Here is a 144,179-nt window from a genome sequence, read left to right as displayed (position 1 = left end):
TGGACAGGTCATGAGAAGCAGACAAGTGAGTGGTGAGTCTGTATTTCAATCCTTGCAAAGGAAGCTTTCCTGAAGCTGTTGTCTCCTGGGTAGGTGTTCAAATGACCTTTCAGCAGTAGATTGGCACAAATTATTGGTCTACAACAGTGGTTTGTTGTAGTGAAGCTTTCCACTCTGTCACCATTTTCTGGTTTCTGGAGCTGAGAGATCCTTAAAAGTAATTTTCAGGAAATGGGACAAAATCAGGAATTGGATGTAAATATCCTTTGTCCAGTATGTTAAATCTGTGTGAGAGATTCCACATCTCTACTTTACAGCTGAGACCAACATGGATACCCTGGTTTGTACTTTAAATAAGCACCATGAAAATGCACGTGGCTTTACACTATTAAGTGGTATCTAGAATGTTATTGTACATTATTATAAACAAAATACCGGAATGTCACAGCTGACTAAATTCCTATCAGTTATGAACTTAATTTTTACACACATTTAATACTTATCTCATTTCAGACTTTTCTATACTGAGAAATTTTCTTTTAAAGAAAAATGGTTTATACAGTTCACTTCCTGCCATAATCAAGGTCTTTCTAACCTGATATCTGAAGGTTATGCTTCAGTGAATAATTCAGTAGGTTAGTGAAACTGTGGCAGCAAAGAAAGTGCTAATCTTAGATGGAAGCTGTGCGGGATATTAAGAAACAATTGCAAAAAGTGACATATTTAATAGAGAAAGATTACTCTGTGCTACATCTATTTAATTTGAATTGAATAAATTTTGCCAGTATTTTATGAGATGCAGTCTGCAAATTATGTGAAACTTCATAGTGTCACTGAAGTCTAGAGGAAAGAATAAAGGATTTTTTCTCCCTCAACCATTTTATGAGTATTGTGATTTTTGAGGACTTCTCACTCTTTCAAAAGAAATTTCAAAGGAACTGAAGAATCATTCACTGCAGGACTTTATTAATTTGAATTAAGGAAGAAGAAAGGGTAGTAAAAGGTGATAGTACTGAAAGATAAATAACAGGAGGCAATAGAAGGATCTGGTGTAATGAGACTTCTTGAAATAACTGAATTCCTTCTGGACTGTGACTGAGTGAGGCTGTATATGTTCTCAATCTTTCAGGGAAAATTTACTTGATCTAGCCGAGACAAGTCTGAAAGTATGAGTAAATGCAAGTGTGAAAAATGATAGGGGGCAGTTTTTTACCCTTAATCATTAAACACATCCTCAATGCAGTGGCAGTCCTGACAAAAATAATTTAAGTATATGCTCATATGATTCCCTGCGTGAGTCAGTGGAATAGGAATATGATGCTACTACCAAAAATATTAAACTCATCCTATGTCATTTTAGAGGTAAAAATTATTTTAAAAACCCTATTACTTTTCAGTCTTTCTCAAAAATGTATATATTTTTTTCTTTTATATTACTGGTTTTGTTCAATAATTAATATGACTATTAAAAAGTTACAAGAAGTGTATCTCCTTGAAATATTCTTTGGAAAAAACCTAAGTAACTTGCGACATAGAGACCTTGCCCAAAATTTTCATTAGAAATCTGCTTTCCAGGAATTTTGAACTTTGTGCCTACATCACCACCATCCCACACTAAGACATTCTGCTGCTAAATGCAAATTACATGAAAGTTATAGGTTTATTATGTGTGGGTTTTCATTTGAGGACAGCAACTTTTTTTTTTCTCAAACTTGCAATATTTTATTTTTAAGTAGCCAATAGACAAACATAAAATATAGCTTTGGAAAAATGCCAACTTAAGAAGCTAACTATACACTTTGAAGTTAAGTTTTGCAAGCTGTTGGTTATGAATATGGATGGTTCCATATTTTGTTTCACTGTAAGGTCACATTATTAAAAACTGAGAGGAGACAATAACTCCTTCCCCCGCACTCTTCTTCCCTCTAAGTGCAAGAATGGTAAAACCATTGGAAGTCCATACTGCAGAATTGTTCTCTCTGATCTGTATGGTGGATCTAGTATTCCCAATGGGAATTCTGTGAATAAAGACACAAATTTCTTAACTGTAATTTCTACTTTGCCCAATAATAAACCCCTTTGTCTGCTCCAAACAGATTGAAAGGAGAAAAACCCAGATCTACTGTGCACTTCAGAGAAAAAAAAATTCTCTTGTATGCATGATTAACCTTATACTGAACAATTCATATATGAGCAGGAGTGAAAATAGGATATGGAGCATTTTACCTGTGCTATAGGTTACCAGATCAAGTCTAGTGCGGGTCACTGGTAACCTAAAGATATTACAGACTAATGGACAGTTTGTGACCCACGTGAAATGAGCTGGAATTACCTAAATTCATGGAAATACATTTCTGTATCACAAAAAAGAACTCACTCAGGGCAAGCAACCTTGCTGGTAATATTAGCAGCAAGCAGTAGCTGCAGAGATGGGAGGATCTTTTCACTTCAAATGGTGGTCATGCGAGAGAGCTGCAGCGAGAAAGCGGTTGAAGTGTGGGAACGACAGAGAAAGAGGCAGAGAGGGGATGCTGTGTTTGTCTATGTATCGTCTGATATGTGTACAAAGAGAAGACTTCAGTCTCAAGGCCTGTCAGTTCAGCACCTTTCACGAGTACAAAATGTCATGTACTACATACTGATGAAATAAAAGACAAAGGTGTCAAAGGAACCATTACACTATATTCTAGCAATGATCAGAGGATCAACAGCCTCCCTTCTAGATTGACACTATGTTAAACTATGCCAGCATGTTTGGCCTGAACCCCTCCTTCCCTGCCCCAGTTTTACACCATGGGTGGAACTTAAATTACCCCAAGAGCCTCACACTTTATCAAGCAGAAGAAAAATTAAATACTCATGTATTTCCCTTCTAGATAATATTTTTGTTATTTTTCAATAGACAATATGGCTGCATACATACATTAGGAAGCCTACTATTTCTTCTAGTACCAAAAATAAAGGGTGCATGTTTATTCACCAGTGGGTGCAGTGAGTAATCACAGTAGGCAGAATAACATCTTGCACCAAGAGGGTTGCTTATAGCTGGGAAAGCAATGTGTGAAAATACCACTGTTTCAAGTTCACTTCATCTTGTATATTTGCCTGCATATTATATTTCTTCCATCAAAATACCCTTCTGTAAGTACAGATAATTATGGAAAGGTTCTGCATCTCAGCTAATGTGGATTCTGATGGTCTCATGATATCAGAATGCATTATCCTCTGCTCTATTCCATCCACACCAGACATTGCACATTGGGAATTCTCTGAGACCCAAACATATGAAAGATGTTCCGTTGAGTGCTTGTGACCTGAAATCTCAGAAGTGACTTGACTTGATTTTCCCTACTGACATGCCAATTAAAACTTCTTGTTTGATAACTTAACTTGGATAATCAGCATGAAAGAGGGGACATCTCCATTTTTGGCCTTTATAACCATAACTGCTGCAGCAGCAGTGTCCAATTGGTACTTTAGGTTACCAGATCCAGTCAAAATTAAATTACATTACCCTAAAATGTTTAGATACTTGCTTTCCTCAAAAATGTTTTACTAGTTTGCAAGCCCTCAACAGCTTTGATTATGCAATGAATGTAGGCTAATTGCCTACAGGTCTCCCTGTATTATACCACTTACATAAATACAGGTACACTCTTCAAAGAGTAGCGGGTTGGCTTTTACAGGACCTAAAGTGAAATAATATGTAGCTTGCTCTTTCCCAGACGCACCTTTTTCCTGGCAGGAGATTTCCCCCATCCATTCCAGAAGCATGGCTGTAATGCACAGCTATAATGATGGTCGACTGCTGTGTGGAGCCTCCTGCTGCTGAGCAGCACATGTTCCTCATGGAATGGCATCTTCCCACCATAACAAGGGGTTTCTACTTTGGCTTATGTCTTAAGAAAGGCAGTCTGAAAGATTGTTCCATTTTAATTACATTAGGTAATGCAAACCTTGTAACAACCATTAATTGGACAGATGGCGTTCCTAGGGCTTTGTAGCTCAAACAGCAGCCTGAAAACAAGAAAAAGAAGGAAAGAAGGAAAAGAAAGAAAGAAAGAAAGAAAGAAAGAAAGAAAGAAAGAAAGAAAGAAAGAAAGAAAGAAAGAAAGAGGCAAAAAGGAAAAATTATTTTACAGCTAGTCTCTTACTACTGTGTTCATCACCATTGCACACAGTAGGAATATCCTGTCATTCTTACTCCATTGCCTCACCATAAGGTACACCTCATGCATATTTTTTCACCCTTTATTATGTTTGCATAAAGAAACACACATCTTTATTTTAAATTATTATTCAAAATCAACATGGATTGTGAATAAGTGCACAGTACCAGGGATAGTCACATCTGAACTGCTCACATAGCCTATCTTAGTCTTGTTAGCAATTTACTTAGTTACATTATAAGAGGCTCAATTCACAGATTTCTTCATGACTGGTCATTTTTGTTGGGGCTCAGAAAAATTTCCTGAAATTTTTCTCCCATTTTCTGCAGTTCTTTCATCCATTATACTGCAGGCAAAAGCCTCTAAAACCCTCTTACCTTTTCTTAACCTTACAGCATAGTTTAAAGTAAAAGAAGAAAAGACGAGAGACAGGCACTCTCCTGTTGATAGAATGTCATTTCAGAAGTCCTTCTGTGCTTCCTACTTTAGTCTGACTACAGCAGTTCAGCAACTTTACCTGAAGTTTAAAAAAAAAAAAAGCTAGAAAGAAACAAGGAGGTTGGAAAGGATAACTCTTTATTCTTTGAGCACAAAAATTGGTGTTAAATTCCAGCTTTTGTTTTGTCATGCAAGGAGAGATGCAGACATAGTAAAAATTCAAAAGAGAAATACCCAAGTAGAAACACAACCCTGTGTTTGTAGGCTAAAGCTGCTCAGGTGTGCTTATATGCTGACCTACGAATTAAGAAGTCAATGTTTGAGGTTTGCCACTCAAAGAGTATACAAAGAATCCCTTGCATTCTTGAGTAGTGCTGAGCAATGCTGGAGGGATGGCATATCCCTCAGATGGACTCATTTTAGGCAGGTATTTCTAGATAGTGTCATTGGGTTTACCAATCACATGTAGGCAGGAAGACATTTGATTAAGAAGTGTATTAATTTAATCATAAAATCCACCTGTGTAAAGAGGTGTCAGCCACTTCATCAGCCAAACATATTTTTTTCCCAGTGTCCCTCCCTATCTCTGCATTTGTAAGGCAGTGCAAGGTCTAAGGTAACCCAAACAATTTATGCAATGAAAATCAGACTAACTGCCTCAGACTGAGACTGTGCTGCACTGAAGTCTGGAGACCCCCACCCATATCCCCTCACCATGCATGCAGGTTATCATTGTTCTCATATAAAAAGTGCTGCTGGCTCATCAGCCCTTGGTTCTTGATGCTACACCGTAAAGCATAGGAGAACTTCTGATACCTGACCAGGATTCTTAAAACAAGTCACAAGATTTAAATACCTTCCCCAATGACTTCTCAAAAAACACCCAGACTCATGTTGGGAATGTCAGATAACAGTTTCATGGTAGACCCAGCAACAAAAGAGGAATAAACAAATTTTGCATATGGTCTAAACTACAGAGGACTTAATTAGTCAGAAATACATGTCTCAACAAAAAGGAAGGCAGGGCAAATTATGGAGGTTGAATATCAAAACTATTTCCACAGACTTTTCACATTTTGGACTTCAACAAATTTGTCCATGAGCCAGCAATGTGCCCTTGTGGCAAAGGGAGCCAGTGACAACCTCAGGAGAGTCAGGAACAGCACTGTCAGCAGGTCGAGTGAGGGGATCCTGCCCCTCTACTGAGACTTGATGAGGCCAAATCTGGAGTGCTGTGTCCAGGTCTGGGCTTGTCAGTACAAGAGAGACATGGAGCTTCCTGAGTGAGCCCAACAGAGGGTTACAAAGATGAGAACTGGGCCTGTTCAGCCTTGAGAATAAACAGCTGAGAGGGGACCTCCTCAATGTATGTGAGTATCTGAAGGGAGGGTGTCATGGAGAACGAGAGGCAATGGGCAGAAACTGATTCACAGCAAGTATCACCTGAATATGAGAAAGAACTTCTTTACTGTGTAGGTGACTGTGCAATGAACAGGCTGCCCAGAGAGATTGTGGAGTTTTCCTCACTGGAGTTATTCAAGGGCTGTCTGGACATAATCCCATGCAATGTGCAGCATGATGACCCTGCTGGAGCAAGGGGATTGGACCAGATAACCCACTGTTCTCCCTTTGAATCTTAAACACATTCTGTGACTCTGTGTTTCTGTGGTTCTGTAATTCTGTGTTTCTGTGAACCTGTGATTCTGTGATTCTGTGAATGATATTTTCTGAGCCCTTGGATCCCTACAGATGCTCACTGCAGCCAAGCAAGTCAGAGGTAGCAAACATTTAGATAGTGCCAGATCTTGCATTTGAATTAAAATTTTGCAATCCTTTTCCTGGGAGGGTAGGGAAAGGACATGCCTGCCCAATTCAAGTATCCTGCCTTCCACAAATGGCCCAAGTCTAAAAGGAGATGTATGGTCATGAATCCCAGTAACAAATTGCAGGCAGTTCCATTCAAATAACAGTAGCCCTGATTCTGCTGTCAACCCTAAGGGTAAGCACACTTGTACATCCACCAATCCACCACATATGAATTTTCCTGATTTTTTTTCAGCCTTTCATTATTTAGAGATATCTACCTTAGGGGCTCTGGACCCTTTAAAAAGAGGAAGTGATAACTAGATGCTAAAGACTGGCATGAGGGTGTTGAGCTCCCACTTTAACAAAATGGCCAAGAGGAACACATAGAGAGAAAAAAAAGAGGGCTTGCTAAACACTGTCCTGTCTCAGTTTTGGGCACTGAGCACTAGACCCACTGATCTGTACAAAGAAGACAGTCAAATCCTTAATCCCCACCTGGCTCTGAATAATGTATTTGCATTGTGTACAGACTAGGCATCATTCTGTGCTTTGCCACTTCCTTCATGAGAATAGCAACGGTGAAGGCACGGATTTTTCTTCCTGCCTTTTATATACCCACCAAATGCAGACACACACACACACACACACACACACTCACATACATACCACATACATGGATAAACAAATAGGAAACAAATATGCACAGGTACCCAGCCGCATAAAAATTCACAGTAAGGCTCACAATCAAACAGAAAATTTGCAGACGCTCTGAGTGTAACACGCAGGCTAACTAGACACACAACAAAAGACTCCTGAACCTTTATCAAACACAAATTAACAGGAATACATTTGAATTGTTAAGCCGAACGTCGCCTCTCGGCGCTGCTCGGGGCTGACGCCGCCTCGGCTGCGGACGGGAATCCTATTGCTGCAGCTCCACCTAGTGGGCAGCGGAGGGCAGCGCAGCGGCCCCGGGGAGCGCGGCCCGGGGGCAGCGGGGGCGGCCCGGCCGCGGCAGCGCCGACCCCGCCGCAGCCTCCCGCTGCTCCCAGCGGGAACGAGCCGTGCAGCGGCCCTTTTCAACCAGAACACATGCTCTGTTCTCGGGATCAAAGCTGAGAGGCTGGCTGTTTCTGTTTGTTCATCAGGTGAGGCTGCTCTCTCAGAGAGCAGCACCCTCTAATACTGGCAGAATCATTCATCTAAGCAAGAGATAAAGCTGCCAAAAATATATATGTTCCTAATCAAAAGGAGTCTAAATTTTCATATTCATTCCGAATTTTCACAGGATTACAGAATGGGTAAGGTTGAAAGAGACCACAGTGATTCTTCTGGTTCAGCCTCAGTGCTTCAAGCGGGGTCATCCTAGATCACATGGCACAGGTCATTCTTGAATATCTCCAGTGAAGGACACTCTACAACCTCTCTGGGCAACCTGTTCCAATGCTTTGTCACCTGCACAGAAAAGAAGTTCTTTCTCATATCCAGGTGGAAATTCCCCTGCCTCAGTTTCAACCCATTGCCTCCTGTCCTATTGCTCAGCACTGCCAAGTAAAGCCTGGATCCATCGTCTTTACTCCTGCCCTTTAGACACATTGATGAAATGATGAGGTCCTATGACCTCTGCCAAGTTAAAGATATGGGAACTTACTGTGTCTCCACTTTATTTCGATATTCATTTGTGCTTCTGTAATATATTTTATTGCTTTAATATTCTTCCCAGACACTCACGTGTTGCTATTGTTCATGCAGCTAGACATGAGTGATTCCAGGGCATGGTTACCAAAATCCCTCTGCACCTCAGTTTCTTTACCTTTAGCTCAACATTCCCAAGATGACAAAATATGAGAATCATGATGTCATACAAATACATCACCTCTTCCCAGCAGACACAGAACGTAGGACCTTTGGAAGAGCTGTAGGCAGGAAAAAAGACAACAAATCCAAACCAAGCCCCCTACCCTTTCAATGCATAGAGTTGTCACACCTTTCCTGAGAAATGGTGAATGTGATGGCATGTTCACAGCTGAACCCCTTGATTTTTATTTTATATTATTTGCTTTTTAGTTACTTTCCTGCAGCCTCTTTACAAGCAGTCTGTGTTTCATTGTTGCCCATTAAAAGCATCCATTTTTTCTGAAAGTCAGCACACTCTGAGGCCCACTGTGCAAGCAGTGTCTGTATTTTTCCTAACTTATTATCTTATATATCTTCTGTATTTTTACCAAGATGCTCCACTACTCAGTTTCCCTGCTCTGCATGGGACATCTAGAACTCTCCTTGCATTTGAAGGGCTCTAAACCACTGCCAGTAAGGCCCAGGGTTTGACTAGCAAACACTCCAGCCCCGCTGCCAGAGACGCAACCTGACACTGTTTCCTCCTACTAGAGGAGGTGAAAGAAAAGCAAGATCTGAAAACAGAAGAGGTATTAATGGAGAACAGTCTGCAGATGGGCTGGGCTGTACTGTTGCTGCTTAACTATAGCATAACCAAAGATTAAACTTAAAGGAGCAGTATGAAAAATTTTGTCGCACAAATAATTTAATTCGTTCCAAAAACTGTAGTATACGCTCTGCATGGTAGAGAGAATAATTGCAATTTTGTGCACATTCTTGCAAAAATGCTTGTTACCATATGGAGTAAAAATTAAAAGAAAAAAAACAGTAGGGAAAATATTTAGTTGAAATTGAAGCTTGCAAGTTTTCCTGTGGCTGCTAAGGGGACAGCTCACAGATCTTAATTCACAGATTCAGTGAATTAAGTGTATCAATATATATTTGCAGAACTGTGGGTCTACATAAGCAACAGAGGGAAGGGATCCATCTACCAGAATGATTTACTTCAATATTTGTCTCTATTCTAGTTTTTCTCTCCTGAAAATATAAATATCTTTTTTTTCCAAAATATATCGCCAAAAGGTGCATAATTATTTCACTAAATTCACGTTAACTATACAGGGTAAACTAAGCAGAAAACATAAAGGCCAAACACTGTACACAGTAATTAAGCTCAATATTACAGGGCTGTACTGTAATAATTACAGCCAGCATTCCATGCACACTCTGATAATTCACTTAAATTGCTTTCAGAACATGCCAGGAAAATTTCCTTTACCCAGAGAGCAAAAAAATATTAAAAAAAAAGTCAAAGAGAAAGAAAAGCAAATTTGTGCTTTTCACTTTAAAAACTATGATTTTTCCTATCTTGTTTCATGTAGAAAAAAAGAAACAAAAAAACCCACAACAAACTGAAAAACACCTAAATATAAATAGAGTATTTGCTGTTGTCTTTCTACTAAACCTTATAAATTTAAGGAATAATAGATGCCTGTCTAGACAACCCTAAAATTGTTTTAGTTACTGATGTATGGATGACTGATAAATGTCATCTTTTCTGCCTGCAGTGCATTTTCCATCCAGTCTAGTGACATTTGTCTATAGCTGACCTGAGTCTGCATTTTTCATTTGCATTAAGCATTTAAATTTTACAACTCTGGAGCTTCAGGATTCACTGTTTACCAGAAAATACAATACCATTCCCTCCTCCCCTCTCCACCCCAAAGGAGAGATGCTTTCTTTGCTTGTCACATGGCCATTTTTAATTAAACCAGCAGGGAAGATTCTAATCAGACAAAGGCAATGGAATTTGCTTCATACCTTTCCAAGTGAAATAATTATTAATTCCCTAGTTTCACATTTCTCATACAGATAAAATGAAACATGCAGCATGGACAATGAAAGGAGGTTTCTATTTAAATATGGGCACGTCTTTTGAAACAATGCAAAAGACAGTTAAGTATTTCATGGTAAATGACAAAAACATGGAGATGTGGAAATTAATAGGTTTACCAATTGCTTTTAAAATATGCTTTACGCTATTAATGTCTTCAGGCATGTAATTGCAAGATGGTAGAATTACCTCATAGACAGATATCCATTACAATTTGGATCACTGCGTTTTTACACACTTCTACTGAGAAATGTTTGTGGCTGCCTACTTTGAAATACAGAAGATTCTGATATTTTACTCTGTGAATTGCATTCTTCAAGCCACCATTGCTCAAACAAGGCTTGATTTTTGAAATGCATTATCTCAAAGGACTCAATGGAAAATCTTTGCAATCTGTAAGTGGTCCCCTGATTTTGATGGTGGCTTGCTTTCCAATGGCCAAATTTCATCCAGTGTTTGCTGTTCACAGTTACTGCAGGCTTTTTTAAGGTTTGAGTTTCTTGAAAAGTCACAAAAATAAAATTCCATGGAAATTATTTCTTTCTATTAATAAATTTGCCAACAGGGCCTGAATCTTTTCATTATAAATATACAATATTATTTTTTCATTTCAGTTTTTTTCTACCAGCACTTTTGTAACTGTAGCAAAGGTAAGAGCTGGGGGAAATGCTTTGTTTCTTTGTTGAACTGACAACAAAATGGCTTGGCTGGGAGGCCTAAAGCAGGGTGTCCACCTTTGCATACATGAATAGTGCCATTAAGGCCAATGGATTTGCATACATCCTATTAAGGGTGCACATAAGAAGTCCACAATAGACTTTTTGTTCTCCTGATTAAGTTACATCAGGGAATCTGCCCTACAACAAAACCCTTGGGCAAATATTTTCCTCTGGTGACTGGTACCAGCACATTTCCTCTGCAGCTTTGGGAAAGTGTCACTCCTATATTCCATTTTTTTCAACAGCTTTCTGAAAAGGTTTCTCTATGGTATAAGACTGGCAGAATTTTCAGATGATACAGAGAAAAGCAACTGTTTTTTCCATGCCTACCCTACCTGTGGCAGAAGTGCATCAATGCAGGACAGAAGCAGGGGTTTGTACCTGCCCCTGTGTTAGCTCAATCTCAACCTACCTGGTCTAAGACTCCCTGTAGTTCCCTTGGTCTCGGCAAATTTTCTCTTGCCATTTTTCTATCAGGCTGTACCTCATTTGCTGCCATTCTGCAGAAATGGCTTTAATATTTTCACCTCTCTAGCAAAAACCAGCACAGAAAAGCATCAACTATCAGGCACTCCCAGCAGTCACAGCTACAGTGGGAACAAGAGTTCGGAGCACGTATGGTTGTTAACCACTGCTGCTAAAAGTGCAGCTAGATCCTAGAAAACAGAACTGAGCAGGAATAGTTGCTGGGCTTTTTAACAAGCATAGAAGATACAATTTTAAAATGGGGCTTTTCACCATGTCCAGGCAAATATCTCCAGCCCCAAAAAACTAACCTAAGGGTTCTTTTTAAATACCATCAAGAAAGCATATGCTCTGAGTGCAGAGGAAGTTGTAGCAAAAGGAAAACAGAAAACAGTTAACCTCCACCTTGTCTATAAATCAGAGCAACAGATGTAAAAGTAAGTGTACATTTGGAACCCGCTGACCCAGAACACCAGCACTGAACTTCTGTTTTCTTTCCTCTCCAATATGATTTCATCCTGTGATTTTTGCTCACAAGGCAGAGAAGACAAAGTAGTTTTGTTCTTTTGCAAAATTCACTGGGAAACATTTCTGCCTTGTCTTCTAAAGCATCTTTTTTCCTCAAGAGAGTTGAGGAAAGGTGTCATCATAGGACAACATCCAGTATTCAGACAATTTAAGCCACATGGTGTTCTTCAATGCAGGAATCCAGTACTGCCAGACCTGAAGGATAAAAAAACCTACAATAATGTAAAATCACTTTAGGATTGGCCTAAGTACTCTCTCATCAACATTCAGCAGCAGTTCAAAAGCAAAGAGGAGAAAGAAAACACCCCACAGACACATGAGACAGAAAAAAGATAAAAGGTGTCCTGAATGAAGAAAAATGTGTTATTTCTTAACTGAGCTGTGGATTAAGTAGAGGAAAGGGGCTCTGACATGGCCTGCAGCTCTTTGTTTATATTGTTTATATGAACATTCTTCCAGTGATCTGAACCAATATCAAGTGGGAGCACATCCCTACTTCTCATCTGATTTCAGCACTCTGGCTCCCATGCAAACTTAGAGAGGTACTAGGTACAAATTTGTGTGAAAAGGCTACAAAAAAAAATAATTATTTCAATGCCTCATGCAGAATCTTCAAATTCAATGCTAGGAAACACACTAGAGTTTTGCAGGCTCACATGTACTATACATCAAGGTCCCAGTCCTGCAGTTCAGCCTCTGTGAGCAGCCCTTTGTGGTCCATCCCAACTTTAGGAACACAGAGACCTGTGGAAAGCTGAAAAGGGTAGCAAGAAGAGTTCAGACACTGATCTGGCAGCTAAAGCATGAAGTCTACCACAAAAATAACAAGATATAAAATATTTACATTTATATATAATTATATACATAGGGGGGGGTGTGTGTGTGTGTGCATGTGTATGTATAAAAATACATACATATATATATATGTATTTTATATATATATAAAAACAAACTGAAAATTGGAAATGTTCTTACAAACCTTCATTTATTTCCTTTCTTTAGAAAAGTTTTCTCAAAATTCTAGATTGTTTTTAAAGGACTAAAGAGCCCTTATTCTTTGTGAGGTTGGTACACTATATTGCAAATTCAACTCGTTATTTTTCACAAAATGTGTAAAAATTTTCTTTCTGTGAAAAAAAAATTCTTCCTTCATAAAAGCAGGGCCTTATCAGAAGATTTTGGTCTTAAAATCCAGTTTATATAGGGGGGAGTAAAAGAACAGTAGTGTTAAAATGAAAGTGAAAGCAACGTTATTGCTTCACGGATCTGGTTTTATATCACTTCCACAGGCTGAAAATAATTTTTCTGAAAATGCTTGTGTTACACCAATACAGAAGGGATCTGAATTTGACCATTCAAGCTTTTTCAAAAGAAAAGGAATAAATGTGTGTTCTCCAGCAAAGGGAAAGATTATTCTCTTTCTTTGGGCTTTTTTGTTGCTCTGACAGCTGAAGAAGGCAATTATTAGGACTGTCCTCTATATATAAATTTCTGTTTATCATGTTTATTTGTTTATTTGTCTATTTTTAAGCTACCTTTCTATCTCACTTGCCTTTATCAATAGGGTTTGCTTGACCCCTTCAGGGAGATTCTTCATTAATTTCTACATGCTATGTATTTAAGTATATATTTATGTATATAAGGTGGCATTTAAATACAGAAATAATTCCATGCTATACTGGAGAAGATGGAATCCACCAAGTATTAACCTGGGAGAGATAGGAAGCTAGACAGATGGATATTTGGAAATGACATTAAAGGAAGGACAAGGTTGCAAATTGCTTGATCAATACAGTACAGCAATGGAGAGAAGAACTGAAAAAGTCTATATCCTATAGGGATAAGGATAAATATGGGTCAATGACGAGAATTCAATTGCCGTAATAAAAGAGGTGCAAATGAGAAAGCATAACTTTCATGCACGGGCAATAATTGACTTTATATCTACTGGCTAGTGCTTGAAATAAAAAACAAAGCTATAAAACCAGAAAAATATCATGAAAATAATAATGAACAGTTGAGCCCCACTGTGTGCAACTGCTGTGTGTGCCCATTTTGCATCTGCAAATTCGTGCCTGTGCCCAAACCCATCTCTGGAGCTGATCCACACAGCTTTTATAACCTGTTTCCAACAACACTAATATTTAGTAGACATCTGCACTCAACTATTGCTCCTTTTCAGATGTCTTCAAGGGCTATGGAAGTCACCTGGACTAAATGTTTGCAGATAGGGAAACTGAGACCTACAGAGAGCATATATTGCATATAGTCCCCTGGGAACTCAGGCAAGGTCACTGTGTGAGCCTCTTTAAGAGTGGGTAATATTCAAGCCCTCTCTCCTGAGAAAAGCCCAGTCCTTATCCCCACATGGGAAGATTATAGAAGGGTTTTCTGCCATAAAACAGAAAATAGCTCAAAGCAATTCTTGACAGGCAAGGAGACACAATGCCTCTTCGTTCTGGGATTGGAGGGCTGCCCCTGCAAGCTGCGAGTTTTCACGTAACATTTGTCCATGGCTGGCTGTCCTCACCATTCCCTGGGTGACCCCACTGTTTGGCTTCCACATTGAACCCCAGCATTAGCTGTGACCTTTAACAAAATCCTTCACACCACATGGTCTCTACCTGAGAGGCCTGTCTAGAAAAACCACTTCATCTACACCTTTTAACTCCTCCCTCCAGACACTGCTCTTTCTCTCAGAGAAATTTCTTTGCATCCCTCTTGCTCAACTGCACGACTGTAAAACATCTCTGTCTTCAAGAGTGTGTCTTTCTTGCCATCATGGGAATCAGATGTATAAAACATGAGTCTTCCTTCTCAGCATGGGAGACTGTTGGTACAGACTCCATTACAATACAGCATCAATAACAACCCTTTTCATGTTCATCATATCAAATTCAGACCTTTATAACATTCTGACATATCTATTTAGCACTCTGAATTTACCTGAGGGTTGATTCTTCCTAAAATGAAATTATTTAGTGTGTAAAAGCTTTCCAGATTTTTCCAAGAGTTAGTTGAAAGAAACATAAAAAGAAAAAAAGGCCCCCTAAATTTTAATTTTGAAATTATTGAAAAACAAATATATCTTGAAAACAGCAGAATTTTGGCCTGTGTGAGAAGCTTTGCATAAATAAGTCTTCTTGCTGGAGATTAAAAGAATAAAAGTAAAAATATTTGTTAGCTTTTTAAACTGGTCTTGTCTGTGGGGAGAGGGGCATGTATGTGTTTTAAAAAGCCTGTAATATTAAAAATTTTCAAACTAACGAGCCATCCATGTAACTTTGTAAAAGAAAGTACAGGATTCCATATTGAATGAGGTTCACCAGTCTCATGTGAGATCATGACAGCAAGTTTTTTCCTTACTATAGACCTCCTCCTTTCCAAATGGTGTAGCTAAGTCCTCCACAGAGTTCTAAGATGTTATTTTTACGTGAAACTGTTTAAAGTTCCTAATTTCAAAAATCTTGATGAAATGAAAGATATTAAAGAAATGAAAGGTTGTAAAGGTTGTTCGGAGGTTTTCTGTAGGTCAGTTGGGAAAAAGTTAATAAACTGTTATTTTGGGCTAATTCTCAGTTGTCTTTTACATTGCATTGTTGCAAGTGCTTCATGATAAAAAGCAAGAGGCATATAAGTGCCATCAAGTTGAATTCAAAAATATCTATAATTATTTTGCACTGGAATGTACAGCTAAAAGAAATTCAATACAACGGGAATCAAGTCCCCTATCTCTACCTGCAAGAGCCTGCAGCAAGATGTGTGTTACAGGAGACCTTTGTTTACTTGGGACACACTGTAAAAATCAAGGACAAAAATCAAGTGGTTTTAGTCAACTGGAAAATGGGATTACCTGTTGAAACTATATATTTTTTTGTTATTATTTTCACAGTCCTTTGTTTCCTATTTGAAACAAGGTGGCAGCAGTTGCTCATGGCTTTAGTTTCTGCTTGAGCTGTTTCTGCCTGCTAGTAGTATGTTACAGTTTGCAGTAGTCCAGAAAACCCAAAAGTCTATTTGCAGGTGACTCCCCAATCTTGCATGTTTTATTTTCATAAGCAATAAGTACTCAGTTCTGTTGTGTTGGGGAGATTTCATTCCAATGTTGTTTGTTTGTTTGTTCGTTTTTATATGGGACAATCCCAGTCTTGTTGCTTCCGTCTCAGTTTAACACGACACTTTCATGTTACCTGCTTTCACCTCCCCAGAATACTAGAAAATGAAATGGAAATGAAGCCTCTTGCACCCCTCCAGCAGAGGACTATGCTGCCTCGGCAGCAAAGTCAATGGGAAATTTTACGCTGGCTCCATCAAGGTCTGGATCCCACATCTTAACCAATCTTGCATTTTACCTCTGTCTAGGTTCTTAAATATCCTTGACAGCATTGCATGGTAGCGAGTAAAGCCCTCGAGTAGCATTTAAAAGTAGTAAGATTTGATTATATTTTGTTCTGTGAAAACTGTGCACCCTTCTTACAACTCAAATGCGAGTTAATGTCACTTCACGGAAAGAGAAGGAAACCAGATCATTCGAATTACATGATTGCTGATGGATTAATTTGTGACAGAAGAAAGTGAAAGTAAGGTGGTGACAAGGGGATTAGTTAACAAGATGCAGTAAGAAAGCTAGGAGAGCTGCTCTTGCTTTACAAATACACTAGACTTTTTGAAGATATTGCCAGCATGACAGATAAAGGGAGTGTAGCTGCATTATATATTTAAATTTTCCAAAGGCATTGGAAAAGATACTGCACAAATGGCTTATTTTGAAAATAAAAGCCTGTGTGATGAAGAGAAAGCTGCAAAATGAATTAAAATGTAAGAAGAAAGGAGGGGGAGGAAGGGAATAATGAATATAATGCACTTAAAATGGAAGATATTCTCCTGAGAAGTATCACAGAGCTCTGCAGGCTTAAACGAGGGTATCTGAACCTTGTTATTTAATCTGTGTAATGCTTTGCTTATAGACTCTCATTTGACTGAATTGATGAAAATACTTTATGGGATGCAGATGTAATTTTTTTACCGTATTTATAGTATTTATATTATATTCAAAGTACTAAGCTTCTTCTTTGATATCGCAGAGATGGAAAGAGAGGTTAGCATTACTCTTTTCATTACAAAGCCCACATGCTTAATTGTTATAGAAATCCTTTCCCACTTCTCTCATGGAAATTATTTTTCTGTAGTACCTCTGCTACGGTTCTTCTTACAATGAACACCTGAAACCACTAGAAAAGAAGTACCCAGTGGAGTCTGTAACCCAGAGGTGTTTCTTTTCAAATAGTTTCTCTTTCAGCCTTTGTTAATCATTGGCTCACTAACTTCATGAGCTACCGTGTTATTAGATATCCATGCACAGATTTTAGATGATCCCATTACCTGCAATTTTATGATTACACTTGTAGAATGTGAAAAGCACCAATATCCCATTCTTTATGGACAAGGGAAAAAAGAGAAACCTAAATGTTTGGCCTCTTAAAAGTACATGAGGTATTACAAAATTTAAGACATCACATATTCAAACTCCCAGTCATTAACCCACCATGAGGCTCATGTTTGTCCTTTGCAAAGAAAAGGACAGAAAGCACAAAGTTGAAGTCTCAACACTCACACAGAAGTAAGTCTGTGTTCAAGTTCTGCTGCTGCTGGAACTAGACCAAGACTTTTCCTCATAATGCTGCCAGTTCCCATGTGAATAACTTAATTGCAAAACACGTGAAGTGTAAATTTATCTTAGTGGTGTTACACTGTTTATAAATTATGCAGCAAGAAAAAAGGGAGTGTCTCTTTCTTCTAGCAGTATTCATCTATCATATGGATGTACTTGTGTTAGATCACTGCCATGACAAAGGCAGAACAGGGATCTGAATGCAGTTTTCTCCATCCTATTTTATTCCTAATATAAGGAATATTAGCACTTATTCGGTCTTGTGTTGGCACATAGTAAAAAAAAAATAATTTGCAAGAGATGTGTCTTTCAAATGTGTGCTTCATCAACCCCAATCCTAAGCAATGTTTCTCTTCTGAGAGTCCATCTGTCTGCATCCTCCTCCATTGTTGTGAGCCATGATATAGAGGATAGCGCCTAAGAACCATCTCAAGCCTATTTTGAGGAACACAGGATCCATCAGGACCAAGATATTTATAAAAAGATATATGTTGAAAAAATGAAGAAACCAAATCCATTGCTCCTAAGTTCATAGTCTGTGCATAAAATGTTCTTTTTTTTCACTTAAAGAACATGCTAATATGCTTCTTGTCATTAGCTACAATGCATTTTGGCTCCTGCCACATCAAAATTTTGGCATTTTACCATCTTTTCCACATTTTTTAGGAAATTTTGTTTCCTTTTTTGAAGAAGACACAGTTTTGAGGGAAGGCTGACATTCACTGAAGAATGCAGTAAAGTTTTTTGGTTTCATGGTGGAACTTGCAGAGAAGTAACATTTGCAGAGAATAAGGTTTCAGAATCAGGCTAAGTGTGGTTTCCTAAGAGGGGTGAAACTTTCAACCTGAGTGCAATCTTCTGCTTCTAAGCCATGTTCCTTTAAGTGAGATCAGCAGGGATGATTAAATTCTCTGGGCCCTGATCCAACAGAAAAACTCTATTGAGCTGAACACAGCTGTGACAGACATTACATAAATAAGATGAACAGCCACTATGTCAAGGATGTTCTTGCCAGCCCAGTTCAGGACAAAATATTCAGCACATCTCAAATTTGAATGCTCAGTTCTTTTAAAATCAAATACAACATGCAGATACTAAGAAAACTCTTGTAACGCAAATGGTGCCTAAAGAAAATTTTTAGTATTTCAAATATCAAGATTTACTTCTTGTTTAGGGAATGTGAACTTCAGCTCTTTTCCAACATGAATCATATCATATAACTTTTTTTTATTGATATCCAGACATCTGCAAAGTCCTTCAAAGGACCAGAAATTATGGAAGTACGTTGGCTCAGAAATTATGAAGATATAATTTGATATATGAAAGATTGCAACTTACAATATATTTTTGATTTTTTTTTTTTTTAATTTTACAGTTGGGACAGGATATGCTGATACTTTGGGTTCTTAAAAATTTCTGAGATTTCACTTTAAAATTCATTAATTGAAGCACATAGGCCACATAAAGGCATTCTTAAATTTGTAATCCATCTACAAATAAATGTGCCTGTAGTTGAGAGAAAGAGAAAATGTACATATGGTCCATAGCAAGCTCCTAACATGTCTTCAAACAGTTGTTTACTGTGACCATTAGTGGTTGGAAGACATGGTTCTATGCACAACTATATTAAAATCAATAATATTAATTTGGCCCTGAATTAAAGATGAAAATAAACTCTGCAAAAACCCAACAACGACTGGAAGGGAAAATATCAGGAAATGAACAGGCATGAATTCTAGAGACAATAGGATAATTCAGAAGACATTTCTGATTTGCTGTGGTCTCCTTGAATTTCCTGATCTGTCTTCAAGGTCATTTGTGCATAATGTCAGTGGATTGTGCTTGCTTTAATGAAGGCTATCATTCTCATCAGCATGATTTGAGGAGCAGCCACAACATCAAACTGTAAAGTAAAGAAGGAAAATTTTATTGACCGCCACATCTGCCTAGAAAGTCAGAAGGAACAGAAATTTCAATGAGACTCAGAATCCAACCAGCAGAAAGAACAAACCTACAGCTGCATGTCTACTGGATGGCACACAATGTATTTTGATTCATTCAGTGTTTATCTCTCCTTTCCAGCTCCAGAAAGCCTCAAGGTGCCATGATTTCTGTGAACCTGTTCTGCTGTCCACGGAGGATAGGTTCAGGGCTAATATAGCACAGATCAACAGAAGATCAACAGAAATCTCCTGAGGGAAAATTGGAAACTTGAGAGAAGGCAGGGTAAACCCTTAGAGGAAGAACTGGCAGGCAACTATCCACCCAAAGGCTTTCCCATTAAAGACTCCATGGTGGAAGAATTAAAAAAAAAGCTGGTGTTTGTTGTGGAATTTTTTTCTTATTCTGGATCACTGTTTCTGTATTTGACACTCCTTGCCTTGGCATGTATTTCAATTGCCTTGTTGTAGTCCATGGGCATTTTAGGATTGAGAACCCAAACATCAGGTCAATCAAGGCTCTTTGGTAACAAGCTGCAAATGTGAACCACACGGCAGAAGGAATATAGGTGCAGCAGTTTCATCAGCTTTTATTTGGGAATGTGGGAAGCATATTAGGTATGAAATGGCTTTGCTGTTCAGGAAAACATTAAGTATTAAATAGCAAAGGAAATAGGATTGGCTGACTTCAACATTGGTATAGATGCAAAATTGTTGATGCTGGCTTATTGCTACAGGGAGGTGTTAGCTGTCAGATCCTATTGATTTCAGCTTAGATGTCTTAATTAGTCAATCCTATTGATTTCGATGAGGATGTCATGAAAAGTAATTACTCTACATTCAGCATAGTCATTTTTCTATCTTAGCATCTTTTCTCCTTCAAAAATCAGACTTCTTAAATTACTAATAGCACTAATACCAAGAAGGCAGCCAGATTATTTGGTGTAAGACTCAAAACTAGACTCCCAAGACCACTTATCATCATTTTGACAGTTTTTGAAACAGACCACCAGAGCTACACTCAAAACTGTCAAAAAAAAAAGTTGTGTTTCAATACTGCTTCTTCCCCAAGGTCTGATTACAGTTTGGTATTCTTAACTTATTGAATTTTCCCTCAAGTAGTCTTTGTGCCTGAAAATTGTTGAGCTGTTCCATCATATTAGCAAGAAGTGCTTGTTCTAGTAGTGTACAGCAGGGACAACAAAGCTCAAAGAGTGCTATGTCACCTCATTCATTTTTCCACACTTCTCACTTATTTATTTCATGTCTGACATCTTCTCTATGTCTTTGTGTGATCAAAGTCAGGAAAGCTAGTTTTTGGTGCACTATGGATCAAAGGGTATTTTTATCAAAAAAGATTGTCTTTGGCTAAAATCAATATACATATTTTATAACACCTTTCAATTTAGTCTCAAGTGTTGTTTGGGTCATGCTTTAATTTAAAATTAATCAAATTTTACAGATTAAAGACCACAAGTAAAAGACTTAATTCATTGACTAATACTAGCCCCATTAGAATGTGAATATATTTATACAAACTGCAAGAAAAGTTCTCCAGAACTAGGACAGCAGGAAAAGTGGCTTTTCCTTGTTTTATTTAAGTAATAAATTAAGAAATAAATACACACATAAATAAATATATTAAAGCCAGCAATCTTCATGAATAGTTCCAAAGGTCTTCAGGAAATATTTTTAATGTACTTAAGTAGAGTATAAAAGTTTGATAACACAATGGCCCTATCCATGTGATTCTGGCTGTCTTCCCAAGAAACACAAAGTCAACACAAACTTTTCGTTTTTCTCTTTTACTGAGCCTGTCTCAAAGCACTCAAACTAAGGCTGGTTGTCTATCAACAGTTTTCCAATGCGATTACCAAAAGCAGGTCCTGAGTTTTAGGAACTGAGAAGATAATTTTAGGGGGTAGGAATACGACTTTTGGAAGAAGAACTGCACAGAGATATGAACATATTAATGAACTAAAAGAAGAAAACTGATGCAATGGTATTCGACAACAAAAAACAGAGTCCATAGTTCAACAATTTCTTGTCCATTCCTAAACTGATTTTTGCCCTCATAATGTTGAGATTGGGGAAAGTAACAGAATATAAAATGGGCAGAGAAAAACAGAGAAAATGTCTCTTGACAGACTGGCTCACTGCAAGAGACTATTTTCTGCATAGATATGAGGCTCCTTGGTTGGTGTCTCACCAGTTCTTGGAGCATCATTAAAATATCCTCCTCTATTAGTCTAGAAGTAGCACTGGTGAAGTGCAAGGCTGCTTCACATACTCTCCTTGCAGTGTTACCTTCTTGTTTTGAGAAGTAAAGGATGAAACAGGCTAAAATGATCCCTTTATATCTTGTGCACATGCCCTGCTTCCACAGAAAAATAATATAGTTTTCCTAGTAATTTATACAACAGAATTAGTTGAAGACAGTTCGTGGGCTCATTTCCAACATAAGAAGAGAAAAGTCTATATTAAAATCTTCTTCATTTGGATTGGATTCTGGTAGTAAGAGGATAATATTTGGTTCACACAATGATACTAAATGCATATCAAAGATTCTGGGAATCATGTGGTTTACAGTATCTGCAAAGACAATGTAAAGCCTGTTGGATTAGTTTTATATCAGGAGTAATTTTCTGACTATGTAAACCTGTGCCACATCTTTTACAATAAATAGTGGTTTATCATGGAACTGAGATTTCTTTCTTAAAGTAGAAATTTTTATAAAGTGACTGTTAAAATATCATTTATTTCAATGTTTTAATCTGATGTTATGTAATTGTTTTACTATTTTATATAAATTACAAATTTCCTGTCATGGCATATTTTACTTGCTTCAATGTGTATATTTTCCTCTCAAAATCAGGTAACTTTGTTTTTCAGACCTTCTGAGCACCTGCTGCCCGCTGGGATGGGTAGGAATGGAAGTACCATTTTCTCAGTACCTCAAAAATTAGGGAAAAAAAAACCAAGGAAACAAACAAGTATAAAACTACCCCAAGAATATCTATGGGAATTCAGTTCTGAGAAAAATTTAAAGGAACTGGTGTTTTGTCTGGGATTTCACAATTTAAGAATCTATACATTTATTTTGTGATACTTTCTCTGAAGGTCATTTTTGAATCTTGCTATATTTGTACACTATTGCTGTATCAGCTTTTTCTTCTGTGAGGTGTCAAATCTGCCCCTTTCTCTTTGTACCTTAAAGGTTCAGATTTGACCCCAAAGTCTATGTTGTGGAAACTGGCCAGGAAGTTCAATGATACAATAAAGCAATCCTTGGTGAACTTTTTGACTTTAATTTTTTTTAATATATCTATTTTTTATTCAGCTGTACAAGTGAAGTGTAATGTGGCCACTTAGATCTTCACAGAAATGCAACTGCTGTATTTGTAGTGCACAAAATCAAATAACCAAGAGAGGATATTTTACATTTCAATATAACTTCCTGAATACCAAGAATATTGTTTTATATCTTTGTCTGCAAAGATATAAAACATAGGAATGAAAGACTTCGTACTGAAAAATGACTAGGCCAGAAGGAGCTTTCTTTGTATTAGCTCCTGTGTTCCTTCCAGAGGATCCTCACAAATTTGAGTTTTGTTCAGTGTGTAAATTAAGGTAATAGTCTATAGCATGCTAAAATTTTATGATTTGGAGGGGGAAAAACAGTGTCTTCAGGTGGCATACTAAGCTGAAGATTCTGTAGAAGAAAGAAGACACATTATCTTACTTTGGACATCTAAGTTAGTATATATGTAAGATGTAAAATGGTAGTGCAAAAGGCAGTTTCTTCCTAAAACTGATGAAACAGCTGGAATAACTCAATGTTTATTGTATAATTGACAGAGAACCAAAAAACTGAATCTGTTAAGATTCCCTAAGACATCGTGCCAGTTATGTGCATACAGTAGTCGATCAATGTAATATAAAAATATATACATAAATAACATATGTGTATGTACCATAATCTCATGCTTTATTTAAATAAGCTTGCAAATATAAACATTTTAAATAAATAAATATCTAAAAATTTTTGCAACAGAATCTTCCCTGTTAAAAATATAATTCTGAAGAATCTGAATACCAGTATAGATCACAACCTAATTTTTCCTAGACAATCTCAAATTTTTTACTTCTCTTTTGCTTTTGTCACACTTAAGAGAATTGGAGCTGTGGGCTATTTTGTGCACTGATGTGTATGAGCATTATGTGTTAGAAATATGGCATCTCAATTTCTTATATGTCTCCTCTACAAACCTCTCTCCTGTGGAGTTTTTATGATACTTTAGGGTTGCAACAGAAAATGAATATGTTATCCATCTGACCTCTTAACATGAATAAGTTAAAAATAAAAAGCAGCAAATTTAAAAATCTCCATGTTAACTTTGGTCAGAATGTTGTTATGAAAATTTGGGAGTGTCAGAGTTGGCTTTGGGATAATGAGCAAAGCTAGAGAAAAATACTGTAGAACTGTAGGCAGGGACTGTATGTATCCCATAGGTCCTGGACTTCCCTAACTGTTACAGTTCCATCAGTTTCAAGAAATTCTAGGAATATATGACACAAAGTTTGAAGCAAGAATGATTGTGCCTTGCATAAGGGTTCTTCTGAGTGCTGGGCTGCAGCAGGGTTCCACACTTCATGGCCACTGCTCTGCCTCAGCCCTCCCTGCCTGTGGGACCTCCCAAAGATGCTGGCCAGCCAGACAAGCACCCAAGGAGCATGCTGAGTCCCAGAGATGAAAAGTGGCTGTCACATAGAGAGAGATGAGATGGGAGGAAAATGTATTTACAGAAAAAATATTCTGCTCTCAGGAGCAATTCTTTTTCCTCAGGGAAAACTTTTTTTACTATCATAGGTTACAAAGATAATAAATACAGATTTTTCCCTCTCCTCTGATCCCATTTTCATATCACCAAGAAACATGAGAACTGTTTTCTTACCCATCTTTTCAGCTGTTGTAAAATTTACTTGTTCATTCCCATTTATCTTTTTTTGTCTTTTACTGAGAGAAAAAAAGAAATCAAACCTGTTTATTACCTTTGCCTTTATAACTTTTGACTTACTTAATAGACTAAAAAAGTTTTTTTGGATAGCCAAATATATTTCTACTTTCTTTTTCCAGTATTTTTTTAGCATGCTCAGGAGTGCTCTGGTATATAAAGCTTTGATTCATCAGATCACTCAATCCCAGGTTTAAATCCTTTTGAAACACACAATTAGGTGGGTGTTCTACTGAGGCAGTTCTTCAAGATGTGATTTTCTTTTATGAAAGTGATGTGAGTTATATTAAAATGAAAGGATCATCGAACTGGTTCAAAATTGCTCATTTAATTTCTGTGGAGTTTTTTTCCTTTCCTATGCCTGGTAAGATTAATATACCTGTAAGTCTCAATATAATTTTATACAGCTTATTCAGAAGAAAAACATATATTGTCTTTTTGTCAGTTCTGTAAGACCAATTAGAAAGAACAGCTGATTCTCATGGTTATAGTTCAAGTATCCTAATTTCAGTGTGTTCAGGTGATTGACTTCAATGTGTCTGTTTTGCAGATAATGCAATATTTATTTTGCCTTCATCACTTCTCTGAGCAACACATCCAAACTAGAGTTGTTCAGTCATTTAGCATGTGTGGCCAGATGATTTCCTGACCTCTTTCCTCTAGAGGAGGGATAAACAATTTGGCCTGTGCTGTTCCCCAAGGCATGTCCAGCTCCTATAAACTCCTGGAGGGTCAGTTGAACTTCCTCTGGAGTCAGTCTCATATTGAAACCCACGGGCTCATGCTGAAGTTCACACTGAAGATGGCAGAATGCATGAGGCCAAATACAGTATTGCACACATCTAGCTCTATTTCAAGGTACTTTGAAGGTCTGGCTAGAAATAAAAATTTTCCCGCTCACAGAAAATATGTACAAGCCTGTAAGTCTTAGGAGAGCACAGTAAGTTGTTGGTACTGATGTGGTCTTGGTTTGCCAGTGTATCAGCCCTGGAGACAAACTGGCTCCAGACAAAACCCTCTCCTGATGCATTTGTAATTGCAACCAGTGACGGAATCACAGCAGTGCTCTCCTTCCACTGAGCACTTGCTCCTTCAGTTTTTTCACAGAACATTTAGCCTTATATATGCCATATCAGTGCCCTGACCCTTTTTTATACACTAAATAGAGAAATTACACAAATAAATAAACATTAATAAAAAAGAAAAACAAAACCAGAAAAAAAAAAAAAAAAACCCAAACCAAACCAAAACAAAAACCCAAAGAAAACGTCATCCTATTCAAAGCTAAATCCAAAATTGTTCAGTGCTCATGAATCTTCATGTCAGATTTTGAACAGGGTTTCATATATCCAATAAGTCTTTCCTCTCAAAGCTAAAAATTGGCCTTCCTTTCTGAAGAAAAAATAGGGAAAGATGTCAGGACAGTATGAAAATGGTTTTTTACCTAGTCCCTTCTGTCTAATTATTTCAACAAATAGTACATAGTACTGTCCATAGTACATAGGACTTCTGGACAATCACTAGGTGACATCTGCCATCTCCCTGCACTCTGAGGTTTTAAAGGCTAGTTTGGACACCAATACAAACCTACACTCTGGGAAAAGATGAGTACTGGAAAGAAACTGATCTGTGCCAAACACCTTGTTTGGAGGGGGAAAAAAAGTGTCCTTTCAGTCAGTATATATTCACTGAAAATACAGCCCCACCAGTCAACTGAATATGTGTTGGAGTGATTCTGGCAGGGATCCTTTAAATCACATGCCTATTCCTGTTATCTCATCTTTCAAGTATTCTGGTGATTAGTAAATACTTATGAAGAAGATCATATACAGTTGTCTGCCATTTTTTTTCTATTACTGGCATAAGCAGGACATTTGAACAATGTGCTAGGTTCTGGTTTCTGCCCATTTGCTTTGGTGCCTCAAAGCATTTCATAGTTTTTGTTTCTTGAAAAAATAAGCCACGGCATGATATTTATCTGAGCACAATTGCCTAGTAAATTCAATCAGGACAATTATCTCTGCAGGCACTTGTTTGTTTTTTGGTGGTGGTGGTCAATTGCACCGTGACAATTGTCAGGACACTGGAACAAGACTGAGTTCCCTAACAGGCAGGTCAAATGATACTTTCAGCTGGTAAGTAGTAGAAGCTCAATTAGTACATGAATCATTTAAAACCAAATTGAACAGAGCAGTCAATAACATTCTTTTGAGAATAATCTTGCACTTGCACAGGGATCTGTCTACTTAGCAGCCTCAGGGCTGCTCTAACCTTTGCCTGAGGGCAGGTCCCCATTCAGCAGCCCAGAATAAGGGGAGGGCTTAGGTAGCAGTTCTTCTTGTGCATTCCCACCCTCCATTCCCAAATTGAACCATGCACTTAATCATCATCCCGCCATCACTTTGATCCTTAGGCACTTCTTCGCTATCCATCACCTTAAATCAAAAGCCTTGGGAATATGAGATAATTTGTTTTACTATCATTACATACCCTTATTTCATTTTCTATTATTTTCTTATTTTTATTGCAACTTTTGTACAAGTGCACTTGGGATGCGAACAGCAAACTGAAAATATTCTCAGCCATCAGACTAAGGTATGTACTTCCTGCTTCTAAGCATGATGAAACCCCATACATCCTGAAGGCTCAGAAATTTCACCACACTATTTCCAGGTAAAATTATTGCTGTCATCACATTTCATTCTGTATCAGCTTGACTCTAGATTTATGTAACAGTTACATCATGTTCAGTTATATTTATTTTTAAAATTTACTTACTTCCTCCACCATATCTGCATAGGATAATTAAGAAATCAGACTCCGAGAAGTGACAAAAAATCCTCTTAAGTTAGCACTGAAAACTAGGTCAACACAAGTACATGCCTGTGCTGCACAGTGCAGCATAGGTGAAGAAGACCAAGCTAGCACATTCCTGAAAATGCAAAGATGGTTCTAAAAGCAGTTTAGCCATATCAGACCATTATATCTTTGAGTTTATGCTGTACTGACACAGGTATGATGCCTGCATTATGCAAGCTGGCATGATAGTGAGAGCCCAGAGGTGGTTCAGAGGCCACAATATCACCATGCAGCATGTAGAAATTGCTGACCAGTGATTGTTCAGCATCATCAAGTTTTGGAGTGGGATTTCTATAGGCTGTTTTTACCTGTTCTCCAACATCAGACTAGGTATAAGGAAAAATTTTTTTTACAATGAGGATGGTTAGACACTAGAACAGGTTCCCCAGAGAGGCTGTAGATGGCTCATACCAGGGAACAATCAAGGTCATGTTGGATCTCTGGGCAGCCTGATCTACTGAAGTTGTCCCTGCTCATTACTGGACCAGATGACCTTCAAAGGTCCCTTCCAACCTAAACCATGATTCTATGACCAAAGGGGAGCTGAGGTGCTAACTGCCATCCTCAATATTCTGTGTAACACTATGGTCCTATGAAAGACCTCCTAAATTTTTGCTTGTATACACATCCAGAAGCATCTTAGCCTCAATGGCTCTGAACTCAATCAAATTTCCTCAAGGAGATCAAAAAAATGGAAAAGGGATGAAGAGGGAAACCACCTGTTCTTCATTTTAGCAGCCAGCTCAGTGATTAGCACAAGTGAATTCCTACATGAGAGATATCTGCACTAGGAACATTTAACTTCCTAGTTCACTGGCCACCCGTCAAATTCTCATTCTTGATTTAGGTTCTCTGTCCTTACCGTACTTCAAGACATACTTTAAATGACAGCCATGGCAGTCTAGTAAGCTGAATTACGAGATCCCTGAGTTAGCCAGTAGAACAGGAAGTTTTCATGCTTGTGCCTCCATAGGTGTTTGCTCAGAGAGTCTGTGTCTCCATTCAGGATACATCCTTCCCCAGAACTGTGTTTGAGATATGTCAGTCCCTTGTGTTAGAGAGAGATTCTGTAGATATAAAATTGGGCTAAGGCTTCCACAAGGGAAAATATATCACTGCTACTATAAAGATCTCAACTTACTCTTTCCAGTGATTTATATACTGCTAGTATATAAACCTTTTCGTCCCTATATGAACTGCAAATGGTAGCCACATTTTTTTCAGATATGACAGACTCATGTAATAGGTTATTTTTTTCCATTAGAACACATGCCATTAAATCCATTATCCTTTCTAGTTTCTCTGTCAGGGCAATCAGTCTCTTTACTTTGCTACAGTTGTAATGCCACTATTAATTAATCTTATCCTTAATTTATAACTCATATATTTTTTAAAGTAAATGTACAGCTTGTAATGAGCTGGACTGACATATTTTGAGATCAAAGGCACAGATCCTCAGACATACATGCACACTTAATTACTATTTAGGTAGCCAGCTTCTATTGATTTCTGTAGTAGATAGGTGACAAAATACCTTTGAAAATTGGTGCCAAAGTTTAGATTCATGTGCTAGTTATAGCTCAAAGTTCCCATCATTAGATCCATTTTGAGGAGGGTTGTGTCAAAAAGTGTTAGAACACAGCACAGGGTCTCCCAGTCCATTCAGTCTCCAACATGGCTGCAAGGATATGAGTGTAACTATTTGTGGGCACAGCTTTGTGATCAGACAAAAGTTTCTACCCAGCTGGTGGCCAAACATTCGGTTCCAACAGTACTTCCCACATAGTTCATAGATTCACAGACTCATTAAGGTAGAAAAAGACCTCCAAGATCATTAAGTCCAGTCTTTGACCAAACACCACCATACCCACTAAATCATACAGCAAAGTGTAATTTCTACTCTTATTTTGAACACTTTGAGGAATGGTGACTCTACCAGCTCCCTGGGGACCCTTTTTCAATATTTAACAGTGTTTAATAACTACTGTTTCAGTATTCATTAATTTTCCTTCAGTGAAGAAATTTTTCCTAATGTCCAACCTGAAGCTCACCTTTGAGTACCTTGAGGCCATTCTCCTTGTCCTATCACTACTTGCCTGGTGAAGAGGCCAACCCCTACCTCACCACAACTTCCTTCTCTTGTCCAGCCTTAACAATCCCAACTCCTTCCTCCACTCCTCATAAGCCTTATGTTCCAGACCCTTCTCCAGCTTCATTGCCCTTCTCTGGACACACTCCAACACCACAATGTCTTTCTTGTAGTGAGGGGCCTAAAACTAAACACGGGACTTGAGGTGTGGCCTCACCAGTGCCAAGTACAAGGGGTTGATGGCTGCCCTAGTCCTGGTGGCCACACGATTTCTGATCCAGGCAAGGATGCTATTGGCCATCTTGGCCACTTGGGCACACTGCTGGCAAATGTTCATCCAATTATTGACCAGAACCCCTAGGTGTGGATGGAAAGAGCTACATGCTTCCTTCAAATGTCCAAGCATTAAAATCACAACTTTCGACTTGTGACTAATTTTATATTCAAAGTGATGAGGATTTGGGGCAAGCTTTGTGATTCACAGAGGACACCTAGCTCATACTAAACTTGTCTTCACATTATTTCCTGTGGATGGGAGAAAACAGCAGCTATTCTGCTGAAAGTGGGTGGGGTTTTTTTTACAACTGTGGTTGAAGCAGCAATAATTTTTGTGATGGGCTGCAGCCCTGCAGTGTTTTCTGTTCCACAGGGTGGCACGCAGTGCACACTGCCTATCCCTACGTGGTACAGCATGTCACAGTGTGCTTGACTTTAAGCCCACCAGCAGCTCCAATGAAGTCAGTTATTACTCTGAATTTAAGATTGCTCAAATGCTCTATTGGATCAGGTCAGAGTGCTAAATAGTTTTTTAGATTCTATCTCAGATGTCTCAGCCTGAAGAGCTCTACCTTATGTTCTGAAGGCAGGTACTTTTATACACTAAGTTTTAAGAGTAAATGATACCCAAATACTCCTAATTTCTAGGACTCCTATTATTTTTCTTCAGGTTGGCTTACTCATACAACAAAGTCTGTCCAAACTGTAAGGCACACTTACTGTGGAATTTAGTAAAATTTTCCTTTCAATAATACTATAATGCTTTGTATTGTATCATAATATTGCCCTGTAATATTTTTCATATAAAGAAACAAAATGCCCAGTGCATGGATAATAATCATTCCAATGTAGTAGCAGCTTTAGTGGGGGCTGAGCTACCTTTATTCCAGAGAAAAAGAAGCAGAAACCAACTCCCTTCCTGCTGCAGGGTGGTATAGCCCTACAGTCATGCTGGAGCAGGCGCTCTGCTGCTCCCTAACATTAGGGGTCACCTGTGCCACTTAGCCTCATTACCAGGGAGGACATCAGTCACGTGGGACTGACCGAGCACTCTCAGTGGTATTCCTCATCATCTGAAATGAAAGAATATTAAAGGAGCTCGACATTTTACTTCAAAGGTCAACAAATAACTCTCAGTGTCTCCATATATAAAGCAAATGACAGTAGACAACAGGCACAGCTTTGGCCTTGCAGTGGTTGCAGTTTAAAACAAAGTGACAGGAAGTAATGAGGTTTAAACTGGTGAATTGGTTTGTGTGTACTGGGGATTACCCTGGAATACACAGCGCACCCAAATTACAGAACTTCAGAGATGAGCCACTTTAAAGCATTGTAGCACACACTCTGACTGCCATGATGCCTCATTTACAGAAATACTGGTATATTTCTTTATTCTCCCACAGTCACATCATAAACTTAGACTAAAATCTTAAACTACCTTGCAATAAAATCAAGTGGTATTAGAAGATAAACACAAACAAAAAACTATTTTGGTGCATGATAGAAAAAAGTAAGATACATCAGCTAAGACGAGGTTTAAATGTTATATTTTTGCTAATATGCCAACATCAATATTTGTGAAAGAAATGAAGTGCAAAAAGCCAAAGGATGACTCATACACTTGTGCATTTTAAACAAAAGAATGGGATGAAATAACTATGCTGTTTGTATCCTTCCAAACACGCCCCATAACAATACAGATGTGGCTTTTGCAGAGAAAATGAGTGGCAGCACACAGACCTTTGTGTCACCATATGTCTCCTGTGACGTGAGGAACTACCATGCAGTCTCTAACATGCTCAGAGGTCATACACTGCAGGTAGTGAATTCAGCAGCAGTGAGTAACAGAAATGACAGGGTGCTCTGTATCCTTCTAAATCTGCTGCTAAATCTCTTGCCTTTTCTAGATATTCTAGTAGGCAGAGGGGTTGCTCCAGGAAACTCAGCCTGAATTTTCATGAAATGGGGCTGGCAGTGTGACAACACAAGTGCTGTAAGCTTGATGGGTTCAAGGATTCTCAGGCACAAGATTCAATATAAATTAGGCTGTAAATAAATAGGGACTCTTACTCTGGGAAAGATAAGATTCAGGTGAGAGAGAGGACAGGGTAATGCAATTAATAGTTATTACACTAAAGAACCTTTTATCACCAGCAAATTATATTAGGGTTGAAGATAGTAATTTGAGGAAATGATTCTATTCACATGTTTTAGTTGAATTAGGTTCCATGAGTCTATTTATTGTGCTGGAGAAGGTATAATCTTTGGATCTGAGAGTTTCCATGGCTTTGGCTTTTTGTTGACCTTTTTATGTCTTCATTCACTGCTCCCACCCCCCCATAGCAAGCAGAACACAAAGATGAAATCTAACATATCGCAGTCAATTCCAAGCATTTAAAATCTATTAAGAGCACCCAGAATGATTGACTTGTATAAAAAAATCAATTAGCTGAATTATTTCCAAATCAAAATAATAATACACCTTATTTTTCTGCATGTAATTTTCATTGTTTAAGGAAATTCTCTGTTAACCATGCTACCTTCAAGCTTGCTCTGACCATGACAAAAGATTCCCTTTCACATATTGATATGCCTCCAGAAGCTGAGGCATTGCAAAAGGCAATAGCACTGTTTTAATTCCTGGACTAACTGCCCTTCTGTGTTCATCAAGCTTTCTTGAATCTACCCTCTCTAGCTGGGTTCCCTTGAGACTTACAATACTATATTTTTAAAGGGATTTTTTTTCCCCACTATTACCCCTATCTTCAAAGTGCAAATTTCTCCTTAAGCAGGTGTCTCCTTCCAAAGTCAAAAGCTGAAAGCTCCAATGGTGCCTTCTTCATGAACGGGGAGATGGGGATTCCTCTCCTGCCCTCCAGAAGGACCCCATCCCTCTTTTCATTTTCAAATTATTTGTTGGTTAATGAGCAGCACCTCAGGCTGTCAATCTCTGAAAGAGGCACAGTGTCACAAGGACAGAATATCTGCCTCTATGTGTTTAATCACACAATGCAAATTTAATCAACCTGCAAAAAAGCTCACATTAAAATAGAGGACAGATTGTACTACAGTTAAATTGTGATTTTGGTGTTGAGATAAAAAATGGATATTAATGTTCATTCTGCAAAAGAAAGTGTACTTCATAGTACATAAATTAAATATATAAAGTTTGTTATTTTATAGTACATCTGTCTGCATATTTTAGAGTATTGTTCCATTTTATTACATTTTGATCAAGACTAATGCTCATTAAAAATCTAATATGACAATGAAAAATTTTATATGGAAAATTCTTGTCTTCTATTACAATTGCTATCTGCTCCACTTTTTGGAAACCACAGTAAATTAGACTTGGGCCATGGTAATCTTAATTATATCTTGAAATAGATGATGTTGGAAATATATTGAATAAACTCTTTTGGTGAGATTGCCTTTGCCTCAATTCAAACTCTATGTTCATATGCTTACATTATTTAAATTACAAAAGGCAGGCATCTGAAAAACTGGATGCTTTGTTTGGCAGTCATATTCATGAAAATTCATTCAATTGTGAGGAGGTAAAAAAAACAGGGAAGAAAAAAAACTGCCTGCTGATCAAAACATAACATAAGCCTCACCATTTCATTTAGGCTACAAAATGCATAGACTAAAAAAAAACCAGTTCAATAAGATCTCCAAACTGTGTTCTATGAATTTATCCTACTTTTAGCTAGAGAGCAGTTGTAACCCAACTTATTTACTTGCTTTATTTGAACAAGATGGGAAATAACTGTAAGGCCATTGTAATAGGTGACACAAACACTCTGCATATCAGGTGGCTGACATGAAAGTGACAGATCAGAACATCACCAGATCCAACACTTTGGTTTTTGCTCCAAAGTTATATCAAAGTGAAATGTTGACTCTGAATGCAACTGAAAACCCAACCAAAGTTTTATCTTGTCTCAGTTTGTGAGAAGCATGAAACAGCATGGCATAGCAGGTGATACAACTGGCAAGTTCAACTGTGTCACGTGAAACAAGGCACGATGATAAAAGGGGATTGGTGACAGTAAAAACTGCCATGGGCTACATGAAGGGCATGGTTTCACTCCCATGGCATTATGGCTCATTGGTAAAGAATGTGTTTAATACTTAGAGCAATACCCAGAGCTGTCATGCAGAATGTGGCCAGACCTCCCTGTAGAGCAGCCTTGTGAAGAGCCAGCAAGCTGCCAGTGGGCACCTGAGGGCATGTAGAGCTGCTAGGATATGTTACATGAATTGCTTAATAAAAACTGTAAATAAATCAGTTACTCTGAGTATGAAGTTTGCAATCTACAGGTGATAGAACCACTGAACCACAAACCTAACTACACTGAATATATGGAGCAAAGCTGTCTAATCTAATTCCTCCAGTAAAGAGGTTTTCCTAATCTCCTTGTGGAATCAACAGTGTTAGCCAATTTTTGTGTGTCTTCTTTCCTTCCTCCTTTCACTGAATTTCCTTGAAAGACTGAAGAAAACCTTACTCTTTTTTCCTTAACCAATCACTAACTTTTTCAACTTGTTCAGGTAATTCCAGTCCCAGAGACACATCACTGTGTGCAATCTTTATGATTATTTTTCCTTGAACACCTTCAGTATTCTAAAATTGAACCAGCAACTGCTGTCTGTTTGGTCAAAAAACTGGCAAAAGAGGTTAGGTGGGAAGCCAGACTACAAAATGTCACTGAGCCTAATCAGACACAGTACACTCAATGGTTCAACTCTTGCTACATTAAGACTCAAAAAGACCAGCCAGTGCTATTCAGATCAAAGCCAAAGACATTTTAAAACTCTGAATTTCTAGGCTTTCTGCTCTAGTCTCAGAGGAGAGTGCTAAACTTTAGATTAAATTATCCCTTGACCTGACTGGCTAAAGGAAAACCTTCATCACTTGCTGCTGCTCACCTCATCATGTCAGACACTGGTGACATTCACCAGTGCAAAAGGATGTAAGTGATGTCAGGCCCAATCACTGGGTAATTAAGAGCTCTGTGCTGACTCAAGGGTGTCCCACCACTTGTGACTTGGAGAAGCTGTCACATCAGGCTTTGTTTGTGAGGAGGTGGCTACCCTCTCAGCAGCATCAGTAAATCTCGTATTGATGTGGCGTCTTTGACTGACACTAGATTCAGGTGAACTAGGACATAATGTCAGTAGCAATCATAGCTCCACCGCAATATTAAAAAATAGAGATCATTGTCATAAGAACATTTTTAGGCATATGTCTTGATGAGATTTTACCCATCCTGTTTAGATGGTATTCAAAAGGAAATTATTATAGTTGGTGATGCAAAATGGAAGTCTCTTTCACTGTCATTATATAATAATCTTTACATTTGATTATGTCTTCAAGTTTCTTACCCTTTAATAGAAATATTTATGGCTTTGTTTAGAAATCAAGCATGCATTTTAATTTTTATGAAATTAATTTTTGAAAATGTATTCCTGCAATTGAGCACCTTTAATTGCCTCTGCAATCAAATATAGCTTTTGGTTTCATAGAAGGCTTTTTATTTACACATTGGCTATTCAATTAATGAAAATACTTGGATTTGCCACAAGAAAATAAGGAACCAAATAAAAGCAGTGATTGATGTCAACCTTGATGATAATCATCTCCTCTTTCTTCATATAAGAAAAACAACATAAGAAAGAGAAGCACAATTGCAGTGTTACCATCATAACACTAAATTTGGAGATAATAATTATTTTTTACATTTTTTGTTTATTCCTAGGGAGATTAAAGGGAAAGAAGAAAGCTGAGTGCATCTGTATCAGACCCAGTGGAAAAATGTAAAAATTAATTGCAAACCAATACAGAAGATTTTTTTATAGACTTATTAAAATGTGGATCTAAGTATTTCTTTACTATATACTTTAGCATAAGTATCACAAATGGTGCACAACTAGAAATGGTCTGTTGAAAGACAAAAAAATTTTAGGCCACCACAGACTGACAGACATCCTTGAGGTAAAACCAGAACTTCCATGTATATGAATAAAACAAATAATTATAACAAATTCTCTTACATTCTGTGACTGTTAAATTTTCTGTCACAGAAGATTCCTGGAGCTCAGTAAATATCTTTGTTCACTTTCATAATTCTTTAGTTGGGAGAAATTCTGGATAATGATTAGAACTGAAAGCTAGTTCATCTATCTCTCTCTGTAAAACACATAATCCTGGTTCACCTGTTGGGGCTACTTGTAAAGCTGATTTGTCAAAAACCTTGAAGAACAGTCAGTCAGCACTTCACAGCATTGAAGCTGTAAGGGGGTTTCCATATTTCCTTTGTTGTAGGCTGAGAAAAAAATCTCTTCCATTCCCTAAAATCATAAACCTCCTACACCCCAGTCAGCTTTCACAAGTAGAGGTTTCCTGCATGTAGAACAATCAGCCATTGATTCAAGTTCCTCAGAGGGACCAGAAGATCTCCAGCATTCAAAATGGAGTCTCCATGGCAGCTTTTGCCTGTAGTTCTGCACCCCAGAGTAGAGCCCATTTGAGCAAAAGTAAGCAGCCTAAATCACTGTATTACTACTACTAACAAAAAAGCCCAACAAAACAACAAAAAACCCCACCCACAAACAAACAAACAAACAAACAAACAAACAAACTAACTAACTAACTAACTAACTAACTAACTAACTAACTAACTGAATAACAACCTAATCCCATTTCTATTCAAAATCTAGTAAAGAGACACTCAATTAGACATAATTTCCAAGGCAGAGGAGATACTGGTTATCTAAAAAAATATATTCTAAAGAATCTTTCTAAAGTTTACAATATCTTTATCAAGTTGCACCTAAATTTTTCTAAATAACAGTGTGCTGGAGCAAAGACAGTGATTTCTTAAATTTTCCTTGTCCAGAAAAAAACAAACTCTTGAACATATGGTTAATTTTAAACACAGATGGAATGAAGCATGTGCTTCAGTTCTGTTCTGAGTCAGAAGTAAAAATTGAAGACCATAGCTATGTAATACTTTGCCATGTTGCAGCAGAATCAACTAAAATGTTGCCATCAGATTCTTTCATATGATTTCAATATCCTGCTTGAGCAAAGGGGGTTGGATTAGATGACCTCTAGAGGTCCCTTCCAACCTCAGCCATCCTGTGATGCTGTGAACACTGTAGAGATGAAAGCATGTTAGTTATATACTTATTCATTGTGTAAAGAATATAAACCATTCTCATTTTTTATGTAAATGGTTAAAAATAAAAAAAAAAAAACAATGAAAAGGCAAATGTGTCATTTGGATCATTCATATTTCTTTATTGAGCTTTGATGAAAAACAGTCCATTTGAAATATTTCCAGCAACCATTTCAATTCCAAATGCTCAATACAAAAACTTAGTATCAGAGTTCAAACATATAAAGTTACATCTCATTATAATTTAATATTTAACAGCACTAATCATTTCTGATTTTTCATAATTAAGTTTACAAAAATAATGTTACATTTATAAAATAAATCAGCTTTTCCCAATAAATTACAGTGGTGTTCTTATTCAAAAATGTAATATATCATACAAAATAGACAACAGCTTCTTGTCAGATAAAATACTCAAGCATATTTTTCCTCCAGTACATTTTGGCCGTGTGTGACAACATTTTATTGTACACTTGATATCTAAAGTTCACTGTGAAAAATAAAGTAAGCTATTACGCACATTTCTTATATAAGGCAAGGGTGGCCAGCTTGGGGACTGATCTTTACTTCCAATTATATGCTTTTAGTCAGACCAATACTGCCATGTGTATGTAGCTGAATTCATTTATCTGACCCAGTTAAGTCATGCAGATCCAACTAGAGTCCAACACTCTTTCTCTGACAAGTATACAAAAGTGAGCCAAATCAGTAAACTTTTGGGCTGCTCAGTATCTCTCACACTTGTTTTACCTTTGTGTATCACTGTAAAGCATTGGTGGCCAACTTGTAAAAAAAGCAGAGTCTGGATACCCTTAAAGTTAATGGCAAAACTTCAGTACCTTATTCTGTCATAAAAACTCGTATTAAAAGGAACTTGTAAAAAGAGCAATGCATTAATAAAAAACAAACAGTAAACAGCAAAAAGGAAAAGGATCTAAAAAGCAAAAGTCAAACATTAATAGCTAATGTATACAGACTTTAGAAAAGCAACTACTTAAAAATAACAAAGAAGCACACTGTCTACCTGGTGGTAGGTGCATTCTCATTAAAACCTTTTGAATGTTCAGGTCAGCTCAGCATTTACTGTGTTGCATTTCCAGCCTACAAAAATGCGTTTGAAGAATCATTTTTGATTGTTTGAGCAACTTTTACAAGCCAAGGGTGCAACTGCACCATCTCTGGTTGCTGTGATTAATGAAGATGTCTGTCTCAGGGTGATCAACATCTCCCTTTGAAGAATTTCTGACCCCACAATGTTTTCTCTTTGCAATAGTTTAGCAAACTGCAATATATTATTATCTCTTTTTTTTGTCTGTTTCTCTCATACATATCTTCTGGTATAAAGTCTGCTTTAAAGTACTAAATCATTGCTGTCTAGAATAAATAAAATATGTGAAGTGGTGATTTTCTTATGATGTTAGTATTGTATGAACAACACATCACTTCATATATCATAAAAGATTACTTTCACAAATTGTAGCTGAGTAGTATAAATGCCCCAAGTGAGCATGTGTCACAAGGTCCACTTTGTGCAAATTCACAGAGGGTCCAAATCCAGATGGGTTGTTATGGACTTCAGACACAAAGCCTATTAAAGGTTGGATGCCCAGACTGGAAGGGGAGGAAGAGGTGGAGAAAGGGGCTCATCACAGTAAAGCAAGTCATCCCACGCTTTTGAAAACTTAGACATTGAGAGGATGAGTACGTGAATTGAGAGAGTGTGCTGTCTTCTGGCTGTCTTCTGGCTTGAAATACCATGGCTCAAACCAGAAACACCTGGAGCTGAACTCAGGCATATCTGCCACTGCAATTAGTTAAGTCATAACTCTCCAAACACAGAGCTACTACATTAATTACAACTTTTCAGTAGGTGAATTTTAGTGATTGCTGAAACATGCATTTACACCCAGTTAGACAAATAAACACAATGGCTACTCTTAAACTAGTAAACCAAACATTGCAAAGTATCCTCTTGCCCTGACACGGTCCTAGTTAGACCTCATTGCAGTCTACAACTTCCTTGTGAGGGCAAGAGGAGAAGCAGGTACTGATCTCTCTCTGTAGTGACCAGGCACAGGACCCAAGAGAATGGCCTGAAGTTGTGTCAGGAGGTTTAGACTGGATATTAGGAAAAGGTTCTTCACCCAGAGGGCAGTTGGGCACTGGAACAGGGTCTCCAGGAAAGTGGTCGCAAAAAAGCCTGATTGAATTCAAGAAGCATTTGGACAACCATTTCAGGACATGATGTGACTCTTGGGGATGGTGCTGGGCAAGGCCAGGGGTTGGACTCAATGATCTTTGTGGGTACTTTCCAACTCAGTTTATTCTGGGGTTCTATGATACTCTCTGCACCCTAAAAGAGAAGGGCTGTGTCCAAAGTACCTGAAAGTGAAAAGTGTCCCTAGACTGGCCTAATTCCCAAAGTGAGCTCATACATTTTTTGGGAACATACTAGTTAGTCCAGATCAAAAAGCCTACCAGTCCTTGATCTAAGTATTTATCAATATAAATGCTTCAGATCTGGCCAATTGACTATTTATAGACATAATATCTATATATGTTCTATATATAGATTTTAAGAAGTCCTCAAGCATATTCACCCAGGCAGGCCTTCTGCTTCTACAAACTGCTAAGCAGGGAGGATCCAATCCTTTTGTTGAAATTTTACTTAAAAGAGATGGTCCTTTAAAATCAGGATTTTTTAAAATAGTTGCGGTCTTCTGTCCATTTAGTATGTTTTCCTTTTTTTTTTCCATTCATATGCTTTTTTGGTAGCCTAATGTTCTACTATTAGTGGAATCTTGGCTTTTGCCTGAATAACCCACTTTTTCATATCTACAATTCACAGCTAAACAAGCACTAGGCAGTTCCATTACAATGAAAAATTATATACACACTTAAAACAATAATATTACGACAACAACTAAGGAAATAAAAACACGTATCTGTGCAGTTATAAGATCTAAAAATAATATCTACTTCTATACATATTTGTCAGACTGCAGTGCCCACAGTTACAGTTGTATGCAGTAGTCAGAAGAGCATTACTTTCCAAATCATGAGGTGTTTTAAGGAACATCCACTTAGTAGTGGCTGCTGAGGAAATAATTTCCTTTATCAACCTGAGATTTTAAATGTGCAAGTATTCTACCAATCTATCTAGTGCATGAAAAGGAAGAGAAGGAAGGGAAGGAAGGAAGGATAAGACAGATAAAAATATTATCACAATGGTTTTTGTTTCAAAATAGATTGCTGTGCAATGACTGAAGCTTGATTTGCAGACATTTTGTATTCTTGCCCAGAGCCTTGTGGAGGGGAAGGTAATGGAGTTTCTGGAGTTGCTGAAAAAAACCACCGAAATAATTATATATTTTATTAGCCTGGTCTACTCTACATATATATACTACTGCACTGAAAGGGAGTCCTGTTGCATGCTTGGGAAAGAGAGCGACTTAACATGCTAGGGAAACAGGATATTTTAATGATCAGAATTTTTAGTTTATTAAAGATTGTGCATGTAAAAACAATGATATATCAGAATGGAGCTGAATTTTTAAAATTAAATTAAATTCAGGTCAAAGTCTATTACTTAACATAATTTATATACATGCATTTTTAATGCACAATTATTTTAATTTAAGAATGATGATGAAATAGTTCTATGAACACTGGCAGGCCACCATGCTAATTAATATTTTAAAATGAAACAGTGAAGTGTTATGACAGAAGGCTAACTTGCAATTACTTACGTATCTGTTCTGTATGTACAGGAGCAGACATTGAACTTATGAGGACAGTTTGGCCAGTTAATGGATCTTGGGCTAAGTGAGGATGCATTGGATGATGCAGATGACTGGCATCATTAGAAGTACCTGCAAAAATAACATGAGCAGATATATCAATGCAAATGAGCATGTTGCTGCCAGTGACTTATACTTGAGTAATTACATTTCCACAGAGTAAATATTTTGATTGGCAATTTGAATAATTGCCTCTGGGTATTCATTTAAACAATTTAAGCAGACTTCAAGCATATTAAGCACTGTGTTTATTTTCACTGTTTTGACTGCAATAACAGTGTGTTTCATGAAATATTTCTAAGGATTCTTTCATCTGCCTAGGGAATTGTAGGACAGCCCAGTAGTTACTGAGAAGTACATAGCAAAATCTGTCGTTGTAGGACTAAGATAACAAGATGAACTGCCAAGACAAGAAGGCTTTAGCTAACAATTACACAACACAAAGCTCAGCCAGTGAGTCAGAGTGGTAGCTTAGATCAGGATTCCCTCAACAGCTCAACATCCTCAATCAAATATACTACTACTACTACTACTACTACTACTACTAATAATAATAATAATAATAATAATAACAATAATTTTATATAAATTATATAAAGATAATTTATATTATGTTAAATATAAATTCAACATAATACAAGATGGTAAATCTAACAAATTGATAGCTTACCTCCCAGTAACATTTCCTGAAGCAAACTGTCAATTTTAACAATTCCAAATAATTTAACCAGTTGTATCTGCTCAATCATTTGCCAAGTGATGCTTTGGAGTGTAGGCAGTAGAAGAAGAAGTTCCCCAAATCTTCCTCTGGAGTCGTACTGACGGTCATTAATATAATCCTCTAAACTGATTTGGACTTGGAATCGCATATTCTTAATCTTCAAAGGATTACTCAAGCCTTTTGCATCTTTAAAAATGACAAAAACTTTAAGTCAAGGCATATTACGATTTGGGAGGAGCATCTTACTCTTTTTAATTTTATTCTTTTTCATTCAGCTAGATAACACAAACAGATGCTACATTAACAAAAATTACTTTCAATACAATCACAGGTAAAACAATTGAGAGATATTTTTGTAAGAATACCTGGATCAAAAAACACAATTGCTTTCAAGCAAGCATATTCATTGTCATCAATTTGAATTTCCTGGAAGGGACGAACTAATTCATCCAGAATCCGATTTGCCACTCGGCAGATCTCCATTTCAGTGCTGTTGCGATGAATTATGTAATTGTTGCCTTAGAGAGAAAGAATATCAACATAAGAATTAATAGAAACATTTTGATGTAACATACTAGATGAAGCCAATTTTCAAAAGTACATTTCATATTGCTTGATCAAGTTAATTTTTTTAAGTAATAACTCTCCCTTGCATCACACACAACTTTTCTTTGCAAACAGAGTATATGTGCAAATTATAGCTGTCACCCAGTAAATAATCTGTACATATAAGTACACCAACATGTAGTTACTGATTAGTCCACAGGACCAAGGTTGGTATTTGAATTTACAAGTATGAAGCAAGCAGACCTTTATGTTTAAATAACAGATAAATATACTAATGTATTGATCTCAAAATGTTTTCTTCCCTGACTAAAATAATATACCCCAAGCTGAATGACAAGGATTTGACAACAGAAAAGAGGAGACACTGGAAATGTTTCTTTTTCTAATGGATGTTTCTGTTGTTCCTAATAAAATTTAGTAGCATTGTAAAATTTTCAGTTAAGAAATAATTTTACCTAGAGTTTTTTGGGTTTTCGGTTTTTTAAAAAATATCCATTTTGGAGGTCTCCACTATCACATCCTAATTCACCTTCTGGAGCACACTAGGAATATCGTGGAGCTTTCAGAAGCCACCATGCAGTTTTTGAAAGAAAAACTGACAATATATCACAAGAGATCCATGTCAAAATGACTCATAAAACAGATACCTGCCTCCAAGGGTACTTAAAAATAAGCCTTGAAGCCTCAAATTGTTTCTTCTTTTGGTGTATCTGCTGATGCTCATGATATATGATTTTCTTACTATTATTTTATCATTGTTTTCCTTTTTACCTTATTACTAACTGAAATAAAATGGCAAATTTATTTTTCTTAGTTTCTATTAATTTCGTTAGTGAAACTGTATCTAGGGGGAAAACTACCTTAAGAAAGCCATTAGTACAGTTGTAATCTTGAAAGGACTGCTGGTGAGAGAAATACCTTCAGACCAAGCCCTTGTCCTTTTAAAATAGTAAATGAGCAAAAAAAAAAAAAAAAAAACAAAAAACAAAAAGAGTAAAAATAAATTCAAGCTAATTTAGAGCAATGAAAAGGCAGGCCCAAGGAGGAAGGAGAACAAGTAGTAGAAAATGTCCTTGTACCACACCACCAGTAAAGAGATAAGTCTGAGTCTGTATTCCTTATAGCCCTGCCTCACATCAAAAATACTGTCCAAGACAGCTAACAGCCTGTCTCAGGAAACAGCCCCAGTGCTGACCATGTCTAATGAGACCCTTTTCGGCAGAGTACACTTCAGAGTGGCAGAGCGCTGTGTCAAACAAGGCTAACAAATGCCTCATCACATCACTCTCCACAGAGGCACACATCTTATCTTGCAACTAGGCCTCTCCATTGCATGAACTACAAGACATGCTTCCATCAGTGACAACATCCTCTTCCCTGAAAGCCATGTTCTCTTAATATAACCCTGTATAGGAGCCATCTCAGCTGACCAAGAATATGCTCCTGCAGGTGTGCCTCGGCACTGTGCCGTGGGTACACTCATCTGCCACGTGGCAGGGACAGCAGGAATGATGTCTATGTGGCGGCCATATGGGGACTATTGAGGAAGAAGTGAGAGGCGTCTTGGGAAAGTGAGTTACAGGTAACATGATATCTAATATTTTAGCCAGTAGAGTCGTCTTTGAGTCTGAAGGAGTCCTGAGAAAGCTCCAGATAAATGGTTTTCATGAAGACTTAAAGTAGTACATTTGCAACAGGCTGGACACTCCTTTCCTAAGCAAAGGGGCTTTTACATTGTTTTTTGGTATTATTATTTTGTTAAAGTTTTTTAATGGAAAAAGGTGCAGAAAGGCTAATAATTAAAGGAGGCAATTGCCAGAAACTCCCTTAAATTGTAGTTTCTGCTATCCAATAGACCTTTACCTGTATCACATGAAACCATCCACCTGCTTTTGCTAGAACAGGCACGTGACATTATGTCATTAATAGCTATTTAGCACTTACAGAATGCATTGCTTTGATTGTGCCAGAACAGTTGTCCCACTTAAGTGACTACATCGTTGCTAATGTACTATAACATCATCATCAGTAAGTAAAACAAAACCAATATTTACCTAAAAGTAAAATGTCCTTATATGCCATAGACCGTTTTGCTGCTCCAAGCAACAGGTGCTCCCCAGCATGTGCTCTTAGCAGGGCAACCTCATGGAAAAAACCAGCAGACTCATTAGATGATAAAGCAGTAAGTTTCAATAAGAGCAAAAGAGCACACCTGTTTGCAAGGTACATGTTGAAGACTGCTAAGATTCCAATGTAAAATGTAAAGTGATTGTAAAAATCTGAACACCATCAAAACAGCCCTTTCTAATTAAACTGTCATTCTCTGTCATATCTAGCATTCTGTCTAGATTTAAACTATCAGGATTTGCAAAATATTTCTTAATAAATATATTACCTACATTTATTTCCTAGTCTGTATCCCCTTGACAAAGTTTTCTCTGGAATTTTAACTTGACACTAAAGACTCCAGTGGGCTGTAATGAACTGTCAGAGTAAATATGGTTCAATCAGTGTTTCATTATTCTCTTGAACCAAAAATTTGTGTCACTTAAAAGAGCTTTTTCCCAACAAAGCCAGATATGCTAACAGAGCCACTATTGTCCACAAAGAGGAATCCCAATTTGTACTAGGAAGGAACTTGTGTTTATTAGTTTACTCTTAGTCACCTATTTACTTTCCTCTAGTTTTAATGTCTGCTTGAAATTTCAGCAATGGCCTTTATTTCCTCAAAGAACTCATCTCCTGACAAGTAATTCTAATCCAAGTTAGTCATTTTAGGAAAGATATAAAGGTACACAGCACCTGGTAATACTTTTCTGTTAAGACTTCAGGTTCTCAGTAGAGTTACCTTAGCTGATTTGGTCTCCTCTGTGGTTTGTAAATCAGGCTGACTCCCAGAAAAGGAATAATTTTTTCAAAACAAGATGGCTTATTTCATAACTGAATGAAACCCCTTAGAAACTGGCTATCACAAATGAAAAAGTGGCATTTGTTTTATCTCTCAACATCTTTGTCCCTACTTTTCTAAGGTACTTCAGGTTTCAGAGTATTTCCCAAAAAGTCCTCTTCAAGCTCAGCAGGGGTTTTCAGCCTATCATTCTAAGCAGATATTTTATTTTTTCAAATGCAGATAAGAAAATTTTAAGGATATTTGATACCTCCTCTTTTTCTCCATGCTATCTTAACTATAAAAGCAGCAATATTTTTTTTGCTTGCTTTTGTTGCCCTTGTGTAGTAATGACATTTGAAATTCTTTTTCACATGAACAGTTTAAACTTATTTGAGTATGTTGAGCTTGGGAACATATGGGCTCTGTGGGTCTGCAAAGACATCATTTTACTTATTTTTTGGGGAGTTTCCTGTGGCCTGAAACATACCTATATTCCTGAGGAATGATATAAAGCAGAATGACTCAGTTCAAACCAAGGATGACCTAACACTTGCAGGATTTTGTTAAAAAACCAAGAGACTGAAGAAGCAAAAAGAAGGATTTATACAATTCCAGTTCCCAGATTTATTTTCTAGATGAATCAGATTTTGGTGTGGAATCAAGAGATCCCAAGCAATGAATTAACCTCCTTCTGAGGCTGCTTGTCAGAGAACTGATCCCTACAATACGGAGATTCTGGTTTTGGATTTGCCAGCACAACCTACTCTGAAAGCCAGTCATATATTAAAATATATTACAGACGTGATGTTAGATCAGACCTCTGTCATAAAAACGCCTATGAATTTTCAAGATTTGGTGCTTTTTTTCCTTACATTTTTTATATACAATATAATGTTAGTACATTGTATGGTATGAAAGATTATTTGCTATGGATTGATATCAGTATGTTTGGAATTTGTTTGAGATTCTAACCACTTTTGGTTTTTGCAAGTAGAGAAGTCTTGCTTCAAATTAAATAACATGCTGTCTTATACCATATTACAATGAAAGGTGAACATGAATGGAATACTTTTTAAGGTCAGAAAAAGTTCTGCTTACAAAACACTACAGATGGAACAAAACACTTAAAGCCATGCGGGCTGGCTGCTTCTTTTTGTTCACGTCTTTTCTGTTGTTGTGGTGTTACTTCACAACTTAAATAAAATAAATTAAGAGGGTAGGTCTAGTGTTCAGTTCTACCTGTTCAGACAAAAAGGAATGAGTGCTTCATCCTGAAATTTAAATATCACAGGAATAACAGAGCAGTAATTAGAGTTTTCTCTTTGATCTCCTCTTATACCTGGTCATCGAGGGGTAGTTCACAGAAGCCCGGAATATATTTAGCCCATTCCACCAGGACCAAAAGCTGTTGCTTCATAGATTCACAGACATCACTAACACCAGCAATTTTCTTAACATTTATATCAGTGCTAGCACCAGGACTGGAAATTGAGATCTGGCCATAAGGAGAGAAAAAATGAATTATGTTAAACTTCATGTGATTTTATTTTTACTGGTTAATAGCATATTTAAGAAAAAATCACAGCAGTAATCACAGATACTCTTGAGAAATTCCTTGACCCAATGGACCATTACCCTGCATATAAATTATAAATTTTTCTTATTATTACCAGTTTGCATTGCAATGTGCTAAAACTTAAACTAATCATATCGTGATGCAATATCTTCTCATTCCAAAACACTATTTTAAAAAATACTAGAGTTCTTTTCATTTGGAGAAGTGAGGTGTTTTGGGTTTTTTTTTCTTTAAAATGGCTGACATTTACTTCATTTCAGAAAAAAAAGAAGAGCTCAGAGTGGCATGTAGTAATATTAAGGGACAGATATAATAAGACAAAGAGAATGATAAAAGGATAGCACATTCTTCTAGTGTAAAGACAGGTATCATTAACTTTAAAAGGTAAAACAGGGGGATTTCAGTGCCTGGAGGAGAATGGTTTGTAATGATGAAGTAGTGGTCTAGGCAGAGGTCTGAGATGTTTCAGAGGAACTGTAAAGGTTATGAGTCTGCATTAGACCACCTGCAGGGAACAGTGTTCTGTGAAATGGCAAGAGAGCAATTTCTTTCTGGGCCTAAAGCTGGAGCACTTCTACTGAGACAATTCCTGAAATTCTTTATGACTTTTCAAGGAAAGGAGCAAAACCAGGCTTTCTCTTGAGCCAGGCAGGAAAGCCAGCTTAAGATAAAGGCAAACCTGAGAAGGTAATACCAGTTTATAGTTGCTATCATACTACTGAACCAAAAATAAAATGGAAGCAGGAAAGGGAAAAAAAAAAAAAAAGAGAGAAGAAGAATAGAAAAAAAAAAGAAGTAGTGAAAAAGAAAAAGAAAAAGAAAAAGAAAAAGAAAAAGAAAAAGAAAAAGAAAAAGAAAAAGAAAAAGAAAAAGAAAAAGAAAAAGAAAAAGAAAAAGAAGAAAAGAAAAAAAGGAAAAGAAAAAAAGGAAAAGAAAAAAAGGAAAAGAAAAAGATCATTGTACAAGGCCTATAAACTAACTTTCCCTTTATGTTTTATTACCAAAAGGGTAGTCAGGAAATTATATAGAATTATTATCTTCCTCAGGAAAAGAAATTAATTGTTTGGTCTTCCACTGCCATGTTCCTACACTTTTCAGGATGGTGGAAAGTATTTAGTTTGTCTCCTACCAGTTCCCTTCATTCATATACCCCTGTTAAACCCCACAGTGGGATCTGTAGTGAAATCCCTTATCCTTGGGTAGTCAAAAGGAGTTGTACTTCTGAACTAAAGCTCTTGCTTCCTACATAATTCAGTAGTGTAAAACAGTGAAAACAGCTTAGATATTTATGTCAGTTAACCAGCTGAACATTAGCTCTCAGGGAAATACAGCAGCTAGGCAGGTGAAAAATTCCTCAGACACATAATTCAAAGGCTATCATGTAGGAAAAAGGTTAGAGGTATTGCCTCTTTGTAGACAGAGAATGTGTGAAATCAATGTTATAATCATGAATCTATTTCTGGCATCTCCTCTACAAAAAGGAGGTTGAAAATACTGATATTCATTCAGGTGAGAGCTACCAGAGCGATTCAGTCTAGAAAACCTTCAGTACAGAAAGACAGTAAAGAAGTTCAGTTCATTTCATTTTTTTCCAGAAGAGTAAAAGGGGTCTTGATCATGATTCAAAGGTACAAAGAAGAGATTTCTTATAGTTGGTCACACTCTGATCTACCTGAAAATGAAACTAACCATGCAGCAACTAGAAGATAATACAGGAAGGCAAAGAGGTAGATTGTTTAAGTGTTAGACATACTGAATCATGAAGTTAAAACATTGTCCTTCCCTTAATATATTTAATTGAAGCTGTGCATTTTTATGATTTACATCTTACATTACAAACTACAGTCTCCAAGCTGAAATTACCTGGTGAAATTCTGCTGGGGGTTTGCGGGATGACTCCCATGGAGCTCATTATGAACACCTAGGATTGTACATCTTGACAAGGATATGAAGCTATGAACTTTTCAATTTCTATTTCTCTGTTGCTTTAACCTGCCTTTCATTTATGGGGTACAACACAGGACTCACTGACTTGATAGAATCATAGATTAGCACAGGTTAGGAGGGATCTTGAAAGATCATCTAATCCAACCTTTTATGGGAAAGGAATTCTAGAGATTATCTAACACATTGTCCAATTGCATCTTGAAAATCTTCAGTGGTAAGGACTCCACCACATCCCTGGAAAGGTTGCTCCAGTAATTGCTTGTTCTCACTGTAAAAAATTTCTTTCTTATATTGAAGTGAAATCTTTCCCAGTGTAACTTGTACCCATTAATGAGTTTATGAACATGAAAATATAACACTGTATCCCTGAAAACCTTCAGGGACAGATGCCCTTACTCATTTGAGAGTCCAGCATGTCCTTTTTATATTTACATAAGCCTGGAAGGCTCTCCCAGGTGTATATGAGAAAAATTGTACTTAGACAATTCCCCACTGTAAGGGATATTAAGGAACAAAATTGCTAATTTTTCCTATTTATTATGAACACTTCAAAAGGGATGAAAATATCTACTTTTCCTTATTTAATATGAACATTTCAAAAGAGATGAATGCCACCCTCTTCCTCATTTCACAGCTGAAGTACTTGGATAATCATTTGGGACACTACCACCTTCTCTAAGCCTCTTCTCAGGACTGAACTCATTTTAAAGACCTATTCAATTGAGGGAAAAAGAAGTACTTTTAGGACTTCTTTGCTTTTCCATCGTGCTAATGAAATCTCTTGGACTTTGAGGCCAAGATTGTATCTTCATATATGCTTGACATAGTAGAAGAAATTCTGTTCTACTAAAACACAACAAATAGTATGTACAATAAATTTGTGTATACATAAGGAGATGTTTTAGGCCAAGAACCTACTGTTTGAAAAGAACTTTGTGCTATAAACAGCTGAGGATGTGATTCTGTTCAAGACAGTTCTTATTCCTGAATTGCAAATACCAGTTGGAAATGATTAAGGAGTATTATAAAAAAAGCACAATAAGCAAGTTCAAAAATTACGAAGGAGATAAATATAGATATATTTTTCATACTGTATAGGTAGGAAAGGTAGAAAGGTACATTATGTTCATCTAGTCTGCCTGGACATGCAATATGTGCCAAAGACTATAACCCAGTAATTCCTGCATCAATTCTCTACAGGCAGTTCCAGCCTAAGAGAGATGCTTATAAAGGATGAGATTACAAAACATTTGGGGATGAATAAATCAGTCAGCATGAAATCATAAAGGTGGCAGTTAAATTCTAAGCAAGTTAGTAAGAGGTGCAAGAATGCAGAATCAATGACCATGATTTATCTGAGGTGCAGAAAAGGACTGGAGACTGTTCCATTCGGCAATTGATTCAATAGGAAAAAAAAAAGAAAAAGAGAAAATGAAGTTCAGATGAGACAAAGAAAATTTAAAAGCAAGATGTGAATAGACTCTGCAGTTGGAACACTTCTGTTTGCCTTACCTATAATGTCTAAGGATATTAAAAATGGGATTTTCAAAAGAATGTAAGGAAATGAGTGTCCACACCCCTTTGAATGTAATGACTTTGGACAAATTTTTCCCTATGTTTCATGGGAAAGCCCGCTTCAAGGATAGATAGATGCCACCAGCTGCCTAAGACAGCAACTGATTTAAAAGCAGTAAGAACCATAAACCTTTATTAAGAAAGGTGCCTAAGACATATTGTTCTGGACAAAGTAGAATTTTTTTATTGACTATGCTTCAAGAATGTATTCTATTACCACTTCTTCTATTGAGAAGAGGAAGCTGTGTGCATTTTGGAAGTAGGAAAAAAGTAATCTCAATAATTATTTTTGATTCAGTAAGAAATTGAGAAGTATTTAATTTTAGTAAAAGTGGTCTTAACATCACTAAAGAATTTTGTGATAGATCTCAGTACCTGGCGGGAGAGTGTCTCGGCTTGTGACAGTGTGCTAATAGAGGGACTGTTGCAGCCATCAAAAGTGTTTCTTCTTGTACTTATCCTGTCCCGTTCATTTTGTACAGCTGGAAAAGAATAATCATCTCATTTATTGACTTGTAAACACTGACACAAAGAATAATTTCAGAACTTTACTAGATTCCAGAAGATAACTCTAAGAACTGAAAGGTATGACATTCAAAGAAGATGATCTGCATTTAGTCTGAGTGATGAGCAAGGATGACAATATATGTTTGCAGTCTCTATTGGAACACTACTTGCCTGTAAAAAGCATGTATAACTAATTGCAGATAGGCAATGAATCATCTGCACTTCTGTCACTAGCTTAACTACAGTCAAACCTCTTTCTTCCTTTGAACTTGAACACAAGGTCTCAATTTCAACCAATTTAATAAGTCAGTCTTTATGAAAACAGCAGAAATGGACATTTCCAGACTGCCAAACAGGTCAAGTGATACAGCATCACCACTGAAAAAATATCTCTCAGAGGAAGTATGAAAGCCCTACTCATGCTCTGCTGTAGGAAACAACGAAATAGGAGTGAATCATGAATTTAATCCACTAAGATAATTTTGAAACTTAAGATAATTTTGAAACTAAAATCTCATGTTCCTCCTCAGTGACATTAAATTCCTAGCCAGTTTATGGAATATTAACGAATTTACAGGGAAAAAAAAAAAAAACAACCCAAAAACCAGCACACCAAAAAAGCTTTAGGACAGTAAATTCAGTAAGTTTTGTCTCATGGAGTCCAAAAACAGGCATTTGAAAAAGCTTTGGGTAGGGAATCTGTAATCAGCCCATGTAAGGTTTATGAAGCAAGAAAGTATGCTTTTAAACTAAAGGAAGAAGAAAAAAAAATAAAAACAAACAGTCAGATCCTTTTAAAACCTAAATCATGTTCAAGATTAGGCCAAGGAAAATGATAAAGGGGAAAAAAAATGGTGCCAATGGAAATCTTCCTATTGCATGAGGAACTTCATTGTCTTTTAAGAGCAGGAGCTTTATTCCCAATGATACATTTGCTATATTGTGGGAAACAATCTGCTTTACAGAATTAAGGAGTAGTACAAGAGGTTTTAATTAGAATAAAACCTCTGTGCACTGAGTAGGATTTATCTGAACAATGCACACAGTTTATTCCAGAGGTGCACTAACTTTTTTGCAGTTTGTGCACTCACTGATGGGCCTTTTATTAAGGTCACAGGAAGAAATCTTGTGTGGTGACAAACACGCAGTATGTTGTACACAGGAAAGAGAAAATACAACCTTTTGTAAAAGAATTCTGAAACAAAGATCCAATGCTGAAACAAGCATAGGCAATTAAAACAAATTCAGCATTGATAAATTTTGCAAAAATACTAAGGTATTCTGACAATACACCACCTATGATGGTGATGGAGCTTATCACCACCATAGGTGGATGCTTTAATTTTCTTCTACATACTAATAATTTTGGATTATCAAACTAGACTATGTGGCTAATGCTTTATTGCCAATTCAGGCTAAAAATTGCCTTAAATAGAGACTCCATAAGAGGGGTGGTTCATTTGCTCAAAGAGGACTTGTAAAGCTTTTAATAACTGAAGCCTCTCTTATCTTTGTCCTGATGAAAAGAAAGAGATTTGCTAAAAACATGAGAAACTATCATAGACTCTATGCTCTACTTCCTTAGACTATGAGATGTGTCCTGATCATCTAGAGAGATTATAACAAACAAAAGCAATGTTGAAAGTCTTAGACACAGTGTGATGAGAGTAGGGCAGAGGAGCGTTAAGTGGGTTAAAAATTCTGTGCCATGCACTAGACTGCATTAGCATCTTGAGGGCAATAAGCATTTCTCTGTTTTGGGCTCCCCAGCACATGAAAGATGCTGGAAAACTAGATAGTGTCCAGCAGAGGGCTATGGAGATGTAATCCACAAGACGCACAAGGTGAAGTAGTGACAGGCATCATTGCTTATGTGGAAGAAAGAGGAGCAACATGGATGTGAGGGTCTTCATTTCTGTAGCATACAGAAAATGGAGCCAGAATCTTCTCAGATGCATAATGAAAATACAAGACCCAATGGACACTACCCTAACTGCAGTAAGAGATATTCTAACTAGTAATAAGGAAAAAAACCCTTTCCCAATGAGGGTGGTCAAGTACTGGAAGAGCTTGTAGAGCGAGAGGTTGTTTAAACTCCCCTCTCACAGACTGCGTAAATCTGTCTGGACAGGGCCCCAAGCAACCTGACTGAACCTAGATGTCAGCCTTGGTTTAAGTGGGAGCTGAACTAGATGAACTCTAGATGTCCCTTCTGAGATAAACTATTCTTTTATTCCAGGTTTCGAAAGTCTGTAAAGTTGTGCTATTTGCCAAACTTCTAGGGCTGCTGCATATTCACAGATCTGTCCCTTTCTTCACATCAGATTCATAACATATATACAATATGTTACTGACTTTATGGCTTAAATTCCAAAATGCCAAAGTGTCTTAAAGGAGATCCACATTAGTAGGCAAACCTATTTCATACCTTGTGTAACGCTGTTTAGAATATCCCCATACAGCTTCAAGAAGAAAAATCCATTTTATCTCATACCAATGACTTGATCACTAGCAAAGTGTTGGTACAGAAGAGATACTTAAGAGCATAAAGAAAAAACCTTCCTTTGTACAGACAAAAAAAATGACAGCTACATTACAAGAGAACTAAGCATTCACCTTTCAGGCTGGCCTGCAAGCAGGTACAGCATGCTCCAAGCAAAAAAGGTAGCAAAGTTTGTGACAAACCACTTTTGACATCTTTTGCCTCTACATCATTATTGTCTTTGAAACAACAGCCCCCAAAAAAAAAAAAAAAACACCCACAAAAAACACAAAAAAAAAAACCAAAACCAAAAAACTCTCTAATATTTGCACTGCTCTTCTTTCCCTGTTGCTCTGCTCCTGTGATGATCTGGTCCTTTGACTTTGACTGAAGAATCACTGTGACACATGCTTCTCATATCTGTCAGTGAGATGCTAAGTAACAATTTTCCTATATTATGTCCTAGGTAAATTATATTTTTTATTAATTAATGTGGACACTCCACTGACAGCTACCACTACTCTTCTCACTACTTTTTCATTCAACTTCACAGTCCTTTGTCTGGCTTAAATGTTTCATACGTTTAAATTTAAGGGAAGAACCAGTAAATTTGCCCTGTCATTACTTAGGGCAGGGGAAAAAAAAGCCAGATTTTTTTTTACTCAGTTTCGATAAACATTTTAAGTAAAATCTCATGGTTTGAAATATTACAGCATATGGCTTAATATGTGGAAATCAATGAATTTTGGTGCCAGAATTAATGAATTAAACACTTGCAAATTCACTTTAAATCCATGGACTTGTTAATGTTCCAAGTGCTAGAACAGCTTACCTACTTGAAAGTTAGAAGACATACGTTTCACCTCAATATAAAAGCACTTTCCCATTATGAAGGTATTGTAGCAGACTTTCCATTGGTTATTCTGCTGGAGTTTTTTAGAATTTTTATTATATTTTAAAGCTAATTTGGACTTTTTGTATATCAAATATTAAATGACACCATTACCTTCCTTTTTCATTCCTGCTCGAAAACACTTTTTTAAACGACAATATCTGCATTGATTCCTTTTGTCCTTGTCAACAATACATTGTCGGTTGAATCTATTGGAGACAAGAAAAGGTAAATGTATAAAGCATTAATAAAGTAGCACCCTGATTACAAAGAAGAAAACCAACTAATCTGTCCTGTCAGAATAATGTCTATAACCACAGACTCTCTTCTTCAGTTGTATTGATTATTCTTTATTAATCAGTTTTGAGAGGTGTTTCATACCTGCTAATTTTCCAGGAATACATGTGTGTGTATAAACACATGTATGCATTGGAATAGGCAAGTGTGGAAAATTTTGTATGTACATCATTTTTACCTCAATTGATTTGTGAGGTATGTCAGTAATTGGCTGCATTAAATGGAAGTGGAAGAAAAAAAATGAAGAAAAGCTGCAAATAGAAAAAGGAAAGGACAATCAAAGCAAGCCAAATGCTGCTGGCATGGAGGAGCCCCTTAGCTGCAAAACCATTACCCTTGTTTGGCATTGTTTATTCCTTCTGGGAGATAACAATGAACAAGCTGCATGTTTTATCACTACAGATGGCAACCTAAACAGGAAATGAGAGGAACCAACACAATGAAATAAAGACTTGAGGAAATAGATGGAGCCTGAAACTGCAAGGCAGCTTACCCAGGCTACTATGCACATCTACAGGTGTGCCTCAGGGAATGCAAATGAGCCATTTGCCCCTCTCTCTGTCTACTTCTGCCTTTTTTTCTTTGCATGTGTTTGTTAGATAAAGACTCTGCAAAAGCAGACCTCGTCCTGAAATCACTTATGTCAGCTCTTCACACGCCACTTTAGGGGTATGTCTGTGTTATATCAGTGTATAATGTCTATAAGGGAGAGGCTTCCTTTTAAAAATATTACGCAACCAAATAAGAGTGTAGGAAAGAACATTTCCAGCAACAAGCCATTCTTATAATAGTTTTATCATCACCCCATGCAATAGCACAGGGGGACAGAGATTGGGGGCTAGTCAGTTCACCACATGTTGTCTCTGCTGCTGCTTCCTACTCAAGGGAGGACTCCTCTCAATCTTCACTTGCTCCATTGTCAGGTCCCTCCCAACAGAGACAGTTCTCCACAAACTTCTCCAATGTTAGTCCTTCCCATGGGCTTATTTCTTCATGAACAGCTCCAGTATGGGTGCTTTCCACGGTGTGCAGTCCTTTAAGACTGGGCTGCTCCAGCAGTGGGTCCCCTGCAGGGTCAACAGTCCTGCCAGAAAACATTCTCCATTGTGGGGTCCTCCTTCCACAGGGCCACAGGTCTGGCCAGGAGCCTGCTGCTGCAGAGTCTTCTCATGAGGTCACATCCTTCTTTCAGGCATTCACCTTCTCCAGCAGAGGGTCCTCCATGGGCTGCAGGTGATTATCTGCTCCCCTGTGGATTTCCATGGGTTTCACAAGGACACTTGCCTCATCATGGTGTGTACCATAGGCTCCAGGAGATTCTTTGCTCCTGCACTTAGAGCACATCCTGTCCCTTTTTCTCCCCTGACCTTGGTGTCTGCAGAGCTGCTCCTCTCTCACGTTGTCACTACTCTTCTCTGGCTACAGTTTTTTTCTGCACAATAATTATTTTTTCGTCTTGAATACATTATCTCGAGAGGCACTACCACCATTGTTGATAGGCTCAACTTTGGTCATCTTGGAGATGGCTGGCATTGGCTTCACCAGACACAGGGGACGCTTCTGACAGCTTCTCACAAGATTCCACTTTTTTAGCCCCATAGCTACCAAAATCTTGGCATGAAAACCCAATATTCCCCTTCAGTGATTTGTTCAAAAGCATTGAGTTTTCTGTATATACTGCTCATGACTCAAAATGTACAGTTTATTGCCCTGAGCCTACACAAATGATTTCATCAAACATGGTGCAGTAAGATATTTTGGGCACCATTTGGAAATTAACAGATTGCCATTCAGATAGACAGGGGGAAATGGCTGTTCAAAAGACCTGTGTGTCACACCAGATGGGAGTATGTGCAGATGTGTTTGTACAGTCCTTAAAACAAGACTCATAAATCTTAGACTTTCTCTTCAGAAACTACCTTCATAAGGAAAGAATTTTAGAAAATAGTTAAGCATTATAGTTTTCACATTGAAGTGAAAATATTATCATTTTTCCTTTTTTCTTTTTTTTTATGAAAGATGACTTTTGTAATCATAAATAAAAGAGTGAAACAGCTTCTGAGTGATGTAATGATATCAAGAATATCATCAAGCACCTGGAACATAGTTTCTGGAATGTGTAATGTCAAGTAGCATTCCTTAAGAAAACGAAAGCTGAAAATCCCCTGACATAATTAAAAAATTCTGATAAAGTATAAATATAATTTTTGCTTAAATTCATTAATTTAGTGCCTCTAGATGAACTTTTGAAATACCTGCATGAATAGACGTGGTTTTTCCTTATGCTACGTCTAAAAAATCCCTTGCATCCATCACAGCTGGAAGCACCATAATGTTTTCCGGTCGCTCGGTCTCCACATATTGCACAGAGACTACTGACCCCGTTGTCAGCAGCATTCATGTTGACAGCTTCGCCTGAACTGTCTGACAAGAGACAAGAACATACATAGTTATGGATAAGACTTCCAAAAACCACCCCATGAGCAGGTTGTACCTAAATACAGGCTTTTTCTGGCCTTTTCTCTTTTAATTGCCACTTAGGATTTATACAGCAGTACCCATCTGATCACATCTGGTTCTCACTGACATGAACACTTTCAAAGCAATAGATATGTTAAAAGAATTGGTGATGTTCATAACAACAAATAATTGTGCTCTAAACTCTTTTCAGCTGAAGGGCTAAAAATTAAAATGTGCCTCTGCATTCAGAATTACAAATGTTCCTACATATGTTTCTACTAACATGAAGAGGAACTTTGGCACAAAGCAGTTTTAATTGGTAAAGATCTCATGTATCAGTTCTCAAACAAGCTGGCAACATACAAACTGGCAATAGCTGGCAACTCTCTTACAAAGATTTATGACATTTTAAAAAAGAAACAAAAAAAAGAAGGATTTTGTACAACTTAATTTAAAAAAACCAAAACAACAAAAATACATGCTAAGGGTATTAACATACTGTTAAAATGTCTCTTATTTCCTTGAAGATATTTTTGACAGGAGCACTGGTGCAGTCTTTCCTTGCACAGAATATTAGCTACGTGATTAACAATTAGTCACTGAATATGGTAAACACAATGGAATAAATTCACCTGAAATCAAACCAGCTATATTTATTCTTTGAGTCACAATGTTAACAGACGTGTTCAAAGAAACAACTGCAAAATAGCTTTTTCTGTTTTGCTTCTGGTTTAAATGGAAGGAAAACATATCCTAAGCTGTTTTGTAGCTGTTTTTTACCAGGAGAGGAAAGAGTGTCACATTAATTAGATATGCAAAAATGAATTCTAAACTCAAGTATATGGGTTCATGAACAGTACACAGGATGAACAGTAGAACTGGTAATATTGATACATAATATTACTCATATTGTATAGATCCAACTGAGGTGTAAAACACAAATACATTACAAAATTTTCATTGTGTCCCACAGAGCTTAAAATAAGTTCTTTAGATACAGAGAGAAGCAACCTTTCCGTTTTGTTTTGTTTTGTTTTACTGAGCTGTAATTGATAGTAATTACATTAAAAATTATTAGACAAAAAGGAATCTTAGAGGAAAGAATTCAGTTCTTTAAATAATTTAGTTTAAAATTAGGACTGTCATAACTGGAAAATTTTAAACTACTTTTAAACTAGGTTACAGAATTGCTTTAGAAAAATATTAGACCTTTCTTTTGGAGTTTTGTAGCTTTGCATCATATACAAGTATACAAGAATAATTGAAAATACAATATTTAAATATTATGATGAAATATTGCACAGCAATATAAGTTGTGGGCATATATATATATATATATATATATATATATATATATATATATATATATAAAGACATACTTGTTTTCTTTGCTGTTATTATGAACCAAAAATGTCTAGAAAACTGACCTGATGTTGAAAAATTCTTTGATTTCAACAGAAGTGTGTAATCTGCCTGAATGTGTCTTGTTAAACTTCTCTAAATATTCCTAATTAATATAAACAGTGAGAAAAGATACACGAGAAGGTTTATATGGGGCAGCTTTCAGTTCCACACTAGCACTATAACAATACAATGTTTTTATAAATGCTATAAGAAAATACTTAGGCTAAACTTAATACAAACTCTAAACATAAAAAGGCTACACCTGATAACTAATAATTATCAAGCTAATCACTTACAGTGATATTTTAACCAGCTCTACCTCCAACACATAATGCAACCAAGCACAACCTCCCTAAACTGCTTTCTCATTTTATTTAACATTAACAGATCCAAAAGGGTGCTATTCAGCAAAAAACATATGACCAATGAAATACCCATATTACAACAAAAAGCAGAGAAATCATTTAAAGTTATATAATCACTGTTGACAACTACAAATTCAGTTAGCGCATAAAGTTCTGGTTTTTCTTCCCAAATTGATAACCAAATCTAACCTTCTGTTTACTAAACTTGCTGTAACTTAACATCAGAAATTCAGATAAAACTTAATGCCCAACAATAAAAAGTTAATTAGGTTCTATATGGCAGATGCTAAATATTTTTCCTGCAAATCACTGCATAAAAGGTTCTGCCTTTTAAAAATACATACTACTATAGAGCTATGAATTATACTTAAAGACACAAAAAAACAACATTTTTTGTGATTAAAAGATTTGAAAGGCCATTTTTGAGTAGTTTAACTTGCTTGATATTTTTATTCGCAATTCTTTTTTTTTTTTTGTCAGCACTAGATGGCAGAATGAAATGGTGTGCTTTCTATTTCAAGCATAACTTATTGAGAAAAATTCTCAAAAACTGCATATAAAAAAATCTGCCTAAAGTGCTACATTAGCCAAATGCAAATACTTTTTCTCAACGAAACATTATTCTCTAGAAAGCCTATGTGATTCTTTTTAAATCACTCTTGTGCATATACACACTTAGCTAGGAAGGTTAGATTAATACTTAAATAAAAAAAAATATTAGTATAACAATTAGGAACTAGGCATCAAGAAACAGTAGCTAATTTTTTTTCACAAACCTCTAGATAATTTTTTCCTTTCCTTCTGAAAGTTATATACAAAATATACTTCCATGTCCAAACTGTCAATACTAGTTATTCATTTGTCTTACAGTAAATAAAACAACTGCTGAATAGACCATTTTTTCCCTTTGATTAACTGACTGGTGACAGTACAGCTACTTTATTATATATAACCTCTCTTTTATTTTCCTTAAAGAATTATAATGTTACTAACTCAGAGTCAGCGATGAAGTGCAAGAGAGCAGATTTGTAGTTTGAAAACAACCCCCAAATGCTCCATTAATAAAACATTTACCTAACACCTTATAGCATTACTTCACTTTTTCTGTTAACTGGCTTGAATTTTCCTCAAAGGGCAGAACTCACCATTGCCATTATACAGAATCTGCATAGTTTCGAACTCCAGTGCTGTATACGTTGGATCTAAAACTTCACTGTAGTTTGCCATTTCCATGTCCAGTATTGGTTCCGAGAGCCGCATCATTGAATGCAAAAGCAGTGGAAAAGCTGTTCAAATGTACAACCTTCCCATTCTGTTTCACAGTGATTGATAATCCAAAGTTAACTATAACTGTGTCACTTGAGTGCGGCAATGGGAGGAGCTGGAAAACTGCTTCTGCATGCTGTATTTTACCTGGGTATTTTTTTTTTCTTTTATGATACAGTGCAACCTTTCTGATAATCTTGGAATGCTTTTTTGAAATAATCTTATCAGGAATTGTACTGGTTCCAGTTCTTGCATGAACCCAAGGACATGCAGGAAGCTTCCCATCTCTCATGCCTTGCTGAACATTTTGCTGTCAATGTGTTCTATGTAGAAACTAAGTTCATTTGCCATTTTGTTCTTTCACTTCAGAACAATAAGGAAATGTGATATGATTATGGACTATCTCAAACTATACCCAAATCACATACCTACATATTTTAAAAGACAGCTGTAAAATCTCCCATTTTACAGCTGGTAATGTTCTTTCCCACCAGCAATGACTTAGCTCTGTAGGCATCCTTAAGCAAGGCTTCAAGTCACACAAGTCTGCAGCAAGGCCCATTCATAAATCCCCTCCATCATGCACTGTGCTGCTGCAATGGCTCCAGGCACCCTGTACCCTGCAGCCTCTTAGACAGTGGCTTCCTGCTCTAGCCCTTCTTCATACAAAATGTGATGGCTGCATGGCAATTCCAAGTGCCAAGAAATACTAATCACCTTCTCTGTAATGAAGACTCTCTGGGTAGGTACACAGCTCATCAGCTGGTAGACATGGTGTGTACCAACCCAGTTAAAAACCCTCCTGTAAAGCTGCTTGAATCTGTGCCAAATATGTAGCTGAACAGCAGAATTTCACTTGCTAATCTGGTGCTTTCAAATGTTGGCTAGCAGAATCCCAAATTTTATTATTCTTAATACATTCTTTACAGAAAACTACCCTTTGTACTACTAAAAATAGTTACATAAAGATTATATATAGAGGAAAGCTACCCAGTTTACGCCTAATTAAGAAGAGCTAGTAACTGTATATACAACATTGAAATGCATATTTGAATGGAAAAGTGTCTGCAGTTCCTACTCAATTAAAGTAGCTGTAAAAGGGCAGCATAAATTAACTTCTTGATTAAATAACTAAATAAATATTTTTAAAAGCTATTTATAACAGACAAGCTACCAATGAAGGAGGAAAAATTACACAAAAAGACCTACAAAAAAGCCTTTCAAAATTAATCCTTCTAATATCCAGTCCCCCAGGTTACCTGAGAGTCACAAATCATCCTGTCCATGTTTGTGGACATGTAGATGCAGTCTCAGGCCAGTTCTCCTCCTGACTCCAGCAGAGTCCAGTAACATAATTATGACAACAAGATTCTTGAATAATTCACGGACCTATCCCTAAACCAAAGTGTATTTACAGTTGTGTTACTGCTTGCACGAATTCTTCTCAGATTTTGGAGGGTCTCCACAGGGGCTGTCCTTTTCAACCGACTGCTGTTCATTTTCCTCTAAACCATTCATCCATAGTTATATTTAATGAGATATCAAAAAACTGCAAAAGTTACTTCTGAAAAAGAGCAGCTGCTCTACAGATGAGACTACAGATACTTCCTATACATGGCAGAAGACAAATAATACAAAATATGGCAATTTTTAAAGATATTTAAGAATATGACTGAAATTTTAGAATAATTACTGCCTGCAGTCATGGAAAAAATTACTCAGAAAGTGTCATTTCACAGTAGTGGAAGTGTACAAGGTTTCACAGTTTTTAAACACAGCTAATATTTCTTTCTTTTACTTAAATAAGTATATTAAATTTAGATTGGTGAAAAGTTATTTGTTGACAGCAATATTGTTTAGGAAATCACTGTAATTTCATCATGAGATGGAATAATTTTATATTACCTGATGGCTCAGTTTGGAAAGTTTCTTCTGTAGCAGAATTTGTTGTATTTGCTACATCCATTTGTTATATTTATATAGTATTTGCTATAAAACTAATTACTAGTTACACAAAAAATAATTCATTGCCTTAATATGCCACTTAGTATAATATAAAAAGGCTTACATGTTAACTAGAATTATCTATTGTTCTTCAGTGTGCACTTTTTGATAATATGTTCTATAAATATTATCTGGCTTTTAAATACCAAAATTGTATGCTTACCAACACATCCATTGCATATTTTTTATTTCAAAATTCCAGCCCTGACAACATTCTGGCATATAAGTAAATTTAAAACAAGGGAATGAATGGAAGATGGAAGATATAATGTATGACATGATCAAATCCTGCTATTCCCTCTGCTATTAGCAGAACTTCTTCAATGCTGCCAAAACAGGTCCCTTAGTGACTGCTAAAGAGAGGGAATAAATTGACCCTTCATACATCTGTCATATAAAAACTCATTTCAATTGATTTTTTAATATGGAAAAATGTATGCTATAGGAAAGACATTCTTTATATTATTTTTTCATGTTTTGCTAAGGAAACTTCTTACAGTCAAATCTTGCACTCATAAAAATGTGCTTTCTGGGGGATTTTTGGCATCATGAAGTACATCATGAACAATTAATGTACACTAAATCACTATGGTAAAATATTAATATGTTTTCTTTCAGCCTTAGGTGGATTAGAATACAGTCTTGGAATTAGAGCAGTTGATGAAAGAAGCTAATGATGAACAGCTTTTGGTCTTATGTCAGTTCAAGCTTTATGCTGTTCACTAGTATTCAGACTCCCTCACAGCAGATTTCTTTTCATATTGGACACCTGCACTGTTTTTCAAATTTTGAACAACACTGCAGCTTGTAGTATAAAATAGTCTAAGTCATCAACTCCTGACAGCCAAGAAATATCAGCCTAAGGTAAGGAAAAGTTTTAATACTGTGTAATTAGTCAAACTGCTAAGCACTTCTTTGAGATAAGTGATACTGTAAATTTGAGTAAGAAATAACATCTCAAAGTAAATTTTGCAGTAATTGTGGAGAGAAAGCTACACAATAATGGTTTTGTTCATGTGATTTTCTTGATTTTTTTCTTTAAATCCTATGACCTCAGGATCACATTTAGATAGCATTCCTATCTTATCTTTAAGACTATTAACTCTGTTAATTGTTCAGCTCTCTATATTAAGTGTAATCATTCTTTCTGACTGTGGTATAAAATACAGCACAACCTAATAAAATCAAGGTTATTTCCATAAAAGTCTTCCTGAAAATAAAAACAAATCTCAAACTACTATCACCACTGAAACAGTTTTGATTTTCTCTTTTAAAAAGTAGCAGTATGTCTTTTTAAATTTCCAGCATAGTGAGAAATGTAGGTTGCCAGAAAAACGTGTTAATTCTAAGTTTTTTTTATTTCTTGTTTCCCCACGTATTCTGGATAACAACACACCTTTACTCCATTTCCTGCTTTGCAAGTACAGTGAGTTGTGGTGGACATACTTGGAAGGCATCCTGGTTTTTTCAATTATCTGTCATATTTATCCAGAATGCTGGCAAAACACACATTTTGATCTGTTTGCCTCTTGATGACTGGCACACATAGGACAGGGTATATGTGGAGGCCATACTAAAATACCCCAAAGAAACCATGTGAGCTGAGCCAGAATGCCTCCTTACTACAGTAAACTCAAAGACCTCCAAGCCAGAGAGTTTATTTGCCAGAAACTTACTACCCAGGAAGCAGTGTGAAATTTTCCGCACACCCATGGGCAATCTCATCTTTGCCTTACAAAGGTACACACCCATGTAATAGCACAGACTGAGCTTCCCTCACCTGGAACACACCCTCAGTGCCAGGGAGAACACTGCTAGTCACCATCACATCAACTCTGCTGACACCCACCCCCAAGTTCTTCATAAATGATTCATGAGTAATGACTGGGAAATGTTTGCTTGTGTTCTAAAACATAAAATTATGACATGTTCAACACGGAAAGCTTTGTAACACTGTGGCATTGCTTTATTTGATAAAGACTGCTGGCTTTTAATTTTTTAAATAAATAAAAATATTAGAGTTGGATTAGATCTAAAAATTAGTGATAAAATATAAATGCATATTATAGTGTAAATGTGTATTACCAAGCTTCTTCAAAAAGAAATAGTCTTTTTGCTTAACACTTAGGTAACGTGATGGAAATATGGCTACAGTCCTCTACAACTCTAAGAGAGTACAGCAAGGTTTGCAACATTGTCATGCCCCCCTCTCTCTCTGCCACCCCCCAAAAATTTCAGAGCCAAACAAGGACAAAGTTGCCTTTCAGCTGTTTAATGTGAAAGGACTTTTCAGAACAATTTGTGAATTATGAGAATAACTATATAGCATGAAGTCTTCCACTAAGGTGACCAAAGGCATCATCTCAAATCCTACTCAAACCCAGCACCAAGTATCACCTTCAACAAGTAAATTTATGGCACTTAGACTTTTAACTTTGTCCTAAAATAAATGGTTAAACAAAATACTAGAAAATCACAGTCAGTACCAGAACTTAATAACAGGTTTTCATGGCATACTTATTAGGCAAGGTGGCACGATTAGCTGCAACAAATCATGCCAGGTGAAACTTAAATACAGATCTTTGTGGGAAATCCAGGCTAAGCCTGTTTTCATTACTCACATTTTTAGACACAGACCACCCCAAGAATTCTACAGAAAGGAGATTCTTACACATTTTGAATTTGCCTCTTTTTTCAGTTAAATTGGTCATTCATTATGTTGAACTACACTATAACATACAGCATATATAGCTTTCTTTTATAAGTTATGTTAAGGGTTTTGTTTTTTGTTGGTTTTTTTTCCATTTTGGCGTAACCCAGACAATTGTTGTGATGTCTGATTGTCATCATATTTATGTTTTCGGTTTAAAACATTATTTGTCTTTCCAAACAACAAGCTACAACTTCAAGGGTCATGAAGGTGAATAAATATATAAAAAAAAGAACATGCCTCGTATGTGACTTGTCAAATACTATGGACCTACCCTACAGCACTGTTTAGAGTTTGAAATAAGCCCAAAATAGTTATTTAGATGTCAATGAGTAATATACATTAGAGTTTCAAAACTGAGTAAGAGATCTAGTACTCCAAATTCTTTGATGAGTAATTTACAATTTTAATCTTGCATCCACTTTGGTATTTGCCCTGTCAGTAGCTGAGGGGAAATATCAAAGGAATATGAAAGCTCTAAAATATTTTGAGCCTGAAGAATAGTTGCTACAGGATAATTTTAAGGATAATTTGCACTTTCTGAGGACAGAACTTGCTTTCAGATCCCCTCTTTCTATTCCAAGTACAATTTTCTCCATCTTATTCTAAAAGGATAAATGATTTATTTATTCACTTTATATACCACAGTGTCACTGACGGCATATGATGCTAGGATAGCAACAGCAATATAATGGTGTCATATGCAAAAAGATGTTACATCCACTTTTAAGGTGAAGGTAGACAAAGCTATCTGATTTATCTGATTTTATTTATCACTTACACATATACACATACATCTGAGTGACCTTGGTAGCATCTCACAAAGTAGAAGACACATTGCAGTTTACAAATCCTTAGTTGTGCTCTCTCTTTAATAGAAAGGTGTTTTGAGGATGATTCTTACATTACATTCACTCACAATCCCCACAGAGCAAAATTATTATGACAGTATCTTCTTCATTTTGCAGATGTCCCATGTTACTTTTTGTCAAAAGTTTAGTGAAACCCATAGCGTATCTGTGACAGCCTTTCAGCAAATAGTATCACCAGTAGGAAATATTTGAGGAAAAGCCATCTCATAGCCAAGAGGTCAAACATGGACTATTGCATTACGGGGCATCACTAAATGTCAACAGCTAGCTGCACAGCTGCACTGAGTGAGAGTATTGTGTTAGGGTGATGGAAGAGTGAAGGCCATGATGGTGCCAGTTGAAGCAGCACATTTCTATGGGAAGATTTAGAAGGGTGAGTAATGGTGAAGTGGAATCTTGAAGACAGTCATTCAAAAAGGAGGCCGAGGCATGCCCGCATTGCTCTCTACAGCTTTCTGAAGACAGGAAGTGGAAGAGGATGGAGATGTTGATCTCTTTTCCCTGATATTCAGAGATAGGCTGAATGAGAATGTGCAAAGCTGTGTCAGGAGAGGTTTAGAGTGGACATTGGGAAGAATTTTTTTACCAGAGGGTGGGCAAACATGGAAGATTTCCTAGAGAGGTGATCAGTGCCCCAAGCCTACCAGTGTCTAAGAGGCATTTGGAAAATGCTCATCAAGATTTTAATTTGATCAGCCATGGTTTGGTCAGGCAGTTGGACTAGATAGCTGTTGCAAGTCCCTCTCAACTGAAGCATTCTATTCCATTCCAATCTCGTCTAGTCTAGTAAATCCTAATATTTTCTATTCAGTCAGAACACAGTATGCCAGATACAAGGGACAGGCAGCAAAGAATGAGGACACAGAATAGTTATGTTCTTTTATCTAGCCATTCCAGGAGGATGTCCACAGTAGACTGCAAGCCATGCAGATATCAAATGTTATGCAGATTTAAAATCTTGTTTTATGTACACATATGTTTATATATAAGTATGTACACACAGGAATTTATTGTCAGTGTTTTTGTGACAGCTGGATTTGCCTCTTGAATTATCATTGAGTATACAAAAATTAATCTGACAGGGGGAAGCTCTCCCTTCTACATGCAGATTCTTAGTAATTCTTCACAGTGTATTGTCCATGTCTAGATTCTCTCCATGAACTAAGAGCAAATTTGTATTTTGCTGGTTCAATCCATTTCTGTGCTTGCTTTGTGTCCAGACTAACAGTAGATTTGCTAACCCTATCTGAGGTTAGCAGGCACTATTAGAAAATTGTGCATATTTATGGGGAGGAAGGATAAAAACCAGGATACTTTTGCTTTTTACATTGCAACAGATTAGGTTTAGTGTTAAATATGAGAATTACTACTAGGTAGACTTTAGTATGTAATATTTCTATTTTAACTTAATATTCTTTAGTTCATTTTATTCTTGAAAACTCACTATAGCCATGAAGTGTTAACCATTTAGAGGGCTTAAAGGATTTTTGTAGCGTAGAATTTTGTGGTGAGATTTGCTGCAGTACAGTTAAATGACTGGATACGCTTGTTAATTATTTGCTTAAATCAGGTAACTTATTATTTTCTGCTACACACAGAAAAATTAATCAGAGAGTTGTCCTGGAGAACAGAGTGAAATGAGAAGAAAAGAGGAAAGAGTTCAGGCACAAGATAAAACCAAACCATCATGTTACTGATAAGCAAGGCTAAGCACTCCTGTTCAGTCATCCCCAGGTGATTAGTATTTTCTTAATAAGCCTTCTTGGCAGGTTGTATGCAAACTTGCTCATAAACAATATTTTATATAGCTAGTTAGATAAAATTAACTTACAATTTACTCACAGTTATCTTAGAAATACCATATAATAAGATTTTTTTTTCCACAGATAAACACCCTTGCCTTTGTCATACACAATAAAAGAGTTCAAAAAGAGGTTAACCAGTACCAAGGAAAGATTTGTTTGGTATTCTCTTTTTTTAGCTTGCCTGGAATTTTTCTTTTCTTTGTGATCAATTAATCATTGCAAGTATTCTAATTTCTATATTCTATCCTCTGCTGAATGAGTTATATATTCTACATAACATTTCAAAACAAACTCAGTACACTTCTGCCCATGCTAGTAACTGTATAACTTTTGGTCCTATGTAAAAGGCTAATTAAATAACTGAATAGTCAGACAAGTGAAATTATTTTCAGTTACTCTGTCTAAAATTAAAATTTTTAACTAGAGCCTAAGCTGACTCATCACATTCCTGCAGAAAGGACATTGTGTCAACATTCTCAGTTTAACTCTTCTAAGACACTAGAATGGTTATGCTTAGCTTAACAAGCTCTCTAATTGATACTGTTACAAAAATGAGTTAATAAGAAGTTCAAAGAATAGTAAAGACAATCAGTTTAGAGTGAAACTATGACAAACAAACAAAAACTTCAAATGCTACCTGAACAAAAGAGCAGTAAGAAAGCATAAAGGCATGTTCTCTGTTTCGACCATATTTTGGATCATCTCTTTAAAGTATCAAAATAACTCCATTTTATTCATCAACTAAATAAGTTTTTAGAACAACTCACAGCCTAGGAAGTCATGTGTGTACAATACCCTGATTTTTATAAAACCATAGAATGATTACCGTTGAAAAAGACCTTAAAGATCAAATAGTTCCAGCTCCTCTTCCATGGGCAGGGACACCTTCCACTAGACCAGGCTGGTCAAAGCTCCCTCCAGCCTGACCTTGAACTCTTCCAGGGATGGGGCATTCACAGCTTCTCTGGACAACCTCTTTCAGTGTCTCACCATCCTCACATAATTTCTTCCTAATAGCCAATTTAAACCCACTGTCTTTTGGTTTCTATCCTTTCCTCCTAGTCCTATCACTGCATGCCCTTACAAAAATCTCTCTCCATCCTTCTTGTAGGCCACCTTCAGTTACTGAAAGCCTCCTACAAGGTTTTCCTGAAGTCTTCTCCCTAAAATTATTACATTCTATTTCTTAAGAGAACAAAGTAATTCTTGCTTTCACCAGACATGAACTGACAGCAGTATCTCCTTGAAAATTCAAATAAAGAGTTCTCTTAAGAATCAGGGAGTTCAAGGACACCTGATATTTTTACTGGCAGAGGCATCTATACCCTACATCCCAGTGAGCACAAAGCAGAATCCTCTGGAGAGGGAGCTCAAGTCTTTGCTTTGCTGTACACATACAGACATTCTTCCCTTGGCCAGTGGTTATCTCTTTAATTTTAACAGGTTAGGTGTGTTCCTAGGTAGGAACAAAATATTAAATACTGTGACTTCACAGAAGTACAGATATATCTACTCCCAACAGATTTTAAACAGTGATTTTAACAAGTTTGAAATCAGTAGAAGTCTGTTTTAAAAGCTGATGATATATATTAGAAAATAAGTTGGGCCGCATCTCTTCTAACTAATGAAGCCAGAACACTGATTGAGCTGAGCAGGAATAAATTCACTGGCATGGAAGATATGAGAGAAGTCTAGCAAGGTTTTAATTGGTCCCTATCTTGGGAGGAGGTAAGAGGAAACTTTGAGAAATGGTCATAAGTGCAGTTATGCATAAAAACACCATGCAATTCATCAAGATAAAATATGAAAAATTATGTGTAGCTTCAATGATGTAGGTTACATGATCAAGTTTACCTCCAATAGTAAAGGTAACAGTAGGGTCTGTGTGGATTCTCTGGATCTGAACAATATTCATATGGCTGTATTCCTAGTTTTTAATGTATTCATGTAGGAAGGCTCCACCATTTTACCTGAGAACTATGAAATCAATAACATTATTTCCCCATCTGTGAGAGAGGGACAAATTATAATCCCATTTTAATAAACAGAGAAATGAGGCAAAGGACAACAGAAGACAGTGTTTATGACACTTGAGCTCACATGTCTACAATAGAGTTGCCTGCACACAAACGAAACATTCAATTCTCTTTGTATATAATGATCAGAAACAGGCACATCTAAACAGATTCCAAACTTATCTTTAACATAAAGTTGAACAGGATCACCTCCATTTCTTCCCACTCATTAAAGCGCTCAAACAACTGCAACACCTAGAGTTAGGTGAGGTGAATCTACACAAATGACTCCCCAAAATCTGAGAAGAGAGCTGAAGGTGGAGAGCCTGGATGGAGACCCACCTCCTACACTTTCAACTGGAGCATGTTCTCAAAACTGGTAATATTTCATATAGCAGAACGGCTATAGCTTATGAATACCAGGAAAAACATCCTTTATAACTTTAAAAAAAATAAAATATTTTTAGTGTCCTATTTCAATAATTAATATTTTCACAAACTTGAATACATTTCAGGGGGTTTAAGCTTCAAGAACAGAGTCAGCCAACTTCACAAGAAAATGGCAATGTGTGAAACTATAAAATGATGCATTATACCAATTGAGGATTAACAGAATTAGACTTAAAAACCAAACTAAAAATAATCTAGATGAAGAACATTCCTCAGAAAGCAACAAAGAAAATATTAAGTTACTACCTCTAAAAGGGGGACAGTTGTCCTGTATGGTCTTGCCTGCATCCCTGGTTTGTGAATGAGCAGCTAAAATCCCCATGACCAAAGGACAGGACTGTAATTTTCTTTAGAAGGTGCACTGAGCACACAGGTTCCTTTCCGTGCTGATACCTCCTCTGGCCTGACAACCAGAAATACAAGGTATGCAGAAGATATGGGTGACTTCCCCACCTTGCTGGGACACTGTTCAGATGCATCTCCTGGGGCCAGGACCATGACGCACATACATAGTCAAAGGAACAGCTTGAAGTTAAGCTGCCTTCTCAAAGCTACATTCTATTTTGATAAAAATGAGAAATCACAACAGATTTGTTAAATTTTTCTCTAAAGACACATAAAAGTTGCTGCACTCCAAAGTTTTGGTGTTTTCTTTAAAACAATGCAATAAAGATACACATCTTTTTGTCTGATTAAGAAGAAAAAGCAGCTGTGAGCTGTACTTGCAACTGATTATAGGCCCTGACAACACCTAAAATTTATTAATCTTCTAGATAACATTGCTTTAACTGGACACGTGAGAAAATATCTAAGGTGACAGTCCACTTTTGCTAAGTGAGTTCTGTTAATGAATTAGCATTTAAAATAGATTACTGTTTAAATATTCTTGATTTACAAGAACGGCAGAAGTAACTTCCTGTGAAAATGTAGTCCTTCAACTTCAAATAAGGAGCAGTAGAAAAGACTCCTAATCAAAAAGAACTATTTGTTTAGGAATCTGGGAAGCTGAATCAGTAGCAGTTGCATGCAAGGAAACAAAGATGATTTCACTTAGGTGATGGAAATGTCACTACTGGGTGTATCCTATTTATGTTAAAGTAGATTACACATACCAAAAAAAAGCTATTTGAAAACTTGCAGAATCTCTAGGTGAGTGGAAAAATATCACTAGCATGATTTTCTTTTCAAGGTGATGTAAGGTGTACAGTCAGAGTCTAGCAGTTGTAGTGTCTGACTGCTAAATCTACCAACAACATAACAGCCAAACCAAAAAGAATAGCAGTGTTGACTGTTTGAAGTGGAAGTCCTGCTTGTTCTAATAAAGACGACGCTCCTTGCTAAAACTTGGGTTTGCCTGGGCTCTGTTACACTTACTTTTCTTTTTACACATAAATCTTAGGGATAGGAAACATCAGAATATTTTCCAGCTGAAGACTGACTTGTCTCATTTGATCTACATAGTGTTCCTGGAGGGGAAAAAGAAACAAAACTACAGTGCTGTTGTCTACTGTAATCTTGACAGGAACAGTTAAAAATATCTGAAAACCAACCATTCCTAAGAAGTGTGGCAGAAGTAGTCACTTTAGGAACCCAAAGCGTTCAGAATCATTGAATACTTAAAATACTAAATACTAGAAAAAATGAAGACACAATCTTTTCTGTAAACATTTGGATTTTACATAAGTGAAGTCACACTTTTCATAATTTAGGAGAGAAGAACAAATAATCAAAGGTGAAACAGGATACTGAGCTCTTTGCTAATTTCCAAGATGAAAGTGAATTAAAATGACAAAAGTAATATTGTAGGAGATTGCTGTATTATATTGTTTTGAAGTGAATGAAGAAAAAGAAAATGAGAAACAGAAAGAAAAGGAAAAATAGAAATAAAAATAAAATTTAAAAGAAAATATTACTTCAAGAGTTATTTTATGAAAGGGATATAAATATAAAACCCAGTCAAGTGAGAAGAGAAACAGGAGAGAACTAAATGACTGGGTATTTGTATAAAATTCATTAGCAAGTTTTACGAGTCCAAAAGGAGGACCTGTATCAAACACTACTATGAATCTTCAATACATTCTTAGTCCTTTACTTCAAGGTTCTCAGGAGATCATTAGGTTCAACTTTCTTCTTAATGCAGGTCACACCATGTTGCTAAGGGCTTAAAATACTCATACCCAAAAATACTTTGAAGAATGGAAACTTCCTAACCTTTCTGGGCATTCTGTTTTCCTATTGGACTTGGTGTCCCCTAGTTCCCACAATGGGAATTTTTCTCCTTACATTCAGTGTGAAACACTTTGATTTCAACTTATATCCGTAAACTTCAAGTCCTCTTAGCCATAACAGCCCTCTTACCTGCACAACCATGAAAGTCCATCTTTTCACAAACAGCCTTGAGGTACTAGAGGCTGCTGTGAGGGTTTTTCCAACAAAGACATCTCTAGGCTGAAACAATTCTGGTCCATTAGTTTCTCCTCAGCTGGTCAGGTGTGTCAGCCCCCTTACCATCTCGGTGGTCTGCCACAGAACTTTCTTCAGTTAATTCATTTATTTCCTCACAGAAAAAAGGGGGTGAGTGGGAATGATGTACCTGTTTAGATGTCATCTGACATCTAAATTAAATAGAAATAATCATTTCCCTGAGCCCTGCTAATACAGCCCAGGATGCTGTTGGCCCTCCTCTCCCAGGGTTCAGTGCTGAATCATGCTCTGCTTACTGTCTACCAAGACTCTTTGGTTCTTCACAACACAGTTTTTTCCTAGCTAGTCCTCTAACTGTCTCCCCAGTAAAGGACTGTTCTCCAGTTGTTTCTCAGAATCACAATTCTCAATGAAATTTTTATTCCCTAAGAATCACAAGGGCTTTCTAGCCTGCCCAGGCTAAATTACAAGCATTAATAGCACTCCCTATTTTTCAGGTTTATACATAAATCAAATTACTATGATGGACTTGGTTTGAAACAGTTGACTTATCTCTCTCAAACAGTTCTAATTAAGACACTGTCATATCTGTTAATTTAGCCAGAATAAGAAGCCAGCCAATCACTTCTGGACTCATTTCCTACAGCCTGAAGAACTCATCTACACCTCCTGCTATCTGTCATTCATCTGACAATGAATGGCATTTCTGCTTCCATCTATGTGAGCAGCAGAGTTAAAAGCTGCCATTACAGCTGGGATTAAGGAGCACTAATGGATTGCCAGCTATGTTCGGGGCAAGAGAATGTAGCTCTTACTGAAGAAGACTAAAAGTAGCTGGTTTACTCATCTCAGGAAAGTGAAAAGTGAGAGGGAGTTTATTCTACAAATAAATCATGCACCGTAAGCTGCATAGGGGAAAAACTTATTTAGACAATAAAACAATTCTGGCATAAGAACAAAGATATAAATTTGAAGCTGGCAAGTGGAAAGCTTCTAAACATGTCAGGGTTACAGCATTGCAACAAAACTCCTCCATTTGGGCAGCAGAGGCGAGGAACCTAACTGGTTTAAGACGTGGAGAGAAATTTATGAAAGGTATTACATGGGTTGGTGATGTCAGCCAAACTGGTGACTCAGGAGATCTCTTCTAGCCTTATTGTGCTGAACATTTGCATCATTACTATTTTTGATGCAGTGGCTGGTGAAAAATACCAAGTGTATTATTCTAATTAAAAATTAAAGAAATATCAATGACAGAAAGTTAACCTCATTGTGATAAGCAATTAACAGAATTATGCTGTGATTAAGCTGATGCATAATTAACAACTGCTGTAAATGATGTTATCCATCTAATTTGCCCAGATTGGAATAGCATTATTCTTAGGCATGTTTAGCAAGTTCTGTAGTAATATGCACTTGAATGAAGTGCTCTTTACTAGTGTGTTCAAATTCACAAAGCTCTTATTAGAATTGCAAATAAGATATACACCAGCATCATTTCCTCTGCCCATCATTTTCTCTTCTTTGGAACTATCCCTGACAGAAAATCAAATTGCAACAACTCCAAAAGATGTTTGCACAAATTGAGCAAAAGTAGTGTTATTAAACATGAAAAATTGGCAAAAAAAATCATCCTGATGAAAGAAGTGGGACTGAATTCAAAACACAAGTGGCTGCTGAGTAGACAGGAACAAGAATCATGGAGCTCACTGGGGGACAGAGGAAAATACTCAAGGTAGAATTCACTTAAAAAATGGAAAGGGGGAAGAATACTTTTTTTTCAAGTGATGTATATTTAAGGCTCAAAACTGAAGAATCTCTGATTATTCAAAGTCTAATGAAATCAGTAGAAAAATCTTCAGCTTTCAAGTATAAGGGCTTCATGGTCAATAGATGCTGGAGTTGTAAAGGCCTTAATTAGCTGACTAAAGCATACCAATTAAGAAAAAGAAAGAAGTGGCCCACAGGACTTCCAACTTTTCCCCAATGGATACTGGAAAAATCTCAACTGGAGAAACTAATAAGATATGATGAGGGAACAATTGCCTGATGAGGAAGGAGCACACACAGCCTTGAGTGGACAAAAGTAATGATACCATTCAGCAAAAGTTTTTGGGGTGAGCATATCTTCCACCAACCTACCACCAGCTTCTCCAATTTTATAGCACATGAACTTTACAATTGATTAATCTCTAAACAGCCATCAGTTTCTGAGTGAGAGGCATGTTGAAATAGGTCAGCCAATTTGATACAGTCTCTAGCAAGCAAGGATGTTAGTGAAGCATGCAGCAAAACTTTACTTACATTCAAAAAAGAAAACTACACAGCACAGACACTTCAGTTCTTCATACACAGATGAGGAAAGGCTGATTTCCTAGGCTGTGCTTCCATCCTCATTTCTAGGTAATACCTGTAGCCAATAAGAGTAAAATAAATGCTAAGCTACCTGCAATGAAAACCAACTATGCTCTTAAATAAAATTCTTATTTGGATTATAAAGGTTGAGAACACAGTGCTTTCATTCAAGGTATAAAGGCATTTCTGAAGATTAAAGAAAATGCTTAAGTCATCAGACAACATTGACGCCAGATTTCTTCCACTTGTAGAGTAAAAAAGCATAGAATTTATACAATGTCTTGAAATACTATCTGGAAGGATTACATATAGGGAATAGAAGACAAAATGGTTTTTAAGACTGCAGTCCTGTTGACATAGAAATATATGAATAAAAGATCCCCTGCTCTTTGGATGACTAATGTTTAGGTAAACTGGGTAAACTACATAGTAAAACAGGATTTGTAGTAGAAAAGCCTGAAAGAAAAACAATTTTAATTTGACTATGTGCACAGTGTTTCAATAAGGATGAAGGCATGAAAGAAACAAAGGGACATTTTGTAGCAACCTTGAGAACTACTTTACAACTCTTGCAGACTTGCTGACTTTTCTTGGGTGGGGTTAGCTGCATTTTTAAATGCTAAATTTAGCTAGGCAGCCAGTACGAATTTATTGCTTTATATGTATCTTTTTCAATATTGCCTATTAATTCTATACATTCTTATGTACATGCATTTATGAGCAACTCTTAAATCCAAACAAAATATGCACTGGTCACTCATAAAGTTTTGAAAGACAATTTGCTTTCTTCACCCCAAATATAACTTCATGTTCTCAAGATCCAAATAAAAGCATGTCATTTTTAGCTTTTCATATTTCAAAAATATTGGCCTGCTTCAGCAGCATTCTTTTGCCTTTTACATTACTTGAAAACTTATGGGTAATACATCCTACTTTCCCTTGGAAAAAAGTGACAACACAGAAAATCACTTCTAAACACCAGGGATAAAACTAACTCCCCTTATTTAGATAGAACAGGACTTTAGTCAACCACAGAGATTCTTACAGTCTAAATTGTAACTCTGCTGAGGAACTACATTCTTCATTGATTTTGTAAACTGCAGTGCATGCAAAATAGAAAGCAGTAAAATTATTAGCCCATCAGTACTTTCTGTCCTCAGAAGTGATACCGTTACACCAGCATACCAGACTGATTTAGGCATTATCATCAATTAGACTATTTTATTCAACAGTTAAACTTCTATAAAATTAATCCTTATCTGCATATTTTCACATATAGCCCCTGGATCAGGAATATACCATTTGGCTAGTAGTGGAGGAAAAAAACCCACTGCTTGAAATGACACAGCCTCTCCCACTGGGATCACTAAAAAGTCACATAGAAATCATCAGGGGTACTAAAGTGAGGATGAAGCCTAGAAATGGATCCGTAGTTGAGGTACCTCTCCGCCTCTCTCCCTACCCTCACTCATCTATGCAAGGTAAATTCTTCATCAGCCATGATGAGTAGTTGGAATCTCTACAGGAAGCACACACTCGTCTATGTACCTCTTTTAGTTCTACATTTTTAGACCTCCCTTACACACCTAATTCTATAGTCATTAGTAGGGCAATAAAATGACATAAAATGAGCAAAGAGCAATAAAGCAATCATATTCCAGCATGTTTATTTAGTGTGGTCCTTAATGACAGAGACCTTTGCACCCACTGATACCTGGAGCTGCTACTAATTCTCCTCTGCTTCAGATCCATGGTTATTATTACTCTCAGATTTATACCCAATATTTTAAAGCCTGCTTCACATGAACTGTGTAAAAAACAACAACAACAACAACAACAAAAAAAACCCTCACATAAAGAAAAATAAGTTTTAAGAGAAAAAAGAAAGCTTTGCAAATTCATCCAAATCTACTTGCCTGTGAGTTAGATACAATGAAAAGTTTGCATGGGTGCACTGAGGCTGTGCTAAAACATGTGAATAGATATCTTAGCCTTTGAGTATACTGTCTAAATTGGCTGGAAACATCAAATGGCATTTGGTGGCTGTTGTTATTAGACTGTAGACATATGCTTAGTGGTAAGAAAGGTATTTAAAATCTAACTCCATGTTTGTGAATCTGATGGCAAATCAGACTTCTCTCTCCCCAAAATACTTAATAATAAGTCAAATTAAAGTTCTACTAACGATAGCGTATCGTGATTAATGGTTAATGATTAGTTCTACAACTCTTTCCATGTCAATCTAAAATCTGTTGCATTGCTTGTTCTTCTCATGGTCTCTCCATCTTTAGACTTTTCTAGAGATATTCACTCTTTTGGCTAGTCTTTTATTAAACAGATTGGTTTTACTGCAGATTTCAGCAGGGGTTTGTTTCTCTACACTGAGCTCTGGATATCTGTCATCTTTTAAACTGGAATGAGATGCACAAGTGTGGAAGCCTAACCATAAAGTTGCAACTAAGAACACATAAGTGATGAGACCCAGATAACATGTGATATGCTGCATTAATATTGTAAGCAAAACATACAACAGGTTGTGTTTGCACAAGCAAGTGCATCCAATATATATGGAAAATTTTTATAGATTGCCAAAATTCTAAAAATAGCATGCTCTATTTAGAAAAGTTGATCAAAAACTACTTGGGTAAAAGTTCTTCTTTTTCATTTGAATTTCCAGGTGTCCAAACAGTATCCCATTGTGCAAAAACTCAGCTTGCCGAAATAAAAGCACAATAAAAAAGAGCTATGTGTTGAATTATTTCAGTGAGCTAGGATCCAAAGTAAAGTACTATGATAAATCACATAATTTTGCTTAAAAGCAGGGGGAAACAAAACATGGATACATAGAGGAGAAAATGAAAAAAAAAAAAAAAAAAAGAAGAAAAAATAATGGGAGTAAACCAAAACACAAAACAAAGCAGTGCCTCTTTCAGGATGATTGAATCTTCCTTAATCCATATTTTTACTCTCTGCTACATAATTTTACACTCTTGACAAAGTCAGGCAGTTGGAAGAGGGTTGGAAAAACAAACATAGCTTTTTGTCAACTTTATGCCTCCCTAAATTTAGAAGACATTTCTGAATAAAGAAGCTAAAAATAAATCACAAAGCAGTGTCTATAATGTGGTCTGAATTATCCAGCCACAAAAAATATGAAAGCATTTAATATATTTCAATAGAATTTTCATAACATAAATAATAGCAACAAGACAACCGGTAACAAAAAAGTTATTTGTAGCTGAACTTACATAGATGACATTTTAAAAAACCCTACACTCCCTATATATACTGTGGCTTGTTTGCCTACATGTTTAAACTATTCTAAGAAACTCATAGTTAAAATGTAGCCAACATGTACTTTACCTAATCTTAATAGCAAAACCTGGCACTGAGGTCTTGGACAAGCAAATATAGTCCCATTAATAGTTACAATTTTAGTTTCCAGAATGAAAATCAATACCAATTTATCTGGGTACTGTAAATTACCAAAATATAAAGAAAAATTAATTTCTACAAATTTATATTAAAGTTTAATTTTCAACAAATACATATATATATATACATACATACATACACATATATATATATATATATATAGTGAGAGAGAGAGAGAATGCTTTTGTGTATATAGGGAGTTAAAAGGTTATGCAAATGCGCATATCTAAATATGCACATATTTAGATAGAGTCCTGTTTCAATGCAATCCCATTATCTTTAAGGAAATGTGCTGATAAGTTAGAAGTTGCAACATATGCATTTTATAGCAGGTTTAAAAGTGGAATTTCTAAGAAGAAAACTTCCAGAACTTTGTAAACATTCACCATAATAATTCTTTAGTCACTACAGAAACATCAACAAAAAGACTTGACAAGAATGGTAACTACTAGACTAAGTCAAAATTTTGATTAATATATACACCTTCTGAAAAAGCATCTACAAAACGATGACAGTGAAAAATTAAAAACAATGGATCAAGGTAGTTGCCAAAATGAAGAAAATGTCAGTTAATTGAATTATGAAAAATTGTTAATTAAACTTAAAAAAGGTTCTTTAAAGCTTTAGCAAATTAGAAATTTTCAATCTCTAACAATAGTTAGATGCAACACCAAAACCAGGTTCTCATTTACATCCATTTCTTCCAATTCACTGCCTCTTCTCTACTTAATAGCATTTTAGGTCCAGAGCTACAGCACAGTGCCTTCCACCTGCCCCACCAGCCAACAAGATTAACCTTTTTTCTTTTTGGGAACTCGTGACCAGTGAGGAGCAGAATGATTAAAAAGCTTTTTTACAATCTCTGTATGAGATTAATCATGACTCACCTTACATGTCACTCAAGTCCCTGAAATTTTTCATTCTGCTAACCTTTCATGTCAATCCTCTTATTCCTTACTCTTTACAGTCTTATTAAGCTTTTATTTTCCTGAGTTAATGAACACAGACTTTTACCTCTCACTCTGACAAGTTCATTGCTGAAACCATTGTTCATTAGAAATACGTGAAAGAAAATGGTACTAATTCTATGAAAAATGTTAGTAAGTTGGAAAATCAAGCCACTTTTCTTGATTTTCCAACATATCTACATCAAGCTAAACAAATATGATCACACAAGAAACTTGCAATATTTAACTGAATGTAGTCATAAAGTATACCATTCAGGAACCAAATCCACACACAAAATGTGCAAATTATTACAAAAGAGCACTACATCTCAAACAATAGCAACATGCACCATCTCCCAGGCAATACTAAGGGACAAAGGACACAACTCCTCTAGTCTTAAAAAAATATCTATCATTTAGGACAATTTTTTCAAACAAGCTGATGAAGAAAGCTATCCAGTACTCATAGTAAAAAGCAGAATTAGAAGAGACAAATTTGAACCCAGAAATAAACATAAGTCTAGAAATAGTAGCTCACATAAGTCTGAGGACAATCTTCAGATGACAGCTGGAATGCAAGTCTGATAAAAGATAATCAAATTTTAGTCAGACCAAGAAAATAATATTTTCTGGCTTTTTAGGCCATAAAAAGGAAACTGCAATTGTTTTATGCCACAAAAATATCCCAATAATTTTAGTGGAAACAGTCTTTTAATTATTAGAAGACAGGGTATAGAAAACATTGAGCAAAGAACTATCTAGTCTTCAGAAAATTAACTGAGATGAGATGAGATGAAACAAACAGAAATGAGAAGAAATACTGAGACATACCACTCTGCCAATGTTCCTTTCACAGAGAACATTCTTCCCCCCTTCATTTCTAAACACTAAAGGTGGAACACAAAGACTGTGGAAGGTGGTACACACAGGACTGCTTACAAATTGTCTTCTTAACAAAATATCAGTGGACAAACTGAAATAAGAAGTATCAACAAAACATAAATTAGCAGAAGATCAAATATCCCCACAAAAAGGAGCTGTGGAGACTTTTCAAAAGTATTCAGGCACCTTAAGATATGCAGTTAGAGAACTCATGGTTCTTGATAATGGCTGGGAAGCAGCAAGCTGAAAAATATCCTCAACTGAAAGAATAAAAAAGAGAAGGAAGAACAGCATTGCTGACATTCAGAAGAGGCTGAATAAGAGCAGGTATCTAGTGCAGCAACTTCTCCAAACCAAAATTTCCTCCTACACTCACACACAGAGCAACAATATGCATTGTACCACCATTCTCAAAAGGAAAGAGAACTAGCAACCACAACTATTTCTAAAGGTTTTTATCACTCTTCCTTTTTGCTGACAGACAAGATGATCAGTTTACACATACCACATAAAATACACAGAATGTATTTTAATGGACATCTAATTGCAACTTTTGATGCATAAAAATCTGACCCTAGTCCTAAGTGTTCTCTAGATAGGTATGATGATTGAGTTTGTATTTGCAAGGAAAATGCATTATAAATTATAATTAAAAAATCTCTAAAGTAACTGAATAAACTGGAATAATTCTAAATATTACCAGGTATTAATTAAAACCATTCTTCCCCCCAAAACTGCTTTCCATATATCTAAACTCTGTATGACTTTACTATCAGCCATATTCTGATATACTAAAGCAACACAGTCAGTAAAAACTGAGAAAACACATTATACATAGCACTTACTTTGCCATGAAATTCTAGATGAGTTTATGATAGATAATGGCCTACAATTCATGTGTGACTTATTTTAGCAAACCTCACTGATACAGCAATTCAAGAACGATGCATCAAGTCTGGCCTAAGTATAATCAAAGGGGCTTGCAGAAAAACCAGAAGAAATTACAAAACACTTAATGAAAAGGAAAAGACATGCTTAGAGGTCCCCAAATGCAGTGTTATTTGGCTGTTTTAACATGTCTGTTTTACAAGGATTTCCAGTGCACTGTTTGTGGAGAAAAGAGCTAAAGCATCTGTTCAATTCCAAAGAATTGAAATAGTTAAAAAATTCTATGCAGTATCACTCTGATGGCTGCCATCTTGACTAACACTTAGGTGAGGCATATCTTTGCAACCTCTCTTTCAACTTTTCAAGTGGTTTACCAATACCTCAGAAGTGGATACATATTAGATGTACTCTGCAGCAATGGGTCTGCAATAATGACTTTGCAACCTTGTTGATCAATTCCTTTCAGTAAGTCCTCATGGATATATCAAACAACAGAAGTCATAAGAATATCTGTCTGTCCAGACAAATCTATGTATAACTTCAATAGCAATTTCCTTTCAGTACAACTGCTAACTTTAAGCCTAATCCTAGCCCTGCCCTTTGTTTTCTATTAAACAATCATTAATCCAGGAAAAATCTTCCATCTTAACTCATGGTAGCTTTGTTTCCTTGCATGCTTTTTTGTGGAAATTTGCCAAAGGCTTCTTGGAACATTAACTATGCTGTGACAATGTCTAAAACCATAACCAGAAAGCACTGAAATGTCCTGAGCCTGACATACCCCAGCTTTACTACACATTGCATTGGGATGAGGTCTGGAAGGGCATCGGCAGCCTTGCTTCCCTCTCATTAACCCTGTTGGCAGGAGAAGACCTATGGTATTTGCTTGCTCTCCCAAGGAAAGGTGATCAGAGACCGGGACACATGGAGCACATACCACGAGGACGTTCACTGAGGCACACCTATGTCAATAACACATCTCTATCCTTGCACCCAGTGATTCGTATGCAGTGTGCACTCTTGTTGAGAAGATTATTTTTATCAGATTTTCTTTTTCACTGAGCTCAGACTGCAGTTCTACAGATTTCATCTGCCACCCTCATTAGAAATAAATAAAAAAATAATTTTTAAAATGTCATAGTTTTTATCATTTTACATGGTCCTTTGATAGGGTGACAGACATAGACTAGTGAGACAGATTAGTAAATACAAACTGTAAAAAGATAGCTGAAATAATAATATCTTCAAATACCTTCCTACTTGTGAACAACGTGAAAGAAAAGCTAACTTCACCAGTACTATGTGCAAGAACTTAACAGGGAAATATTGAACAGCTGAAACCAAAACCCTTTAAAATAGAGCAAGAAAAATCCTGGTTCCCTAAGTCCTGCTGCCCTTCAGAGGGCTGCTCTGCCACTACAGGAAATCACCTCACTGCTCGTCACGGCGAAGGACCCCCAGCCACCTTGGGCTCTCAATGGCAGCTCACTCGCTGCAGCCACTGCCAGACAGACCAGTGATAATGGACTCACTTAAAATAAAAAATATCTGCTCTATGATCAAACAGCCATGGAAGCTCACAAGCAACAGATGCTGGAACACATTCAGTAGAAATGTAGCTGATCAATAAGGAATGTCACCATTCATTTGCTATGGAAGATTTCTTTTTAAATGGTGTATATTATTTAATTTTGGTGTTTTGGTGTGGTTTGGAAAATACTAAAGCAAAGTAAAGTAAAAATATACATGCAAAAGCCCAAACAGATCCTAGAGAACTTGAAACATCTTTTCCTATTCAAAATATAAATAAAAATTAAGGTGAAACATAATCAGGAAGAAAAGAAGATTTTTCCTAAGAAATCTGGCAAAACTAGACAATTTCCACAACAAAATATAGCCATATAGCCTGAAGCATAAACTTTACCATTGTTTAGTTTTCTCATCTTCACTCACCTAGTAGAAATAAAAATTTGTGTAACTGCATAAATGCAGTGTGTAATCATATTGTCTGATCATATGCTTTTTATTTATAAAGACCAAATATAACAATTATCTAAAGCTGAATGACTCGTTTCACTTGATATTACCTTCCCACCCTCTTTAACAAAAAATCCATAGGAACAAGACAAATGTCTTTGCCCTTCTGCTACTGTTTCAGTGTAAATCTAAAGATTCAGTTTTTATAAAATGCATTGAATTTGAAACAATATGGTTAATTCACACACATAAAGATGGACCCTCTTCAAAAAATTTATCTTTAGAAGCAGCAGACACTTCTCAATAGGAAAATGTAGTTTAACTAGATAAAGAGACTAAACCAGTTCAAACTACGTTATTAGCAAGAGCTATGAAAAACGTGCAACCAAATCTAACATCAACATGCCATTTTTTGCAAGACCAGACATTATTTTCACCAGCAGAAAATTATCTGTAAGAATGCGTGTAACAGTGCCCTCTGGTGAGAATGTGCCTGAGAATATACTTACCTTGTAAGGGTAAAAGAGATTTTAGTGGCAGGGCTAATAAGCAATCAGATGATTTTGCACACTGAATTATGGTATCACTTTTCAAAAACAGCAGTGAAGAAGTTAGGTGTTTTGAGATTGTGATTACTTTATACTCATTTCAAATGAAAAACATTTATGCTCATTTTTTAAAACACAACCTTGTATGACGAAAGTGACAGTAGCCTTGACTAGGTGAAAATTTATGAGTACTATAGACAGCATAGCTACTTTTATGGCTGAGAATGCAATAGATCCTAAGCAAACATTGATAAGTCCTCTATTTTTCTGAGAAGTATCCACCCATCAAGTGTCCTGACATTGGAAAGCCCCACAGTTTTGATAAGAATAAAGACCAGCTAACTGTAGAAAACAAGTTAATTTCTCAGCTTAGTCGAAGACATTCATCAAGTGTTTGTGGACAAGGGCTGCATTTTCCTTCACTATTGAACAATGACCATCACATTTTCAATTCTACTAAAGTGTGACAATCCTTATGAAATATTTAATATAATACATATATTCACCCCATAAAATATATGTATATACATGTATCTATGCATATGTATACATATACATAGAAAATTAAGTTAAGATATTGGATAAGCTTGCCACTGAACCAAGGAGGAACATTCTACTTTCAAAAGCTTTAACTATGACACACAACAGAAGATACTTCATAAAAAATAGTTGATACGCAGTTGAAAATACCATTCTGGTCTAACTTATTACCTGCTATTTGTGATTAAATTAAGAGTAGGTTTACCAGCACTGTCATGGTTCTTTACCGGTACCTCTCAATGATCCTACCTGCTGTCTTTGAAACTACCATGGCAGTTACTTTCAGCCTCCTCAGCGCAACCTGAACCGAGCAGTGTTCTCCTTTGCTTCATTAAGTAAACCCAAGAACATGCTATCACTTCTTTTGCTGCTAAATGAGAAAGGGTTAATGAAAACAAGACCTTCTTCCAGGCATATTTGAGAGTCAATGCTAATTGCTAATTTGGCTAAAATACACTTCTTGATTTTAAATTATTTCCAGATGAAATACAAACAGCTGAGATTTTATCATTCAAATAAATTACTAACTTTGCTAACTATGATTACTGTAAATAGAAATTATTTGCTGTAACAGCAACACCTAGAAATCCTTTGTGCTCATCTGAGTTTTCTCTCAGCCATTTAACAGTTCAAATGACCAGGAAGGCAAGAAGACTTAGAGAAAGTACTAGAGCTATTTGTAACTATGGTGTTTGTATTGTATAAGAATGAGAATATTAAATTAGTGAAAGTATTACTCTAGTCAACTTCTCCGTCTTGTAGGACAGTCCTTCTTCTCACTCATATCAAGTATGTCTCATCACCCTCTTGCTCTAACTTTGGTGACTAATTAACTCCATTGTTTTAAGGAAGAAACTTGGCAGTCCAAGTTAGTTGTTTAACAAATAACCAGAGTCCCCAGAGGACTCAAAGGAGTCCCTTACAGCCAAGTTCCATTTGGTCAGGTATAAACATGAAACAAAAACCCACTTCAGCAGGTGGCAGCAAAAAGTGGGGGGGGAACAAAATTGGTAAAATGTCATCATCATTTAAAAAATCTCATTTTACATTATTTCAATATTTGGCCTATCTATTATAGAGATATCAGATATTGTAGGTCTCAAATATAGCGTATTATTTGTCAAGTGCATGTATTACCCTCGTCTTATACACCTCCAAACATCCAGCTGTTAAGTTTCCCAACACAGAGGCACTAGCACTTTCAAAGGTTTCAAAGCAAATTAGTTTTACACACACACACACACACACACACACACACACACACACACAGACACACACACAAAAAAAAAAAAAGTGTGGAATGTTGCAAAAACAACAACAAATTAAAATACATCTAAAAAGTTAAAAGTTTCTCCTCCTTTGCAAACTGTCACCCTGACAAAATAAAGGAGAATGGAGTAATTTTTTTTTCAAAATATAACATGACTTTGACAGAAAATTCCACATGGGGAAAATGAAGCCAATTTATTTTGGCAAATAAAGAACAGTGAGGGCTATGTAAGTTAAGTCTGCAGTAGAAATATTAACTTGTGTGATCATACCTTAGCAAGTGTAAAAGATCCTAGAGCAAAGGCTACCTTTTAACTATGGTATCGGCCTTGTGAGGCCAAGATGCATCACAGTAATATATGAAAAAACAAAGCAAGGGTGCAGATCAGTTTGGGGTCTGCTCTGAACTTCAGATATAGATAGGGTAAGTTAGAAGTCAGCAAATTAAATTACTGGCTTTTGAACTGTCCCATGATGTATTTTTGTATTGCTCTATAAATACCTCTCGATTAAGGCAACTAACAGCATAAGACTATCAAGCAGCAAAACAGAAGAGTGAAACTACAGTGTAAATTGTCACCATTTGCTTATGCTGGAGAAGTAAGAGCTCAATGCAGTCACATTACACAAGCATTCCTCACTGGTGAAGCAATTGGTAGCTGAAAGTGCTTGGATGAGAAAGTGGCTATTTTGTGCCAGACTGATAATTTTGGTAGAGTGAAAATAATTATCCAGAATAGCTGCAAGCAATACTCCATGAAAATCTAGTAGCAGTAACAGAAATTGAAAAGCAAACAAACAAATATGAGAGTCCACATTTCTGCAGAAAACCTCAGCAAATTGGCAAAACCTGACAAATATGTTACAGTCCTTGCATGCTCATAGTCAATAAGATTTGACTGAAATGGATTTTTTTTTTTTCAGGTACTAAAATCAAGAACATAAAAAAGTTGGAAACACTGTCCCACTTAGGGCTTAGCCCTGGCTTGTTCCTCTCACTACAAAGCTACACATTCCTAGGGTGCAGCGAATTCCCGTGTGTGCCACCAAGGCTAGAGAAGGCTGCTTTCTCTAGGAGCCTTTTTAAAACAGTTAAAGGAAGTTTTCCTAAAATTAACTCCTTATTAATCAGAAGCAAAATAATTCTCTCTCTTACAGCCATATGAGAGAGGAGGGGATAGCTGCTTAACACCCTAGGCTTTTTGAATTTCAACCAGCACATCTTTTTCAGTACGGCAGCATGATGGCAACAAGCCGACTTTATAATTCTATTCACAAAGGTGTATTTCCCACATCTTAGATCAGTCACAACTTGCCCAAGTATTTCTAAAGGAAGTAAATTAAATATACTATTATTCAAGCTTTTAAAACAAAACAGAAAAACAACTGGCAGAACACAAAGATTTTCCTGAGTATTTCAAAATCTCAGGGTGCTCCGACAGCAACATTGCATAGTAAATAAAGGAAAAAGAAACCCACTCTAATCAAATCTATTTATGAGTCCTTTAGATGAATTACACTGACAGAAGACGGACTCTAGTTTTCTTTCTTTGGGATCACACAGACAGTAAAACACAAAGTTACAAGAAAAAGCAGGGTGGTTTTTTTTGTTGTTGTTTCTATCAAGTTTTTATGGTGCCTAGGTTTTCCATCTCAACTGCTCTTGTTCAAAGTAAATCTAGTTCAGGAAAAAAAAATCCTCACCTCATTTCCCTGAGAACCTAGTTATTTTTATCTACCTCAACAACCAAGCTACTCTACCTTGTCATTTCAATTTTCACATATTTTCTCTTTGTGTATTCCTTCTATGATTCAGTGAAATCTCATCTCTTCAGCCCACTGTCATAAACTACTGTCCGGAACAAAGCTCTCTCTCAAATTCAATCTCAAACAAAATGAAAAAGAAAAAAACCACAAATGAGAAAGTGGACCACAACCAATCCTATGGGCCCCATTCTTACAAGGTCTGCGAAGTTATTTTGCTTCATCAAGTAAACCCAAACTACGGGCAGGTGCTATTGCTTCTTTTGTTGCCAAATGAGAAAGTGTTAATAGAAACAAGACCTCCTTCCAGGCCCATCAGAGTGTCAATGCTAATTTCTTTTTTGGCTAAAATACACTTCTTGATTTTAAGTGATTTCCAGATGAAATACAAGCAGCTGAAGTTTTATCGTTCAAACAAATGGGGACACAGACTGTCGCACATTTAGTGGAATTACTGCTGCTAAGCTATAATTACTATAAATAGCAATTATTTGCTGTAAGAGCAACATCTAGAAATCCTTTTTGCTCATCTGAGTTTTCTCTCAGCCATTTAACAGTTTGAATGATAGGAAGGCATGAAAAACCTTTATGTTTATATTATCTATACCTTAGCACAAAAGACTGCACTGCAGAGGATCTCACAGATGAAAGAACTCTCAGAGAGGAACAAATTTCCAAGTCTATGCATTATTTTTATTCTCTTGATATGACTTTAACAGCTTTGTATAGATTGCAGTATAGTAACTTCCCGAAGTAATCGGTAATAACTGTAACTCATAGGACGGGATTTCGAAGCTTTTCTTTAAAACACACATCTGGAGAACACCAAAAGTTAAGCATTTATGAAGCAGGTATTTATACATGCTGGAATTAAGCCACTGCATGTGAACCAGTGATTTAAAAGGACTGAGCAAAGAATCAATTCAGATTCTCTTCTGCAGAAAATACTTTGTCATATAATGGTGGCTTTAAGTACTTTCTGCAGTCAAGAGCAAGCAATTGTCTGTATCCATACTGTTCCATTGTTAAGGTACAAGCTAGGCAAGCCCATAAAATTGCTTCAATCAAGTAACATGCAAAGGGAGTTAGCACTGAATTTAAAAATTACTGTCACACAATGAAAACAAGTTAAATGAAAATGATGGAATTCATTTTACCTTATATCACAGTAATTTTTAAATTGGTGTAACTTAATTAACTTTAGTTTGGTCAGCAGAACAATCCACAACAGCCTGTGCAGAACTGATGCAAATATTCGCACATGCCACATGACAGCAGTGATGTACTAGTAATAGTATATTGATATTGATGTTCTGGCATCTCTGTGACTACTAAAATAGTTTCATTTTGTTAAAAAGTTGTACTTAGAATTCTTTATTCACCTGAAAATTGGAAATATTAATCAAGTAATTTTCACTTCTTCAGCTTGAGCTTTTCAAAGGTTTGGCTGCAGTGAAAAATTGCCAGCATTTCTTGGTGACTGTTCAAGTCTTGCCTTTGGCTTACTTTTTCTTATCAGGTTAACGTCAACGTGATTCCATAAGAGTACACTTGGTGTAAAATGAGACATTAAAGAATTTGACAAACTGCAATATATTAAAAATGAGCCTCTAACAGGTATACGTATACATGCCTTGTAATACATACACATTTCTCTCTAATTCCTCAACTCTCCCACTGTCTTCGTAACACAAATCTATTGCTACTATTTTTGCTCATTTTTCTTGTCTCAATATTTGTTTTTGTCTAAGCAGAGAACCTTTCCGTTGTGGACTCCTACCAGGCTGTTCCTTTATCTTCTCTCCCAGGTCATCCCTTTAATACCGCCTAAGCCCTGAACCTGAAGTCATCAGTCACCTATAATCCTAACCACTACACCAGCTCCAGTGATGCTTATTTTGAATACTTTAACACCTACGAACATACCTCCTTTTCTTTGGCCCTGATTTTCAAGTTCTGTGTTTTCTCTTGGCTTACAACACTGCAGCCTGAGATGTGCCTAAAGCAAGCACCTCTTTCTTTACCCCTTCTCTGTACTCTTTCTCAACTGATTCCATATTTCATAGTTTCAGCATCAATTCAGTTTTTCTCTTCTGCTTGCAAACTGCTTGCTGATTCCCAAAATATCCTCTGTATATAAAAATTCCTTTGCCACACAGCCAGAGTGTGCTCTTTTTCTCCAAGGACTTTGTGGACAACAGATTACTCAAAATCCCAGACCCAACATTGGAAATTGTTGCAGTCCTTGTCCCTTTTCAAAGACAGTTCCACCTGGAAGTCCAACCATGTCTATTAGCTCCTGTGACTGATGTCAGAACTGTGATCTTCCCAGCCCCAGCAACTCCAGATACTGGAGGTCATTCACTTCATTTCATCCCTTACAAACCCTCATCTCCCTCCTGAGGCAGGAGGGAAAGCAGAGCTTTACAATCCCCCTATACACATCTTCACCAAATTCCTCATCTTGACTTTCATCTGTTTTTAGTGCAGCTATGTCTCTTTCTGCCCTAAAGCCAAGCTGTCCAGTCCTAGAGATGTACAGACTGTAATATATGTCCTAACACACAGAATGGTATTCCTGCTCCTCACTCAAGAGTCAGTTATAATAACAAGAACAAATTTCCTCCAAGATTAACCCTGTCTCTCTCCAAAGAATTTGCTTGTAGAAATCTACAGTAATGTAATAAGAACATGGTATGCCACATTTTTTATGCTGTGACTGTCCACCACCAAACTACGTTTAATACTCTGGCAGCTGTTCTCCTTGCATCTTTAGCAAAAGCTGGAGAGATACTTGAGAGACAAAGAAAAATAAAGAGAAAAAAAGCCAAACAAGCTCCCAAATACATGCACAAGACATAGACAATCAGCCCTTGTATGGAAAAAAATACCTCTACACACTGTTGTCACTTATTAATACTCATGTCTATAAATAACTTGCACACACTTATTTTCATTCCGTTACGACAAGGCAATTCTGATGGAACTGCACAGCTATACTAAAAAAGGGAGAAATATATATAGTGGGAAAAGTCAAGATTTAACTTCATAGAGGTTAAAAAAATCAACAATTTTGCTTAAATAAAAACATACATATTTGTGATACACATAGAAAGTCTGGAATTAATTAATTTGACATAGGTAACAATATAGACAGAATAGGCATCAAGGTGCAATCAACAGGCATCAAGAGGCATGAAGAAATTGCTCAGGGAATTCAAAATGAGTGGGATTCCTTCCTGCACTACAACCAACAGTGTTTCTTAACATAGGTACTAAACTTTAATGTTCTGTTTAAGAAACAGTATGTACTAAGGCTCTCACAGGTGAGACATCATTCCAAAATGTTACAAGTAAAGTTCCTACAAACTGAAAAATGTGTCAGTCAAGACCTAGACTACCCAAAAAATTTAAATTAGTAAAAAAATTTATTTTAAATTTTAATAATCATTGAAGGATCTGTTTAAAAAGCCAAAACACACATACACACAAAAAAAATTACAAACCATAGAAATATTTATTGGTTTTGCCTTTTTTTTGTTGGATATATTCTTAAAAGATAAATTTAAATATGCAAAGAGTTTGCTTAATTCAAAATTTCTCAATACCAACTGCATATAGAAAAAAATATAAATAGAAATATATAAAGTGCATCACCTTTATAAAAGGAAAAAATCATTTAATGAAGCAGCTGTTAAATGCTTTGTATTTTTTTTCTTACAACTATGTCTACTACATAGCTGCATCTGCTTTGGTGTTGCGGCACATTTTACCACTCAGTAAAGTAGGTGTTACTGTACTAATAAACAAAGCATTTCTTACTTTTTCCCACACTCATTACACATGAGATTTAAAGAACGCCTATCTTTGTTTGGGTTTTTTTCTGTAAGTCATCATCAGCCCCATCCCATTTCTTTAATTTGGTGTGATTCCCAAGGGAATACTACAAGAGATATGCAGAAAAGCTAGTGACTCTTTCTCACATCATAATCTTCTCAAGGCACTTCAAACACACTCACTCTGAGTTTTACACAAAAGTCAACAATATTCTTCTGTATTGTAAAGTGTCTTTCCTTCCAGGAACTTAACCTTTTGCTTTAAATGTTGACAGTGCTTAAGTATAGGGTCTATCTTTAAAACAATTCTTGTATTTATTCACATTGACCGTCCTCTTTCTAATGGGTGATTTCACAGAATATTTAGGAATGTATTTCATCTGGTATGTTTAGTTTCCATGAAAGCAGATGCAAGAAAAAAGAAATGTAGCAGTGACATAATACCACCTACAGCATATTGTGTATTATCATTAAGTCTCTGATTGAGCACCATTTGAGAATCACTGTTCTGTTCCACTATAAACACAGGTATTTATAGACCAGCAGATATATTTAGTGTCATAAACATCCCCCCTGGTCGGAAAAATTAAATTACATACACTGTTTAATATTAGGTGGCTGGTTTGTTTTCTTTTTCTTTTATTCTTTCTTAAATTACAAGGCTAATGAGGCATACAAAATGATTCTAAATGAATTTAAGAAAGGATGTAAGACTTGCTTTATGGGAAGGTTATTGATTTTCAACAGGAATCTAACTATGTCACATACTAATAAGAGCACTACATGTTTTTTATCAGAGCAAGAAGGCAAGCAACTTTCAGACTTGTATGATTCACAGATATAGAAAATATATGTATATCTCCAAATGCTGTATCTAAAAATGTAAAGATATACACTCTAAGTAATTCCCAGCACTCCCGGCACGAAGATATCCTTGTACGTACACAAGCTTCTCTTGCAGCTCTAGTATAACTACACAGACTCTAGGGCCAGGGTCACCACAAAAAAGCCAACATTGGGTCCAAACAAAAATGATGCAGAGATATGAATTCAGTGATTTTAGGATCAGGACACAGAGAAAGAAGGAAAGACGAGGATGTTAGTGGTCTTTGGCAAACAAATTCCAAATTGTAAATCGGAAGGCACAGAAGCTGAAATAAAGGGAGTCCTGCAAATAGGAGTCACTAGCACACTAGCAAACCATAGGTTTTTCTTAATATCGGAAAAAAAATCTTTTGCCTCCTCAAGGATTACAGGACGTGTTGAATTCTTTACCTAGCTAAGAGCAATGGAGTATCTTTGATTTTCCAGCATTACAAGCTGCACTTGTGGTGAGCAGATGTGTCCTTTGTGGAGAATACATCACACAATCCATTTTACAGATTTCTAAACCATGTTTCCCAAAGTTTCTGCTTTTGTTTGTACTTGTCTAAGGCAGAGCAGAGCTCTTAAGCTGAAAAATACAAATCTATTACTTTGACCTCCTTAAATTACCAAAAAAGGCAGAAAAATAAGCTGTTTTCATAGGAACTTCCAAGAGCATGCTGACTTTCTATGTTTGATAAGCAGTTAAGTTCTATACAGCAGCTTCCCTACAACTATTTAACTATGTCGCTTTGTCCAGCTAAGAAAATACTTATGTACCAAGAGAGTTTTTCCTTCATGACCTTTACTATGCAGCCAAGGTTTAACAAGAACTTTGTTTGCTTGGACTGCTCACAATGCTACTTTTCATCCTTTTAGAGAAAGCAAGAGCTCTGACCTACAAATTCAAAGCTACAAGATGTGAAAGACCACTGACCACAAGGAGTTAATACGTTTGCTGCAGTCTCATAGATATTTTCTTCAGGCTGTGCTCATTCAAAGCTGTGCTCATTTTCTACCTGCCAAGGTTTTCGCAATTCATACATGTATCTTAATTTCAGAATAGTCCTTTATGCTCTCTGGAACCACAAAATCTTGGGAATTATCATTGAGAATGTCTTTCATTTTCTGCCCTCTTTCAGCTTCAAATTCATCTTGGGAAATAAATTACTTGACCTACTAGATTAAAATAAGATAAAAACTTCGCTCTTAAATTCTGCACTAACAAAACTCATGGTAAAATTTATGTTAACATTAGAATCCCTTTCTCATCCAGAGCATGCAAACTGCTTAACATTTCCTTGCCCTTGAAATATAAGCCTATGAATTGAAAGTTTCCAATTTTTGCTCCATTATTTAAAAGATCTTTATAGATTTGATAACAGAAAGATTACATTAGCGGAGTTGCTTGTTCTTCTATTTACCTCTAATCAACAACATGTTAAACATCTGAAATGAGTTGTCCTCCATAAATTTTTTGAGCAGGCAAATGCCCCTTCCACTATATATCTACCAGTCAGCCTACTCTTTTTAGCAAGAAAAGAAACATACTCTTTTGACTGACTCTTCTTTTCAGCGGTGCCAGCACAGGCGGGCACGCACGCAGACCTCAGCTGTGAAAGCTCAACGTGAACTTGATCAACACCCATCTGCCTGTGTTTGGCCATTTAAGCAACCATCTCCACTGGGGCCAAGCATATGTATTAATGCTGGCACTTCTGTTATAGGGACGATCACCTTTAGGCCAGGTGAGAGCTTAAGTAGAGAGGCAAGCGGTGCTAATGCCTTACACTGCCTTGGTTGTTTCGGCCAAGCCAGAAAACGGAAGCAAAATGCATCAGCCTGCACCAGGGAACTTGCACGCTTTCTTCTCCACTCTTAAATACGTGCACACAAAGGCATCTGTTGGAAACCTGAAAAATCTGACTAAAATGGACCTTAAATTAACCCAAAGGCTCAAACCAGCCTTGTGTTCCCTGAAGTACGGAATGCATCCACATTTTTAAATGTACTACAGATGGTAAAGTCCGGGGCACCGGGGCATTGGTTCATGCTACTTCAGGTTTACTCTGAATGCTAAGTGACAATAGCTAAGGAGATACAGACTCTGTAAAGTAGCTTTTGTTTGAGGTATGTTCTTTTCATCTTTATTCACTGTAAACTAAAAAAGCCATAATAAACACAGAAACAAAATCCATTCACAGCCCTAATGTATTACACCTGCAATTGGCTTAATGAATTTTGCGTTTTTTCAACTTAAACTTCTTCCTGCTACTCCTGAAGCTACTTTTTGCTCTTCTGGGGAAATTCCAAACAAAAATTCCCTCTATTTTATTTTTATTTTTATTTTGAAGATAATATTTTGTCCTATATAATTATCTACTTTTCCATACAGATTGGGTGTCAGAACTAAACCCTTAAAAGGACTAGTTTGTATCACTGTAACTTATCTAGAAGAGCCTGAAATTAGGCATAACAAGATAAACCTCATAATAAACCTGACTGCCTTTCTCTGCATTCTTTCCCTCTTACTATCATAGCCAAAGTCATTCATATTCCTATGATCAAATGTAAAGTTTTACCTTAAACTTATGTCTGCCTAAGTTCTGGCACTTCAAAACTGAAGTAAATTAAAAAGCATTGTCCCTAAGTCTCCCGAAAACCCTAGTTAAAATTGCATGTTGAATATTAATATAGTTACTGAAGCTCAGATACTCAGATAAAAAGACCAAAAAAAAAAGAAAGTTAAAAGCAATAATATAGGCTAAGACACTCTAAAACATCACCAGAGACAAGAGGTTTGGAAGACATTACAGCCTCTTTAAAAATGCAAATCTTTTGGAAATCCTTTGGATTTGGAGATGAAAGTCAGAAATATCACTGTTCTTCCAAAAGGCAAGAAATATTACATAATGATAATACACACTTATTATGTAGATAGTGCCTAGCACCAAAATTGGAACTAGCACTAAAAGCTCTGTATTGTTTTCTCCTTTGTAAGAAAAAACATATTTTTGTGAGGAAAAAAGAGGCAATATGAATCAAAGGGTAACTGCCCAGAAACCATGTAAAACTCCCCATGCAGCCAGTGTATGGGATCTCTATCCCACCTAATAGGGACACTGCATGCCTACCAAACAGTCCAGCAGAAAATACTGTTTTCAAGTTGTTTAGCAGTTGGGAGTAGGAAGCAGTAAGCAGTTGAAGTATTTAACAATTTGGTGTACAAAATCCTATCCATTTCCCAAATAATAATTTCATCCTTGTAACTACAACAGCAAGTACAAGCTAACACCTGTTAGGGACCGAGAAAGAACAGGGATTGAGTATTAATGTGTAATCACAGCATGGTCACCAGGTCACCATCTCTTTTCTGTCTGGTGTCTCTGAGTAGTGTCTAGACCTTTACTGAGGCAATTTTGTCAGTTAACATAATGTCAGTCTGGCATTTCCTTGCAAAAGAAATAAATATTATCCTCCTGAAGGGCATAAGAAACTTTGGGGTATGATTCTGAAAAAGTTGGTAACAATAAGAATCATCTTTCTCATCATACTCTTCAATTTACAAAGAAAGAAACAAGCAAACAAACTGTAGCTGCAGAGGAGCAAAAAGTGCTTAAGATATATGATCAACTGGGTCATTGTAGTCAGAAATTTTCTGGACCAGCTCTGATAGTATGAACTGACCCCACTCAGTGCTGACTGTTGATACATGTCAGCAGTTAGTGAAAATATCTTTATGTAACAAAGAAAAAGGGAAATTCAATCACCATAACACTCTGCCAATGAGGCCTATTTTGGTTAGCAAGTAACTGGAGACACTGCTACTGTCTCCATCAAGTCCAACCCAGGCGTAGTCTAGCAATCTCACAAAAATTACCCTGAAAATAAAGATTCTCATTGCAACACTCCCACCGATGCACCATCAATTGAAAACTGAGTTGTATTTGCCATTTCATGGAGTCTCTGTCCCCCTCTCCCACCTGAGCCGAATTCTTTTATTTAGGCAAGAACAGATACACACCAAGAAATCCTTTTCTATTAGAGAGCTAAATATAAATAAAACCCCCAGAAGTCTACAGACAAACTACATGTTAAAAATAGACAGTGGAAACAGTGCTGTTTGTATAGGTCTACTGCAGTTGGATTCCCAGATAAACAGGAGGCAAGGAAAATTCTCACAGCACCTTGTATACTGCTGACTGTAATGTATGTCCTCGTTGCCTGGATACCTCTAGTGAATTACTGAGCAAGGGTGTGAGATTTTCCCTTGATCAGTATTAAATAAAAAAATCCCAACCTCCTGCTCTATAAGAGGCAGAAGATGCACATGGAAGCTTCCCTCACCTGTGCCAGTTGAATGCCAGAAAGAGACAAATCGAGCCTTGAGAATTTTAAATCTTGTGGGTTGCCGTGCCACGTTATGAACTAGATCTCATACAATTCATCACCCAAGTTGCAGAAAAATAGTTCAAGAACTCAAAATAATGAATTCTGTCATTTCCAATAGAAGTGTGAAGGGAGAATTATGAATGAACCTTTTAAAAACACGTATGTGGAGGGAGATTGCCCTTCTACAAAATGAAAGCAGCAGGCTTCTATTTAAATGGCCCAATCCTGAAAGCGAGACCTTTCATTTTCAATTAACTTAAATTGACAATTGAGAAAGGTTTGAAAATGTTGTTGGAGCCTTTCAGTTTGATAGATCTCAGTTCTGACATTACACATACCATTCTGATCTGATTTTTAAGGTGCGCTGTTTTAAAATTGAGAATTTGAAATGAAAAATATTTGATTCAATCAAAGTTGTTGTAAGACATTCAAACATCCTAATCTGTTAGAAATGCATTTTCCTTATTTTCTCATCATGCTATGTATATAATGCTTTATTCATTGATACATTAAAACCTAAGAGCCATACCTTCCCTCAACCCTTCATTCTTTTATGTTTCAGCAATACCTTCAGTGAGAAATTTAATTTTATTACAGAATATACTACCATGTACAACAGGTAACTATTTACCAGCCAAATAAAACCTTTCTTTACATTCTAAAGCGCTCTACATTACAAATCTACTGTACCAGAGTAATGCAGTTACCCAATATGACATACCTCCTGTCCACCTGACACAACACAGGCAAATCAAACTGATTTTCAGGCTTAATATTAATTCTCAAACACAGAAGTGGAGGACTTCTGAAGAGCTAAACAACTTCATTAAAAAAAAACCAAAAAAACCTAAAACAAACAAATCAGATAATACTTTGAAGCTCACAAGCAATAAATGGGTCTTTGAAACCACTGAGAAGTGAGGCAGAGAGATCCCTGTATTAAAATAGTCTGTTTATCAATTAAGACACGGAGTACGTTGCCTCTGCTATTTGACAGATGTAAAAGCACAATCTGCTCAGCTCAGAACACCCCTACACCAATAATGCAGTTTTAAATCAGTCATGAATTATTGTTTGTTGTAATAGACTAAATTCCCAAATGAACCAAAAACAAACAAAAAATTGATGTTTTTTCCATCATATGGGGGTTGCCATATTGCTAGATTTGAACTGAGTTTTCTTCAGGAAGTATCTTTTAACTAGTGACCTGCCAAGAATGGAATTGTTTAAAGTAATGTTTTCTTTCTCATAGCCAGTGGTAATTTATGTACATGATGCAGGTCTACAGATAACACTGATGACATACTAGACTCCATTTTTCCACCACAGGCTTAACAGACGGGCAACCTCTTACAGTATGGAGTCCATATGCCCATGACATAAGGTCTGCCATGAAGTTTGAAACCGAAGCCATGTCCACGTTAAGGTCTGAGCTCTGTTCTTGCACTGCTGTGGGTTTTGGGAAACTCAGCAGACTCAAACAGAATTTGATTCAGAGATTTAAACCTGGGCCATCAATACTGCGCTATTATCTTGAGGGAAGGGAGCAGTAAAGACATGCTTATACAAGGACACTTTGTTAGGGAATTGGCTTAGCAATAATTTAATTCTGTGCACAAATTAGAAGTAAATGCCACTTGGCCATCCAAGGAACTGGCCGTTATAGCTGGGCCACAAGAAACCCATTTTCTTCATTGTACCTGGTAGAAGGCAGTAGGAAAGGCAGCGGAAGCTCCATGCCACCCGAAGCTTTTCCCAATCTGCTGCCTTGGAGTCCTTACAATAGCCATCTTGGAAATGCAGACTGGACATCTGCATTGCTCTAGTTTTTACTTCTGCTACTAAGTACTAAAATTTTTGGAAGATATGTTCCTCTTGCTATATGAGGCAAGTTGAAGATAAGATTCCTTCCCTTTGTGCTAAGGAAACACAAAGTTTGCATTCCAGGAAAAGAGTCCAAATGTGTAAGTTGCAAAAATCAAAGGTAACACCACGAACAAGGTAACAGCACCCTGATCCTATCTTACACCTTTTTGTTTGGGTTTTTTTTAATACATGTATGAAGTGAGACTAAGGCAGCCTCGTGTCTTTCAGCAGGAGAGAGGAGTACAGGACACAGAGTACTGCACAATGAAACTAGTACTTTCAAAATTCTTTTTTACTCTGAATACTTCAGAAGCTGAAGGATTATGAGAAGTGTGAACTGAACTACGACAAAGCATTTTGTCCCTTTTCCCCTTATCATATGACTGTGAAAAAGAAAGAGAAAAACAATGAAATGACAAAAATACTGCTCATCATATGTGAAAAACACCTGCATATATTTAAATGTTTAATATGCCTCCTATATAAGATGTAAGAACTTCTTAAGGAATACGGGAAATGACATAGCACTTTATAGTATTTTAGCACACAAGAGACTGGGGCTTTGAAAGCTGTGTAGCATAGTAAATCTGATTCACTAGCTCAGTTTTAATGAACACAGCATCAATTAACAGAGATGCTGTGTAAAATTACTCCACTTTCTACATAATGCGATGAGAAATCACAGTAAATCAAAGCATGTGCAGCACTTTACAAGGCCTACACAAAGGAAGATCCAATTTAACCTATGGAATAGGATTCCACAGTTAAAAATGTTTAAAGTCGCTTTATAATACTGATACCACTGTAAATCTACTGTCTACTTTCCAAAATGCTTGACTGTATTGCCCATTTCAGGGTACAGGAACACACGTTCAACTCACAAATGTGATATCTGAAAGTTGGCTTTCATCAAAGATACCCTGTAAACAGTGCACCTGCACTGTAAAAGCTGGATCCACCTGCAAAACTCACCCTTAGATTGCTCTGCTTGTTTCATGCTTGAATTTTTCTCTTTGAATTATTTTCCCTCTAAGTATTTTGGGATTCTTTAACAAGGCATCCAGCACTGGCCAAGTGCTACTACTAGCACTTCTCAACAATAACAATTCATCTGTTGCACAGGTGACCACGAGGGCGGGGGCGGAGAAATCAATAAGGGAGGCAAAACCAAAAAATCCTTTTAGAAAATGTTCCTTAACCCGGTGCAAAGCCGTGACTTCGGCCCTTGAGGAGCCACAAATGCCAGCACAGCGGCAGGCAGCCGTGAGGCCCGACGCGGCGCAGGGGCAGAGCGGCCAGGACAAGGACACGCACACACGGACACGCACACACGGACACGCACTCCGAGACACACACACACACACACACCCCGCCCCGGAGCTGCGCCCAGTGCGGCGCCTTTCCCCGCAACGCCCCTGGAGCCGATAACAGGGACACGTGACCAGGCGATTTAAGAAAAAATAAATAATAATAATTTTAAAAGAATAACATAAAATCCCCCCAAGCCGGCTGTTGTCCGTTTGGCCACCAGCTGTGCCGCCGCGCACGTCTGCCCCTCCGGCGCGGCGGGCGGCCAGGGCTGTGTCACTGGGCGGCCGCCGGCCCCCGGGAACTTACCGGCGGGGCCGCCCCGTCTCTCGGCCTCCGACGGCGCGGTTGCAGCTCAGGCCGGCGGCATCCCCCGGACCTCCTGCCTCCCCCGCACCCCCCGGCTCCCCGCGGACGTCCCGGCGCTGGGCTGCGCGACTTGTTTGGTGCGGTGACAACGTCCTCACCATATGCTGAAGCGGGAAAGGAGGAGAAGGAGGAGGAGAGAGAGTATGTGTGAGGGTGAATTAACTTTGCTCAATGGCGACAGGGCAGCAGCCTCAGCCCCAGCATCAGATCGATTTACTAAACAAACTGAAACGTGGGTGGGGACGTTAAACAGTAACCAGCGGCCTCAATGAAAACTGAAAGCTGCTGCTGCCGCCGCCGCCAGCCGCTGGCCTGCGCAGCCCGCGCCCCGCCGGCGGGCGGGCCCGCCGCTCCCCTCACGGCCCGGGAGCGGCCGGCGGGAGCTGCGGCGCTGCGACGGGCCTTGGGTCCCAGCGCTGGTGTCCTCGGCCGGCTCCGCGGCAGCGCCCCCGGCCGCCAGGACGGGAAAGCGGCCCGTACCCCGCTCCCGCGGCTGTACCCCGCCGGTGGCCCTTGCCTCTGTGACGAGGGCAAACGTCCCTCTGCCCCGGTAGGCGAGCCCAGCGCTCCGCAAGGACCGAGCGAACGGCGACCCGTGTCCGCGGGGCCGTCCCCGCAGCACCCGCCCGCGGCCCTCAGCTCCCCGCCGTGCTGGGTAGTCACACTTTTGCGGGCACCCCGACCTCAAATGTTCCCATCCCGGTGTCGCTCTCTTGTCTTCCCTGAAGCTGCCAGGGGAAGAAAGAAGCCCTTTCTTTTCAGTTCGGTGCTAGGCTATGTAAAGAAATGGGATCAAACACGGGGATCCACTGCAAACTCTGGGCTCTCTGCACCAAAGACACTTCGCCGGCCTCTTAGAGCTGGAAAGGTCGTGACACGAGGAATTTTTTTTTTAAATAATAATTGCTGTTGTTTTCAGACATTGAACATTCACAGACTCGAAACAATAATTAACGCCTTGCTTATGATACGACCCTCTCACAACCACAGAAGCATCAGGAAGAAGGGAAATAATTCAAGGAGAGATGGTATCTTGTCACTCCTCACATCACCCGGGGGGGTCTCCTCGGCCGCGTGACGGATGGATATTTGGAACAAGTTCCCGTGTAAGACTGACAAAAGTCCCCGTAAGAAGGGGCTGCCTGCGTGGGTGCGTGAATACGCCTGACATCCGCACCCGCACACCCGTGTCAGCGATTTAACGACGCTCTCACAGGAGAGGGACTGCAAGGGCTCTACACAGGAAGGAGGTTGGAAAAAAAAATATGAAAAATGTTCTCTTCCTCCAGTCTCTGAAAGCGGCCGGTGATTGATTGGTTTCCCCAGCGAGCAGATCAGCGGGTTTCCTCTACTTTCTTACCGACGGTACCTTGCCTTGCTGTTGGATCTCGTTAAGATGGCCAATTTCTCATTTCCAGAATTTGCCCGTGAAAACTCTGGATCCAGTTTCTAGGGGCTTTCGATTATCCCTTGAAAGGAGCAAAGAGAATTTTGCTTGACAATTGTTCCCCCCGCCCCCTCCCCATTACAAAACATTAATAATCACTGGAAATAATTGTCCAGATAGCCACAAGAAAGGTGTAAATATACCCAAAGCCCTCCGGTGTTATTTCAAGGGCGGTTTTTAAAAGGCCAATAAAAGTGGCCGAGGAAGACTTGTTTCTGAGGAGTTCTTGCCCATCTCCTGCCGCAGATAAAATACTGCAGGCAAGGGCAGCACTGACAGTGAAATAAACGTTACTGCTGCTGGCTCCAGCGCGCCTCGGAGCAATCCGCAGGCACAAATAGCCGGCTTAAAAGTGACTGTCACTTACGTGAGGGTTGTTTTTTAGCTCTCTTCAGAGAATCTCGGGCATATGCCGTGGGCTAATAACCAGTTTTCTTAGATGAATAAAGAGGATGTGACGGAGTTTCTTTCCTGTCTTAATTAGAATAAAGTTAACACGCTAAAGCCATGTGGTCATCTGAGGCAACTGTATTCCTACACCTGCATCCAGATGCGGGTAGATTTGATGGGGGGGGTGGGGGAGATGGAGGAGGGGGTCAAGATGGTTTGATTCCAGTCCCTTCAGCGTATACAAACGTTATTATTAGTCTTTCTGCGGGAAAGGTACTGCTTTGTTCCAAAAGCAAATAGCCTGCAGAAGAGTAAATGGAATTTCTTTCCTGTGAGGGGAATATTCGCGCGTATTTCTCATCACATAAGGCCACATTTGATTTAACCTTAATGTAACTAGTGGTTTTCATTTCGACTTCAGCGTTTCCTTAAATGGTTTTTATGAAGTGGTTGCTTCTTATAGTTACCAAGGTTTCTGAGGAAGAGTGGGGTGCGGCACAGAGTCCCTTGATGGTCACCTCGCCACCGGTGCTACCTCTGAAGCAGCATTTTCCCGTGTCACGTCCACGATGAAATCATGCGACCGTCCTAAGAGCAGCGGTAGCTTTAAACTGCCCCAGCGCCCATAGCCGGGAGTCCTTCCCGCTTCCCTCCAGGGTGGGGGCTCCCCCCACCTCCAGTCCTCCCGCCCTCTATTGAGGATGGAGCACCAAGACACTAGGGCAGCGGCCAGATCCCTCTGCCCCGGATCTCCGAAAGCACCAGCTGGGCCGTGGGAGGCAGGAGATACCCCTTTTGCTCTCCACAGCTCCCTCACTACACCCCGGGGAGCAGGGCTTGGAGACGGTGCCGAGGGGATAAAACGCACGAAGCCTTTTACAGCGGAGATAACGAATATTTCGAGGCGTTGACCTCAAGGGGAAAGTCACAGACAGTATGATCTCTGTGCCATTTTGAAGAAGCCCCTCTAATCACTCGGCTGCCTCTGGCTGTGTCCGCAGACAGCTGCTGGGCGGCTGCCCGCCGGGCTGCGGCCGCCGGCATAGCCCCCTCCTTCCAGCCGGGCCAGCGACCCCCGCCCCGGGCGAGCAGCCCGGCACGCTCCCGCAGGGCAACATCTGCGAGGGTCTGCCCTTCCCGACCTACTCCCAGCAGCGTTTGTCAACCCCTCGCCAGGCAGTTTATTCGGGGAGAAAACAAGGGAAGCTGGCGGAGCCGCCTCTGCGGGCGGCGGGGCAGGGGCTGGGGTCGGAAACGGGCGGCCGCCCATCGCGGCAACCCGCCCGGTCTCCTCTCGCTTCGTTCCGGTATCATTAACCTGCGGGTGAATCAACTGTTTGTGTGCACTCTCTCCCTCCCCTGGGCTGCTTTTTTCCCTGTTACTGATCCATCCTTCGTAAATCATTTATGGGGAACTGGGCACTTCTCTCCTCGCAGGAGCTTCCCTTGAAAAACTTTCCCATCTTAAGGCAAGCGTCTTTCCTTTGTTATCACGAATAATTGATAAAGGACCCCAACGTGCCTTCAAAAACCATCTAAACGGCTGCCAGGAACTATAGTCACTTGGGGTCACGGGGTGCTCCTGCCTTTAAAAGAGCAATACAGGAAACGATCAGGACCAAACCGGTTTAAAGAAACAGATAGTTTTATGTGGTTACCTGAAACCATAAATGGGAAACGCGGTCTAATTTTACAGGTTCTGGTATCGAGCGTTCAAGCTGACTTCTGCAAAGCCCTTTCCCCCTCCTCCCTCTGATCAGAGAGCACCTGGCATTCTGCACTAAGGTTTCTGCGTTTTGTTGCTTCGAAAAACAGAGTGAAAGTGCATTGTTCAAAAGGAAAAGAAAAGCCGTAAACCTCTTAAAACTCTGAATCGTCAGATTACGCCGGCACCACGCGGCTGTGAACTGATTTCAAGGGATGCATTAGAGACTGGTTTCTTTAGAGGTTCCCTGGCTAAACTATTAATTGTCAGGATTTCATGAAAGATTTGCAGACTTTACAATCATTTATGATCCGTGCAATAAAAACTCGGAGATATGGGCAAACTGGTTCAAGGTGTAATGCAAAGATGTATGAGGTGCCCTTGGCAACTATCTGTGGGTGCTGTTTGTGTTCTCCGAACACGCCCTTCGCTGCAATGAACATTTCTGCAAACCGCGGGTTGGGTTGTTCATTTCCAGAGCTCTGGAGGTTCACACAAAAGAGCTATAGATTTCAGGCAGGGGAATCGAATGCTTGGAAACTCATTCTAGTCCCCCAAAGAGTTCAAATGCAAGTGAGATAATTACCCTTGACGAAAAGTAAACTTCGAGGGAAAATATATGCCTCTCCCCCTCGTAAATTAAAAGCCCGCCAGAGAGTAGGTCTGAGTGTTCAGCTCCGCAGTGCTCTCCTGACCCCCATCCAGGCGGAGATCACATTATTGTCCGCCACAGCAGAAGGCGGAGAGGAACCCCTCGAATCCCAAGAAAGACACCTCAAAGGGTATCGCGGGCCCTCCGACGATATCCTATTTAGGAGCCTCACAAGCGAGCACCCCAGGCATTTTAAAGATAATCCCCCTAAAGATCTTTGAAGATTATGCTAATGACTGCAGATTACACGAGTTTACTGCCAGAGCGGCCGAACAAAACCCGCCTCGTGGCGGCTGCCCGCGGTCATTTTCTGCCTCTCTTTTAAGATGATTTGCGCCTCCCTCCCTCGGCCGTTCCTCTCATTAGCAGCGCAGGGAGGCGGGGGCGCGGGGGACTCCCGCTGCCCCGCTCTGTCTGACGGGCCGGGGGGGCTGCGGCGGCGGCGGGGTGTGCCGGGCCGGGCCGGGCCGGGTCGGGCAGCGCCGCAGGTACGAGGGAGCCGTGCGAGACCCAGCCGTGCCACCTAGCGGCGCCGGGCCGCGCTGCCCGCCGCCTGCCGCCCGGCACCTGCTGCCCGCCGCCGCCCGCCCCACACCGCCCCCGCCACTGGGCACGGGGAGTCTGCGGCGCAGCACAACCGCAGGGAGCCCGCAGCGGGAGCAAGGGAGGAGCTCCCAGCCGGCAGCCTGTAAGTCCGAAAGTGGGCAAAATCCTGCCAGCATGTGCCAAGTGTCACATTCGAGGCGTCCCACGTGTCGCAGGCGGAAAGGAAACGATGGGCAGTCTGGGTTTGGTGCTGCCCGAATGCTTAGTTCAACCTCGGCTCCACTCCACTTCCCATCTTGATCCTTTCACTCCACAAAGAGATAGATAGCTAAGTAAGAGTGTAAGAGCCAGAATCTCCTTCCCGTTTGCTTCACCTGAGCCATGTCAGTGGTTCTAGGAATTTGTTCTCCAGAGAAAGCACGTCCTCTGGTCCTGCAAATAAAGGGTGTGGAACACATCATTGTCTAGGACATTGTCATTAACACACCTATAGTGAATGTGTGAGTGCATGAATCATGTTCACCGTGTTTATTTTTCTGATTAAAAATCCTGCCAGGCTGAAGCAGGAGTAAGAGCTCGGAAGCACAAATGCTCCACTGATATAATGAGAACACATGTAATGGAAATTATTCCCCACCTGAAGACAGTAGCTGCATATTTGGAGATATAGTTTTGATCCTATTGCTGACCCCAAAGCATATTCATAATATGCCCTGTGCAGATGAGGATTAATTTCCTTTCCTCCCAAAATACAGCCGAGAAATGCATGCGTGAACAAAAGATGAAAGGAAAAATGTTTAATGGTTATTATAGGTACTTCAACATGTCATATGTAAAGCACTGGTCACAGCAGATCAGCTGTCTAAGGATTTGTTGCTTGGTCTATGCATGTGAAATGTGTTGTTCTGCGATTATTTGATGCCTATCATATGATTTAGAATATACCTCATGCTTATGTACAAAAACAATCAAAAGGATGTATATGCAAAGCGATTTTAGCATGAGTATATATCTGCTAGTCTACATGGTCTGTGCAGTATGGGCTACTCTGGAATGATACTAACTCAAGCGGAGGCTTCTCCCTCTATGAGTATGCAGTGGTTGCAGTAGACTGCCTGCCTGATGATACAGGGAAATACCTTGGAAACTGTAGGATAGGTAAGCAGAGAACATTGCTGTTGAAAGAGATTTAAACAGTACTGATATGAGAACACAGCAAAAATGAAACTGGCTGCAAGAGAGATTAACAGGATGAGCATGCATCTGATACATAATTTGTACACAAAATAGTTCCAACTCATTGATTCAGTTAGAGGAGATTGAATTCAAAATGTAGGCATGGAAAAAGAAAATTATCTTTTACTGATAAGTGAGTATAATTCACACTGTGTATAGTGCTAAACAGTGTGTACACATTGATATTGACAGTGTATACATGGTGTATGAAAATCATCTTCTGCTGAGAGTTGGGAATAATGCAATCTCCATAACATCAACTGATGAAAACTTCTGTTTTCAGTCAGGCTCTGTTGGGTAAAAAGCACTCTGGAAGTCTAATGAACCTTTTAAGAAATTCCATTTCTGTGTTAATAATGATAGTTAAAATTAAGTGGTCTGTCTGGGCTATTTTTATGCTCACAGTGATGCAGAGGAGACAAGACAATTCAATTTTTCCTAGGTCTTAAAGTTTGCCAGATTGTTTATAACATTCCAGAGTGCGTTGTTCTTGGCTCTGAACTTAAAACATTGTAAAATAGGTTTGGAGCCCATTTGGGTGTTAAATTGTTTTTCAAAAGAATTTAACTTTTTCCCTTTGCAAATCACCACCTTTTAAGTGGAGGCACAGACTCATAGCAATACTCATGGTTTTATTTACTTTTTTTAGTATTCTCTCACATTCTCCTCAATCCATGCAAACCACAGTGATTCATCTTCGGCTGAAAAGTGCTGCTTTAGGAAAATGTGGCCAACTCCTTCCCGATGGTTTCAGCTGAACTGGTTGCAGTTTAACCAGTTCAGCGCTATTGGCTCAGAAACACATGGTCAGGTCTTGAGTGCAGAAGAAGGCTTAAATCTTGGCCATAGGAGCTGAGGCTGAAGGGATGGAGCCAGGTGAGTGCTGAAGTACTTGGCCAGTCCCACCTTTGCTCCAAAAACTTCTTAGGTTGCTCACCAGCTAGCTTAAAGCTGCCAGTTCCTCACATTTGCTGCCAACTGTGTCAAAATTACATCAGCTTGTTTCCTGTTAGATGATTCCAACAGTACTGGGCATGCTTGCAAGTTATGATAGGAGATCTGAGCAGGAGGTATAATGTTGAAAACACAGATCAAAGGAGGGCTGGCAGCTTGCAGCAGAAGGTAAGTGGCTGTGTTCTGGGTTACCTACAGTGCTGGAGATGTTGATCTTTTTTTTTTTTATGATCTTTAAGGTTCATTCCAACCCCAACCATTGTATAACTTTAGTCATACCTGAGGGGAATAATCTCTTGCTATCTTCAAGTTCTGAAGTTATCAAATTCAGAAGGAGCAGGCCCTTTCATATGTACCTCAGCCTTTCATGTGGTCATAGAACTACCAAAGTAATGAAGAACCCAGAGCAGTGATTCGTGTGTATTCTTCATACTCTGTGAAGAGCTCAGCAACAATCAGCACACATGATCAAACTCTACTGTGTTAAGATTCATGTTAATAATATGAGCCTATTTTTATTTCAAAGACAGAAAAAATGGAGAAGAATGGCATTTTGTCATTTCAGTAGTTATTTTTAAGACTGCTCTTTTACATGGCTTGAGAATAAAACTCTGCATTTTCATTTTCAGAGAGAACCATGTGAAATAATATAGGCTTACTTAAGTCTAACCTAGAATACCATTGCAGTATGGGCATTCTTACATTCTAGACAGTGAACTTAAAATTGTAATTTATTTAAATATTTTGCATAAAACTAAAGGCTTAATAAAGAAAGTGTAAAATAAAACATCACTTAAGGTTGCAAAGAGACAATAAATTTATTTACAAAATAACTTTTAAAATTTAGTCACTAACCCCATGAAATATACTGGGGTTGCCATAAAAATAACAGCACCCCATAAATTATTTCACACTATATAAAATAATACTATTACTTTTCAGAGTGTTTTCTCATAGTGATTTGTACATAGGCATTTTCTTTCATGTAATGGGAAAGATTGATGCATGTTTTTACCAGCCTGACAGGATGTAGTAGGATGTTTTAGTGAAGTGCTCAGATTGGTTTTTCCTAGAAAAAAAATTTTATCCATGTTAGCATGCTACCATACCACATGTGGTATGGTAGCATGCTAACATGGATAAATTTTACAGTATTCACCTTTTCCTGAGAAAAGGAAACAAAAAGACCTTTTAGTCCACATGATGTGTTTGTTAGAAGAAATGAAATGCATCAAACGAGATAGCTGTTCTAAGAGTTATTGGCCTGCCTCTTTAATACAAAAGATGCAAACCAAAAGAAGCATGCTGAGAAAGAGTACTTTGAAAAGAAATTTTCTCCCCAGTGTGGAATTCATTGGATGCTCTGAGATATAATTCCTTGGGAAACAGCTGCTTCTCTATTGTCTCTGCGACTATCATCACAGAACAGCTGATTTTTCTTTGAGGGGTGATCTATATACATATTTATACCTTTTTTTAGATGTACTACTTCCTTTGCTTTCTCAGTAGACTTATTGTGTGATATTTTACCAAGTTTCTAGGCTCACTGTGTTCCATTTACTTTTTAATGTATGTAGCATAATGGGATGTTTCTCGTGTCGTAATAAATAGAACTTCTGGAAAGAAGGCCAAAAACAAATAGGAAAGAGGCTTCAGACTCCCTAAAGATGAAACAGCATGCTCCATAGGTCTAGCACAAGAACTCAGTGCTACAAAGCATGCATGGAAGAAGATCCAATTCATATTTTTTCAGGTGCGTGATATGAACCATATACACTGGAACCAGGGCTTGTGTTGCATCTGAACTACTGGGGTACACCAGATTCATCTTCTGTTATTGTGTTTGAGCCTCACAGCTGGAAATGTGTACTATGAAGTGAACTTCAGACCTTCTTCTGTATTGGAAGCCTCTCTTCCCAATACCATTCTTCATATAATGTTGTATGAAACAGGGAAGGGAATTCAGAAACATGAAACTTAATTGAGCCCTATGACTGAAGAAGGTATCAGATGAAGCTTCTTGAGGAATCTTATTTTCAAAACATCTCTTATCCTGACTAGTAAGGGGACAAAAGCGACCAAAGTGAGCTACCACGCTGAATAGGCTGCCAATAGAAGCTCTTTCAAGGGAAACCAACTATTTATATACTTTAGATTCACTGCCACTGTTCAAACAGGTAAATTTACACCAATTCATTTCTATTCATGTTTCATCTTGTTTTTTGCGGAGTAAAAACGTGTAGCGAAATACATGTATGCAGCCCTCTTGTGGCCTTAATGATGGGAGTTATGCTAATCACAGAGGCAGAACACCTGTGTATGCACATAGCAATTGGAAGAGTAAATTCTGTTAGTATATGAATCTCTTTTTTGTGCTTTAATTCAAAATCCCTAATTCTATTTTTAATGCTTCATGGAAGGAAACAGAGAGAAATTACACATTTTCTCTGTTTTATACCTTTGCATGTAACAATTTTAACAATTTGAATTCCATCTCTCTACAGTAGTTTATGTGTCTTGTATTTTGTGAGAGTGTATAAAATGTAAACTCTATTTTATTTCTCTGTAAATGTCAGGAGAGTATAAATCAATAATAGAGTGGTAACTGTGCAATTAACTCCTGTCACCCCTGTACCTTCACATTAGCATCACTGAGAATGATCTTACCCTTTCAGTGACCTCAGTAAAAGCAATAACATCCTTTTCTGCTAAAGTTAATTTTTTTAAGTGAACCTAAAGCTCCTGAAAGGTGATAGATTGACAGTCCTGTAAAGTGAAGTTCCTTATTTGGTCATTGACTATGGGTAGTATGTATTTCCACAAATTATCTAGTGATCCAACCCTCTCCCAGAAGGATAAGAATGGAGTCTGGTACTTCTTCTTTCACCCATTTCATTGAGGCATCACAACTTTGATGTCACTTGTCAGTGTGGTTTCTGATGCAGTTGCTGTCAGTTAGCAAGCAGAGTTGGAATTCCAATTCATTTTAATTTACTGTAATCACTATTGACAGGAGGTAGATGGCCACCACAGACACGCGGTTGTAGGTTCTGTATCCTATGCCCTAAGCTGCTTCATTTGCAAAATGGCATCTAATAGCAGTTCAAAATGCATCAGGAAATCCTTGAAACAACTAAGAAAGTTAAATGCAATGTAATAACCTTCTGTCAAGCTGGTAGTAAGATTTTGAAAGCTAAAGCTTTGGAAGCTTTATGCATTACTGGGAAAATGAAGAAAATTCAGCAAACAGGCAATGCAAGATAATTTAATTACTGTCACAAGTGTATCTTCATGTATTGATTTTACATCATAGGATAGTTCTAATCGAGTCTTTGTATATTTGCCAGAATTCTGAAAGGTAGTTGCACTTTGAGCCTTGCAACTGCAAGGATTTTCACTTGTCCCCTGTGCCACAGATCTCAGCCAAAGAGAGAAATGTCTCTGTGCCTCTCTCTCTCTCTCTTGTCTAAAATGAAAATGCCTTAAACTGTTCCAGGACCATCTGGATGGCACTTTGAGCAGCCTGATCTAGTAGACACTGTCCATTATCTTTGAGGTCCTTTCCAGCCCAATCTATTCTTTGAAAATATGCAAATACTTCTATATTTCAGAACAATATAGAGTACAAACAAATATGCAGAGACTATGAAATGTTGTGGTGCACTACCAGTAAGGGAGTCAGATATGAAGCTGAGATAAGACCATGCCAGGATTCATCCTTTGATGGTTGAAGGGTTTTTCTTTCCTTGAATGTAGGTGCAGAGAAACATCTGAAGAGCAGATGGTTTCTGATGGATCTCTTTGTAGGTGTATTTCTGTATTTTTATGTTCGCATGGACCAGCAGACTGCCCAACATAAATTCCCCTTTTGTTCTCCGTTATTCAATGATGTAGTTGCAACCAGAAAAGAGCTTGCCGTCTGCTTTCTACCTCAAGCAAACAGTTTTGCCATGAACATTGTCCTCTATTTTTAAGGGGAAGGTGATGGGTTTTGTCTCTCATTTCAATCGTTTTTGGAATAAAAACCAAAAATGTATAACCAATGGAGTATTTAGCAGGAGTAAAGTTTAGGCCCTTGGACTATGTCTATACTAAGAGGTGTGGGTAAGACAGGAGTTAAGGGTCCTATTTTTTTTTTTTTCCCTATGGTTTTATAGGAAGGAAACCTGAGAGGTTAGGCTGGAATGAGCTACAGTGGTATCTGTGTTTTCTACATCACCTCTCTCACTAGCCAATGAAGTGAGAAGAGCTAAAGGATATGTTGGAAATACTGTACATAGTCATAAGGCCTTGTAGTCTTCCCATCATAATCAAGTCCTACAATTTTCTTTACAGCGAGCTGTTCATTGCAGCTCGCTTAAGACTGAGCCTGGTCCTTCGACATGTGACAGGGGTCATATGATTTGGAGGGAGGATGGTAGAATTCTTTTGAATGTTGTAGGGATTTAGGCATATATTTTAAGTGTGTTGAGGGATTTGTTTCCAGCCCTTGAGATAGTTTTTAAAAGATTTTCCCTTTGTCTTAGTATAATATTTTCTTATCTGGGACTGGAAAATGCTGTAGTGCCAGGTTACACTGATGGTTTTCCTGTGGAATGCCTTCCTGGGCTGCCTTCAGGACATTTGCATATGGGGCATTTCTTCTTACATTTAAATCCAACTGCTCCACAGTATGCTATCTCATTAATTGTACACTGGAAAAAAGAGAAGGAGAACACTGTGACCTGTGTATGTGTAGTACTTAGTGAGAACCTAGGGAATTATTTAATGAATTAAATCACTTCAGATATTTCTTCCACATTCTTGAATAGCCCACCAGATCCCATATGCCTGTAGAAATTGCTATAGGGCTCAGGTGGTCCCTCATTAGCGATAATGTCACTTAATTTCTGCCATCTTTATGCTGGAAGTACATTCAAATAAAGCTTGACGGCATAATTCTCCATGGCCGTAATTAACAACTGAGGCAAAGGTGGGACAAGAAGCCACATGTGAGTGCAGAAAAGATCCATGTTGGTGGCAGACATCACAGTGTTTACCCAGTGGCAGCAAGGTAGTGAACTCAGCTGTCACTGGCAGTATTCCCTTCAGGGACAAAGGTAATATTAATTAAAATTCACTATGCGCAAAAGGGCCATTCCTAATGAACCTGTACTGATGAGATGTTTAGCTATGTCTCTTGCATCTTCAGATGTATTAGAAATAGCTTTCATGAAAGACTTCTATTCCCAGGTTGTCAATTTTCCTGAAGGATTTCAGTCACTACCACTGATTTCTATGTGGAACCACACAGTGAAAGGCAGAACACACTGAAGTAGAAATTGTATTAAAAGTATTGTTACTTTGCAAGAGAGATTCAGCTTCAGTTTCTGAATGGTGTTTTCAGTACTCGGGTGTCAAAATAGCTTCTGCCTTCTTTTTAGCAGGTCATGGGAGGTGGAAGAGATGGCTAGAGGTCTCACCCAACCTTACATATTCTGTGAGTATATGATAATTTCTTCATTTCTGTGAAGGAAAACTAGTATGATAAATATGTATGAGCAGAAATGAGTTAATTTCATATGAAATGTAATGCTGCCAAAGTCAACAGTAGGATTTCTTTTGCCTCCAAGGGAAACAAAATGACTTTTGTTTGTGGTGGAATGTGATTTTTTTTTTTGCACTGAATCCATTATAGAATGTACACACAATTGTAACAATTGTTAATTGCAACTCCACCCTGACATGTAATGACAGCCATAAGAATGGTTTTACTTACGAATCTTCTGTAAATACTTGCTCTGGTTCAGCACCAGGTCATATTGCAGCCAAAGAATCCTATTACATCTGTCTTTATCTTTTTTGCTATGACTATGAAGCTGTCCTCAGAGCAAGACCAGACCCGAGTCTTGCAGCCCATTCTTGGACCCCACATTCCAGGGTGTGCCTGTTGTGTTTTCATGGCAGAGATCTGCAAGGCTGTTCAGCATAACCCTCCCGCAGAGCAGCCTAGAATAGTCACAGGCTGCAGAGAGCCTGTACATGTGAGAAGGCAAGAAATCTTCATTTGGCTTTTCCAATGGCTAAAAGGGGACATACAAGAAAGCTGGAGAAGTGAAGGACAAGGGGCAATGGCTTTAAAATGAGGGAGGGTACATTTAGTTTAGATATTTGGAAGAAATTCTTTGCTGCTCTGGGGGTGGTGAGGCACTGGAAGAGGTTGCTCAGAGAACCTGGTCTAGCAGAAGGTGTCCCCAGCCTTGGCAGTGGGCTTGGAACTACGTGGTCTTAAAAGTCCCAACCAACCCCAACGAGTCTATGCAAAGTAATTGGGAATAGCATATCAGCTGGTGTTATTTACATAACCAAATGGAATTAAGCACTTGGCAGCTACCAAAATTCAGTGAATTCGTGCAGCACCTGAGAGAGTCTGAAAATTCTGTGTGCCCCAGTATTCCTGCTCCACCCTGCTGAGTATGCTGTAAAAGTCTAGACACAAGGATATAACCTTAGTGAAATGAGCTTGTTTATTACAGTTGTCAGTGTTTTAGACAGAATTTTAGGTTTCAGCTTTGCCAAAATAGTGTGAGGCCTGGCTGAAAAGATTGTCGCTCTCAAAGAAGATATGCAAAGTCACTGTCAAAGGGGGCGTTTTGATCACCTGCCTTTCTCACAGTGAGCGCTAGATGGCCATCTGGCCTTTTTCTTCTTGCCATGTTAAACCTTATTTACGATATAGCCCCTGTGGTGTTCTGAATGACTATAAATAATATCACATTAGGAAATTATTCAGGAAAATTTAGCCCACTTTAGACTGATTGCATCAGTGTCAGAAATACGCAATTTTTATTGTACCTGATAACTACACCCTGTGGTCTATAAGAGATGTAGTAAAACTAATTTAAAAAAAAATCTTTTTATGAAGAAAAGTAAACTCTCTGATAAAAATCCCTAAGTGACATTTCAAGGTACATATTAATGTAATATAGCTTATTTCCATGAAGTAAGACTGCTGCATGGTATAGGTGAATGTTCACAAATCTCTTTAGTGACAATCCGTAAATTAAGAGACATTTCATATCTATCAGACTATAAGATGATCTGAACACTGTGGATAATTTGCATTCTCAAAGCATAGGAATCTTTGAGGAAAAAGTCACATTAAACAAAACTTCAACATACACATAACACTCGTACAAGGTTTGCATTATCATTTTACAATGCATATCTTTTTAACAACTGTAAATTCTTCAGATTTACTTGTAAAACTTGAATAATTGCAAAGGATTTGATGGAAATCATTATTTTTGTCACATTTCTGTAGAAATAGCATAATTTTCTTTCATTGAAAAGGCAGTGTGGTTCCTAAATTCCTAGTAACAAACATGAACACTAAGTCCTTCTGTTTTCAGCAATGCCTTTGACTTCCATAGGTTGAATAAAGTTTTTATATGTTATTTTCTTATCCCATGCTTTCACTGTCTCTGATAGAAATAGCAGAAATTTTCCATCATCTGGTTTTGGTTCATTTTACAGTAAGAGAGAACCTTTATGAAAATGGTAGATCCATTGCACACTGAAATTAAATGCAGAAATGACTAACAAAACCTTATATATAATTTGGAAATACCAAATAAGTTATAGAATAACATCTATCTCTAGAATTATGTATTGAAATTCTCCTTCTCTCTTACAATTAGACATTCCAAAAAACAACAATGCACTATTTATTTATAGAAAACCTACTGTAGATTCTGGGACAACCTATTGAATTTCTTTGATATTACCTAGATCACTGCACAAACCAGTATTGTTTAATAATGAGATATATTAAGTCCTCTGAAATTGTGTTAAAGATACTATCCTTGCTTATGCAGAAGATGTGTACACGTTTTGTGGCTTCTTTGGCTGCAGATTAGTTTAGATAGACTTTTATTGGCAGAGTAACATAAATACTGGCATTACGATGTGGGATTAAATATTCATTTCTTATTTAGGATACTACTGGGTACCTATATGAAATACCGTCAAGATGTGAGATCTTTATGTTCTGCCCAAAGATTTGAGACACATATTCTAAACAGCTTTCTGGATTTTAGGCAGATGGCTTGTCCTTCGTTTATGTTAGTCTTGAGTGGTGGATCTTTATTGGCCATAAATTTCTGGCACTCTTATAGTGCAGCTGCTTCATGTTTAATATTTGGATGGCAGAATGCTCAATAGTATTGAAAGCCAAGGAATTGGATTTGAGTTTAATGCACTGCTTATTACTCTCAAAGAGCTATTTATTTCAGGGGGGATCAACTATGTATGAGGGCTCTTATATCAAACAGATGAGCAGATCTTTGCTGTAGATAGGACAAATCCTTCTTTTAAAATCTTCAGGGCATATACAATGCTACCCCAGGTAGTTCCCATTACCTTCTAATGGGGAGGTCTGGACTCTTGCATTTGGCTTGCTCTCAAAATATGTTTGGCAGCTGTGAGTGGCTTTCAGTCAGATTCCAACACATTTCAGCAGGCAATCCAAACCTGGTCCTTTTTCCATGCTTATTCTACTTATAGCAGAAGGATGGCCTAGATGGCTTCCTGAAGTTCCTTCCAACCTGCATTATTCTCTGATTCAGGAATTTTGTTTGTTTTCCTGAAAAATATTTTGAGGCTTTTTATGATTTCCTACCAGTCCCGACCTTTTCTAACAATGATTTTCTGCTTGTTCTGGGAGAAAGCTGGAGTAATGGTTTCTAGGCACCAGGCTCAATAATAAGTGCAATGTTATTTGCAGACATAAATTTGCAGAAGACTGTAGGTAGATTATTGGTGAGTGAGAGGTAGCAACTCTAGAGCAAATCCTTCATTCAGAAATTTGATTAAGCACATAGGATTAAGATTTTCTACTGCTGGGCACCATAAGTGTAAGAGTTGTATGCTTGATAACAGAAATAAGCTTAACTGTCAGGCATCCCTCCCTGAAAACTTGATAATTAAATGTAACTAGTGCAAGTGTGCTTGAATTTCTTTCAGTAGCTGCATTCAGTAAAAATGGACTATGCTAGAACTTTACTAGAGTGCTGTTACTAAATGAGCTCTGATTGCTCTGCTAGGGCAACTGTTTCCATGGCTGGTTGCTTGAGAAGGAAGATCTCTGACAAGCTATGACAGGCACTGTACTGTCAAACATAATGACTTCTAGAGGGTAGAATCAACTGCTTGCTTGCTTCCAAATCATAACTTTTCCAACTGCATATTTTTTTAATAGCTTGCCAGAGAGATGGGTATTGTAAAGAAATTTGCCAGATCCTTCTTGCTGTTTCCAAGTTCTTAAGGACCTTTGGAAAGGCACCAGCTTGTCCAGCAGCCTTCTACAGGGTAATATCAGCAAGTCCTTGTTTTGTCTCCTGTACTGGAAAGGGGACTGAAAATATAAAGAATGTTTGACAGTTTGACATGTTTTAGCAAGTTGTTTATAGACTTGACTTTGACAGGAATTATTTACTGGAACCTTCGTGTTCCTGATATTTATAGGATTTGGATTTACTTGCAGTAGCTTCTGAATGTCTTGATTTGCAGAATCAATAGGTGGAAGGTTATGCTGACTTTGCAGAGTTGGTGACCTTTGCAATGTCTTGCTACCATCTTTACTGCAAGTTCCTATTTGGCTCAGAGTCCTCTTCCTGGTGATCTAAGAGAAAGAAACAAAGCCTAATGCAAGCCTTTAGAAGAAATAAGAAGCAAAATATTTTTTTTGGTGATATTTCTAAAATGTTCTCATTTTGCAATTTCCACTAACCTAGTAATCAGACTGTAAACTGACAAAAATTATGGATTTTGGCATTGACTTTCTAGTAAATTACTGAATGGAGCCTTGTGGTAAACAGATTGCGTATAGAGCAACACAGAACATAAAGTAAAATTACAACAAAGTTTGAGTTCCTAACCTAGAATGTTCCTTCATTCGCGTCAAAATAACCATTATTTTTTTTCTGAAGAGAATTGAACATAGTTTTTCTTCAGCACTGGTTATATCTCCAAGTTTTGTGTGCATTTTCAAATCACTGACATTGTGGCAAGATGGTTTAATAAATGCACAGTGTTGTAGCCGTTGCTTCCACATTGAATGTATTGCATGTTTTCCCCTCATGGAGATCACAGGTTGTAGGTACAGTCATATTTAATTCTATAGAATGGGTTACTTGGGCAGATTTCCTGAGCCTGCAATTTACCTGTTTCACTATTCACATAGCGCTTGGCAGTAGTATTATGCGCTCATCCTGAAATGAAAGCCTTGTATCCCAGTTCAGTTTTCTGAAACACTGAGAACTCAATGTTTTCGTGGTCACTGACAGCTCACTTTTTCTCTTTTTTCCCCCCACGATTTTAAGTATATCACCATATGTTCCATATTCCACTTCAGGAGGCATTGGGACATTTATTTACCTGTTTCAAGTGAAAAACTTTGAGAATGCTCCTCTATTTTTAATTATCTATGCTATAGCCACATAGTTGAAAAATTTGACACACAAGACATATTACAGGTATTTCTAGTAAACATTATACCACTTCATTAGTAATGATGCTAGCTGAAAATTCATAGCTGATATATAATTGATCTATAACTAAACAAACATCATGTTAGTAAAGAGCTAGGGAAACTTCTTTCTGCTTAAAGAATGTCCAAACTTTCATGAAAACTAATATAATTATTGAGTCTGAAGTGTTTGAGGTATAATTTGACTTGGTTTTCCCAGTTAAATACTCAGGTTTTATCAAATTAACTCTCAGACTAGTTCTGAGACCTCTCTTCTTTGCTAAGTGTGTGCATTGAATCTCAGAAGTAAATAAATTTTTTTGGCTGCACTGTCCAAGACTCCCCCTGAGTTTATTCACTGTCTGAACAGACACTGTTATCACAGAGAAGTACTCTAGCAGAGCTGGCCAGACTACTATTTGGTTTTAATTGCATGTTTCCAGCTAGTTACTACAAACACTGAATGACAATGTGCTGTGATTTTTTTGTACATCCAAAGACTGAAAAATACAATATACATTAAAAAAATTTTTTTCTTCTGTGCAGTGAGTTATATTTTGTCATGTCAGTATGGAAAATCTCTACATTCAGATTATATTTCCCTATTTAATATTTATTGTAAAAATTATTCAGTTTATTTTATGGTCTATTTCTGTTTGTAGTATTCAGCTTAAAAAATATAGAGGTTTACCTTGACATATTTTAGAGGCCATGATATTTGTCAGCCATGGGCATTTAAAAGCTTGAAATTCCAGCTTTTCTGAAGATAAGAACTTTTTAGCAATGTCTGTGGCAAACTAAGGTCAAACAGACTGTAATCATATATCAGTGTAAGCTCATACCTAGCCATTTCTACTTTCCAGCAGGAAGTATGTAGATAAAAAGTAAGGAACAAAGCAGCACTGGGAAGGAATATTGGTATCCAATCTACCAGTTATTCAAACATTTAAAATAAAATTTCCGTCTTCCTCCTGTCAGTTGTAAATAACCCTGGGTTTTGGAGCATGATTTTTAATCTAAATAATTTTCTTGATCCACTTCCCAAAGCAGACTCATGAAGAATTCTGTGGGCATAGCTGATATGACATGCTGAGATGTAGGATAGGAAAAACTAGTAAGAGACAAAGGGGATGGGGATGAGAGCTTTAAAAGTATCCATCTCCTCTAATAACACATACTGGAGTGCTTAAACATACTTTGTTTAAGGGCCTTATGAAATATTAATGGTATTATAGGTTAAGCTGCTTGTGGAGCAAATAATACTCTTTGAGAAAAAATGATTGTAGTATGAGCATGATCACCACTACCCTCAGTCATGAGTACATAGACCATGATCTGTCCTCTCCTGAGCAGAAATCACTTATGCAGACTTTCTTCCACTGCTTGCAAGGAATGTGCTGTGTCAAAGCAGTTCCCCTACACTGTCATAAGGAGGTGTCTGTCACTCACAATGCTGAGCTGTCAGTTTCCCAACACGACCTCCATAGAACATGCAAGTTGTTTCAAGTGACAGTTTCCACTGTATCTCTTAAGAATTGACATACAATCCCTAACACTCCCCAAGAATTGAAAGTTTTCATATCATTTAAAGTGCTATGACCAAGACTGAGAAACTCACAGACAACTGACAGGTGGACGGAAAAGACCTTGTATCATACCCATACCAACTTATCTTATTGACTCAATCCCACCATGATGTTTTCTAGGAAATAAGTTTTTCTTAACACTTCCTTCTTGAAAGGCCCTCCACTAGACTTTTCTCTTATGACCTTCAGCAGTAAAGGGAAGCTGAATTAATTCTTTTTACTGAATTTATATGTATAAATTATTACTTATGACTAATTAAAACTATTTATACAAGAATAGGAAATCTCCATTTTGTTTTCCTATATCTTCAGATGCATGCATTCTTCCTTTGAAATCTCTAAGGTTTCAGAATTTCCTCATCCATCATTCTTAGGATAAAACAGCATAACTGAGCTACAGTGAAAACATCCCCCAGAGTAGGAGAACTGGAGGGAAAACACTGCAGCAGCATCATCATACTATCTCTTGCTTTACGAGTTTTGACATATGCTCCCCAATTATTTATTTTTATCATCCTTTACCTCTTGGAAACCATTTGCAGCTGAAACATCCCTAGGCCACCTAGTAATTCTGAAATATATCCATCAAGCAGTACACTCTTTCTGCTTATTCAAACTGTGTGTCTGTTTTAAATCTTGTTTATATTAATTGCTGATTATATTAATTGTTATGGATTATGTGTGCGGATCAAATTCACAATAGTGCCAAATGTAGGATCCTAGAAAATTCGGGCTGGAAGGAACCCCAAGAGATCTGTAGCCATGACTGACTCAAGCTGGGTTCAGTTGTAAGGTCAGATCATGGCTTTAACCATTTGGGTCTTGAAAACCCCCAGAGATGGAAATTGTAAAACTTAATTGGTTGTATATCAACTTGTTTTATACCATGACATTCACAAAGTGATGATTTTTTTCCCTTCTGCCCTGTATGTGGCTTTCTTATTTCAGCTTGTGTCCATCATCTCTCATGTTCCAGTCCTTCACAGCTGCAAAGGGCATTGCTCCACATTTCTGTTCATCTTGTTGGGAGGATGCTATTAGGCCTACTTGAAGGTAAAGTTCTCTTCTCCTAAGATATTCTTCTCCTTCCTCAACCATGTATGCTATATCCTCTTGTTGTCAAAGCAAATTAAATTACAGGAAAACTCTGTCATGGGCAAATCTACCTGTTAACCAGGAGTGAGAACCAGGTAAAAATTATAGGCCAGTGTGTCAGCTTTCCAGAGGGGGAAGGGCTAAATCCCTCAGGCAGAGACGGCAAGTCCTGTTGTGGAGAAGGAAGAGACTCCACAGAAAGTCATGGCCATTTGGAGCATTTCTGAAAATATCATAATCCTCATAAGAAGAGGTTTGAAGAAAGGGAGTGAGAAACATGCTGCAGAAGGGGATGATTTGTGGGGCTTTTTTGTTGTAACATTTGTCTCTCATTACTTAATTGTCTCAGAGCATGGGCAGAGACTATCACGCTTATTACTTACTGATGGGCCTATGCTTTGTGACAGTGCTCTGGTCTTTTTTGAAGCCTTTTATAATTTTGGGCTCCACAACATTTGTGGTATACTTATTACCATGATTTGATATTTTTCTCTGTGAAATCACTCGCTTTGTATTTAAAATACTTTGTTTGCTTGCTGCTTCCTCTTTGCCTGTAAAAGTTTTAGTCATCATTCATTTTAGTGATGCTTTATTACAGCCTTCCTTAACTGTCTTTTCCCAGTTGAAGATTCCTAGTTTACATAATTTCTCTTCAGCTGATTGATAATACTGATTATATTTTCTTTCTAGTTTTTCTAGTACTACTGGAACCTGTTCACAGTAGATATAGTATTCAAGATATTACACCAATGCAGACTTGAACAGTGATATTCATTATTATACTTCCATTTTTAAAGGTTGATGAAGAACTCAATTACACATCTTTTTTGATAAGTGAACCTTAAAATTCTCATCAGCTGGAAAATGCTATTTTTCCCTTTCATTAGTGTTTCAGGTTTATTCCTTTGCAAACTGCCTTGATTAATTCTATTATCTCTGCTCAAATGAATGTTTTTGTGTGTCTTCCAAAACTCACTTTCAGTTTCATAATACAAACTCTTTAGGCAAGATGAATGATTTCATGAGAAATTATCAATCTCATTATTTTAAAACCCTCTTTTAAATTATTTCTATTTAAGCTATTGTAGAACATCAATATGACAGGTTTTTCCCTTGGATTTTGTCTTTAAATTCCTTTTGTTTTACCCAGAATGAATCTCAAGCAAATTCAGTCGGTTTATTCATGCTGCATAACAAAAGAGGCTTTTGGTAGTTTACCTATTTTATTCCAGAAAAGATTCTTTATCCTCAATATGAAGGCCCTCTAGCTCTGAGCCATGCTGCTTCCAGACAAACAAATATTCCCTAGAAGCCCAGCCTTCGGTGATCTATGGCAGTTTTTAGATAATTGAGCCTCTCAAACATTCCAACATTACATTTGAACCTCACCTACATGGCTTGTAAAATGTTACACTCTCAGGCACGGGGGTCTTTCAAGCAGAACTTCCATTACCCTAGATATCTAAAAATAAACAGAGTCTGGACAACTACCATTGCATCTAATCCAACTCTGAGAGAGCCAACTCTTGAGCTACAAAGGACTCTGGGGCAGGCAATGAGCCCCTCACCTTCTCACACAAATTCTGATCTATAAACACAGGCAGTTTTGACCTTGCACTCATTCATAACTGCTGCATTTGCTCTGTGTCTGTTTTAATTAATGAGCTTACTGGGTCTTATCACATGAAATGACAAGCAGAATTTAATTTGTTTTGTCTAAAAACTGAAGGTAGCCATTATTTCTTAATTTTTTTTTTAAGTTTAATCTAGTAGAGTTTTTAAAAAATTTCAACAATGTCATCTGATCATTTTTTTTGGGAAGGTTTGGATACAATTTTCACCAGCTAGATCTGAATTAGTTTTACCTAGAGATTTTTAGTCACTCAGCAGAATATCCACTTTGAAGCAGCAAGAATTATTAAAATATCCAGTAAAACAAAGGGTCCCATTCCTTCAAGGACAGAGAAAAAAAGACACTTAAACTTACCCTTGACCCACTTTCACCTGACTAATAAAATGAAATACAAATACACTCCTAACCAAAATGGAGTTAAGAATATGAATATATAGGAAAAGGAAATTAATGAAATCTGTTTTTAAAATTTCTAGCACTATGAGAGTAAACAAAGAAAAAACATCAGGAGCTAAGCTCCTCAATTTTTAAGAAAGTCCTTAAGATGTTTAGAAATTGTACTCAGTGTTACAACTCCTGGTTTATTTTTTCATAACGTAACTGACCTATGGGAAATTCCCAGGGGATGAAATAGGTTCTGCTGCACTTGTTGTTTCTTTTATAATCAGGAAAAGAAGCATTATAAAATGCCATAACTCTGGGCTCAGAAGTTTGCTGCTCTAATTAAAAAGTGAATGTTCTCAATGTCTTGCCAAATAAAGCGCTTTTATAACAAATAACCTTTTGATGGGGAAACCACACTGTTTGGACACCAAAAGGTAATTTTAAGGCTTATCTTGAGTGTGTGCCATGGTAAATACAAGCTAGAGCTTCTTGCCTTTCCTCTCTTTACTGAGGAATCAGACGTGTTTCAGCAAACAGCTTGTACAAATATTCTACTGTAAATGTAACTGAAGTTTGGGGTGACAAATTCTCTTCTAATGACATTTTTGGAAGGATTATACACAGTCTTACATTAGGGAAATGGTTCTATAGGATAATGTTGTGGGACATTTTCTAATATTAACATACATTTGCACTGCTTTTGTTTAACTGCCACAGACAACCTCCTTTTTGTCTGACTATTTTTTTGGCTTTACTCTAATATCTTTTCTGCTTAATTTCTTTTTTTTCAAGTTTGAGGTTATTCAGGCAAGTTTCATTTGAATTGAGCTCAGAAAACTGGGTAATTATGAGGGATTTTAAAAACACACACAAAATGTGGATGTTGATAGCTATGGGCTCAATCCCAGTCTTACTAATGTTAATTTAACAGTGTTTTAAGTAACTGCAATATCAGTACATAGACAGAGTACAGGCAACACAGTAGTGGCGACAGAAGCTGTAGCATCCTAGCTTGCAAACCTTGGTAAGGGGAAGGTAGAGGTGGGAGGGGAAGGGGGAGAGATGGTTTTCCTCTGCAGTTCTTCACTCCTTTCCATCAGCTTTGGGCTGTGTATTTAAGTATGGCCATTCAAATCTAACACCATGTGAGTTACAATGTAACATGGAGCATCTCTCTTGATTTTTTTTTTTTTTGTTTGTTTGTATCCTCAGATTCCATAGTTTGATTTGGTGCAGTCATGAACACTGAATTTCCATTAGTAAATAAGCTGAATACAAAGTTCAAAGTTGTCTTGACAAATTGCAGAGGGTCTCCTTGTGATCACTGGAAGGCAGGAACTGACATTACATTTTGAGAAGCACTCAGTAGCTTGCAGATTCTCCTCTGGAGTTAGCAAAAGTGAAGAGCAGCTGGGCTACTAATACAACAACACATCACCAGCATCAGCTAGGTAACCCCAGTTCATGGTATCTTCACCCACCCAAGATCTTTATCACCTTCAGAGGGGCTTTTTCCTTTTGTCAAGGAAGATATCCGTGGTCCTTGCGAGCATATACTTTTATTCCCAGAAGCCTGAAAGCAGTAGATAGCATGTTGATTTGTCAGCCTGAGATATACAGAGTAAAAGATAAGAAGTTGAAGTAACAAATATCTACACATCTTTATATGCCATTGTATTTTACAGGATATATTAAACTTCTAATGTCTTATTACCATGACAAGACAAGAATTGCAAACACTACAGGACTGCAGGTAATCCATTTTTATGACAAGTTTTCAGTGTGAATGAGGAATAGCAAGCATAAGCCATTCTCATTACTGTATTCTCATTGTCCTCCATAGATGTCACACCCAGGGCAATCTGTTCAGTTTTTTTTTTTTTTTTTAAAGAATGATATTTCATTTTATTAGATGTTCTTGAGCAGACCAGTTATCTGTGTTAGCCACTTCCAAAACAAATGTAAATTATCCTTGCTCAGACAGTTCAAGAAATGCATGTCAACAATGAATAATAGTTAGGAGAATTTATGAAACATCTAACTGCTTTAGAAAAATTAAAGCCATTCTGCAGATTCTGGTTGTACAGATTCTATTTTGATGTGTATGCAAATTAGTGTACAGTAGGGCAGTTATAATGCATGTTTTTTTAATGAACCACAGAATATACATATGAATCATAATTAGAGCTCTTGGGAACAGCGTTACCTAAATCTAATTTGCTGACATGCTGTCATAAGGTCAAGTAAGTCTTTAAAGAAAAGAACTCTAGTAACCTGAGATCAGAGACTTCCAGATTTCTCTTCAGCTTTCCACCACTGCTTATTCATGCAGATATTAGTGGAAAAACTAACCCTTTTTGATAACTCACAAGGCTCTAAACCCTGCTGTTACCATCCACTGAAGCCATTAAGTACTACATTATAAATTAATATGCATTTCTTGTACTGTGACTCTGGCTTTGTCTTTTTATTTGTCCTTCACAGAAAAATAATTTTGAGGATTGCAAGATGAAGAAAACAAGTTCTGTAAACTATCAGGTCTTTCTTGTGCTTGCCCTTCTTCACTGCTAGCTCTGTATAAAATTATTCATATAACTCAGTGTATTTATCAATAACTTCCTCAGCATAAATTGCTATTTATTTGAGTTCACAGCTTATTTATAACAGAAGGATACTGGCACCTATTAACATACAGATGGCTGTTCAGCACAGAAGCAATATTTTGGCAGAAATTATTTTTCCTCTGTACTTTAACAGAATAAAAGTTCTTTAACTTATAAACAAACACAAAACAACAACCCGTTGAAATGTATTTTTTTTTTTCAATTTCATGTGGCATTTTTTTTTCCCTAACAACTCTCTTGATAAAGTCTGGGAAGTTCTTGCTTCAAAACATTAAAACATTAAATAATCTAGATTAAAAGTCTAAAAGCATATGGAATTTTCCATAAACAATTCCACAGAGGTTTGCAGTTCAATTTAGGAGTTGAAAAGTATAGTATAGATTGCAATTATACAGATATACTGCATACTAAAATACCAATCTCACAACTCACGATTATGTTAAAAATATGCTGAAGTGGCTAACATCTGAAAATATGACAATAATAAAAGTTTATGGTTTGGGATTAGGACTGATTCCAGATTATGACAGTGAAGAAAATAGTGAAGATCCTTCTGTTTTACTATGGAACCATTTTCAGCAGAAGGGTTTGTTGTGTTTTTTTATCCTAATATTACACAGCACAATGGATTTATTCTGATTTATCTGGAATACACTAAGTCAATATTTGACATTCACAGCTCTTTTGAATAGGGCATTTGTGGACAGCTTTGGACATCATCTTGATGGTTTTCTTTTCAATTTTTTTTTTTTTTTTTTTTTTTTTTTAGATTCTCCAGGTGAGGCTAAATTCTCACTATGCTTGGCACTCCACAGACAACTGGCCAGATAGCCTCCCTTCATCAAGGAACATGTAACATGAGTAGCAAAGGTGGAGGAACACCACCAAAATAATCTAGCTTTATTTTAAGAAGGAAAAGGTCATGATAGTGGTAACTTTTTGTTTCGGCTCTCATAAGTTACTTTCCATGAGTTACAACAATCATTAATTATATGCCTGGTTTTAAAACAACCACTGGAGTTTCCTGAATTATAAAAGTAATTCCTAATTAATAAGGGGAATTATAAGCACATGTAGTATTCTTAAACCTAGTATATGAGGAACTCATATTTCCCTTACATTTATAAATACACAAAAGAGACGCTTCTTTGATTTGATTATTATGTAAAGTAAGATTTTCTTTAGAAAAAAAATTTAAAGTAATTAGAGAATTTTTTGTTAATTTCTTTTTTAAAGTAACAAAATAGTTCCTGTTTTCTGAATTTATTATTTTGTGAATTCAGTCTTAATAAAGTCTTTCATTTTTAGAGATATCTTGTAATTCCTGAAATTCCTCTTCCTTGGACAACCTTCATTTTTATTTTCAAGTAGTGAAGTATGAAAAATGTCTCTACTTAAACAATATTGAGAGAAAAATTTTGACAGTAACAAGTTTTGTGATATATTTAGTTTATGTCAAAATGTTCTTCTTGCTAAATATCTGAGAAAAAAAATGCATCTTTTGGGCAAAATTTTGAGCTACATTTTAAATAATTAAATTTCTAAATAAACTACCTCTTACATTTCTTTGTTACCTTCGCCTATATATTTGTCTCTTAATTTTATGCAAACCACTCTCCTTATAATTCACTTTCACTGCATTAGGTGCCCAGCAGCTCCCTGTCACACCCAGAGTTCAAGCTGTCACGGTCATGCTTTCATCCCTCATTTCTGTTACTCCTCTTTTTTTTTTTTTTTGTGATTTGTGTTCTGTTGTCCAGCCTTTAGCCATTCTTTTTTTTCCCTCAACTCGTGTTGCCTCCTACTAATCAGAGGTCATTTTCCTTTTGGGAGTCATTCAACCTGTACAACATCAGGTCTCTTATCAAAACTCCCATTTAACAGTCTTGTATCCACTTTATATCTGTTCATATTGCATGTAATTTTCTTTTTTAATTGTGCTTTGCAGATTATGCTCTTCTTAACATAGCTTTCTCCACTCATTTTATTTTCCAAGTCTTTCTTTTCTGTTGTCTCCATTCATTTTCTGCTGTCATTTTTCATTATTTCATCTTTCTAATTCAAAGCCTGCTCTAGCTCCACTTATATAAGCTTCCCACTGAAATTAATAATGATTGCAAAAATGAAATACTTCCATCTGGAACCTCACTCTTTTTCTCTGTGTAAACCCTGCCCTCTATTCAAAGTGTTCAGGCACAAGACAGTACTGCTTCAGTTTTAAAGATGTTTACATAATTTGAGGACAGACAGATCAGGAGACTGACTGGTTCAGTCTGTGCATGACAGCCCAAATAAATTTACCTCTCATTCCAGTTTTGGGTTCTTGAGTTGGTTGTCAGAGGCTTGTCGGTCGTTTGGTGAACCAGAGAAACCAGGCAACTCAGCTTTCACAAAGGACACTCAGGAATTTCTAATTTATAAATTTCTAATTTATTTTTTTATCCAGTATAAAGGGATACGCAGAGACTTCTGTGGAGGAGCCCAGGTGACCAGGGCCAGGAGAAACAGGGAGCAGCACCCTACAGTCTTGCATGCTTGCTTATTTTCTCTATAAACACCAACCATGGACACTTGCTTTTCTTTCCAGTTGTTACACTGGCTCCTTTTGCTGCCTTTGCCCTTGAAGAGTTCAGTCAGAAGATAGTTGGTCATTAGCTTATGTACGACCTCATTATCCCTGAAAGAGGTAAAAGTCCAGATAAATGCCCAAGTTAGCCATTGTAATGTGGATGCTTTCCAGACAGGCAGTCAGCACATTAGAATAAGAAATTGTCATTAATCATAATTTAAGTTGTTGTGTGAGATCACTGGTAAGTAAGAAAAAGATCTGTTGCGTGTTTATGACTGCTCCAACTATTGACTTGGATCTTGAGCTCGATCCAAAATCCATTTGATGGACTTACAATTTATAACCAGATCATAACTTTGGAATTTATTGGAAAAGTTTATAAGTAGAGGTATACAATTATGAATACAAATAGAAAAAGAAATCACATCTTAGCAGTGTTCAGTTAAACACTGCGAATAATTTTCTCTCCTGACTTCTTCACATATCATCAATTAATTCGGAGCAGAATCTTAAGTATGCTTAGCACCAAAAGTGTTTCAGTATGGGTCTGAGGACAACATGCTTGAATGGTGAAAAGAATTGTGAAAAGCACACTGAAATGTGAATAGGAGATTTTTCATTGCCTTCATATAAGTTCCAAGATCAGGCTCATCCTTCAAATATTTGTGAGTGAGCCGAGGCTTACTTGAGTGTTTTACTTAATACTTCACATCTTCTGGCATAAATTATGTGTCTCCCTCCATATGAAGAAGTGTTTCTCAGGTTTAAAATTTATAATATATATACACACATACATGCATACATATGTATGAAAGCTAAAATATATACAAATAGCTATCTGTATAAAAATCCTTTCATGATGAAGGAACAGTTTGTATGTGGATGGGAAGCATTACCTCAAAACATATGTCTGGCCAATGCTTTCCTTAAAAATACTTCTGACAGACTTGGTTTTATCAAATCCATCATTGTGAAACTAGCTGCTATGCTGAGATGATAATGGTGGTTGGTAGCTCTAGGCTTTCTATGATTATTACTATCTTCTGAAGCAATAATATAAAATATTTGGGCAGGGATTTTTAACATGCTGTTTCACTGGCCTAGCACTTTTAAAAGGCAAGAATAAAACAGTTATTTGTCTTGACAGTCCGAATTTCTTTATTCTTAAAGTATTTTCCTAGTATTGATTTATATGCACTTGTATATAAATGAATATATCAATGGCACCTGTCATTAACTGCCCACAAATAGTACAAGAGCTGGTGCAATTGACAGGAAGGTTGGCAAAATCCTTGGCTGAACAAAGTGTCATTTGTGTTTTTCCCTGCTTCTCCCTATCAGCCGTGTAACCTGTTCCAACAGATGTTTTCATACACATGTGGATTCTCCCATGGCATGGATTCAGTGGCTGGCAGGGCATGGTGAGCTTTGCTGTGTGGCTGATTCCTGAGTGCTGTGTAGGGGCAGAGGAAGGCAGCAAACCCTCAAAAGTAAAGCAAGGACTCTTGATGAGCAGCCTTTCCTAAGGTATTTTGTGCCTCTAGCAGTGATATGTGGCATATTTTTTAGGAAAGGTTTTTAAATGGTTTACTTTTTAGATATACACATATTAATAGTGAATTAGGGAAAATAATTAATAATTTTTATGTACACATAGAGAGTTTGGTTCTGGGAAGGAAAAGAATGCCTCAACACTGAAAAGCATCCACCATGTGCTGTAAAACATAACATAAAATTAGCCCCACAATTTCCAAATACGTATGGATGTACTTAACTTTATTATCTTGAGCAGTCACAGGCAGTCAAAAGGTGCAAAGCCTGAGAATCAATGAGGAAGAATTTTACTGTTATTATAGTGATTTAATTATCACCATTTTAACTTTAGGCTCCGAATTCCCTGTGCTTAGAGCTCATTTGTGTCCTTTTTAATGGTCTAATTTACCTTTAAATGTGAGCAGCAAACCATGTGAGATTTTTCTGGAACACTTTGAAGTCCCAGATTTGAAAGTGCCTCTTTTGCCAGTTATCTGAGGTGAGAATCAGGTCAGCTGTATTGTTTAAACAGCTTTAGTCTGCAAAAGAAGTTTGGTTAAATGAAAAAATAAGATGACATTTTTTCCCATTTAAAATGTGAATATTTCTGAGAAACCATCCTCATTCAAGAAAAAAGTACCTTTTGTCTCTCATACTTGCCACATAACCTTAGAAAGGACACCATTAGATCATGCCTGGCAAAACATACTTTATTATTCTTATAAAAAATTATTTTCTAGGTGCCAACATTGTGCTGCTTCACAGAATCAGGAAGAGATGGAGACAGAGCTCCTGCCATGAGGAATTTACAGTCTAAATATGCAGATCAGAAAAATCCACTCCAAAATGCAAAGCATGTGGCTGTGTTTTCATTTGAGCCAGCAACAATATCTTTGTTGAAGTTAATTAGCCGTAGTGGATGAAAAAAGTTAATTTTAAAAAGCTATTTTAGTTAATATAAATAGCACGTGGGGCTGATTCCAGGACAAACAGGTACACAGAAGCTCTGAAAAAGTAGCTCAGAGACTGAAGCAGGCTGTAATGGGATGACAAAGAAGAACCAGTTGAAGGCCAAGGACAGAAGTTCAGGCTTGATGTGAGAGACAAAACAGCCATGGAAGAGAATTATAGAGAAGAGTGATACAGCTCTTGTTCAAATACAAGGACTGTACAGGGATATATTTTAAATTCAGTGCTACAAACCTTCCAAAATATTTTGATTGTCTGTTGAAAATACCAGCTTATCAAAGGAAGCATGACAGTAGGATAGGCTGTAATTGTGGATGTGGTAGTGGGTGAAGTGTTCTTTTAGTGAAGTAGGAATGTATTTGCAAAATGCATCTGGGGAAACATGCCAGGAATTCCAGCTTTCAAACACAATCTTGCTTACGTGGTATTTAAAAAATGGGGAAAAAGTTTGTCTTGTTTTGTTAATTTTCTCTTGTGGATTTTGTTTACATAAAGTTTCTCAGGTCTTTGAATTTTTCTGCTTCCAAATACTCTGAAGAGTTGTAGCCTTATCTAGTTTAAATTCATTTCTCACTTTGGTACATGGGATAAAATCTACTCTACCCATCAAAACATCTATTTATATGACTTGTATTAATGATAAACTGGCTATTATCAGATATCTCAGGCTTAAATAATTAATAGAGCTTCTGAAAGACTATGAGTGAATGGTCAAACAAAGCAAATTAAATTAAGAAAATGCTCAATAATTTGCACCATTATAGACCATATACATTGATTCTATAACAACTGCTTTGTATTAAATTTCTGTGGTATAACTAAAGCATCTGTTTTAGAAAACACAATATTCCCTGGTTATTAATAAAGCTGGGGCCACTTTAATTGTTTTTGAATGTCAGTATTGTATTACCCAGTGCCTGCTGCGTTGCATTCAATTCATTTTTAGGCACAAGATCACAAAAACAATTTCAATAAAACCCACAGGGAAACTGGATGTTCAGGTTGAACCTTTGTCCTTAAACTATAATGTTTTCATCTTTAAAATTCAATCTCCAGGAAAAAAAGGATAGCCTAAAGTGAAATAACAAATCTCTCAGTGGTCGCTTGGGGCCGCATGGAGTAACATCACCACACGTGTTTCTAAGGGTGATCTTGAAAGCATTTTGCCAAATTTCAAGCCCAAAGAAGCTCACTTTTGGTCTCTCAATTCTTTTTTCTGGGCTGTTTTTTGTCAAAGAACTAATTATAAGAATACATTTTTACTGAATGGAAACATAAATTTTAAATGTAAGGGAGAGTGACAATAGTTCTAAAATTCTCCATCCACATACAGGATTTGCAGCCCCAGTTTTAGAGGCTACTCTCTGGTTCTTGGACCACTTCAACTACAGGAGAGCCTTAACCTCTCAAACTAAGGATCTTAATTGTATTAGGATGAAACAGGCATGTTTTCTGGGCTAAGGAACCTCAAGGAAGCTTTGCTGTATTTGCTGTATGAACATCATAGGCTGGCTTTGCATGTTTTGCATAGATGTATAAATGCTTGTATTTGAAATTCCAATATTCTTTGGAAGTGTTTGAAACTACAGGAGGCTAGGATAGCTCTAGGATCTGTCTTTGGTTGTTGATTTCCATTTTTCTGATTGTTAGTTGAAAAGATTTGAGATAGCTAATTCTTGTTATCTCGGAGGCACCATTTCACCAATAGTTTACTCCTGTTTCTGAAGACAGGACCCTTATGCCCTACATCTCATGCCATAACCCACATTCCTTGGTGTGACCATAGTTGCTATTTAAAAGGCTGCACTTAGCTGCAGCTTGTACCAAATATATAATAATATTTACTGGCTGTTGCTAAAACCATCAAGGTCTGATATTTGACTGTTTGCACACGTGCAATTTTTTCTTAAAAGAATTAAGGTTTTTGCCTGTTGTGGAGAAAAATGTGAAGATATAAAAGATGATGGTGAAAGGAAGAATTGCAAATTTTGGAAAATGAGGTCACATGGATCATTGTATTTGTGACTTGTATTTTGACATCTGACATTTCTGAATGTCAGAAATATGGCTTCAAGAGTACAGTGCTTTTTTTGATGGTTGTGAAACCTATGGAGAACTGACACAAGAAACAGACTTGTGTTTCTGTTGTCACATCTACTTGAACTTGTAAAATTAAAACTTTGTTTGTCCAAGCAGTGTTAGCAGATTGTTCTCCCTTTAGGACTGGCCATTGCGGTACATCATTTACTTTGAAGGTTTTTTTACATATGGTGAGCATCTGAAGTCTGTGTTTACAAGATTTAACCTTCTTTAAACCAGGAGCAACAGAGATGTATTGTGGTCATGCATGGCACAGGGTTATCAGCTGAAACTGTAATTGAATGATAGTTCCCATAATTTCCTTCAATTGGAAAAATGAAAAAATTTACATTGCTAGTATATTACAGGTGTAGCAGGCAGTGCTAGTACCTAAATATGATCAATTAAACATGTTTAGTCTCTAATTGTGGTGTGACAAAGGAATGGCCCTGAAAAATGGTATTTATTATTTTCATTCATTTCCCTTTTGAACTAATATTGTTCATGTTTTACTCAACCTAAAGGTAACAGCTCTCAAAAAATACATTGTTATATTATTAGCTAACTAATAAAAATAGTGCTATGTAGTCAGGTACTTAAAACATAATTTAATGCAGAGAGGTAACAAGACAATGTTCAGACTGGCAGACTAAGCTCCTGTTTTCCCAGCTGTTGTTATGTTCATTTGTGTCGGCTGCAAGATGTCATTGGTTCACTTCCATTAAAGCCAAAAGCCAGATTGTTATTGATATTCAAGGTGGGTACAGCTGAAAAATCTGAACATTTACTACATCTTTGGAAAATTATCTAAATCAAATTACAGAGTTCCATCACAATATGCAAATGCTGGAATAAGCCAAAATCCTATGTGAAACATATCTGTGTATTTCTTACAGAGAAAAACCCCCATAGTTTTATGTTATTTACTCAAACAGATTGTCTTGCCTCTGTCATAAAAAATGTGTCTTCTGCTTGTTAAAAAGACATAACAGGAACTATATTTGGAAATATTTTAGAAATACATTATTTAAATACAAATTTTGGGTTTGTGCTACTAAATTTTACCAGAACAGTTTCAGTGGCCAAGGATGCATAGATTTCTACAGCTTCAAGGTAATTTTTTTTCCCCTCTGATATATTGTCATTTAAATATTTTCACAATATTGCAGAACAACTAAAAGATATAAATCTTTAAGTAAATCTGATAAGTAAGTTCAGGGCACACTTTGTGAGTTTTATGCTAAGAGTAAATATTTAACATCTATGGTTTTGTTATAAGAATGTCATCTGCTAAGGGTATTTTATTGATCTTGGATTAGTAGTGTTTTCCTCCAAAGTATTCTTTCTTGCTTATGCTTTAAACTTTTTTAAAGCTGTTCACACTTCACCTTAGCTCAAAAAAGATGTAGAAAAACTGGGTTAGTTGGAAAAATATGATTCCTCCACTGGTGTTTTCATATTGACAGAACCTGTAAAAAACAAAGCAATCTCTAAGGTTTAGAATGGTGTATGAGGTCTGACAAGAGCTAGGATTATATGGTTACTGAGGAAAAACTGTTAGCAAATTTTAAGTTCCAATTTCATACTACTGCTATGGCAGGATGTAGTCTTTTCTGCTGAAACAGAATTCAGTTTACAATGTTTGACCATAATACTTTCATTGAACTGCTTTCTTGCAACTGTAGATGTGAATGCTTCACTTCAAATACATTCTTCTGGTCTCCCAGAAGGTAATGGAACTATTCGATTGTTTAAGTGCCTGTTTGTTTACAGGGATGAAGCCTAAATTTTCACACAAGACCTCCTTCTCTATAGATAAAGGGCATGGCAGAATACACAATAAAATTGAATGAAAGAATTAAGTTGTTTCAAAGTCAATCATAAACTTATTAAGAACATCTCCATATTCAGATGCATCAAGGAGACAATGTTCTAATGCATTGAATCTTCTCATTCTATGAACATCAAGCAGTAACATACATTTTCTCCTACAGCTTCTTTTAAACTACCTACCATCCTCATACTTCAAGAAATTAGACCAGAAATCTACTGATATATTTACCCATGAAAAATAAACAAACTCCACAAGCCTTCCTTCAGCTGAGGGAGAAAATCAGATTCATTCTAGTGACACAAGGGCATAAGCTTCAGTTCATGTAATTGGATGGGGGTGCACATGAGGACCTCGTAGGTGCCTGACTTATGGCATAGCCAAGACGTTTTGATAATGTAATTTGGACCAGTGCTGTGCATTCCAAAAGCAAAATAAATTACTCTTTGTTAGTTGTTTTCATGACTACCAGGGACCATTACTAGTGAGGATGTTTTTTTCTACTCAGAGAAAGTATGAATTGCATTAGAGACTTTAAAATTAATCTCAATTTCTCTTCAATTTGGTGACAGAATTTTAACAAGTTGCTTCCAGGAACCCTTGAGAGCTTCCCTCAGCATCTCATTCTGTTAAAAACTTAGATATATCCCTGCAAGTACTATGGAATTTAAAATACAGTTATAAGCATTTTAAAATTGGTTTTGGTACATCACCACTATTAAAATTTCTATTAGTTTTTTATTATATGTAATTCCCCTGTAGCACCATGGAGTTGCCTAATAACAAATTTACACTTCTCTATTATAAGTTGTATGGGATAAAGTTGAGAATGGTAATGTAGTATAAAACTCCGTTCAGTTTGTTGCAGCTTTCTCAAAAGTTTTTTTTTTTTTTTTTTTTAATTTGTTGCTGGTTTTGGGTTTGCTGAAATTTTCACACTTACCATACTTTGAAGATGGGGTTTTGTTAACCATCCTTGCTTTAATGTTGTGGACAACAGACCCCTGTGAAAGTTGCAGCTTTCAGAAAGTTCTTTTCATTGAGTTTCAACACATGAAGCGTTTTAGCATAATATGTAAATTCTTCCTGTCCAAGTCCACTCCCTTTCATGACTTTCAGGTAAAAGATGTCTTCTTTCAAGCTCCAAACAGACCATAAATTCCCTAGTTTAGTCCCCAATGCCAGAGAATTTCCATTAGGGTGTTTTTTCAGTTTCTATTTCAGAGGGAAATGAGGCAGATGATCTGTGTCAGGGGAAATTTGTTGTAGATAGCAGTATGTTTGGGGTGTTCAGTAAAAGTCTACAGAGATCTCATGTTCTTAATTTGAGAGGTTTGCTAACTGAGTAGTTAAGTATTTCTCTTCTTTGCTCAGACTAGTGTATAAATCAATTTCCACAGAACAATTTTTTCAGTTATGAAAAATATTTTGTGCTTTGTTTCAGGTTAGTGCAAGAACACTCATGCTTAGTTTATGAAGGCTGAATTATTGTAGCAACTCCTTCATGTTTCTTTATGATACTAATAAATATCCAAGGGATTCTACTGTGGAAGGGCAAACATGCTGGCTGTGGTGAGGATAAATTTGGTTAGTGGGAAGAAAAGGTCTACAGCATAGATTGGCTCATAATTAGAACAGAAAAATACTCAAGGAAAAGACACTGTAGGCACAAGAGTGATATACTGACCAGAGACTTTTGATGAATGCTTAAAATCTTGTAAAATAAAAGTCATTCTTATGCTGGAAAATAAAATGATAAAATGCAGGTTTATGATGTTGGCATAATAGTCTTCCTGTGGGTAAAAGAATTTCAGATGCTAGTAAACTGGAAAGCTGAGGCAAAAAAATGCTTCCAAAGCTCACAGGTTTTGGTGTCATTAAAAATACAATGTTAGTAAAGCAGATATAAAATATGTGAGTGGGTCAAGAAGGTGCTAACAGAGCAATTATAGCTGGACTGGAGGATTTGAAAGAGGAAGAGAGTGTTCTTGCTAAAGCTTGAATATAAAAAAAAAAAAAAAAGAGGAAGTCAAGTGTAAGGGAAATCAGATATTTTTTCCTGGTCTCTTGCCAAACATCCCATTGAAGAGGCAGACCTTTATTCCAGTAAAGAAAGTTTTCTTGCCAAAAATGTGGAGGTGGCTACTTTGCTCTCAGCCAAGCTGAGAATGAATTATGAAAATAAAACTTACATCTACTGGGACCTTCAGTCATCTGCTACAACATGTTGAAAGTGACTTAATTCAGGAAGATCTGGAATCTAGCTCAGGCTCAGAGGGAACTTGTGGGCTTTATGGCTTTCTTTTTTTCTATCAAGTTTTATAGCCCATATTCATAGTAAAATAATGTTGTTTGAAGTTTGTATGTTTCATGGGAGTGGTGCCTTGAAGAAGTTATTTCAGATAAATGGCACCAGATGGAGTGTTTAGTTTGTGACAGGATTCCACTGTTTAGCTTGAAATTATGTTCTTTATTTGATGGCTTTATGGTATCAACAGCTATTCTAATGGCATATATTCTTGCTCTACCCCTTGGAAAAATGGGATAAAATGCATCTTGAATCAATTTGGGGAGGGGAAAAAAGCTATGGTTAGATAATAATGTAGAGGATTTTCTTTACTAGGAGGTTTCATAACTTCATATCAGAGTATGTATTAATTTTTAGTTCAAAAGTATGTCTCGGTTCCCTTTGGACTATATGAAAATCTCCAGATACCTAGTTAGGACAGAATAAATTCTCAAAAGAAGCAATAACAATTAATATTTAGTATGAGAGTAAAAATATTTCTGTACAAATATTGGGAGTCAGCACTTAATTTTATTTTATTTTTTTTTTTTAATTTGCCACCTTTCTTAATGCTGGTCTCATCTATATTTTAAATCCTCCACTTTGCAGCAAAAATATGAGCCCAAAGAAGACAGGAAGAAGCTCATCAGTATCAAGTTGCAGGACAATGAGATTACTACTAATTTTGACATTGACTTTTAACAACTCCTTGTCCAGAAGTAATGGCTGAGAGAGAGAAGGCAATAAAAGTTACCAGCCATAAAACAGAAATGAAAAATGTGTTACAAATTATTTTAGGAGTGAGAGGTCATCTGTATAAGGGGGCAGCCCTTCAGAAACAGAAAGCACAGCTATAAAAATGACACTGTAAGTGATTTTATCTTCCTTGAAGAACTGGGTTCCTCAGCCCACAGACTTTTGTAGTGGTAAAGACTCTAAAGTGGGAAGATAAACATGTGGGAGATTTTATCTTCCCTAGGGAAAAAACCAAGAATCTGAGGACTTCTAGTAATAAGAAAGACTCTGAAAAGGAAACAGAAATCAGATTTTTTTTTTGTGTGTGCATTAGTCAATACACTTTCTAAATACTTGTACTATTAGAGGGGTTGTACTCTGGATAAAAGGGAGAGGAAAAATGACAAAACAAAAGAAAAAAAATACTTCAAACTTTCAAATGATCTCCAGTGGTTGATATAAAAGCAAACCCGGTCACAGGTCATTGAGACGTAACCAGTGTGTGCACAGGTAGAAAGAGTTTGACAGAAAAGCAGATGGGAAGGTTTGAGACATCCTATGTCCTGGTTCTGGCCAGGACAGCATTCACTTTGTCAGTAGCCAGCAGGGGCATGGCTAGGACAAGGAGTTTGTTTTATACCACCTCAGGGCATGTGCAGGGGGCAGGAGGGGAAGAAGAACCCCTCTGGTCAGATGGTGGGGAGGGGGCACTCAGGTGTTTCTGGGCTCTGCATGGCGAACACTCCTGTGTGATCTGTTCCCTTCTCTTGCACACTGTGTGATTCGTATTGTCACTGTTACTTTTTGTTTCTTTTTTTCATTGTTGTTTCCAGTAAACTTTTCTTATTTCAACGTGTGATCTTTACCTGCTGTGCCTCCAATTCTCCTCTCCAGCTGACGGCAGGGAGGAGGGGAAAGGGGAATGGAACGGGGAAGTGAGCGGGTGATGCATGGTTTGGGGTGTTTCAGTGGGAACGTTAAACTGGGGAACGCCATTTCTGTACGACAGCATCTCATCCCTTATTTTAGGATCTAGGAGAGTTGGATTATAGAGCACTTTAGCTCAGCCGGCCAGAGCATGGGGCTAATAACACCCAGGTTGTGAGTTCAATCCCTGTGTGGTCCTCTGACTTAAGAGTTGGACTTGATGATCCTTGTGGGTCCCTTCCAACTCAGAATAATCTGTGAATCCCAAGTATGGGTCCATGCAGTACAAGGATTTAGCTTCTCAGATACTTCAGAAGTGTTTTGGCCCTAGCTGTCTCTAGGTAGTGTGCCTAAATCACTTTTAAAATTGAGAGAAGACACTCAGACATTCCTCAAAGTTTTGTTCCAAGTCAGTCACATCTTTTAAAATGAAAGGAATATCTTGATTTGCAAGCAGAAACACTTGGAGACCAAGAGGAAATTCTGGAATACTCACATACTCCCTGAAAGCAGAACTCTTCTGCAAGAAAATCCCAGACTCCTGCCAAAGCTCAGTTCAGATTTCCAGCTAATTTGAGGTGTGGCACACTACAGAAAGTATAATTTATAGGAATTCTTTCCTACCTTTTAAATATATAGCAAAATTGTATGAACTGTCAACTCATGCCTCCTTTTCAGGAACACAGATATTAAAAAGACATTGTAATGTCTTTTTATACTTTATTTTTTCCACGAAATGGTTTGAAATATATCCATTATTATTAACTGCTTATTCATAACTTTCTCAAACAGGTACTAATTTTTATACCTTCATTAGCTGAAAAGAAAAAAAAATAACACTGCCCACGAAAACTAGAATGAACTCATGCTGTTGAGAATGAACAAGAAAAATATTTAACTTTATGAAGGAGTTGTTACTTCTATAGACTCTTTGAAAAATGGCAGATAAATGATCACAGTCATGACAAGAATATAGAGGTCAAGACATTTCTAATTTCCCCTACCTCAACTCTAACAGTTTTAGTGTTCTGTAAAGACCAAGGCCAATCTGTAATTTTCAGACTGGTTCTCCTCACTCATTTATGAAAACCAAACAAAAGAATTCAACCAAGCAGCAAAACAAAGAAACAAACCTCACAACAAAACAAAAACCAAAATAAATTTTAAGAAAAACCAACCAAAAAATTACCCGAGGCCCAAGCAAACAAGAAAAAAAAACCAAACCACAAAACAAAAACCCAAAACAAACCAAAAAAAAAAACCTTACCAAAGCCAAAATTAACAAACCCTACTTAAAAAAGCAAGCTGATGAAAACCTCTGAACTATCAGCAAAGAAACCCCTTGGTTTCAATAATCTCATTTTCGTAGCCATAGTTTTCATTTTAAAGCTATTTGATTCATTTGCTGCTTCTCTTTTCAGTAATGCCTAGACCCTTTTTTTTTAAGAGGTGGGTCTTTACAAAGCATAACAGAATCCTTCTTCATTGAAATGTTATGACAAAGGATCTCTGTGGATATGATGATTCAACAGTTGAGCAAATACCCACTCTTGAATTGGTGATCGACCGAAGTGTTCCTTGCAAGAATCACCTCCCACACCATGAGTTAAGTGATATTCCTTGCCTTTGCCATGGCCACTTGTGGACACCATTTACTCTTCAGCTCATGCACGCTCAGGCAGTTTTCCCTCTCTGTCACAGAGCAATTGTTTGAAATGCCTAGTGAGCAATAAACCATTAGGAACCCACGCTCCACATCTAGAAGACCATCTATATCAATAAACTTTTCAGTTATTCTCGAGGAGAAGGGTTCTACTTTTCCAAAGAGTTATCTGCATGAGAACATACTTGCATACACAGCTTTGTTTTTGAATATTATTTTGACTTTTGCCATTATTTATTCTGCTTTTTATTTCTTTAATTTTCACAATCCTGTAATACCCTAATCTTTTGGCTAGATCTGCGTTCATGTGTCCTGCAGTGTCTTCATCTCTTTGTACCTTTGAAATCTTTGTGAAATATCCGAATTTACATTTGAGAAATGATTTTTCATTTTTTTGGTGCTGTAATAAAGACCTCAGTGAAGTTCTTTACTGCCAAATACAGTACATGTTGTATTAGCTCTTATGCAACGATAGTTCATACAAAAATGTGTATATTTCTATAGAAATATATATATCATGCATATAAATGAAAACAGTGGAAGTGGAACAAATAACACTGCTTACTCTTTACTATTTCATCCTTTAATAACTCAGCTGTTTTCTCTTTTTTCTTATAAGTAATCACCTTTCCCATCTGAAACAAATTAACTCCTGGGGAGGATATGTTCTGAGAGCTTTCATATGGTCCTTGTTACCAGGGAAACTACTTCTTTTGTCAGTATGTGTTCTGAAGCTCACGGATAGTGTAGATTGCTTTGTAACATCAGATGACAAGAGACAGCAAGGGCCAACTAGTTTGCATGTGGTTTCTGAGCAAAAAAATAATTAGAGACTCTCACAACACCGGCCAACATTACTTATCCTGGACAGCTTTTCAAAACAGAGGTGTGCAAAATAGTGTGGTTTATCTATGTATTCAGCTTCCTGCAGGTTGATGAAATAAATATTGTCCTGGGGGCAGGTGGGTGGGAGATGCAGTGCCAAGCATCTGTCGGTGCTGGGGAGTCCTCTGCTGGGGACAGGGTGTTGGGGGACTGCTGGACACTGCAGGGTCCAGGTTTAAGAGTTCTGGAATAAGCTGACAGAGGAAACCATATCCCCTCGAGCAGGTTCTTCCTGGGTAGGTGTATCTCATTTTGAAAGTGGTTTGTAACACTTATTTTGGTTTTTTCAATACACTGTGTGTAATTCTCCAAATTATTAAGCCTAAGGTTTCCAATTTCTAATGGAATATAGTACCCGAGAGCATTTCTTTCTGATGAAAAGAGTGAGGGTTTTGGAAAGGTGGTCTGCTTTTTTATTTTTAGCAAAAAACCCAACAGGTACAGTGGGGAGAAAAGCCAAGCAATGCATGGACCTCATGATAGTTACTGCTGTTTCAGAAGCTTCTCTAATTTACATTTTTAATCTGTAATGAGATAATGCCCACATTGGATTGTGGAAGGTATTGGATTTTAAATGACTAGCAAACAGGATACAGAGTTGAGCCAATAACGAGAAATTTCAGTGCCATTAACAGCTTCTGTTTTCAAAAGTCTGATAATAACAAGGCTCAGTGTATGCCTTATGTCTTTACCAGTCTAGTTTTTTAACCATGTTACTATGTCAAGCATTTTATCCACAGAAGCTGGTTTGTTTCAGAAATGAAGAAAGAATAGATTAATGAAACTAGAGACTTTGTTTTGTTGGGGATTTTTTTAGGAAAGAAAATAAAAAAGGAAATCAGGAAAAAAAATCATCTGGGTAACCCATTTTCATTTTTTGGAAGATTTAAATAATAAAACCAGAAACACTGGCTGCAGAAGTGGAAACATCAGTTTAGCTTTAATCATAATCATTCCACCATTGTTACAATAGTCCTGACAAGTTGGAGTTCAGTCTTTTTTGAAAGCCATGCCTGAATATAACTTAAGTTTCAGTCAGCAACACCTACCCATGAATATTGGTTATGAGAACAGATCACAGAAAATGTAGCACATTGACAACAGACATCAAACAGTCTGCTTTGGAAAGCATCTGTACAATTAATCTGAGCAGATCACCAGGTAATGGCTATTCAACAAGCTGAATACAGTCAAGAGGGATAAATCATAGACAGCAAGCTGAGTGAAATAACTGAGATCATAGAAATGGCAGAACAAGTGATTATAAAAACCACTGTTTTTACTTACATGGCACCAGATGCATTAAATACTAACAGGAAGGCAAAGTTCCTAAACTAGAAGCATACAGCCTAAACAAAGCTTTTATGCATATGATATGTTAGTCAAAGAAAGCCAGCACAGCTGGACGACAAATTTATTAATGTATTTGGTATAATGGGGCAGAAAATATTTTCTTGGGATTGCTTATGAGCAATACAAACACTTTTCTATACAATGTTTATGTTTCTCCAAGGTACATTCAATGGGCCTGATGCAGCAAAAAATAGGAATGTGTTCTTACATCCCATAGCTATATGCACAAGAAGTTTTAGGTAAAGTCTCATTTGCATCTGCTTCCAGTGGGACATAAACAAATGCTTCCTTTTTTTGTGAAAACAGAAATTATTTCACTTTCTGCTAAAACAGATGTGTGACAAATAAAATACCAAACCCCTACCCCTTGAGATACTGGGCAAAACTCCGAAGTAAAAGGGTCTAAAGCATATGAGAAGCTCAGGTGGGCTTTTCCTTGGATTCTGCAAAATCTGTGTTTTCGGGTAGGGTTTGTAGCTAGTAGGTCCTGCAGGAGTTCTGCAAAAGCAGAGCATTTAGACCCTGAGGGAAGAGAGGAAGCTCTTCCCAATCTCTTTCAACAGTGGTTTCCCTTGTCAATTAAAAGGATGCCAGCTACTGTCAGCTAGGAGTCTGTCAAGCCCTTAGTGTAAGGTGCCTGAAGGGAGGATGCAGATTAAAGCAATGTAAGAAAAACAGATGTTAGAGCATGAACTAGAGATGTTCTGAAATTCAAAGAGGTTGTTCTGCCTTAATGTGCTTAATTACAGAATTCCTTGTTGCTGTCATTAAAATTGAACCCTGCTGTTAGCTCATTCATCTACGCTCCAATTTCCATTAAAAATTTTCAGTTCTCTTAGGGGTGGTAGGACCACCTAGATTTGCCAATCCCTGAGATGTTACATCAATAGGGGAAAAAATATTCTCTTTTAATTCTGAACTATTCAGTGATCAATGTAAAAATGAAGTCCAGTGCTTAAATTCCAGGACTAGGGATTAGATGATCTAGATTTTATTACATTAGATAGATCTGTGATGAAAAACCAGCTCCCTTGAAAACCTTGAAAGTCTGGCTATTAACTTCAAAAGACCCACTATTTCTCCCTTGCTGTTAAAGTTGGAGTTAGTTATTCAGGTCAGCCTTTTGAAAAGGCCTCAGAACTACAGATCTTACAAGAACACAGAGCATCCCAAATATGAAGCATCCAGCACCAGTGAACTCCTTTATGCAAATTCTGTACCCATTTTTTTGTACTCTCATCATATGCAGAAAATAAGAGAAATAATTTTTGGTTTTATTGAGAAGATTTACTTACTGATATTGGATCATTAGACAATGAAAATAATGATAATAAAAATTAAAAGAAAATATATTAAAAACTACACTTAATTAATCTTCTTGTGCTTCCTCTCTTTCTGAGTAAGGTCAAAACTGTATTTTTTGGTTTTTTCATAAACTTCCAGTTTTCAAGTTGCATTCAGGCATAGAATGAAAAAGGGGATCAATTTGTTGAAATCATTCTCTCTAACATATATTTGAAAAGTACACTGAAGAAATCCTTTTGACAAAATTGAAACTGGTTTTTTTTTTTAGGAAATTTAAAAAAGAAATCCACTTTTTTTTTCCCAAATATTGTTAAAACAACAGGTTTCCAGATTTTTTCTGAAAATATTTTATGAATATACAGTCATAAGAATCCTTTAGGTTGGAAAAGACCTCCAAGATCATCAAGTCCCACCATAAACCAACACGACTGAATGCACACTAAACTATGTCCCTAAATGCCACATCTACATGCCTTTTAAACACCTCCAGGGATGTTGACTTCACCACTTCTCTGGGCAGTGTGTTCCAAAGCTTGACAATCCTTTCTATGAAGGAATTTTTCCCACTGTAAAGTCTAAACCTTCCATGGTCTTCCCTGAGCCTCCTTTTCTCCAGACTGAGCACCCCCTTCTCTCTCAGCCGTTCTTTTCAGGATTTGTGCTCCGGACCCTTCACCAACTCCATTGTCCTTCTCTGTCTTTCTTGTCCTGAGGGGCTCAGAACTGAGCACAGCACTCCAGGTGTGGCCTCACCTCAGCTGAGTACAGGGCACAATCGCTGCCTCTGTCCTGCTGGTGACACTATTGCTGACACAGGCCAGGATGCATTGGACTTCTTGGACACCTGGGCACAGCTGGCTCGTGTTCAGCTGCTGTTGCAGCATCCCCAGGTCCTTTTCCTACGGGCAGCTTTTCAGCCACTCTGTCCCCAGCCTGGAGTGCTGCCTGTGGTTGTGGGGACACAAGGGTAGGATGCAGCTCTTTGTCTTGCTGAACCTCATACAGCTGGCCTGAGCCCATTGATTCAGCCTGTTCAGATCCCTCTGCAGAGCCCTCCTGCTCTCCAGCAGATCAGCCCAGCCTGGTGTCAACTGCCAACTGTGAATGGGTATCCTTGATCCTCTCATCCAGATCATTGATAAAGAGGTTAAACAGGACTGGCCCCAAAAATGAGCCCTCAGAAGCACCACTAGTGACTGGCTGCCAAAGGTCTGTTTACAACCAAGCAGCAGATGCAGATAGAATAACCCCAGCTACTTTGAGTCTAAAGGAAAAGACATTGCAAATTTCCAGAAAGCAGAGTAAAAACATTCAGGATTTATTTTTGCTGCAAAAATATTTAAATTAAATATAGACATGAAAAGGTCAAGTTTGCTCCTCCAGGAAGCCAAGGAACAATCTGAGTTTCCTTTTCAGGTTTTGAATACAATTATGTAAAGATGTCTTCAAATGTGGTTAAGGATGGGAGAGAGGAACACCCATTCCTGTGGAGTTACTCTGTGGAAGAAGACTGGAGCTCCTGAAGGCACTTGGATGGACTTCTACATGCCAGAAGTTATGAGTCGTGTCTGAGACAAAGTGAACCTGAAGAGACTGGGCAAAAATGCTGCTAGAGCCACGGAACCACAAGTATTTGTGTCCATATAATATAAATATCAGTATAAAAATCCTGGTTCCAAAAATCAGTCTTATACCATTGTCTAAGCTTTTTCATAGAACAACCTCAATAATTTTATCTAGAATTTTATTTGACTTTCTAAACTTTTTATAGTGCCTCCTAGAACATTGTTTACAATATTATGAACAGTTTCTACTCTTATTGGATAGTGCTTTACAGTTCTCTAGATTTATTCTGATTAAGTACAAAGGCTACACGGTGTCACATTTAAAGGGATTTGGGGTTTTTATTAAGGAACCTAAATAACTGACCTACTTTTATAGAGGTGACATTGTTTTTTACACATTAAAAAAAACTGATCAAGATTTCAAATGCTCTCTGTACTTAATACTGGGAGCAAGAACTAAATATTTCTGGAGGTCATTTAGGAACCTCAGTGGAAGCAAAGCACTACATTTCATTTGTACCGCGTGAGCGAATTATGTTTGAAAATCAGATTTTTTTAGCA

General features: G+C 37.3%; 1 protein-coding gene across 3 annotated transcripts; it reads right to left on the bottom strand.

Moving 5' to 3' along the window:
• Positions 1 to 36,987: 36,987 nt before the first annotated feature.
• Positions 36,988 to 99,428, bottom strand: HNF4G (hepatocyte nuclear factor 4 gamma). Of its 3 annotated transcripts, none has more exons than XM_059862549.1 (10): positions 99,099 to 99,428; positions 56,399 to 56,567; positions 53,961 to 54,055; positions 50,341 to 50,447; positions 46,207 to 46,362; positions 44,032 to 44,119; positions 41,776 to 41,928; positions 41,360 to 41,596; positions 40,639 to 40,761; positions 36,988 to 40,230 (listed from the first exon to the last, which is right to left on the bottom strand). In XM_059862549.1, exons 2-10 carry the CDS (start codon positions 56,542 to 56,544, stop codon positions 40,112 to 40,114), a joined length of 1,224 nt encoding a protein of 407 aa, XP_059718532.1. In that variant the 5' UTR covers positions 56,545 to 56,567; positions 99,099 to 99,428; the 3' UTR covers positions 36,988 to 40,111. The 3 variants fall into 3 exon arrangements, with proteins under 3 accessions (XP_059718532.1, XP_059718543.1, XP_059718524.1); XM_059862560.1 differs by lacking the exon at positions 99,099 to 99,428 and adding an exon at positions 74,223 to 74,326; XM_059862541.1 differs by lacking the exon at positions 99,099 to 99,428 and adding an exon at positions 59,518 to 59,635.
• Positions 99,429 to 144,179: the final 44,751 nt, after the last annotated feature.

This window comes from Haemorhous mexicanus, chromosome 1 (genome assembly GCF_027477595.1).
Source record: "Haemorhous mexicanus isolate bHaeMex1 chromosome 1, bHaeMex1.pri, whole genome shotgun sequence".
In the NCBI taxonomy this organism is placed as follows: domain Eukaryota; kingdom Metazoa; phylum Chordata; class Aves; order Passeriformes; family Fringillidae; genus Haemorhous; species Haemorhous mexicanus.
The sequence above is the reverse complement of the archived record's forward strand: the minus strand, read 5'-3'. Positions and strand labels throughout refer to the sequence as shown.

What these genes read in the sequence shown, in the direction of transcription:
- HNF4G (XM_059862541.1), bottom strand. Translation starts at nt 59,635, where the DNA reads ATGATGCGGCTCTCGGAACCAATACTGGACATGGAAATGGCAAACTAC. An exon ending in GATTCTGTATAATGGCAATG is followed by an intron (nt 56,568 to 59,517) that starts GTGAGTTCTGCC and finishes GTCTCTTGTCAG; the next exon opens with ACAGTTCAGGCGAAGCTGTC. An exon ending in TCAGGAAATGTTACTGGGAG is followed by an intron (nt 40,762 to 41,359) that starts GTAAGCTATCAA and finishes TTATTTTTGCAG; the next exon opens with GTACTTCTAATGATGCCAGT.